At 49.6% G+C, this 143,794-nt stretch overlaps 1 protein-coding gene and 1 long non-coding RNA gene across 7 annotated transcripts; both read right to left on the bottom strand.

Moving 5' to 3' along the window:
• Positions 1 to 9,689: 9,689 nt before the first annotated feature.
• Positions 9,690 to 42,962, bottom strand: LOC100519997 (matrix-remodeling-associated protein 5). Of its 4 annotated transcripts, XM_085007030.1 has the most exons (8): positions 42,899 to 42,962; positions 40,789 to 41,387; positions 36,700 to 36,915; positions 31,084 to 31,213; positions 30,084 to 30,474; positions 20,825 to 25,798; positions 16,767 to 17,667; positions 9,690 to 12,776 (listed from the first exon to the last, which is right to left on the bottom strand). In XM_085007030.1, the coding sequence occupies exons 3-8, from the start codon at positions 36,885 to 36,887 to the stop codon at positions 10,868 to 10,870; spliced, it is 8,493 nt and encodes a 2,830-aa protein (XP_084863156.1). In that variant the 5' UTR covers positions 36,888 to 36,915; positions 40,789 to 41,387; positions 42,899 to 42,962; the 3' UTR covers positions 9,690 to 10,867. The 4 variants fall into 4 exon arrangements, with proteins under 4 accessions (XP_084863156.1, XP_084863155.1, XP_013846505.3 ...); XM_085007029.1 differs by lacking the exons at positions 40,789 to 41,387; positions 42,899 to 42,962 and adding an exon at positions 39,645 to 40,240; XM_013991051.3 differs by lacking the exons at positions 40,789 to 41,387; positions 42,899 to 42,962 and adding an exon at positions 39,589 to 39,779.
• A 16,766-nt stretch (positions 42,963 to 59,728) lies between these two features.
• Positions 59,729 to 113,762, bottom strand: LOC110257746 (uncharacterized). Of its 3 annotated transcripts, none has more exons than XR_014834941.1 (8): positions 113,624 to 113,762; positions 108,140 to 108,258; positions 101,959 to 102,093; positions 101,746 to 101,820; positions 101,134 to 101,243; positions 91,093 to 91,779; positions 90,737 to 90,939; positions 59,729 to 63,451 (listed from the first exon to the last, which is right to left on the bottom strand). It is a non-coding gene; the product is annotated as an uncharacterized LOC110257746 (long non-coding RNA). The 3 variants fall into 3 exon arrangements; XR_014834942.1 differs by having other exon boundaries at positions 101,919 to 102,093; XR_014834939.1 differs by lacking the exon at positions 59,729 to 63,451 and having other exon boundaries at positions 87,339 to 90,939.
• Between the last annotated feature and the right edge of the window lie 30,032 nt (positions 113,763 to 143,794).

Here is a 143,794-nt window from a genome sequence, read left to right on the forward strand (position 1 = left end):
GTCCTTAGTGTTTTCAATATATAGTATCATGTCATCTGCATACAGTGACAATTTTACCTCTTCTCTCCCAATTTGGATACCTTTTCTTTTGTTTGTCTGATTGCTGTGGCCAGGACTTCCAGTACTATGTTGAAGAAAAGTGGTGAGAGTGGGCATCCTTGTCTTATTCCTGATTTGAGTGAGAAGGCTTTCAGCTTTAATCCATTGAGTATTATATTTGCTGTGGGTTTGTCATAAATGGCTTAATTATGTTAAGGTATTTTCCCTCTATACCCACTTTGGTGAGAGTTTTGCTCATGAATGGATGTTGGACTTTGTCAAATGCCTTTTCTGCATCAGTTGAGATGATCATGTGGTCTTTGACTTTTCTTTTGTTAATGTGGTGTCTGACGTTGAACCATCCTTGTGAACCTGGGATGGTGTATTATCTTTTTTATATGTTGTTGGATTCAGTTGGCTAAAATTTTGTTGAGAATTTTTGCATCTATATTCATCAGACATATTGGCCTATAGTTTTTTTTTTGTGGTATCTTTGTCTGGTTTTGAAATTAGGGTGATGGTGGCATCATAGAATGTCTTTGGGAGTGTTCCTTCTTCTTCAAACTTTTGGAAAAGTTTAAGGAGGATGGGTCTAAGTTCCTCTTTTTATGTTTGGTAGAATTCACCTGTGAAGTCATCTGGTCCTGGACTTTTATTTGTAGGGAGTGTTTTCACGACATATTCAATTTCATTTCTAGTAATCGGTGGGTTCAGTTTATCTATATCTTCTTGATTCATTTTTGGCAGGCTGTAAGTCTCTAGAAAGTTGTCCATTTCTTCTAGGTTGTCAAATTTGTTGGCATAAGATTGTTCATAGTATTCTCTTATGGTTTTTTGTATTTCTGCAATATCCATTGTGATTTCTCCTTTTTCATTTCGTATTTTGTTTATTTGGGTTCTCTCCTCTTCTTGGTGAGTCTGGCCAGAGGTTTGTCAATTTTGTTTACCTTTTCAAAAAACCAGCTCTTGGTTTTATTGATTTTTTTTCTTTTTTTTAAATCTATTTTATTGATTTCCTCTCTGATCTTTATGAGTTCCTTCCTTCTGCTGACTTTAGGTTTCATTTATTCTTCTTTTTCTAATTCATTTAGGTGATAGATTAAGTTGTCGATTCAAGATTTTTCTTCTTTTTTGAGGAAGGCTTGTGTTGCTATTAATTTCCCTCTGAGCACTGCTTTTGTGGCATCCCATAGATTTTGAGTGGTTGTGTCTTCAATATCATTTGTCTCAAGGTATTTTTTAGTTTCCTTCTTGATGTCCTCATTGACCCACTGGTTTTTTAGTAGCATGTTGTTTAGTCTCCATGTAGTCAGTTTTTTTCTCATTTTTTTTTTTCCTGTAGTTGATTTCTAGTTTCATGCCATCGTGGTCAGAGAAGATACTTGAAATAATTTCTATACTCTTAAATTTGTTAAGGTTAGCTTTGTGCCCCAGTATGTGATTGATCTTTTAGAATGTTGCATGTGCACTTGAGAAGAATGTATATTCTGATTTTTTTTTTGATGTAATGGCCTGAAAATGTCAATAAAGTCTAACTTTCGTATTGTGTCATTTAGGATCTCTGTTGCCTTATTGGTTTTCTGTCTAGAGGATTTGTCCATTGATGGGAGTGAAATGTTAAAGTTTCCTACTGTTACTGTATTCCCATCAATTTCTCCTTTTATGTGTGTTAGTATTTGTTGTAGGTATCTGAGTGCTCCTATATTAGGCACATATATGTTTGCAATTGTAATATCCTCTTCTTGAGTGGATCCTTCTACCATTAAATAGTGTCCTTCTTTGTCTTTTTTTTTTTATGGCATTTATTTTAAAGTCTATTATGTCTGATGTAAGTATTGCACCTCCTGCTTTCCTTTCTTGTCCATTGGCATGAAATGTCTTTTCCCATCCCCTCACTTTCAATCTATATGTGTCCTTTTCCCTAAGGTGGGTCTCTTGTAGATAGCAAATTGTAGGTTTTTGCTTTTTTGTCCAATCTGCCACTCTGAGTCTTTTAATTGGAGCATTCAGTTCATTGACATTTAAGATAATTATTGATAGATATGTATTTATTGCCATTTTAAACCTTGCTTCCAGTTGATTCTATGTTTATCCTTTCTTCCTTTTTTTTTTTTTTTTTTTGGTTGGGTGATTTCCATTTATTTTATGCTTGAGTACTTTAATTTTTAGTTTTTGTGAATGTAATGTTTGGTTTTGATTTGTGGTTGCCCTGTTTTTTAAATATGTGAACCCCTTCCTGTATCTGCTTTCTTTAGCCTGACAGTCATATAGGCTTGAACACATTATTAAAATAAAAAAAAGAATCGATATTTTCCTCCTTCCCTCCCCACATTCTATGATTTTGTAGTCCTTTTTTTAACATCTTCATGTGTATCCTTTTGCTGTTCCTTGTGTTTATCATTGCTTTTACAGTAGTTTTTTTTTTATTATTCCTCTTTTAGATCTGTATGCTGCTTATTTAAATGATTGCTTTCCAATTGTGGTTTCCTCCATCCCATGTCTTCTTACTTCTTTTTTGTTTAGAGAAGCCCTTTCAGTATATCTTTTAGAATGGGTTTCGTATTGCTGTACCCTTTTACCTTTTGTGTGTTGGGGAAATTCTTTATTTCTCCTTCTATTTTAAATGATATTCTTGCAGGATAGAGTGTTCTAGGTTGCAGTTTTTTCCTTTCAGCACTTTAAATACATCTTGCCACTCCCTCCTGTCCTGTAGTGTTTCTGTAGAGAAATCTGCTGATAGTCTTATGGGGGTTCCCTTATATTTAACTCTTAATTTTTCTCTTGCTGCCTGTAGAATCCTCTCTTTGTGTTTAAATTTTGCCGTTTTTATTATAATATGTCTGAGTGTGGACCAGTTTGGGTTCAACTTGTTTGGGGCCCTCTGTGCTTCCTGCATCTTGATATCAATTTCCTTTAGATTTGGAAAGTTTTCAGAGATAATTTCTTCAAATATATTTTCAATCACCTCTTCTTTTTCTTCTCCTCTGCAATTCTTCTTATGTGTAGCTTTGCCCACTTTATATTATCCCATGTGTCTCTTATATTGCTTTCATGTTTTTTCATTTGTTTTTCTGTCTGCTGTACTGTTTGGGTGATTTTCATTATTCTAACTTCCAAGTCACTAATTCATTCCTCTGCATTATCCATTCTGATCTTTAGTGACTTTAGCTCAGTCTGCATTTCTGGAAATGAATTTTCTAATTTTTCTATATTCCTCTTTATATTTTCTAGTTCCTTTCTAAGGGAATGTGCATTACTTTTTATCTCCGCTCTTAATTCCTTGATGGTCAGCCTTAATTCCTTCAGTATTTTCACTGTCTCCCTTTGAACTCAATGTCTATCAGACTGCAGAGGTCTGTTTCTTTAGGACAATTCTCCCGTTGCTTTAACTGGGAATAGTTTCTAAGCTTCTTCATCTTGCTTATGTTTTTCTTTTTCTGTGAGTTTAGGGAAGCCACCCTGTAGTCCTGGGGGGCTCCTTCTATGCAGGAGCACCCCTTTGTATTTTGTGGGGGGTTACTGTTTGTTTTTGGTGTGGGAGTTTGAATATTTGCTGTCTCTTTCTTTGGTGTGAGCAGGCTGTTATCCCCAGGGTGCTGAGTGTGTTTCCAGGGAGAAGGAGGCAGTGGGTAGGGCTAGTTGTCAGTGCCTGGTTGCTGGGCTCTTAACAGCAGCAAGGACCTGCAGGAAGGTGGCACAGGCTACTCCTAGTTGCAGGGCCCTGGGAAGTGGTAATGAGTCTTAGGCACATTGACAAGGTGCCCAGAGCATTTGGCTGTGGCCGCAGCAGGGTATGTGCATTCCCAGGGCAGTAAGAGGAACAAGTCATGTTCGATGGCAATGCCCACCTCTGTGGTGCCCTCTGAGGTGATTGGAGCCCCAAGTGGTGCCTGTTCAGGGACGCCTAGTGGTAGTGAGCCATGCCCACCTCTGGAGTCAGTGAAGCACCCAGTCCCCCTTAGCTCACACAAGAGGGGCTACATAGGCTGCTCCTAGTTGCAGGATCTTGGGACGTGACAGAGCTCAAGCGTGTGTGAACTGCCCAGAGCGTTCGGCAGTGGTACCAACAGGGCTGGTGTGCTCCCAGGGGTTCGAGAGCACCCACAGGTGGTGTTTGGTTACAGTGCCCTCTTCTGTGGTGCCCTTGAGGTAACGGTGGCCACAGGTGGTGCCTATTCACAGACCCCTCGTGGTGGCGGGCCATGCCTACCTCTGGAGTCAGTGATAACTGTGATCATCCCCACCCCCACACCTGCAGACCATGCAAGAAGCACCTCTGTCATGCTTAGCCCCCCCAGGAGGTTGCTGCACAAGCTGCTCCTAGCTGCAGGTTCCTGGGAAGGGACAGTGATCAAGCGTCTGGGCACTGCCCAGAGTGTTTGGCAGTGTCTCATCAGGGCAGGTGAGCTCCCAGGGGAGCGAGAGCAACAACAGGTGGTGTTGCGTCGCAATGTCCTTCTCTGTGGTGCCCTCTGAGGTGGTTGGGGATAACTGCAGTGGTTTGCCCCTGCCACCTGCAGACCACGCAAGAAGTCCCACTTAGCCCATGAAGGAGGTGCTGCACCAGTTACTCCTAGTTATAGGGTCTTGGGAAGGGCCAGTGATTGAGCTTCTGGGCGCCACCCAGAGCGTTTGGCAGTGGCAGCTGCAGGGCGGGTGTGTTCCCCGGGGCGTAAGAGCAAGGTGTAGTGCTTGGTTGCACTGCCCCTCACCTCCCCCACAACCCCTGAGGTGAGCGGGTCCACAGGCAGAACCCACTCACAGGCCCCCAGTGGTGGCAAGACCCCCGCCCCGGTCTGTCCCGGCCGCCTGTAGATCACACAAGAGGCACCACATCGCACTTAGCCCCTAGCTGTTCTTCGCCACACAAGAGAGGTCAGGCCACCCGCAGCCGGCACAAGAAGTACCCCGACTCCAGGGCCACCCGGCCCTCTGCGAGCCCGCACCTGGCGCGCATGCGCAGGGGAGGTGCCCTCCTCCTCTCCCCTCCCCAGCAAGGGCGCCCTGCTTCACCTGCAGGCCCAGACCGCCTCTCCAGTTCCCTCTGCCATCGCGTCCCACTCCCCAGCCGGTAGCACAACATCCCTCTGCCAGAAGCGCACTGCTCCCCAGCTCCTCAGGCTGTCCGCACACCGCCAAGCCCAGTCCCCTCCCCGGAACTGACCTCCGGAGCCTGCATCCCCGTGCTCGACCCCCAGCTGAGCATCTCAGGCTGTGGGGTCCTGGGCGGTGGTTCAGATGATAGGCGCGGCTCTCACGCTGCTTTGCGGTCCTCAGTCCAGCTGTTGCACGCTTCTCAGCCTCCTTGAGGTCCCTCCATCTCAGCCGATCTCCCTCCCGGTGGGTCAGGTGGCTTCCCAGGGTGTGGGTTCCTTTTCTCCTTCACAGCTTCTTCTCAGAGATGCTAGTCCCCGTCCTGAGTCCTTTTCTCTTTTTTTCCTTTGTTCTACCCAGTATGTCAAGAGTTTCTTGCCCTTTTTGGAGGTTTAAGTTTTTCTGCCAGCGTTCAGTTGACATTCTGTGCGAGTTGTTTTACAGGTAGACGTGTTTTTTTGGATGTGTTTGTGGGAGAAGGCGAGCGTGACCTCTTACTCCTCTGCCATCTTGCTCCGCCTCCTACTTGTTTTTATAAATGATAGGACCCATTAAATGGCTCAGCTGAAAACGATGAATGTAAAAAAGACCTTCCTGAAAAGATTTAGCCAAGATGTTCAAGACTTCCATGAAGAAAAGATCAGAGTGTTTCTGACAGAGATAAAAAGAAAACTTGCTTATAAAGACGGAGGCACACCCCGTGTCCCTGAGCAGGAAAGCTCAATCTCATAAACGATAAACATTGCAAAACGAAATCATCATTCTAAAAAATGCCAGTGGACATCTCGATGGCTTTTTGTTATGAAATCTCAGTAAATCAAGGCAAAACTGGGCAAGCACCGCAGAAGGCAAAATGGAAAATATGAAGAAACTTGCACTGTCCTATTAAAATATGCTCCCAAACACCCTATAATAAGCCAGCGCCAGAAACCCACAGGGATATTCAGTGGGAGGGAAAACGCAGACCCCTGGGAAACTAACAAATCAATACCTGGTATTAGAAAAAAAGGATTTAAATTTTCAGGCCAAAGCAAATCAGACTTTCATCTCATACCATAGAGCCAAGTGTCTTACACATGTTTTGAGTTTTGATATTTAAAAATGAAAAATATCATAAGAACACAGGTAGAGGAATATCCAGTCTTAGAAGGAAGCGGTATGGGGAAAGACAGAAGAAAACAGCTTAAGCATAGCTCTCCCTAAAATTTCGGTATGCCTTGCTGGAATGCCACCTATAGTTTCCAATAGAATAAAGCTTGATGGACTGCTATCAAGCCTCTTGCAGAGAATGCTCTGCCTGATACAGATATCTCCCTGCTTCTCTCCCGTGTCTCTGTCTGTCTCAGGCAATGTGGCTTATGACCTGCTTGATTGTATCTGTTTAATCTCTTTAACCTGTATCTATTCCTGCTTGAGTGTATGTGTTTAACTTTTAATTGGGAACAGGTTCATGGGCACGTGTTTCTTGGTCAATAAAAAGACAGCCTAAAGCTTGGGCTCTTGGGCTTCTTGCCAGGGATCCAAATCTCCTCTAAGCCGCCACCAGCTCCACGCAGGATGTGAAGAATGGCATTGCAGGGGACATGCCCTGACAAAGAGGGACTTTACAAACACAGCAAAAGGGTTTTCAAAAAGAAAAAAGTACGAAAGACAGCTACAAGAATTTCAAAATGACTACTTCCAAAGATTGAAGTTCTATAAACAAAATTGAAAAAAAAAAATGACTAAAAGCAGAATATTTCCTCTATTCAGAACACGTCTGAATGGCTTGTTGTGCATTTGTTGTGTTTAGGATGTTAATGCCTTGTGATGGAAATCAGTCTCATTCCTCAAAAAGCTAAGAGCAAACAGCCCCAAAGCTAATAAAGAATTCCTTGCAGACACGGCCAGGTTCTGTATTTTGACGGTTCCTTCAAAAGCACGAAAGACAGAAAGCGCACAGCTATCTTTGAGTATGAACTTAGGGGTTGTTCCACTAAAGGCAGTTCTTGAGCCAAAAGGGTGGGGAATTGGATCCTCATGGGCCAGGAGGGTGGTTATAGGAACTGGAAAGTCTTTTAGGGTTTGGGAGAGGAGTTCCAAAATGTTCACACCCTTCCCTGCAGCAATAATACTTCTCGGAATGTTGGGGGATTTAGGAGGGCGTCTTTGCAGAGGCGGCACCAAACCCTGCAACATGTGGCCCGTCCACCAGGACGGGATGTTCACGGCGCATCCACTACGTGGGGGCATCCAGGGGACGAAGGACATGGGGACACACAAAGCATACACTGTTCTGTGGCAAATAAAGGGGCCGAAAGCCACACGGTTTGGCTCACAAGCAGAACCGACATCTGTATTTTGCACCCACACTCACCAACACTGGAGCACCTTCAGAATGTTTCTCCTTGGTTAATGCGATGGTGACATTTTCCCCAAGAATGTCCATTTCCCCCCCATATGTCTGTATCTTGTTACTTTATCAAAGGCATACTCCCTATGCTACCAAGACCAAAAAAAAAAAAAAAAAAAAAAAAAGTATACTACAAAATAAGGCTTTCCAAAAAACTGAGTGTCGTACAAGCTGGCTTCGTGAAAACATGAGAAACCTGGTCTTTTTTCCCCCAAAGCTCTCCTCACCCCCAAACAAATCTGCCTTCTTTCTGGCCAGTCCCATCAGTCCCTCCCAAACCGGTCTCCCGGTGGGTGGCCCTTCTGTGCACTCTTCTGCTTTCTCCTGGAAGGATGTCAAGAAAGATTATTTCCCCCATTTTGAAACCCACTCAAGGCCATATTTTCTGTAGGAAAAAATCTCAGTGGTTTTTTTTTTTTTTTTAACGATTCTTTTAAATCCCAGCTTTGACCAGAAGTCTCATTTTCCAGAATCAACAATAAAATAAAACTGCAGTGGGGACTAATCCAATCCTCTGAAATTTGTGTTTTTTAATCTCTTCCTTAACTATTTATTGAATACAGACCTCCAGCTCCTGTCCTCCTCCAGAAAAAAAAAAAAAAAGAAAAAAAAAAAAGCTTTTACAGAGATCTATTTTTATAATCCTCCAGAGCCAGACGCTGAGCAAGTCCATACACTGCAACGCTTCTACCAGACCCCAAAAATGTATCCGTGAATGATTCTGACATATTTCACAGAAGCTCATACAACACAAAATATTAAAAAGAGACTATATGAAACCTTATGGTTTCTTAGAGATGAAGCCGCTCAGATTTGCTTGTTTTTGTGATCTTTGCTTTAAAATTCACGTGACCAGACATGAATGGAAAATAACCTTGTTTTTTTCTTCCCAAAGCAGCATGTCCATATTTAAAATAATTTTTTTTCTTTTCTTTTTTTTCTTTTTTTCTTTTTAGGGATGCACCCATGGCATATGGAAGTTCCCAGGCTAGGGGGCCAATCAGAGCTGCATCTGCCACCTATGACATAGCTCATGGCAATGCCGGATCCTTTAACCCATTGAGTGAGGCCAGGGATCAAATCCGGGTCCTTATGGATATGAGTCGGGTTTTTTATTGCTGAGCCACAACGGGAACTCCTTGGTCCCTGGTCATCTATTAAATCGCTGTGTATATGCAAGGTGTTTCAAAGACAATTCGTGTACAAATGTGAGATACCCTATCAACCCATCAGGACGACCGAAACAAATAATAACTTTTGTTTACATTTCCATGGAAAGCCCTTGAGAAATTTTTTCTTCTTCTCCTTCTCCTCCTCCTTCTAACTCTTCTTCTTCTCCTTCTCCTCCTCCTTCTAACTCTTCTTCTTCTCCTTCTCCTCCTCCTTCTAACTCTTCTTCTTCTCCTTTTTGAAGATTCCTAGTTCAAATCTCTGCTTTGTCCCTTGAAGCTGGGTGACCTTAGGCAAGTTATTAACCTCTCTGACCTACTTCCTGGCCTGAAACCAATGGATAATGATTACATGTGTTGGCTGGGATCATGTCTATGTGAACAATGAGTCGTTTTAATCTTTCCTCTACTTCCAAACATCTGCCTTCATATCCCTTGAGCTTTTAATTTTTTAAATTTTTTTAATTAAAAAAATAAGTGTAGTTGATTTACAGAGAAGTCTTATCTGATTTAAACCTCACAACATTTTTATGGCTTCATGTGTCACATGAGAAGATGCTGTGGGTAACAGAGACGGCTTCATGTTTTGTGGGGGATCATAGTCTGAGTTAGAGAAACTTCAGCTTTGCAGAGAGGTAACACAAAAAGCATGATTTTCCTTCCTCTTATTCTTTTTTTTTTTAAGCTTTTTAGGGGCATACCTGCAGCATATGGAAGTTCCCAGGCTAGGAGTTGAATCAGAGCTGTAGCCTCCAGCCTACACCACAGCCATAGCAACATGGGATCCAAGCCATGTCTGTGACTACACCACAGCTCACAGCAATGCTGTATCCTTAACCAACTGAGTGAGGCCAGGGATTGAACCCACATCCTCATGGACATGAGCCAGGTTCATTACCACTGAGCCACAGTGGGAACTCCCACAACCAATCTGATAACCCAAATTCACTGGAAGCACCTCTGCCGTTAAACATATCACTGTCAGCACTGCCTAGTTCTTTGGAAAATATTATTTTATTATCAAATGTACATTGTGTTGACCTTAAAAATACAGTAAAGCAGTCATGGAAATAACAGATCTTTCTATGGACACAGTGTGACAGGAAGGGAGATATTTCTGGGTTTCTCAGGAAGATTACGGATTTATTCTGTGGGGTCACGACTTAGCTCTCTTCTTCCTTTCCTGTCATCTCCCCCACCACAGCTCCCATGGGATAAGACAAAGAAATCCAATATCTAAGCCTCCCCCACTGGTGGGTTCCTGGGAAAGGTAATATAATAGTGCTTAATGGATTGGAAGGAAGTTGGGGAAGAAAGTATTTTTTTAATTACATTTCCACGCCTGCCCTAATGTATCCAAGTCTTGCAAAGACCAATAATTTATTCTTTTAAAAGAGACAGAAAGGATGTCTTTCTCTTTCTACTCTCACTGTCTGACTAGAAAGAAAAAATATATATATAATAAAACATTATATAAAAAAGTGAATTCCAGGGAGAACGTAATCTTCCCTATAAAATGGGAGCTGTGCTGTATCAAACTTGGATGTGAACAAAATAAAATAAAATCAATCACTTTGGTTCTCAGCCCTTGGTTGGGGGTGGGGGGGAGGTGGCAAGCTGGCGTGGTGAAGTGACGGAGGGAATAACGGAAAGATGGGGACTCATTCTAGAACATTCTATCATGTGAAAACTGTGACAGGTTAACCAGTGTGTGTGTGTGTCGGGGGGTGTGGCAGGAAGGCACTGTGCATGTGTACAGCTTATTTTTGGCAAATATGCCTTGGACACCATCCAGATACTCCTTCAGGTGTCAGGGTGGTTCAGGCCAACCCAGAAATTTCGGTTTGTGCTCAAGTCTGGTGAAAGACAAGGCAAGAGCATATGGTGTTTTGTAAACATGAAAAAAAGTCTCCCCCCAACACCCCTCCACCACATACACACACACACACACCAGAGAGGCTGACCCCTCCCTCCAGTGTCTGTCTTGCTTCCTTTCCTCAACAAGCTTAGGTCAAGGTCAAGGCAAGCCTGAAAGCCAAGAAGGAGAGCCACCACCTCTTAGGACGAATCCTTGTAAAGCTCCAACTCTCCAGCCCCAGCTTTCCTTCCAAAGGAGGCTTGGTTCCAACTCCCTAAGCAAGCACCACAGAGTCTGTGTTCTCCGCCTGGTGTCTCAGTAGACGTGGATGTACGTTGTTTTGGAGTCACTGCCCAGGATGTTTTTCGCAGAGCACTTGTAGAAGCCGGCATCCCTCTGGGTGGCCTGCTGGATGGTTAACGATCCCTGTGGGTGGAGGAACCTGTGCCCGTAGAGACGGGGCTGGGATCCTGCCATCAGAAGGGACTTATCCGGCAGCTCCCATGTTATCTCGGCTTTGGGAATGGCCATGACCATACAGTTAAGCTTCACCATGTTCCCAGGCCGAGTGTAGATGACGGGTGTGGGCTCGCTGGTGATGCGGGGAGGGTAGGCGATCACAATCACTGGAACATTCGCGACCGAGGGGCCATACTCCGTGTCTGCCTTGCACACGTAGGTCCCCCTGTCGAACACCGAGGCGTCCCGCACGGTGAGGGTGCCGTTCTCCCACAGGGTGAAGCGTCCCCGGGCCTGGGGGCCCTCCAAAACCAGGCCATTGGGCAGCGTCCAAGAGGACCGCACCTGCCGGCCCCCCGGGGGTGCGCAGGGCAGGTGCAGGGTCTCTCCGTTGATGATGCTGATGAGGTTGTGGTACCGGTTGCTGGTCTCAGGCTTCAGCCCCACCTTCAGGGAGACCAGCCTCTCTGTGTAGCCCGCCGAGTTCCTGGCCACGCAGCGGTAAGCCCCCGCGTCCACGGATGAAAGGTCACTGATGTGGAGCTTGCCGTCGCCCTTGTGGTAGAACCGCTGCAGCTGCTGGCCGCTCCGGAGCTCTGTCCGGTTGGGGAGGACCCACAGCAGGGTGGGCGTCGGGGTCCCGGCTGCAGAGCAGTTGAGACTGATGGTGTGTCCGGCCATGGCGGTGATCTTCTCGCTGACTGGGTCGTGGAAGATGGGCTTTTCCACGGGTTCCAGGACAGTAAGCTGGACAATCAGCCTGGCCTCCCCACCTTCATTGCGCCCGATACACACCAGCTGGACTGAATCACTCTTCCGCAGACGCCGGATGTCCAGGGTCCCATTGCCATGGATGGTGATCCGGTTGCCATGGTAAGGGGCGGGTAGGACCACACCCTCAGGGAAAGCCCACAAGACCCTCGGCATGGGGGTGCCTTCTGCTTGGCAGTCAATGAGTTTCCGACTGCCTACCGGGGCGATCTCCCGCACTGTGGTGATGGCGTCGGGGTTCCCGTTGATCCTGGGCGCCTGCACGTGGACGAGGATCCAGACCATCTTCCGGTCCTCTCCCGCACTGTTCCTGACCACACAGGTGTAGTTGCCGCTGTCCGAGCGCTGGGCTTTCTGGATCAGCAGCGTGCCATCGGGATATATCTGGTACTTCTCCGAGGAGGCGGGGATCAGCCGGTTGGTGGGCGAGAGCCACGTCACCCTGGGTGTGGGCTCCCCTTTGGCCTCACAGGCCACGGTGACCACATCCCCGTAGGGGACCTGGACCACGGAGTACGTCTTGTTGCGGATGGCGGGGGGCTCGGTCACCACCTTCACGTGCACGGTCATCTCATCCTTGCCAACCTGGTTTTCGGCCACGCAGGTGTAGTCCCCCTCCTCGCGCATTCCGACCTCGTTAAAGTAGAGCGTCCCATTGTTGAAAACCACGTAGCGCTTGGCGCGCCCGCCGCCGTCATCGGACTGCATGAAGGAGTTGACCAGGCTGCCGTCGGGGAGGCTCCAGGAGATCTCGGGGTTGGGAAGCCCGGTGGCCACGCAGTCGACCTTGAGGTCGCCCCCGTAGAAGACCCTGTGGTCATTCTCCTCTTTGTGCTCGATCTTGGCTGGTCTCATGACCACGTTGACCTGCAGCATGACGAAGTCGTCCCCTACCTTATTCCGGGCGACGCACAGGTAATCGCCTGCGTCCTTGTCGGTGACAGATTTCACCAGCAGGGTCCCATTGGCAAAGACCTTCATCCTGGTGTCAAAGCTGATGGGATGTGGGGGAAGAGAAGGAACAAGAGGTCAGCCTGCTGGTCACCAAAAGAAAACTGCTGGTGGTTCTGAAAACTATCAGCACACAGGGCCACCACTCAAAATGTCACACGCTGGAGGTCCCATTGTGGCTCAACAGGTTAAGAACCCAACATCGTGTCTGTGAGAATGTGGGTTCGATCCCTGGCCTCGCTGTGTGTGTTAAGGAGCCGGCATTGCCATGAGCTGTGCTGTAGGTCCCGGAAGTAGCTGGGATCCTGTGCTGCTATGGCTGTGGTGTAGGCTGGTGGCTACAGCTCCGATTCATCCCCTTGCCTGGGAAGCTCCATATGCCTTGGATGCGGCCCTAAAAAAAGACCAAAATAAATACATAAATAAATAAAAAGGAAAAGAAGGATGCAGAAGGAAAACCTCAATTACCTGTAACTTCTTTTTTTTTTTGTCTTTTGTTTTTTTAGGGCCGCACCTGTGGCATATGGAGGTTCCCAGGTGAGGGATCTAATCAGAGCTGCAGCTGCAGCCTATACCACAGCTACAGCAATGCAGGATCTGAGCCACAGCTGTGACCTACACCACACGGGATCCTTAAGCCAGTGAGTGAGTGGGATTGAACCTGGAACCTCATGGTTCCTAGTCAGATTCATTTCCACTACGCCACGACAGGAACTCCTTACCTATAACTTGTAATATTGGCAGCTGCAAGGGGCATTTGGATCTGACCCATAAATATTTCCCTCCCACTGTGACATTCTAGTAGCCTGTTGGAACTGTGTTATCGATTAAACAAAGTCACAAAAGTGTCTGCCTATGATGGCATTCAACCTGATGACCTGCTTGCTCTTCACCAGAACAGCGAGTAACAAGGACCCTTTGAAATGGTGGTGTCACCCAGAGAGTCAAGATGAGTTAGGGGGTCACTGGATGGGAGTGGAGCAGACAAAGATATCTGAATCAGACTTGGAGTCCGAATCCAGAAATGGGTACAGCAGCAGGTGCCTGCAAACATTTTGCAACTCCGAAAAAAAACCCGAGCCTACACATCCACACATAGATAGATGTGGAAGTCCAGTAACTCTGATTTTCAACTGTCCCAATATGCAGGCAGGGCAGAGAGCCTGCTCTTTTATTAAACTCACATGGCTGGTTTAATTACACTTTATGAAGAATGCAATTAGTCAGAATCTAGGAACCGTGCAGGCTGGGCGACCGTGCTGGTTGATTTATAGCGACATGCTCCTAGCACGGCCCCCATTCCTACTGGAACTGCATTCTTTGACTTCAGGGTTCATTCAGCACAGGCTCAGCCCTGCCAATGTCAACGGAAAACCCTTCTCTCCACAGCAGGAATCTGCTCAGCTGGAAGACGTTCCGGGGGAAAAACTGGGTACGTGGTATTCTGGATGGATTGTGCCAGATTGAGGCACAGCCCGGCCGTCTAAAGCACAGGCTGGGAGAAAGCGCCTTCGCCCTGTTCCTGCCTTGGGAAGAGCCGGAGCAGACGAGCCGCCACCGGGCGGAACCCGGGGCAGTCATTTGGAGGCTCTCTGGGGTTGAAACACACACTGAGGTGCATTCCTGCCTGAGCTCCTGGGGCTGGAGGCTGAAGATGCACCAGGGGCCAGGGGCGTTCCAGTCATTGCCCCCCTCCTCTGCATCTCGAAACACGAACAGGTGACACTGGCTTTAGCCCCGGGGGTTTTGGTTACTGCTCTGAGGGGTGGATGGCTCTGTCGTTGGCCGTCCTGTGCACAGTGGGTCGGAGTAGCATCACTGCTCTCAGCCACAGAGTCAGTAGCGCCCTTTCCTCACTAGTTATGACAACTGAAAATATCTGCAGACACTGAGGAGCGCTTCCTGCAGAAGCGGACTGTCTGGCTGAGAACCGCTTCCATAGATAGATAGATAGACCGACAGATAGACAGATGATGATGGATAGACAGATAGATGATATATCGCTACATAGAAGAGATGATAGATAAATGATAGAAGGACAAATGATAGATGATATAGAGGTACATAGAATGGGAGTTCCTGTCGTGGCTCAGGGGAAACCAATCTGACGAGCATCCAAGAAGATGCAGGTTCGATCCCTGGCTTCGCTCAGTGTGTTAAACATCTGGCACTGCCGTGAGCTGTGGTGTAGGTCACAGATGCGGCTCAGATCTGGCATTGCTGTGGCTGTGGCGTAGGCTGGCAGCTACAGCTGTGATTGGACCCCTAGCCTGGGAGCCTCCATATGCCGTGAGTGTGGCCTTTAAAAGTCAAAAAAAAAAAAAAAAAAAAAAAGCAGAAATAGATACGCAGAATAGGTAACAGATAGACGGAAAATACTACATAGATAAATGATAGATATCACATAGGCGACGATAGATAAAAATAGATGACAGATGATGTAGATGGATAACTGGCAGAAAGTCTCCATGCTAAGACGGCGTTTCTCAGCATCATGCTACTGCCACTGCGGCTGGAGGGCTCTGACGGGGGGCTCTTGTGCACTGTGGGGGGTTGAGCAGCATCCCAGGTCTCCGTCCACAACAGGGCAGGAGCGCCCCCTCCCCACTCCCTAAGTCACAGCAACCAAAACTGTCTCCGAAAACTGCTAAATGTCCCCTGAGGACAAAATTGCCCTTGGTTGAGACCGAGAGCTGGAGATTCATACCTCTGGGAACAGAAGGCAGGGGAGCAGAGGCACTTTTATCATAGCCAAAATGAACTTTTAGAATTCCAAATATTCTACCTTCCTGATGCCATTATGTGTTCATTTATTTATTTTGCTTTTTTTTTTTTCTTTTCTTTTTAGGGCTACACCCACAGCATATGGAGGTTCCCAGGCTAGGGATCCAATTGGAGCTACAGCTGCCAGTCTACACCACAGCCACAGCAATGCCAGATCTGAGCTTTATCTGTGATCTACACCACGGCTCATGACAACGCCAGATCCTTAACCTGATGAGCGAGGCCAGGGATCAAACCTGCAACCTCATGGATATTAGTCAGGTTCCTTACCACTGAGCCACAATGGGAACTCCTAAATTTTCTGTTTTACCTATGTTCCATCTATTGCGAATACTGTTTCCATATAAGACCTGAGGCGTCTAGGTGTTTTGTGGAGACTGAACAGAAAGAGAAGGCAAATTAAATTGTTTTATCTAATTATTTAAAATACAGTTAAAAAGAGTTCCCTGGTGGCTCAGCGAGTTAAGGATCCGGTGTCGTCACTGCTGTGGCTTGAGTTGCTGCTGTGGCACAGGCGGGATCCCTGGCCTAGGAATTTCTGCCTGTCAGGGCACAGCACCCACCCCCCGAATACAGTTAAAAATATGATCACTAAAAAAAAAGCTATTGGAGTTCCTGTCGTGGCGCAGTGGTTAACGAATCCGACTAGGAACCAAGAGGTTTTGGGTTCGATCCCTGCCCTTGCTCAGTGCGTTAACGATCCGGCGTTGCCATGAGCTGTGGTGTAGGTCGCAGACACGGCTCGGATCCTGCGTTGCTGTGGCTCTGGCGTAGGCTGGCAGCTACAGCTCCGATTCGACCCCTAGCCTGGGAACCTCCATATGCCAAGGGAGCGGCCCAACAAATGGCAAAAAGACAAAACAAAAACAAAAACAAAACAAAACAAAAAACTGCAAAAAAAAAAAAAAGCTATTGGTTTAGCTTTCTTTAGGGGGTAGGTCACAGACGTGGCTCAGATCTGGTGTCACTGTGCCTGTGGCATAGCCCTGTAGCTGCAGGTCGGATTCATGACCCCTCGCCTGGGAACCTCCATATGCCACAGGTATGACCCTAAAAAGAGGAAGGAGGGGAGCGAGGGAGGGACGAAGGAAAGAAAAGAGACATGCTCGTGTCCCCACCTCCAGCACCTACAGGCAGCAACAGAATCATTCCCTTTCCTGCCCGAGGATCCTGCAGACTGTCGCCCAGCGCCCAGAGGGGAAGCGGGCCCAGGAGCCCAGACCGATGGCGAGGCCGGAGCGCCACGTACCTGAAAAGCGTGTCGATCATCCTCTTGGAAGGGAGTCTCCAGAGGATGCGCGGCCAGGGGTCCCCCGAGGCGCTGCAGTCCAGCCGGAGGGTCCCCCCGTAGCGGACGTCGGTTCTCTGCGGCGACGTGCCGGTGATGCGCGCGTTGGCGGCCGCGCGCATCACCGAGAGCTGCACCGCCCTCCGTGCCGAGCCCACCAGGTTGGCGGCCACGCACTCGTAGCGCCCGCTGTCCTTGGGCGCCAGGTTGCGGATGTAGAGGGTGCCGTTGGGGAAGACGAAGAGGTTGCCGTGGAGGAACTGGGAGGGGCGGATCTGCGTCCCGTCCCACAGCACCCAGCGCACGCTGGGCAGCGGCGCCGCCTTGGCCGTGCAGTGGATGTGGATGCTGAGCCCCGGCGGCACCGAGATGTTCTCCAGCTTCTCCTGCTGGATGACCGGGGGCAGGGCCGCCACGTGCAGGCGGATGGCCAGGCTGTCCGCGCCCGCTGCGTTGCTGGCCACGCACTTGTACACGCCTCTGTCCGAGAAGGACGCCTCTTTGATGGACAGGGTCCGGTTTTCGTGCAGCGTGATCCTGCCTTCCACGGGGGACACGGCCTGCCACACCCTCCTGTCGGGGAAAATCCAGGAGATCTGGGGGGCGGGGGTCCCCTTGGCCAGGCACTCCATGGCAATGGTATCCCCCAGGTAGACGGTGACATCCTTGTAGTGGGACGCCAGGATCTGGGGCTGCTGCACGGCCACGGTCAGCAGGACCACCATCCTGTCGGCTCCGTGCAGGTTTTTGGCGGTGCACATGTACTGGCCCCCGTCCTGCACCTGCACGTTTCGGATGACGAAAGTGCCATTCTTCAGGACTTCAAACCGCTGCACTCTGGTGTTTGGGGTCATGAGAGCGCCTGGAAATAAAGAAAAACAAGCGTCCTGTTTTATTTACTTATTTTGCTTTTTAGGGCTGCACCCGGAGCACATGGAAGTTCCCAGGCTAGGGGTGGAAATGGAGCTGTAGCCGCCCGCCTACACCTACGCCACAGCCACACCAGATCCGAGCTGTGTCTGTGACCTACACCACAGCTCATGGCAGCGGGAACTCCCAAGTGTCCTATTGTAGATGCCACACAGAAGTGGATCTCATATGGTATTCGTCTTTCTCTTTCTGACGGACTTCCCTTAGTATGAGAATGTCTAGCTGCATCCATGTAGCTGCAAATGGCATTATTTTGTTCTTTTTTATGGCTGAGTAATATTCCATTGTGTATATGCACTGCACAGGGAAGTATATCCAATCTCTTGGGATAGAACATGATGGAAAATACTATGAGAAAAAATGTGTGTGTGTGTATTTATTAGAATATACTTGATTTACATACATCAATGAGAAGAATGCATATATATATATATTCCAGTATAGTTCATTTATACATATAAATATCAAAGACAAAAAAAGAAAAAAAGACGAAGGGAGTTCCCCTCGTAGCGCAGCAGAAACGAATCGGACTAGGAACCATGAGGTTGCAGGTTCCATCCCTGGCCAGGCTCAGTGGGTTAAGGATCCAGCATTGCCATGAGTTGTGGTGTAGGGCACAGACGTGGCTCAGATCTGGCATTGCTATAGCTGTGGTGTAGGCTGGCAGCTACAGCTCTGATTAGACCCCTGGCCTGGGAACCTCCAGATGCCACGTGTGTGGCCCTAAAAAGACAAAAAAAAAAAAAGGATAAATATCTTGGGATAGAACATGATGGAAGATAGTATGAGAAAAAGAATGTGCATAAATACGTGTGTGTGTGTGTGTTTGACTGGGTCACTTTGCTGTACCGTGAAAATTGACACAACGCTGTAAATCAACTATATTCTAATAACAATAGAATAAAATAAAGTCCATCGAGTTCAACATAAAAATACCACTTCAAAAGGGCCCAATGAGGATTATTAGTTAATTAATTTAATTCCCCTCTTTTTTTTTTTTTTTCTGGCTGCACCTGCAGCATGCAGAAGCCCCAGAGCTAGGGCTCGAACTCACACCACAGCAGTGACCTGAGCCACAGCAGTGATCACACTGGCTCTGTAACCTGCTGAGCCACCAGGGAGCTCCTCGAATTCTCTTTAGGTCCAAACAGTGATGGCAAAGGCCCCACCTCAATCCCTCCAATACATTCTTTACAATTTATTATTACTATTATTTTAAAATTCCTCCAATATCGTTCTTAACTCCTACACTGATCCCCAAATCAAGGCAGATGCCATCTTCAAGCCATGGGCAGCTTGGACAGGTTTCGTGGAGGATTCTGGAAGCCATCCTGAGCCCCAAGCCTCCCCCCCAGGTGGCCTCTTGGTTGAGTTCCTAAAGAGGCAGTCTGCCTTTGCTCAGCCCTCACCTCACTGCATGGGGGTTGTGCTGCTGAGGTCCCCAGCTTGACTACAGGAACATCCCAGGCTTGCAGTCACCTCCCTCTGTGCCCAGCCAGGCTCCTGGTGGCTAGATGGAGCCGGCCATTCTCTGCCGGGGGGCCTTCACCCCACTACCACAGTCAGGGGCAGGTGCCCCTTTTCCTCCCCCCTCGCTACATGCCCCATGTGTCAAAGCCCACCCTTTCTGGGCTCTGCCCCAGGCAGGGTCTGTATAAATCAAGGGTTTCCAATGCTTCGTCCTCTTGGGGTCTTGCTGACCTCCTAGGGGTGGCCAGTTCCTAGAGAGGGCTAAGGACTCGCCCTTCAAATGCCAACTGACCCAGGCAGAGCCCCTCACCTCCTCAGTGGGGCTCCCCTACTCTGGGCCACCATGCACCTGCCCTCGTCCCCCCACCCCAGGGCCAGGTGCCAGCAACAAGGACAGCCCTGCACCCCAGGACCGGCTGGAATATGTCACACCAGTCCCCCGTAAGCCTGCTCCCCTGCCTCACATGTTCCCTCCTCCTCCCTCTGCCTCCTGACCCAGCCTGGAGCTGCCCTGTATAACCCTGCCTGGCATGGTGTGTCCCCCTCTTGGGGACAGGGAGTGACCAACTGTCATCAATACAGTCATTTCCTAATCTATTGGTCTCACCCACACCTGAATAATAAATAGCAAATCCTATAGTTAAAAACCTGGAAAGCCCAAGAAAACCCAGAGTTTCATTCTTTTTTTCCTCTCCCACACTGCTGGGTTCCTGGGTCCTTGCATCCATCATGGGCTTTTTTGTTTGTTTGTTTTTTTCTTTTTACAGTCACACCTGCACCATATGGAAGTTCCCAGGTTAGGGGTCAAATTGGAGCTGCAGCTGAGGCTTATGCTGCAGCCACGGCAACACGGGATCTGAGTTATGTCTGTGACCTGTGCCTCAGCTCGTGGCAACATCGGATTCTTAACCCACTGAGAGAGGCCAGGGATTGAACCCACAACCTCGCAGACACTATGTCGGGTTCTTAACCTGCTGCCACAACGAGAACGCCCCTTATGGTGAAATGGCTTCCAGGTGACGGACGACAGTAAAAGCTGAGAAGCTGCTATCTCCATGGTATTGCCGTGGCTGTGGTATAGACCTGCAGCTGCAGCTCTGACTTGACCCCTAGCCCGGGAAGGTCCATATGCTGCAGGTGCGGCCCTAAAAAGTTAAAAAAAAAAAAAAAGTCACACCCATTGTAGTTCCTTAATTCCTGTCCCTGTAAAGAGAATACACCTGTTAACTGAGTCTCAAATGTCCCCTCCCCTCCTCTTTATCTGTTCTTTTCCCAGACGCTCTGGTTCTACGCAAGGTCATAGACTCAAGCAACCCCTCCCTACAGAAGTGCTGGTGAAAAAGCAGATGGGGAGTTCCCGTTGTGGCTCAGTGGGTTAAGGACCCAACTAGCACCCATGAGGACTCAGGTTCAATCCCTGGCCTCGCTCAGTGGGTTAAGAATCCGACGTTGCCGTGAGCTGTGGCACAGGTCACACATGCAGCTCGGATCTGGCGTTGCTGTGGCTGTGGCATACACCTGCAGGTGCAGCTCCTATTCACCCCCTTGCCCGAGAACGTCCATGTGCCACAGGTGCCACCTTAAAAAAAAAAAAAAAGGTAGCTGGGTAAATGCCCTACCTGTGGACACCTTTGTCCAGGTCACAAAAGGCTGGGGTTGGCCTGTTGCCTCACAAGGGAACACAACGTCTGTCTCCGCGGTGACAGTCACAGAGGGAGGAGACTTGGTGACGATGTGGGGCTTCTCCCCCAGGGTCCAGAATTTGGATGCGGGTGGTCCTGCAGCAGAGAAGAGCTTGAGGCTGCTGTGATGGACGCTTCTGGAGGGCTGGGCGGAAGGCGTCAGGGAAGGGACGGAGCTCCGGGTGGAGAAGGCCGCAGGAAGGTTCCGGACGTTCGTGGACGGGGGGGCTGTGGTCCGGGGAGCGGGCAACAGCGGAGGCGCCGGAGGACCGAGGTCCACCTGAGCGATGCTCTGAGAATGAATCCTATGGGAGGGACCTGGGTTGACGTTTTGGTCTCTCGTCACCAGTGCAGGCGAGGCGGGTGTCGGGGGCTTGGGGGTAGCTCCCAACGGTGGGAAAGAGAGGGTTCTGTTGAGGAAGAAAGGGAGCCTCCCACTGGCAGGAGGGGCTCTGGGATGGGGCAGCTTGCCAGCGGGGGCTCTTAGGTCCGGGAGGTGGTTATCGCCTAGCGATGTGGAGCTGCCGTGGGCTCGGTGCGGGCCTCGGGTGGTGGTACCGGGAGCGCTGGGTTTGGACCCGTGCAGCGGAACCACAGGAGAGGTCGGACCTGGTAACGTGGGCGTTGTGAAGCGTTCATTCGTCAGCGGAACCCTGGACGGATGCGCCGTCGTTTCCGGTCTGTTGGTCGTGTGACGAGGGGGCTGGAAAGTTACAAAGTATCTCAGGGAGCTTTGTGTGGTCCGCGGTGGCCTCACCGTCTCTCTTGATGGGATCGGTTTGGTGGGGACTCGGGGGCGTGGCTGGAAAACCTGGGCTCTGCCAGCCTCCTGGCGGCTCTCCGGGAGCCGGGGAAGAAGGCTTTCGGTTCTGCCATCCGGGGCTTCCTTTCCGGACACTGGCTTAGGGGTGACATTCCATTTGTCCAGGACGGGAGAGGGCGTGGATACCCGATCTGGTTTCCCCGTAGGCTGCGTCCCCTGCTTCTTCACCGACGGCGTTGTGGTCTCTGGGGTCCTCCCATCGCTGGAGAGAAGGTTTTCTTTGGACGTGCTTGATGCTGGCGATGTTTTAGATGTAAGAGGCGCGGGCTGTGCCGTGGTGTGTGCCAGGGACGCGAGAGTGGTGGTGGGCGGGAGGGGGGAGGCGGGCTCCCGCACGGGGACAGGTGGAGAGACCCGAGGCTGAGGTCCACCTTCAGGACGGAGGGTAGCTGGACGGGCTGCGTGATCGCTCTGATCACTGATGCTGGTATCCGCTGGACTTGAAGACGCTTCGACTTTGAGGCCCGGGAGCGTCGGCGAAGGAACCCATTCTTCCGGCTGCAACATTGTAGACACGGCAACCGAAGGTGCAAACTCTGAAGGAAACCCTGGGCCCTCCCCCTCTTGGAAGAAGGGTGAGTCCGTAACAGCTTCCGAAGATCCTGGAGCAGGTCGGTCGGTCAGGAGCTCTTCAGGCTGGGCTGCCCCTGGGGGGTTCCAGCCTGGGGTTCCTGGGAAGCCAGAAGGTTTAGATGCTTCTTTAAATTCGCCCCCGCTGGAGACTGTGGCCCCCAACGGTGACACCGTGTGACCCACTGACTCGCCAGGGAGCGGACTGCCCGTTTTATAGTCATCGATGTTGGCGACACCAAGATTCTCCACTTCTTTTCCAGGGGGTACAGGCTCGTGGGTGAGTGGACTTGCCTCCTGCAGCTGATCTGGGGTGAAGCGGATTTCTACGCGGGTTGTACTGTCACCTTCCACTCTCGATCCTCTAGGCAGGTCTACAGTTGGGAGAGAAACGGTTGTCGCTGGAAGCACAGCTTGTGAAGTGGGGGTAGGAACGCCTTTATTTTCTGGGAAAGGGCTGGTTGGGGACACAGACGCCGTGGGGCTCGCAGTCGCTGTCACATAGCGATGTTTGTTCGGCCGCTTCCCGTGCTTCTTGCGCGGGGGCTCCTTGGGTACGGGCTCCGAGGGCCTCTGCGCGTCCAGCTGCGGAGGGGTATGGACAGTGCTCTCCAGCCAAGGCGTGGGGACCGGCAAGCTGTCCCCCTGCTTTGGAACCGCCCCTTCTGGTACTCGAGTGGGTGGAGTAGAAAAAGTCTCCACTGGGGCCAACGTCGTGGGCGGGGGTTGTTTCTGCCGCTGTCGTAATCGGTGCGTGCGCACCCGCTTCTTGCCCTGGGGTCTCCTTCGAGAAGGGTGAGTGGTCGGCGCTGATGGAGCAGGGCTTCTCTGGGTGGGTGCCAGCATGGCGACCGTGGTGGCAGCCTCGTCCAATCGCGTGGTTTCCTTGGGATGCTTCCAGGAGGTGACATTGCTCATCACCTCCAGGGCAGCGTCTAGGAGGGTGGAAGATACCTGGCCCTGCCTGCGATTCTCAGGATTTCCGAAGTTTGCAGGGTCTCTGTCTAGCACCCCTTCTTTCCGCACCGTCTGAGCATCCTCCTGTGAACCCTGTCTCACCCGCGGGTGGGCTTGTGTGCTTAAATTGCTCACTAGCTGCCGGGTGTCACTGTGTCCTTGCAGAAACGTTTGGGCTGGCACAAGGGTTTCTCTGACACTGTGGTCTTCAAATGGCTCAAAGGTCCTGGAGTCAGCAACCCCCAAGGTCGGGGCTGCAGTAAAACCTGAGGAGGTCAGATCGTTCATTTCATTTTCATCCTGTGGCGACTGGGTCTCGGGCTCTGAGGGAGCGTAGGGCACGTTCTTGGACGCAGCGTGGGGGATGGCGCCGGAGGGAGGCTCAGACGCATTTGATGTGGGCTCTGGCACAGACCCGGCATCCGGTGTCGACCTGCCCTCGGTGCCTAGGCTTCCGTGGGTGGGCTCTTCGCCGACCGCGGCCAGGGTCTGCACGGTCGGAGAGGATTCATGAGGCACCGATAGGGATGTGGTGGCGGGAGCCCACCCCAAGTCCACTTCGGTGGCAGGGGCGTCCTTGCCCTTCTCTGTAAAGTCCTCATCAATCAGTTCTTCCGGGTGGATGCTTGTCACTTGGGGTGCGGCCACAGTTACTCCCTGGGGGCCGGGTTCCAGAAGAACCATCCCAGGTGAGAAAACAGTGCCAGCAACCTGCTCTTCCTCCCCGAAGAGGGACAGGTCTCCCGAGGACTCTTCGGCACTGGTTGTGGTCCACAGGGGTGCTCCTGAGGGGGGAGGGGCAGCCGGCCAGATGGATGTCACTTCTGGGCTCCCTGAGGGCAGAGGGGTGACTTTAAGGACCTGGGGAACCTCTGTTCCCTTCGGTGGGTTTCTCCCACGTACTCTGGCTAAAATGTCTGCCCAGTGTTGCGGATTAATCTGTTTGTTTGCCATGTGGACCCTTCGCCTGGACTCAAAGACTCTGCGACCTTCTGCGACATTTGTCTCGGGCTCTTTCTCGGAAATCTTCCAGGGCTTCAGTTTCCTCCTCCCCTTCTTGGGTTTCGTACCTCCGGGGACCGTGTCGTCCTTGGACTGGATGTACATCTCTTGGTCCTTTGGGTGGAGACCTCTCCTCGGCGCGTGATCTTCCTCTCCGACGCCAGATCCGCCTTCGTCTTCCGCCACGTCCCCCCTTCCTCTGGCCAGCGTCTTCCCCCCTGGGCGCCGGCCCCTTTTCGACGCCCTGCCGGAGTCCTTCTTATGCACCGCGACCCCCACGGTGAAATGATCGGCTCCATGCTGGTTGACAGCCACGCATCTGTAGTAACCGCTGTCGCTGCCTTGGACCCGGGGGATGGAAAGGGTCCCGTCAGCCAGCAGGTATGCGTGGGACGTGTTAGCCATGTCATTTAGGATCCTTTTGTTGGGCAGGATCCAGCTGATCTGGGCTTCGGGTACGGCCAGTGCGTGGCAAGGCAGTGTCACTGGCTCGCCTGGGTTCTTCTGAATGGTCACTGTGTGCCCATCGGGGGCTTGAGGGGCGGGAGGCTGCACAAGAACCCTGTACACCATTCGATCCACTTCGTCCCTCACCCGCGCGATGCACTGGTACAGACCAGCGTCTGACGGCTCCGTGGACTTGATCTTCAGCCAGCCGCTAGTGAGGACGGAGACCCTGCCGTCCGGGTCCTCCAAGGGCGCCTTCAGGACGGAGCCATCCGGCAGCACCCACCAGATGGACGGCCTCTCGGAAGCCTTGACGTTGCAGCTCAGCTGGCACGGGCTCCCTTCCAAGACCGTCTGGGCTCTCTGCACGGCCGTGCTAGGCTCGATCATGACCCAGCTCCGGCTCCGAGACGGCCTTGCGTCCTTGGCGGGCATGGTGAGAGAATACCGGGACGCATAGGAGAGCACTACCGTCTTGGCCGTACTCTGTCGCCGGTTGAGCTGGAGGTCCACGGACGGCTGCAGGACCCACTCCGGTTCGGCAAGGATGTGGGCTCGGACGCCCGTGTAATACAGGGTGTCGTCATCAGCATCTTGCCTGTACTGGGAGCCGAGGCTGGGGTCTCGGTCGGGCGCGGGGTCGCGGTGCAGCTTCACGGGGACCTCGCTGTAATAGGCGATCAGCTTCCACAGTTTCTCATAGTTTTCTCGCGTCATGGGACACTCAAAGTCCAGGGCGAGAGTGGCGTTGAGCTCTATCTCCTGCGGGTCTGTTTGGTTCAGATGGAGCTGCTGCAGGTCCGTGGGCTTCTTGATGGCACAGACCAAGTGGGCCGTGTTCCCGTGCTCGTCGCTCATGTTGAGGGAGACGTTCCAGCGGGGGACCTGGAGCGACTCCAGGGACACGTGGTCGTCACCGTCTTCCTCCTGCTCTGGCTCCTCCTCGCTGCCTCGGCTCCTGTTCTGCCTCAGAGGGGACGCTATGAGCGGCTTCTGACAGGTGACTTCCTTCAGCTTCTGAATCTCCTGTCTGTGCAGCTTCTTGGGGCTGGTGCAGGTGGCGCAGAGCTGACCGCCTTCGTAGGCTTTGTCCTTCTTACACTTCAGAATCCCTGAAACACAGGATCAGACAAAGAGGCTCTGAGTTTATGAGACCAAGAATGGCTGGAGGCTGAAGCCGTGGCTGGCGTCTTTGTTATCTGGGTGCCCTTCCAACCTTATCGAATACCCCCTCGACCTCCCTGCCTCTGGGATGCCATCACCCCGGACTTTAAATCCAATGAGCACAGCATTTTATAACTTCCTGACAATGAGTAATAAGTACTCTGTTTTAAAAATGAGATAACATTGGAGTTCCCATCGTGGCTCAGCGGAAATGAATCTGACTTGTATCCATGAGGACGCAGGTTCGATCCCTGCCCTTGCTCACTGGGTTAAGGATCCAGTGTTGCTGTGAGCTGTGGTGTAGGTCACAGGAGCTGCCTGGATCTGGCATTGCTGTGGCTGTGGTGTAGGCCAGCATCTGTAGCTCCAATTTGCCCCCAAGCCTGGGAACATCCATAGGCTGTGGGTGTGGCCCTAAAAAAACAAATAATAGGAGTTCCTGTCGTGGTGCAGTGGTTAACAAATCCAACTAGGAACCATGAGGTTGTGGGTTCGGTCCCTGCCCTTGCTCAGTGGGTTAACGATCCGGCGTTGCCGTGAGCTGTGGTGTAGGTTGCAGACACGGCTCAGATCCCGCGTTGCTGTGGCTCTGGTGTAGGCCGGTGGCTACAGCTCCGATTTGACCCCTAGTCTGAGAACCTCCATATGCCACGGGAGCAGCCCAAGAAATAGCAAAAAAGACAAAAAAAAAAAAAAAACCCACCAAATAATAATAATAATAACAACGAAAAATAAAATAGGCATTCCCATTGTGGTGCCGTGGAAATGAATCCCACTAGGAACCATGAGGTTGTGGGTTCGATCCCTGGCCTTGTTCAATGGGTGAAGGATCCGGCGTGGCCATGAGCTGTGGTGTAGGTCGCAGACGGGGCTCGGATCTGGCGTGGCTGTGGCTGTGGTGCAGGCCAGCGGCTGTCGCTCCGATTTGAACCGTAGCCTGGGGACCTCTATATGCCATGGGTGTGGCCCTAACAAGTGAAATAAAAGAATGAGTAAATAAATAATAAAATAAAAATAACAAAAGAAATTAGGTGTTGTTACATTGAAAAAGAATCCCTACTCACACACTCGACACCACTGACCTTTTGTGAAGGTTCAGGCGCATCTACATAATTCATTTCCATCCCCAAGCCCAGTTCCACGTGACAGGAGGCTCTGCTGGCATGAAGTCCTGTCCCGTCTGGCTTGGATGGTTGTTCTTTTCTCCGCTAGACTCTTTCACTTCAGGCAGTGCTGACTCTCTGGATTCACACACCACGCCTGCTTCCCCGGACATTGGATCTGCCCCCGCATTTTCTCCTGCTCTGGCCAACACAGACCCTTTCACCGTGTCCTCCTCCTCTGCCCAAGGCATTAGGGGGACATGTTCCCTGACTTGGGCTAGTCCCCGTTCCCCTCTGGCGCTGCCCCGTCACGGATGGCCTCGCCCACATACGTGGGGCTCAGTGACCACCCGCCAGCAGCAATGACTTCCGTGAGTGTTTCTGGAGCCCAGACACAGCCTTACACACCCCACACCCAAGTGCTACTGGACGTGTCTATTAAAGGACACAAAAGCTTCTTCTACAGACAGCGAGAGAACAAATTATGTTTTCTCTCCGCTCGACCTCTTGCAGGTCTCCTAGCTCCATCATCTTTCCCATAAGAAAATTAGGATTTTTTTTACCATCTCCTTGGTGGTCTCCATGTCTTTCCATTCCCCCCCCCCACCAGGAACAAACCATCCAAATGTCCATTATTGATGACTTGGAACACGATAAAGCTCCTAATTAGTGTCCCTGTGTTGACTTTTGCCTCTCGGAACGCGGCTTTCTACACGACTCTCAAAGTCATAACCTCAGGATGCAAACAGGATGGTTTCACACAGCTCCAACGCAGAAATATAACACATGCCATACAGGTGCACAGAGACACGTACGGATGGACCCCACCCACACATACATGCGTGCATACGCACACACAAAGGCACACACACGAATCTCCAGAATGGCTGAGATGGCTTCGTGACTCCCTACTGTCGCACTTCTGCTGAGAAATGCCCCCTTCACATGGGTTTTCAGCTTCTGCTGGACCCAGTGGCGTGTGGGCACTGAACTATGAACGGAGGTGACATGTCTTTTTTGGTTCAGATAATTAAGATGAGGGTGTACCTGTCTTTCGCCCTCCCCATGCCTGATTAAATCAGATTCAATGTCAAATGTAAAGTGGAGCCACAGAGAACAGCACTGGGACCTCTTCATTAATCCATGGAGGAGAGGGACCTGGTCACTCACTGTCAGTGCCCTCATTAAATAGTGACATCAGGTGGGTGAGTTGGACATTTCTAGATGGGCGCAGGCTGTGAAGCTGAAATTGAGGAGAGCAAGACCTATCATAGGAGGAGATCTCTTAGCAAAGATCTGAACGCTGAAGAGAAGCCAGATCCTTCAACATCTAGCAGAAGAGTTTTCTTGGCAGATGATGAGCAGGTCCAATGATGTTGCAACCAGGTTGACTAGCAGAAGGGTATTCTTGGAGGATGACAGCAAGTCCAATGATGTTGGCAATAGGTTGATCAGCAGAAGAGTTTTCTTGGCAGATGTTGAGCAGGTCCAATGATGTTGAAACAGGTTGATTAGCAGAAGGATTTTCTTGGAGGATGATAGCAAGTCCAATGGTGTTGGCAATAGGTTGATCAGCAGAAGAGTTTTCTTGGCAGATGTTGAGCAGGTCCAGTGATGTTGCAACCAGGTTGACTAGCAGAAGGGTATTCTTGGTAGATCATAACCAGGTCCAATGATGTTGAAACAGGTTGATTAGCAGAAGGGTATTCTTGGAGGATGACAGCAAGTCCAATGATGTTGGCAATAGGTTGATCAGCAGAAGAGTTTTCTTGGCAGATGTTGAGCAGGTCCATTGATGTTGAAACAGGTTGATTAGCAGAAGGATTTTCTTGGCAGATCACAACCAGGCCCATTGATGCTGGAAATAGGTTAACTAGCAGAAGGTGACTAGAAGAAGTGTTTTCTTGGAGGGTGATGACCAAGTCCAAGGATGCTGGCAATAGGTTCAGTAGCAGAAGGGTTTTCTTGGCAGATGTTGCAGGTCCAGTGATGTTGAAACAGGTTGATTTGCAGGAGGGTTTTCTTGGAGGATCATAGCAAGTCCAATGAGGTTGCACACAGGTTGACTCACAGACGGTGACTAGAAGAAGAAGTGTTTTCTTAGAGGATGATAGCAAGTCCAATGAGGTTGCACACAGGTTGACTCTCAGAAGGGTTTTCTTGGCCGATGTAGAGCAGGTCCAGTGATATTAAGTTGGAAATAGGTTCAGATGGTTCAAGACAGAAAGCAGAGCAGTGTGGCTGGAATGGGGTGAATACTGGGCACAGCGGGACCAGCCTGTGGGAGGAGGGTGGGCAGAGGGTGGGAGCAGCACTGCATGGGAACTATGGGAAGGAGTGTGGGTTTTACCCTGAGAGCAGCAGGAAGCCAGTTTGATGGTGGGGGCGGGGGCAGGACCAGGTGCTTCTCCTCAACATGGGTTCTGACACCTGCCCTGTGGGGGGCTGACTGAAGGGAAGGGAGACCCCAAGGCTGCAGAACAACCTGCCCAGAGTGCCCCACTTCTCTCCTTAGAGGCAGAAGAAAGGGATTCGACCCAGGCTGATGGCTGTGAGGATGGAGACGATCAGAGAGACCCCAGGACGGCGCTGAGGACGGGGTCCGAGTGGGGCTTGGGGATGGGGGTGAAAAAGAAAAAGAAACCTCCCTTATGTTGATTCAAACGCTACTTTCTTGCAACCTCTACATCTCAGTCGTGGTCTGCTTGTTTGCTTGGTGGGTGGGCTGCTTCTCTGGATCCATACAGAACACCTGCCTCCCGCATCGCAAGCAAAATACCTCATAGCCGCCCCAGCCTGCTTTTCCCAGCATCCTCGAATAGGTCCCGTAGGATGTGGAGGCACAGAAACCCCCACTCTTAGCTGTAACACCAGATTGAAAAGAAGACTCCAGACATCCACCCTTCCGCCACCGTACAGTCCACAACCGACTCAATGACCGTTACTGTGTTTCCATAAAGGATGCACACCTTTGATTTACACCATGGAGGTGTCTTGACAGGTCAGGCATCATAGTTTGTCTCACGGATTTTGGAGACGTGATTTCCCCCGACCCAGGACGAAGCCAGCTCGGCAAGGCTGGAGAAAGCAATTTCTCTGGAACGGCACCCTGCCTCTCTGCGCCTCTTACCTTTGGATTTCGCGTCCCATTCCAGAAACCATTTCATCTCACAATCACAGGACCAGGGATTCCCCTGCAGGTAAAGGTTCTCCAGCAGAGGCATATTCTGCAGCAGGCTGGGGGGCAGCGTCTTCAGCTCGTTCTCGGCTAGGTAGAGGTGTCTGATGGTGGAGAGCCGGAAGTGATCCAGGAACGAGAACGTGGAGAACGTGTCTGGGTGCAGCTGGTGAAGCACGTTTCCCTCTAAGTGGAGGAGCCTTAGGGAGGTTAAGCCGCTGAACGCCTGCGGGTGGATAAACTCGATCTTGTTGTGGTCCAAGTGTAGCCTCAGTAAGCTCCAGAGCCCCTGCAGGGTCTGTGCGGTGATCACGCGAAGCTTGTTGTAGCTGAACTTGAAAACCTACCAAGACAGGGAGGGCGGAAGATGCCATTTAGAATTCAAAACAAACGAAAGCGGAAACTACAAAAAAACAACCACCCAAAAAACCCACGACCAGGAACAGAAAGCCCAACAAAGGGCAGCAAAGTCATGACAGTAAGCTTGTTTTTCATGTAAAAAACCAAAACAACAACAAAAAACCACAAAAAACAAAAAACACCACCAGAGTTCCCGTAGTGGTGCAGTGGTTAACAAATCCAACTAGGAACCATGAGGTTTCGGGTTCGATCCCTGGCCTCGCTCAGGGGGTTGGGGATCCGGCGTGGCCGTGAGCTGTGGTGTAGGTTGCAGACACGGCTCAGATCCTGCGTTGCTGTGGCTGTGGTGTAGGCCAGTGGCTCCAGCTCCGATTGGACCCCTAGCCTGGGAACCTCCATATGCCGCGGGAGCGGCCCAAGAAATGGCAAAAAGACAAAAAAAAAAAAAAAAAAAATAAGCAAAAAGCAAAAAAACAAAAAACCAAAATACACCCGGCCACTGCATTCTTCATGGGGAGCATTACATCAGTTCCCTTCTTCGTGACACATCCTACAGGTGCCCTGAGCACGGGTCACACATGCCCGTGTTTACCTGGAGCGAGATGAGGTCTCTTAAAGCCCCGTCGGGGATGCTTTGAATTTCATTGCCGTGAATCATAAGCAGCTCCAACTTGGTCAGCCCTGCCAACGAGGTTTCCGACAAAGCCTGGATGCTGTTAAACCTAGACAGTAAATAACAGGGATGAGAAACTGTGAATCCTGCATCCCATCTGGGGAGGATTTCCCAGCCTGCCCCAGGGTGGGAGGGGGGGAGAAACAACGGAGCCAAAGGTTGCTTCTGAGGTTGTTCTGGCGCCAGACCCCAAGGGTAGTCCCCTCTGTCTCCTCTGAAGGTTGCCCAGGAATGGACCCGTTTTTCTTAGCCATCGTTCCACGGCGGTGCGTTCCTTGAGAATTCTGACTTCTCGAGGATACGCATGTGGTCAGAGGCTGTTTGGGGAGAGACATGGAGATTTCAACTCTTAATAGGATGGTGGGTGAAGCCGGCCCTTCCCTGGAAATTCCGCTTGGAACTAGAGAGCCTGACAAAGCTGCACGGCCAGCGCCAATGGGCAAAACCAGGGGCATCAGAGGTGGCCGTGCATGTAAGACAAGAGAGACCTTCTCTGTGCCAAGGGACCAGATTCCAAGGCGGACAGCTGAACGCAGACGCCCCTAATGCACAGAAACACCTTCCTTCCCATTTCTGATGGGTGACCGACGTTACGGTCAACGTTCTGGTGTGTTTTGGGTTTTCTTTGTGCAAAGACGTTGGTAAACATGCTTCTCTGACTGGGGTGGCAGCTCCTCACTGCTCCGTGGCTGGTGGGACCAAGGACTCCCCAAGGTTAACCCCCCAAGAACCAATTAGGAGAGGACGAGTGGAGAGGCCAGGGGGAGGAGGCAGGTCTTGAGATGGAAGAGGCGGAGGGCGGGGGGCAAAGCCTTCGTTTCTAAGATGGATTTGGAAAGAGGTTCCTGTTCCTCAGCCCCTTTTTGGTCAAGGTGTGCCCCCAGAGTTTCCTCTCCTGAAATGTTTTTGTCACCCCCGGTTCTCCCTGCCAACGATCCTGGCAGATGCTGAGGTAGAGAGAGGCAGGTAAGGAGGAAGGCTGGGGCCAAGGAGCATCCTTGCTGGGATTCCCTCCACACCTGAGGACATCGCCTCCATGTCCTGGACGTGGGAGAGGGGAGCTGAGGAGCTCAGGAACCCATCTTTCTACATCATGTCCTTGGTGCTTGCGAGACGCATCAGAGAGAGAGAGACAGAGACAGAGAGAGAGAGAGGGCAGTTGCACGGGTTGGTGATGTCAGAGCCAGGCATGGGGGGACTTTTCTGGGAGAGACAAAAGCCCAGGGAATGGCCTGAATGCCAAGTGCACTCAGGGTGCTCCTCCCTCTCTACACCCGTGGGGGGTGGGTCACTGCTCCCCGCAACCGTCTAAGAAGCAGCAGAGAGATGGGGAAATTCAGGTGGCAGTCGAGGAGAAGGATTTGACTGGGAGAGTGAAATGACCCAGCGTGTAGAGCCTCGCTGGGTACTTAATGAGTTACCAGCCTGCATTTCAGAGCAGCTTCCTTCATCTGTTGATTCGAAATCACAGTGCAGAACCATCCAAAGGAAATGCTTTCTTTTTTTTTTTTTTTTTTTTTTTTTTTTTTTTTTTGCTTTTTCGGGCTGCACCTGCGGCATATGCAAATCCCCAGGCTAGGGGTGGAATCGGAGCTGCACCTGCTGGCCTACACCACAATCACGGCAACATCAGATCTGAGATGCATCTGTGACCTGCACCACAACTCGAGGCAATGCCGGATCCTGAACCCACTGAGCGAGGCCGGGGATCGAACCCGCGTCCTCATGGACAGTCGGGTTCGTAGTCCGCTGAGCCACTGTGGGAACTGCCATGAGAGGCTTTCTTAATAGCAGAAATATGTGACCATTTTGCCACATATACACATACCCAGTGATTATGTTCTGCTCCTGAAACTCACATAATGATCTATGTCAATAAAAAAGAAGGAAAAAAAAAATCAGTGTATGTAAGACTGCTTCATGGATGTCTGTTAGCATCTCAAGCAAAACATATAAAAAAAAAAAAAAAAACCCTTATGGACATTAGGGAAATTCTAAAAAAATGTCACCAAAACTCGTCTTTTAGTCAAAGGAAGAAAAAAATCTTTCAAGGTTTATACATCACACATGAAGCAGATGATTGCTTATTGTACTCAGAAAGAGATGGAAAGTAATTTTTTAAAAAAGCTCAGGAGTTCCCACTGTGGCTCAGTCATAACGAGCCCAACTAGGATCCATGAGGTCGCAGGTTTGATCCCCGGCCTCGGTCAGTGGGCTAAGGATCCGGTGTTGCTGAGAGCTAGGGTGCAGGTGGCAGTCACGGCTCCGATCCTGCGTTGCTGTGGCTGTGGCATCGGACAGCAGAGGCTGTTCCAATGCCACCCCTAGCCTGGGAACGTCCATATGCCGAGGGTGCGTCCCTAAAAAGCTAAAAAGAAAGAAAGAAAAAATAAAAATAACAACAACAACAAAAAAAAGCTTTGAGGCTGTCCAAGCAGGAAAGAACGGATCTTTCTGTCAATCCTGAGTGACAACCCTAAAACCATCTGCCTGGGACTGAAACGTTTCATTAGCGCTCTGCCAAGACTCCCTCATTCCTCGAGGATTTCCAGCTCTTTCGAGACTGAAAAGACAACTCAGACCCCGATTTTTTTTTTTTTTAAACCTCTCTGAGACATTGCTCCTGTTTTTATATTTTCTTTTCTTCCCCCCTCACAAAATGCACAATATCAGCCTCGTGATCCACTTCAAGGGTGGGTTCCAGAAACTTCCTGCGAAATGCTGAGAAGGCTGTTAAACATGGCACATTGAATCATGTGACCGATTGAGCCAGACGGTACTCATACATGTTGGTGCAGTGAAGTTATTCCCGATTTGTTTTTTCTTTATCTTTAAATGGCACAAACCGGAGTTCCCGTGGTGGCTCAGCCGTTAACGAACGCAACTAGCATCCACGAGCCCTTGGGTTCAATCCCTGGCCCCGCTCTGTGGGTTAAGGATCAGCATTCCTGTGAGCTGTGGTGTAGGTTGCAGACATGGCTTGGATCCTGCATGGCTGTGGCTGTGGTGCAGGCTGGCAGCTGCAGCTCCGATTGGACCCTGAGCCTGGGAACCTCCATATGCTGCAGGTGTGGCCCTAGAAAGACAAAAAATATATATATACACAAAACCACCTCAAGATATGATTGGCAGCAGGAGGACAAAGAAACATTTTGATATGGTTTTCATTCTAGGAGCAAAGCTTTTCATTGTCTTTGCCATTCATCGTTTAAAGTGAAGACACCAAAAAACGATGTTCTCAGGGACAAGTTACTTAATTTCCACAGTTACACCAATTTAAAGACGTGTGGAAAAGGAGTTCCCACTGTGGCCCAGTGGCTTAAGATCCCAACTAATATCTATGAGGACGCGGGTTTAATCTCTGGCCTTGCTCAGTGGGTTAAGGATCTGGTGTTGCCACAAGCTGTGGTGTAGGTCACAGACGTGGCTCAGATCCTGTGTTGTTGCAGCTGTGGTATAGACTGGCAGCTGCAGCTCCAGTTCGACCTCTAGCCTGGGAACTTCCATATGCTGCAGGTGCAGCCCTAAAAAGACCCCCCCCCAAAAAAAAAAGTTGGGTGGAAGAAAATCAGCCCAGCAACTGCTAATGAGATGCAAACAGCTCTGCAAACAAAACCTAGTTTATAGCTCTTGCAAGTCTAGAGCCATCACACAGTTTACTGTGTAGGGAAAATGCATGCGGCTTCTTCCTAAAGCCGGACCGCCCAGACCCCAACACGCAACAGGTGGCTTCGGAGGCAGGACACACTGGCAAAAGCAGTTCTTCTGCAGCATCCTCTTTCCCATACTTTCCAGGGGGCTCCCCTAAGGGCTGTCTCACTGCACCCCTCATTCTGTACCCAGCCAAGCGGGGGGACAGCCTGCTGCAAAGAGCTCACGAAAGCCATCGTGCTTAGACAGACCCATTCTGCACCCCAGGACGTGTGAGAACAGAGAGAAACCACAGATGAATTCCATTCTCCTTTCTCCAAAGCCATCTGATTCTGATTCAAATCCGCTCCAGCTCCCCCCTTTCTATGAAAACTGGAAGCCTGTAAAAAGGAAACGGGTTCAAAAGCTGTACAAAGATACAAATTTATTTTAAGAAGGAAACTGCGCCTCTTCCCTGTCCTGGCAAAGCCAAATTCTTTTCCCTGTGGAGCGATCATCATTGGGGTTAGATTTTCAGAGAGTCATATCGTAACGTTTGCCAAGGTTTTTTTTTGGAGAAAGCTCGTTCATGGTCTGTTACAACAGATTAGTGAAGTTTTTATCTTAGTGTCTTATCTTTTCTTTTATTCGACTAATGGACTTTCTCATCAGTAAGTGCAATTGGGATTAGCAGGGGCAAGCTGTTATACACAGAATCCATAAACAACAAGACCCTCCTGTACCAAACAGGGAACTATAGTCAATATCCTGTGATAAACCATCATGGAAAAGAATCTGACACAGTGTGTATGTGTGTGTGTGTGTGTGTGTTTCTATGTGTGTGTGTGTGTGTGTGTTTCTATGTGTGTGTGTGTGTGTGTGTGTGTGTTTAACGGAGTCACTTGGCCGTGCAGCGGACATTAACTCAACATTGTAAATCAACTCTCCATCAATAAAAGTTAAAATAAATGTAACAATTTTTGGAGCTCTGGACTCAAAGATGTCAAAGCCTATTTACAATTCTTTGTGCACTGACTCAAGGTTGGCCATTTCGTCTTATGAACATGACCCCCCAGGGGCTCCTCATCCAGACCTGAGGAATTTTAGCATCTTGTAGATGGGAGAAAGCAGCTAAGATATCCTGCCAGAGCAGCACCAGTGATGTCCTATTCAAACTAAATGAAGGAAGAGTTTACAACGAACATTGCCCATGGGTACCTGTGATGCAACACAACTAACCCTGAGGTATAGAAAGCAGAGATGTGTATAAAATGAAATTAAGATATAAAAATTCTACCTGACCTGCGGCATTCAAAAGACTCTTAGAAAAGATGGTGGAGTTCCCTGGTGGCTCGGCAGGTTAAGGATCTGGCATCACCACTGCTGTGGCTCAGGTTCCGTCTCTGGCTGGGGGAACTTCCTCATGCCGGAAATGAGGCCAAAATCTCCTCCCCCAAAAACAAACGAAAAGAGATTGATATTTTAAACAGGCAAAATCTGAAAGAACTCGCATCTCATTCAGGCACCTGAGAGGGTCAGAGATGTCTCATGTAGTCTTTCTATTATTCTGTAAGTTTCTCAAGTCTAAATACTATTAGTATATTTGTGTGTCTGTCTTATGTAGCTGTGTCTATGATATATTCAAGCATTGCTGTCAAAGATTTATCGAGGAACTAACGCAGTCCTCGATGGCTTGTTATTAAGCCTTGTGATGGATCCGTGCAGACCACAGCCCCGGAGGACCCCCCGTTTAGTATGTTCCAAACGTCGCCTCGAGCCGCCAGCCCATGGCACACACAGGAATACACAGTCGCAGCTGTCAGTGCACAGACACAGCCAAACAACCAAATAGACGCGCCTGCATGCAAGGAGGCTGAAATGGCTCAGAAAGAATTCGGTACGAACCCCAAATTGATTCTTTCCACATGTTTAGAAATCCCAGCGGGCACGGAGGCCAACGAACGGAACGTGCAGTGCACCTCGCTGGGCACGTAGCAGGCACAGGGGTGTGGACAGGCCAGCCCGGCGCGCGGGTGTCCCCAGACCAGGATCAGCACCACGGAGAGGGCTCGCCACGGCGCCCGCGCTGGCATCTTGTCAGGGTGCGTGCGCCCAGGACACCTGTTGCGGAACCACAAAAGGAGATGTCAGGTAACCCTTCCTTATTTCCAGCAGCTGTCACACGAACGGTGCTTCTCAGTGTCAAGCTTCCCAAAACATCACCAGGTCTATTTGAGGGACCCAAACCATGTGCGTGGAGAAACACAAAACGTAGTTTAAAAGATCTTTCGCCATTAACTTTAACCATTACGATACAAAACAAACATCACTGTATGGGATTGGGTCACTCTGCTGTCCAACAGAGATTGCAGGAACATCATAAATCAACTAAAGTTTAACTTAAAAAAAAAAGATAAAGTAAATGGAAAATAAACATCGCTCTGGACTTGGAAACTGTGATTTGGAATTCCCTGTTGTGAGGGAAGGTATGACATACGCAGGCTCACAGACACACCTACAAAAATACAAAATATGAAGATATTTAACTATATATATGCATAAATGTATATACACACAAATATACAAATACAGTTTGTTCAAATATAGACTTGTATAAATGCATATGTACACACACAAATATACAAATAGATATGCAAATACATATAGTTGTATAAATGTCTATGCACACAGATATTCAAATATATACGTGGAAATATAGACTTGCATTCATGTATATGTGCACATATAAATATACAAATATACATGCCGATATGTGTGTATAAATGTATACACACACAAACATACACATATATATGCAAATATACTCGTATAAATGCGCATACACAAATACACAAATATATATGCAAATATAGACGTGTATTCACATATATATACATATACAAATGTATTTGTACATATGCATACATATATTTGTCTTTATATGTATATACAGAGGACAGATATATTTACGTTTCTATCATAAAATAAATAACAAAAATACATGTTCTGTATCCCCCTCCAAATGTTCATTCTGAGTCATTAAATATTGAAGGTACCTGAATAAAAAGCTTCTCAAGAAGCTTGCAATTATCAGAAGTATTTCCTTCTTCGAATGACCTTTCTTAAAGTGTTAGTGAGAGCTCCCTGAAGCGCTGGCAGAGGCGTCCACTAAAGTGACATGTATTCCATTTGGGGTGGATGTGTTTATCACCCCGCATGTTTTTTTCCCTTGGACGAGCCAAAATGTGGAGGAGATGCAGCATCCCCCCTTATCAGCCAGGAAACTGGGGGGGGGGTACCTCTGCCGTCAGATAAAAATCTGCCATTAGATAGAGAAAAGGAATCGCCTGATGAAGACTATTCAGGCAAACCAGAAAGATCAGTGAGACAGACAGACAGACAGACAGACAGACAGAAAGAAAGGAGAAAGAGAGAGGGAGGGAAGGAAGGAAGGGAAGAGGGAGGAAGGGAGCAAATGTTCAGACAAATATTAGGTTGTATTAGCGACCTCCTTTAGAATGTCAATGGTTATTTTTGCACGCATGGGTCATGCCTTCAGCAGCTCATGTTTTTCTCAACTGTTGCATGAAGTTTCTTTACCCATAAGTCCCACCTAAGGACAGTAACAGGCACAGTGGAGAACCGCGCCTCTGCAGCTGGTCCCTGCGCTGGGCACGTCCTAACCTCTGATCATAAGCGCTGCATCCGCTCACATGCCCACAGGAACATCCCACATCCCCCAGCTCTTCCATCCCTCACAGGACTTCGACACAGAGAGGCTCTTAAGCCTGAACGCGTCTTCCCTTTCAGCGAGCGGCTCGGAAAGAGCTGACGGTGCAGGCAGCTTTGCAAAAAGCAAGTTCAGGCTCCTCCTCCGCGCCCTGGAACGAACGGGCTCCCGCAGCTTTGCCGAGAGCCCGTTTCCGCGCTCGCCTGAGCCCACGCCCCCCGCGCTCCCGCCTGCCCGCTCGACCTCCGCCCAGGGCTTCCCGGCCCGCGCCCCGGGCCCGCAGGCCGTCCTGGCCCCAGAGTCCCGAAGCTTCCTCTCCAGCCACGCTCTGCGTCCCGCTTTCCACCCAGGTCCTCCGAGAAGGCCGCAGGAACGCGCCCCAGGGAACCCTAGTGCCCAGGCCTCCAGGGACACCGCCCTGAGCCCGCAGGACCGCCGGGCACGCCTGGCGAGCTCCGGGGAGCTGGGCGTTCCTCCCGCCGGCGGTGACAACCTGGAGCAGCCGGGCGCGCGGCCCTGCGCCCCTGGCCGGCTTCCAGCGCCCGGCGGGGCCGCGCGCTGCATTCCGAGTTTTCCCCGAGGCCTGAGACCCGGCTACCGGAGGACGCCTCTACCAGATGCTCGCTTATCCAGCTTCCGCGCGGCTCGGCCTCCCGGCGGGCTTGCCCTGTGCCCCTGGCCAGGGCAAGCGGAGGAGGCGGGAAGGAGAGTTTTAGGACCGGGAGTTGGGGGAGTTTAAGAGGAAGCCCCGCAACGGTGCTTCCCCCACCCCACACCCCAAGCCAGCGCGCACTGGGTTTCACTTGGGGGTCCCGTGGGTGGCTCCCTGGAAACCAGGGGTGGATGGGGGAGAGGGAGCAGGGGAGAGGGAGGAAGGAGAAGGGTTGCGGGTTCCTTGGATCTACTTAACGCATCTTCCTGCAAGATCCCGTCCCCTCTGTCCTGGAGGGTGGCGGGCCGCTTAGTACAGCGCCCAGGAACAGTTCCATATGCCTCTTTGCCCTCGCCGCCCAGTCTCCCCAAACCAACCCAGTTTGCCCCTCGGCCGCCGCCCACTCTCTTACCCCCGTGCAGACAGAGCCAGCTCCCCGCGAGCGTCCAGGCCGCCCTCGGTCCTCACCTGTCCTTATGAAGCCGCGACACACGCGAGCGGTGCGCCCAGAGCGTCTGCGGGGCCGGGGCGCGCGAGTCACCGCCGGGGGTCCGCCGGGGCCATGCCCTTCCCGGGGCCGGGGGCGAGGCAGCGCGGCTTCCCAGTGCGGTACGGCGAGCCGGAGCCCTTTTATTCCCGTCGCCGAGAGACTTCCCCGCGTGCACGCCTCGGCCCACCCCCACTCTGCCCCACCCCGGGGAGCGGGGCGCGGGCCCCAGCCCAGGGACCCTGGCCGCGCGCTCGGCGCTCAGCCCTCCTCTCTGCTCTTCATGGCGCCGCGTCGCGAGTGGGCCCTCCTCGCCCACTCCGGTGGGAAGGCCGGCAGGGCCCTAGGGAGCGCGGTTTGGGGAAGGAGAGTTCCGGGTCCGAGATGAACTCGGGGACCCGAGGGAGGGGGGAGAAACTGGGGGCGCGGCGCGAGCTGCAGCCCAAAGGACGCACCCGGAGCGCCCTTCCCAGCAGAGCTGGAAACGGTCTCTTTCCTTTCGGGGGAAGAGGGAAGCCCAGAGTTTGCAGGGCCCCGGGCGGGATGGGGTTTGCTCCCGCGGCGCCTCGGAAGCCGTGTGCTGGCAGGAGCCGCTGCGCCGGGCCGGCATCCCCCGAGCTGCAGGCGCTGCTGCCACGTGAGCCCACGGCCACGCCCTCCCGCCCCTGCCCCGGCTCCTGGCCGCCAGCCTCCCTCCGCCTGCCAGAAGCCTCCTGCCAAAAAAAGGTGGAAGGCTCCCCTCCCATTTGGAGAGCCTGAGGGGGCTGGGCCGGGACCAGCACTTTGGGGAGCCCCGTGGTGCCCGGCTGGGGCAAGTGAGAAGCGGCCAACGGAGAGGGCGACAAACAGGCCGGAGAAGACGGCGTGACCTCGCGCAGAAGCAGAGGAGGTATTCCGGCTTCCAGGAGGAATCTGACCTGGGATAGAAGGGTCCTTGAGGAGTCAGGTGGGGGCTGTCAGCGCCGCCCACCTGGGAGGAAAGGGCAGGGCTGAGAAAGGCTGCGTAAAACCTAAGAGTGAAGGGAAAAACGGGGGAGCGGGCCTCCTGGAGGGGAACATTCCAGGTGCCCTGCCTGAGCCTGGCTCCTGGCCAGGGGCTGCTCGATATCCAGGAATGAACCTTACCATACGTCGTGTCTGATGCCCCGAGTATGGACTGGCTCCGTTTCTCCTAAGAAGTGTCCAGGAAACCCTCAGGGCTTTCATCCAAGGGGGAGGCTCCGTGTCCAGATGGCAGATTGAAGCTGCTTCCTAAGTTATAGTGTCACAACAGGACCCCCAGCATCTCTCCTCGAGAGCCAGCGTGTTGACAATATGTGTGCCAGGGACTGGCGGGTACCCCTCTATTATTCACAAGTGGGAGAGCAGTTGTCCCCAGGGTGATGGTATTAGGAAGTGATGCCTTGGGGACGGGATGAGGCTGAGATGAGGTCAAGAGTGTGGGGCCCCCCTGATGGGCTGAAGGTCCTTGTGAAACCAGGAGGAGAGACCCAGGCTCCCCCTCTCCTCTCCACCAAGCGGGGACACCCCAAGAAGGGGGCCGCCTGCACATCAGGCAGAGAGGTCTCACCAGAAGCTACATCTCAGTCTCAGACTTCCGGTCTGCAGCAGGGTGAGACATACACGCCTGCGGGGTGAGCCTCAAGTCTGGGGGAGTCTGCGTCCGCAGCCCAAGCTCAGACAATGGACTGCATCCTCACGTCCTGCTGCACGGGGTCTTTGATCTACAAAGGACAGAACACTGGTTAGGACAGAAATAGACTTCGGTTAGGGCGCCTGTCAGGGCAGGAATATGTATGTTAGGACGTCTGTTCTGAAATACATAAATCGACATGCAACTCTTGCATTTGGAGGGGATAAGCAGCGAGGTCCTGAGGCCCTGCTGTCCAGCACAGGGCACTCTAGCCAATCCCTTGGGATGGAACATGAGGGAAGATAATAGGAGACAAACAGAGGATGTAGGTATCACTCGGTCACTTCGCTGCGCAGCAGAAATGGACAGAACATTGTAAATGAACCAACCATAATTTAAAAAATTTTTTAAAGAAATAAATCTACATAGTACCTAATGGTACCATTCCTTGTGCCACAACACCTGTCGGCAGAGATGTATTTCCAGCCCTACCCACTGATGCCAATTCTCTTGAGTAGCAGATCCATTGAGGCAGAACCTCCTGGACCACAATCTAGCTAAGACAATGGACTGCAGTCTCAATTTTTTTATGAGTTTTATTTTATCCATAATGGGTGGTTTACAGTGTTCTGTCAATTTTCTACTGTACAGCAAAGAGACGCGGTCACACAGACATATATGCATTCTCTTTCTCGCATTAGCCTCCATCATGCTCCATCATCAGTGACTACACATGGTTCGCGGTGCTCAGCAGCAGGATCTCATTGCTTATCCACTCCAAAGGCAATCGTTTGCATCTATGAAGCTCAGATTCCCAGACAGATGGCATCATCCATTTTTGCTTATTGGGATCTTTAACCTACCACGGACATGTTAGGGCAGAAATACATTTGTTACTGGCCCAGTGGTACTGTCACCTGTGCAACAACACCTGTCGGCAGAGATGGCCCTGCAAGCAAGCCGACGGCACACAGGTGACATGGGGAAAAGACTTCCCTGAGATGGGTCTGGCCCTCGGCTCCCACTGTCCAGGTACACCCATTCCGAAGGAAATCCTAGCAGGCGTGTCAGGGACATCCCCAGCCTCCAACTTCTGCCCTTGATCCAACCTCCCTTCAGGAACCCAGTGATAAGGACCACTCACGGCTCCGAAGCGCCTGCAGTCCTTGACTGGCAGTGGTGGGGAGGGAACCGCCTTTGATGCTTTGCCTGCATCATGCTAAGAGCACTCCTCCCCTATCCACGCTTCTTGTGGGGAAGGTACCCCCCCGGGACAGCAGAGGCATTGGTGGTGGATCCAGGCAGCAAAAGTCTAGCCGCCCGTTCCTCCCGCCCACTCTTTCTTGGCTGCATAGCCTAGACCAGAGAAGAACATTAGCCTTTTCTGAAAGTGGCTTTTCCAGAAATAACGGGAGGCCACTGATGCCCACCCGTCAGAGGTATGGGGTCCACAGGACGGCAATCCCGTTTGCAAAGCGCAGGACGCAGGACCTGCGTTGTACCTGCAGGCGCTGCACTGGATCTATTTAACCTACTCTTCTTTCTTTTCACTCCATTCCCTCCCCATGCACCCTCTTCTCCAGTTTCACCCCCAGGCAGGACCTCTGGGGTCAGGGAGGCTGCTTCTTGCTTGAGCTGAAGTTCTGAAAGCCTCTGCCTCTTGAATGGGGGAGAAGGGGGTGGTCTCGTGGTCTGAGGGCAGCTGTGCCTGACCACGGAATGACGTGGTCCTGTGCCTAACGGGGTCCGTGAAAGGAAGGTCCGAGTCACGTGACTGCAAGCCTGGCGGCTGCCCAGCCTCCAGAATCAGAAGGCGTGCTGACCCTAAATTTTCTAGGATGACTGGAGAGGAGGAAAAGAAACCAAAGGGGGGAAAAAAAAAGTCTGCACAGGAAATGTCTCCTTGCATAGCTGGGAAATCCCAGGGGTGGAATAGTTGCTAGTGGGGGTGGATTTTATTTGCGCAGAAACAGACTTTTCGGACCATTCCCTGTTAAATTGGCCCCCACCCCCGTGTCTGTCTAGGGTAACCCTTCGAGAAGAAGACAGGTTACTGAAAAGCTCTCTGAAAGTGAGGGGGTGGGGGTTGGATTGGTTTGGTTTTGCACTGTTCTTTTACAGCAAAGTCACTGGAAGTCTCCTGTTGCATTTGCTAAAACGCTTCCAGATTTTCTTTACAGCAGATTTTTAAGTAGAACAAAAAAATAAGTCGTGCACTTCAGAGGAACTCCCCAGATCTCCCAAGCATGCTGGAGTTATTTCTGCAAAAGAGGCTGGAGCAAATCCTGCTCAGCAGAAGGCAGGGTAGCCCCCGACAGGAAAAGCAGCGCTTACAGACGTGAACTCGGGCTGACCCGTTGTGGGGGGACTCGCTGAAAGGGAGTTCTTGGCAAGTTGGGAGCTGTTTCTCCACCACTGCCCCTTCCTGAGCCAGAAGCTTCTAGAACAAAGAAAGTCACAGTTCTTTCTCTCTGGGTCTTCAAATTCCGTTTGGGAGAAAACCAACGCCCTGGGGCGGTGGGGGGTGGGGGGACAGGGAGTAAGATGATGAGACTTCAGCTCCCCGTCTCTGGACCACAGGGCGTTCAGCAGATGGGGTGAACTGCCTGCAGGCAGAGCTCCCTTCAGAGACCTCGGCTCAGAAAGCAAGACCCGTCTCCCGTTCCAAAATAAAAATAACCAACGGTTTCCGCCACAGCAGGAACACATTCAATCCAGAAAATGAGATATTCTATGACAGTGACTATTCCAAATCCTACAAAGGATCAAGACACATTTTGGTTTCTTTTGAAGAGGCATTTTTCACCTACGTTTATGCTGATTTTATGCCCTGCGGGCACGCGGTGTCTAGAAGGAGAGACCTAGTAACTTCTGAAGGACTATTTTTTAACTTTACTTTTATTAATTAGCGTGTAGCTGATGTGCAGGGTTGTGTCCATTTCTGCTGCACAGCAGTGACCCAGACACACACATCTATACACATTCTTTTTCTCATATTCTCCTTCCTTCTGCTCTGTCCCAAGAGACTGGACAGAGGTCCCTGTGCTGGACAGCAGGACCTCATGGCTTCTCCATTCTCAATGTCATAGTTTGCATCTATGAACCCCAACCTCCCCGCCCAGTCCACTGCCTCCCCCCCCGCCTCCCCCCTACAAAACAGAAACAGACTCTACGGGTCATTAAAAGCAACTTCTGATCTAAGAAGACTGGGGACACCCAGCCCTTGTCATGTGCCTACTGGCCGTTTGGATTCGTTCTTTGCAGAAATGTCTTTTCAAGTCCTTTGCCCATTTTTGAATCCAGCATTTTAAGTCAAAATCACCAGCTTTGAGGCCTCCACCATTGTTTTGTGTTTGTTATTGTTGAGTTGAAGTTTGAGGTGCCCTATGGCTATGAATCCCTTATCAAGCTAGAGGATAGGCAAATATTTTCTCCCATTGTGAGGATTGCATTTTTATCTGTTGATATTGTTTTCTCTCTCTCTCCCTCCCTCCTTTCCTTCCTTCATTTCTTTCTTTTGCTACACCCTAGGCATGTGGAAGTTCCTGGACCAGGAACTGAACCCATGCTACAGCAACAACCCTGAGCCACTGCAGTGACAATGCCAGATGCTTTACAAGAGAACTCGCAATGCTGTCTTTTTTTTTTTTTTTTTGTCTTTTTGCCTTTTCTAGGGCCACTCCCGCGGCACATGGAGGTTCCCAGGCTAGGGGTCTAATCAGAGCTATAGCCACCGGCCTACGCCAGAGCCTGACTTTACCTTCAAACGTCCTTTCCTTCAAAGTGCTTCACTGGGTCTCTCGCTGCAAATTAGGTGACGTCACTGATGTGGGAGATAGGGCGTGCATTTAACAACGGAAAGCGAGTTCTTCCTGCTGCCAGTCCTACAGACGGCACTAAGGGCACGTGACCTGGGATCTGCGGACGGGACGGGAGGTCCGTGGTCTCAACAAACCACCCATCTTCTGCCACCTGCCCTGCAAGTTATCTCAGAGGAGCTGACTTTGTTTCCTTAGCTGGATACCCTGTATCCTTAAGTGACACGCCTCCGGCAGTGATATTATATAACAGTCTTCCAGGAGAGACTAAACTTCTCATGCCTGTGAAGTGAGTCAAAAGCCAGTAACATGTTTATACAGAAACTTCCACCCTGGGGCCCACACACCTATTAAACACCTGGAAAATTACATAGAGATACTGTGTATTTTTGAAGGAATGCAGAGAACAATGTACATACTTTCCAAGGATGAAAACAAGAGTCTGGGTATAGAATCTAGGGGCCAAGTTCATTGCAAAGGAAAATGCTGTTGCAATAACGAGACTAACCTTGGAGGAGTTCCCCGTCATGGCTCAGTGGAAACAAACTCAACCAGCATCCATGAGGATGCAGGTTCGATCCCTGGCCTCGCTCAGTGGGTTAAGGATCTGGGGTTGCCATGAGCTGTGGTGTAGGTCACAGATACGGCTCAGATCCTGCGTCGCCGTGGCTGTGGTGTAGCCCGGCAGCTGCAGCTCCAATTCGACCCCTAGCCTTGGGAACCTCCATATGCTGCAGGTGTGGACATAAAAAGTGGGGAAAAAGAAAAAAAAGATAATCTTGATGGAGGAAAAAATGGAATCCAGAGAAAGTCAGATGATCTGGAAGTGGCTGGAAGACTTATATAACAAGAGGAAAAGAGGAGTTCCCATTGTGGCGTGGCAGGTTAAGAACCCGACTTAGTGTCCGTGAGGATGCGGGTTCCATCCCTGGCCTCACTCAGTGGGTTAAGGATCTGGCACTGCCATACGCCGAAGCTTGGATCCTGCGTTGCTGTGGCCAAAAAAGGCCAACAAAATAAAAACACACAAAAAGGGCTTAACTCACAATGGCTGTTTTCAGGAATGACAGGGAAAATGGTTTACTGTGCTTTGAAAGGAAATAAAATCTATTGGTTTGGCGGGGGGGGTACAGTTTCTGATTCGTTTGCAGAGCCCCGATCTCATTTTACCACCTCCTCAATGGCTAAACTCATTCCATATCATCCTTGTCAAGGGCCTGGCCGGACGGAATAAATGGAGCCCTGCCACCCCCCTCCCGTGAATGGGTGACGATGCTTTTGGAGACAAACCCAAATCCATCGCAGGCAGCCCCACATCCATCTCTTTGTAATTATCCTGGTCACAGGTATGCCTCGAGGGCACATGAAAGATACCTGTGGCATTTTATCTCCATGGCAGCCCTTTAAATATAAAAAACCAAACCAAACCAAAAAAAACCTCCCTGTGCTCTGTGTGTTTGATTTCCTTTAGCATAAAGACATGACCCTGCCTGTCCTGCTTAAAAGCCTGCTCCCCGTCTTTGCTTTTCTATATCCTTTCAAAGAAGAGCATGGTTCCCTCACGGGCACCCAGGCGGGCTCGGGTAAGGAAGAGGATTGAATCTACACGTCAGCTGATGGAGCTGAGGATCATAGGATGTCCTGGGATCCGAGCAGGTGTTTCTTATTTTTATTTTTTATCAGCGTATAGTTGAGGTATGATGTTTTGTCCATGTCTGCTGCACAGGATAGCGACCCAGGCACACATAGATATCCATTCCCTTTCTCATAGTCTCGTCCATCACCGTCTATTCCAGGAGCCTGGCTCGAGTTCCCTGTGCTGGACCACAGGACCTCATTGCCTATCCATTCTCAATGTCCTAGTTGGGCAGGCGGTTCTTAAGACGGATTCACACTAAATCAGTTGTAGGTATTTGCAGAAGGCTTTAGAGGCACGTAGTAATCGCTGCCCACCCCGTGTAGAGATGGGAAACCCTGCAGAGGATGGAGTCAGGACACCTGGCCTATTCAGCTGGAACCAACACCATCACAGTGTTACCGCTCAGTAACCGTGAGGCCAAAGCACTGCAAGGTCGAGTCTGGAACAGACAAAGACGTCTTGCAGGGCCAGGCAAGGAGACAGGTGGCTCATACCCCCACACTAAGCCCCCAAACGATCCCCAACTCCTCAAACCACAATTGCAAAGTGTTTTTGAACAGAAGAGAGGGAGGGGCGTGGTTGGTCGTTGCAAACTTCTCCCAGAAAAAATCCTGTGTTGGTGCAGCTGCCCACAGAGGACAGGTCGCATGTCTCCCCATCAATCTCCAACAAGATACATGCTACACTTCAGAGAGGAGCGAAAGCCCAGCATGTGGGGGAAGGGCTGCCCTGGGAAGTCACCACAGGGTCCTGCTCCATCAGGGTCCCTGTAAAAGGCACTCAGAGACTCAAAGCTGGAAGAAGGACTTGAGATCAGAGAAAACAGGTGGGGATCCTGGGTGGGAGGGAGGGAGGGACCGTGAGCTGAGGGATTTCAGAACAGCTTTGCAAGCTGGAGAGAAGCAGATTCTACCCCAGAGCCTGGAGAAGGAATCAGCCCTGCTCACACTCTGCAACTCTGGTGTCCAGAACAGCAAGAGGAGACGTGCGTGATTTTTAAGCCACGGAGTGAGTGGGTGGCGATGTGTTACAGGCGCCCTAGGAGTCTGATAGAGTAAATTAAGCCTGCGGATCAATGCCCAGTCCAAGGTAAAGCCCCCCCCCCACCCAACCCCTGCCGCCTCCAGCCCTTTACACCTGCTGGAAACCTCATTTTCCAAATGCCGAATGGTATATGCAGACACCAGCTCTTCAGAGGGGCTCTCCCGGTCCCCTCCTTTACAAGCTTCCCCCACTCCCTTTGGCCTGACTGACTTTTGGCAAGACTTGCGAAGACCTGAATTCGGATTTTATGGCATTGCATCCCTGGGCTCCCTCTGGAATGTGAGGTCAAGGGATTGTCAGCATTCTCAATGCATTTTCCAAGAAAGTGGAACCATCCCTATCTGCTGGGTGAAGAAATGGGCTTGCCTAGAAATGGGTACCGACTGTCTTGTAAGAAATGAGGTCGAGGAGTTCCCGCTGTGGCTCAGCGGGTGAAGGACTGGACATAGTGTCCGTTAGGTTTTGCTCCCTGGTCTTGCTCAGTAGGTTGAGGATCAGGTGTTGCCGTGAGCTGCGGTGTAGGTCACAGAGGCAGCTCGGAACCGCTGTGGCTGTGGCTGTGGTGGAGGCAGGTAGCTACAGCTCCGATTCCGCCCCTAGCCTGGAAACCTCCATATGCCGCGGGAGGTGTGGCTCTAAAAAGAAAAGGAAAAAAAAAAAAAAAAAGAAGTGATGTCTAATCACGGACTGAGAGCTCCATGGGGCTTTCTTAGGAAGAAGGCAGCAGCACATCTATTTCTGTTGGATAACCGAGCACCAGGACACCCACCAGCCACACGTGTTTCCTTGGTTCTGAGACCTTAGTCGTGGGCGGAAGCCCCCTGAAGGCGTGGTTCTCAGCCTCAGCTGCTTCCGAAAACACCCAGAGCTGGGGTGCTCCTCAGGGATTCTGACTTCGTTGGTCCCGGGTGTGGTCTGGGCTGCGGGATGCTAGATGGTCCCCAGGTGATGAGAGCATCCTGTGTACGGATGGGGGTACCCAGGGCTCAAGGTAGATATGAAATTACAGAGGGTGTCACCTTGGCTCAGGATGCCATAGGGGGGACCACAAGGGGTCGGGGAAGAAGAAACATCCTGAAAAATAACGTCAAAATACTCACATTTTCCTTCTACAGGGTAAAAAGAACTCCATTTTTAACCTGAGAGAGAGAAGAGAAAGAGAGAGAGAGAGAGAGAGAGAGAGTGTGTGTGTTTACCCCTTAAGGACTTAAGACTCACTGTACTATCAATTTCTATTTTTTTTTTTTTTTGTTTTTGTCTTTTTCAGGCCACAGCTGTGGCATATGGAGGTTCCCAGGCTACGGGTCGAATCAGACCTGTAGCCGCCGGCCTACACCAGAGCCACAGCAACGCGGGATCTGAGCTGCGTCTGCGACCTACACCCCAGCTCACCGCGACGCCGGATCCTCAACCCACAGAGCAAAGCCAGGGATCGAACCCGCAACCTCATGGTTCCTAGTCGGATTCATTTCCACTGCGCCATGATGGGAACACCTCAATTTATACTTCTGAAGTAAGAAATACATACAGTACTCTAGAGAGAGAATAGGTCACTTTCTCGTATGTGAATCCAACCTAGTTTTTAGCGGCTGTGCCTTCAGGCAGAAGGGGTTTTGGCAGAGTGTTAATTGTCTGAGGGAGCTGAAGCCCTTGTAAGTTGAAACTTACAAGGGAAAGAGTTCGTGTGTGTAGACAGCCTTAACCTATTAGCTCCCCAAGAGAAGGGTCAGTATTCTCCCCATGCCGTTCCACCCTATGGAATGTCTTGTTGTTCCTTGAATGACCAGAAGCCACCTGGAAAATCACGGAATACCCCCAAGAGCCAACAAGCCTTTGGACCCTCAGCCCAGGAAGCCAGTGTCTGAACGTGTTGATGTGCACTATTCAAAGGTAGAGACCGAACAGTGTATGAGAGAGACCACGTGGAAGGGAAAGTTGGGGTGTCCTGGCGGAGCCTCTCGCAAAGGGCCGTCACCACGGCATCAGTCCTCCTCCCGAGACGCATTAGGGGGGACGGACAGGAGATGTGGAAGAGGAATGTTGCTGCTTCTTGGGAAGCACGCTGACAAATTTCCCTAGACTGTCTCTGAATGCTCCAAGGTCAAGTCCATCTAGGAGGTGGCGGTGGACCTTTGATGGGATACAAGGGGCGTTGTTTTTAAAAATAAAATTTACTGGAGTAGAGTTGACTTAGAATGTTGGGTTGGTTTCCGGTGAACGGCCAAGTGAATCAGTTTTACATCTATTCGTGATTTTTCAGATTCTTTTCCCATATAGGGGACCACAGAACACTGGGCAGAGTTCCCTGTGCTGCACAGCAGGTCCTTGATACTCATCTATTTTATAGACAGTCGTGTACATATGTGTCAATCCCAACCCCCTAATTTATCTCTCCCCTCACATTTCTCCTTTGGTAACCATGCATTTGGTTTCAAAATCTTTGAGTCGGTGTCTGTTTTGTAAGTTCTGTTGGATCATTTTTCATTAGATTTGCACATAGAAGGGATCCATGATGTTTGTCTTTCTCTGACTGACTTCACTCAGTAGGATCATCTCTAGTTGTATCCGTGTTGCCGCCAATGGCATGAGTTCATTTCCTTTTCATGGCTGAGTAATATTCCACTGTGCATATGGACCACATCTTCTTTAGGCATTCCTCTGTTGTTGGACATGGAGGTTGTTTGTATGTCTTGGCTAATTGTGACTAGCACTGCTGTGAACTGTTGGGGGTGCATACGATCTTTTTGAATTACGATTGTCTCCACATGGATGCCCAGGAGGGGGGTTGCTGGATCCTATGGTGGTTCTATGTTCAGTGCTTTCAGGAACCTCCATCCCGCTTGACATAGGGGTTGCACCAATTTACAGTCCCACCCACAGTGTAGACAGGCACACCCTCTTAAATCCTCCTCCAACTCAAGCCAGTGCTGCTTGCCCAGGTTCCCAAGAAGCCAGCTTGGCTGGAGTCCCTCGGCCGTCTTGGGCGTCTTTCCAGCTCTTGTCACCCATCTTCAGAGGGAGGGAAGCCACCTGGGACAAGAGGAGGTGGCAAAGCACTTCTGCCATCAACTCCTGGGGGCAGGGCCTCGGGATTACAGGCTGACCTTGGAGAGATCGCAGGTCCGGTTCCAGACCCCTGCCCCAAAGTGAATCTTTTGGTTTCCCAGTGCGTAGAAGTTGTGTTCACCCCACCCCGCGGTCTGTTACGTCAGCCTGTTACATCATGTCTGAAAAAGCCCAACGTACATATTTCATTTAAAAATGCTTTATTCCTGGAGTTCCCGTTGTGGCTCAGTGATAATGACCCCAACTAGTATCCATGAGGATGCAGGTTGGATCCCTGGCCCCTGCTCAGTGGGTTAAGGATCCAGTGTTGCCACAGCTGGGATGTAGGCTGAAGACGTGGCTTGGATCTGGCATGGCTGTGGCTGGGGCAGAGGCTGGCAGCTGCAGCTCCGATTCAACCCCGAGCCTGAGAACATCAAAATGCTGCGAGTGCAGCCCTAAAAAAAAAAAAAAAAAAAAAAATGCACTCTCTGCAGAATGCGGTAAGGTGCCGTGCAGTGAGGTCTCCCTCAGAGGGTTGTGCAGGCTGCAGATGTGGAAGAACTCGTTGCAGGCGCATTCACGAAGGTGTCTTCAAATTGACCCCATTTCTGCTTCGGTTTCGCCTTCCTGCTTCCTGAACTTTCGCTCCCGGTGTTTTCTCCCCGAATGAATGGCTCGCGCCGAAGACTTGGCTTCGGTCGCCACCAGGAGTGGGTCTCTGAGGCGTGGGTCCCGACAGAGGGACGTTTCCAACGACCGGGAACAAATGGATGCCTGGGGTTCTTGGAAATGAGCCCAGCGTATTTTTCTAACATCTAGAAAATAACATCATTCCAGTTTTCAATGAATCGTGATTCGGATCTTTCTGGCAGTCTGGTTCTTAACTCGTCCCAGATGAGAGGAATGGAAAGAAAACAGACTGTGGCTGCTGCTTCAGCATCTGAGTTTTAAGCAAGAAAAATATCTGGAGTTCCTGAGGTGGCTCCATGGGTGAAGGGCCTGACCTACTGTCTGCGAGGATGCAGGTTCCATCCCTGGCACCGCTCAGTGGGTTAAGGATCTGGTGTTGCAGTGGCTGTGGGCTCGACCCCTAAACTTCCGTATGCCACAGGTGCAGCCGTGAAAAAAGAAACAAAGTTATCATTCTCTGCATGGAATAATGACTATAAGATAATGTATAGAGTAATTGTTCTATCAAAGTATTATTCTATTGATGACTTATACTATACTATATAACACAATTTATTAATAATAACAATTATTACATGGTTGTCTTTTGGTGGAAGAATTTCTCTGTTTGCCTCAAAGCTCCCTGTTAAGAGCTGTCCTAACACCCACCCAAAGTCAACCCTGGTAGCTGATGCATGTTTGCTCTCTTCTCTCATCTCTGGGTCACAAAACTAAGAGGCAGTGACAACTCATTAAACCCACAGGAAATAGAGGCTTTTCTTTGAAAGGAGAAGTGCAGACCACATATATTTTAAAAAGGCATCTCCATATGTGATATGAACGCATCCATTCTATGCTGCTTTGATCATTTTCAGCCTCGTGCCTTCTGGGTATTTTTAAAAGTATGTCCTTTGCATTGGCAAACTATTAGAGGACCAGCATTTGGAAAAGAAAAGTGACATGGGTTCAAAAGACTCAAATGTCCTTGACGCTGGCGTCTGAAGTAAACTTTGATGGCCCATAAGCCCTTTGGATCTTTAATTCAACTATATTCAAAAGGGGGAAGAAAGGGGGATTTCTAGAAAGTTTGATTGGAACCATTCTTACAGAGAGCACAGCACAGGAAAAAAAAATCTGCCATGATTTTATTATATGAAAATATACATTGCTGTGGCTGTGGCTGTGGCATAGGCTGGCAGCTACAGATCCAATTTGACCCCTACCCTGGGAACTTCCAGATGCGGTGGGTGTGCCCCTAAAAAGACCAAAAAAAAAAAAAAAGAAAATATACCGTAAGTGCAAAACATCTTCACCGAATAATGCAAAAGCTGAATATTCATTACCAGCAAACAGATTAATGGAAAGAAGAATAAACCGTGACCTGTGGCACGTCGATGCCTACAGAAAAACAATTTACTAAAGAGAAGCACCTCCTTTCATGACCTTGGCCAAGACCTTGACAATGGCAGCCGTTTAGAGCAAAGGCACATTTTCATTGTCACTATGCAGGTTGATGAAAGAAGCCAAAAGTGGCGGTCAAAAAAAAAAAAAAAAGGAATATGATCAGAGGAGACATAAATTGAATGACAGAGGTGGCAACTAGCCAGCGGTTAAGTGGCTCCGTATCTTGGAACAGAAATTCCAAAAGGAAGCCAATTTCCGAATTCAAAATTAAAAGCCATGGCCGATGCAGCATGGCTCCTGTTTTCTCGTTCTTTCTTCTTTGTGAGCTGTGCCTCGTCTCCTGGCTACTGATCATCCGGGAATTTGTGGTCGTAAATTGTTAAACGTATAATTTGTTTCTAAGAGTCCATGGGGTGCTCTGGAATGGGAAGAGATGCTTTCGGGGGGTTTAACTTTGGTTTAGAGGGGAAAAAAAATGTTGAGCTGTTGAAAGACGCTTTCTCAATATTGTTTACTTTGAAAGAGATTGAAGGTTCCTTTCTGGCTCATAATTTACCCTGCGTTAAATTAAAGGGTGGCTCACAACCCAGCAAGCGTCTATTAAAGAGATTTTCAAAAGCAAAAAAAAGGGAAAAATGCTGATGTAATATCTATAAGGCATGTGAAGAGAGAGGGGGCTGGCGTGAATGTGTCTCTTGGAGGGAGTGCCCTGGCAGGAGCTTCTTTTTTGTTTTGTTGTGTTTTGCTTTTTAGGGCCACACCTGCAGCATATGGAGATCCCCAGGCTAGGGGTCGAATGGGAGATGCAGCTGCTGGTCTACACCACAGCCACAGCAACGCAGGATCCGAGCCGTGTCTGCGACCTACACCACAGCTCATGGCAACGCCAGATTCTTAACCCACTGAGCTGGGCCAGGGATCAAACCCGCAACCTCATGGTTTGGTTCCCAGTCAGATTCGTTTCTGCTCCGCCACGATGGGAACTCCGGGAAGAGCTTCTTAAGATACTAAAGAGAAGCACCTCCTTTCATGACCTTGGCCAAAACCTTGACAATGGTTTCTGATTCAGTAGGTACCGTGTCATGTGAAATGCTTTGCAAGAAGAAACCCCCATAAGCGAAGGATCTGAGACCTCTTTCTAAACCAGAGCGTTGAGCGCTTGAGTGCGCTTATGAATCACCTGCAGATCTCGATACGATGCAGACTCTTGTTCATCCAGTCTGGAGTGGGGCTCAGATTTGGCATATCCAACCCCCCCCCCAGTGGATGCTGCTGTGAGTCGGTCAGTGGTCCACCCTTTGAATAGCAGATTCATTCAGACATAAGCTCCCAGACCAGAACCCAGGCCTGGATTTGTTCTCCAAGGCCCCAGGTCAGGTTCCTAGGCAGTCAGGGTTGCAACACTCAGACTGGCTCCACACCAGCTGGGTTTTTCCAGAAGAGGGAGCGAAGAGCTAGGGCTCTTAGGACCTCTTGGACCTGGCCGTGGGCATGTTCCCATGGCAACGGGGTGACTTCCTGGCCACCATGACCCGCTTCCCTGATTCCCAGGTGTTGGCACCTGATCCGTACCCCTCAAAGCATCCCCAGTCTGAACAGCGTGGATGGATGAAAACGCTAATCAGGGACTGAGATGCCTCAAGCGCTACAGACACAAGAGGGGAAAAAGAGTCAATGACCAGGGGATACATTCAATTCCTTCTTTGGCGGTTCTGTCCCTCGCCAGTTGGGATGGGGACATTGTCCATCCTTAATGAAAGGAGCTGGATGCAAGAGGATGGCGAGGCAGGTGGTAACGGGGTGGGTGAGGGAGAAGAAAAGAGAGGTGTATAAGTGATGACACTGGGAGAATTTGGGCAGGGTGGCCGCGGGGCTCACACCTACACAGCAGACATCTCTGCAAAGCTCTGCCCCTTCTTGGAACCAGCCATTGGCAGTCCCGGACTCACAGATCACATCATCGGAAACACACTATCACTCATGCTCGATATATTTTTTTCTTTTCTCTTTCTTCTTTTAAAATTACAGTTGGTCTGCAGAGTTGTGCCAATTTCTGCTGTACAGTAAAGTGCCCCAGTCACACAGATACATCCATTCCCTTTCTCATCGTCTCTTCCATCCTGGTCCATCCCAGGAGACGGACAGAGTTCCCTGTGCTGGACAGCAGGACCTCACGGCTGATCCATTCTCAGTGTCCGAGTTTGCATCTACTGACCCCACACTCCCTGTCCAGCCCACTGCCTCCCCCTCGGCAACCCCAAGTCTGTTTTCCACGTCTGTGAGTCTGTTTCTATTCTGTAGATAAGTTCATCTCTGCCACATGTTAGATTCCACATTGAAGTGACATCCTATGGTGTTTGTCTTTCTCTTTCTGAGTCACTTTACTTAGTATGAGACTCTCTAGTTGCATCAATATATTTTTTTCAAAAGATCTTTCTTCTTTTTTTTTTTCTGTCTTTTCTAGGGCCGCACCTGTGGCATATGGAGGTTCCCAGGCCAGGGGTTCAATCGGAGCTGTAGCCGCCAGCCTATGCCAGAGCCACAGCAACGTGGGATCTGAGCCACGTCTGTCACCTACACTACAGCTCATGGCAACGCTGGATCCTTAACCCACGGAACAAGGCCAGGGATCAAACCTGCAACCTCATGGTTCCCAGTCAGATTCGTTAACCACTGAGCCACAACGAGAACTCCTCAAAAGATCTTTCTTGAAGAGCTGCTAGAACCAGCCATGCCTGATGTCCCACTGGTACAACTACACAGGAGATCAGCCTTCCAAGTGAGTATGATTCCAGAGGCAGATAACTTCTCACGCTCAGAGTTATAGAAACGCAAACCAGCTTGGGGCAAAGAGCCAGGACCAGGGGCTTCAGCCCGCCTTCTCCATGGGCAGCAGGAAAAATGGCCAGGCTGTGCAAAACCCTGTGTTTCTAGAAAGATAATTCTTTTCCACAGCTATGAGGGCTTCCGGGGAACATCAGGAACAGATGTGCACAGATTGTCTTGTTGAGGAATTTCCCATTGAGAAATATCTTTTGGCATCTCATGGAAACCACCAGTGAAACACACCTCCAGATTCAAAATCCAGGGCGGGGGCTTGGCTAGGAATGGATTTCTCCTGTCATCTCTCCTCTCGTGGTTTATGTTGGAACAAAAACGCAAGGGTTGTCCTACCTTCCTACCCACACTAAGCTATTCTTGCTTGAATCCCCGTTGTTGTTTTTATTCCTGCCATTAGATCCGTCTGGTTGGAGGGAGATGAGATGAAAAAAGAAGGGGGGAAAATAAAGAATTTCTGGCAAAAAGTTTGTGTTTCACACAGAGAGAAAAGCCACACTTATTTATGTGTGCAAAGAACTCCAAGATCCTGATGGGAAAAGGAGAAAAAAAAAAAAAAAGAAGAAGAAACCACCCCAGATATAATGATAAGGCTGAGTTCTGAAACGCTCTGTGGTGTAGACCAGCCATGAAACCCTCAGACACAGAAGCCAAACCCTGGGTTCTGACTCCAGCTTCCACTTGGATCATGGGAGCCGTCCTGACGCCAGAGATCACGTCCGTGAAGCCTTTCGAGCATTAGGGTGTAGACAGTTTTTACCTGTTGACACCCACAGAGAATGGTAAATATTTTCCCTGTGCTGTGTCATTTAATGCCCCGCCCTGGAAAATCACGGAGTACCGCCAAGAGAGGCCAACAGGAGTGCTGACCCTCAACCAAGGAAGCTGGCGTCTGCACCTGCCGATCTACACTGTTCAAAGGCAGAGAAGGAACACTGCATGCAGTGAGGGGAAAACTGCAGATGTCCCGACCCAAGCTTTTGCATCTGTTCTTTTCCCTCCCTGGAGGTGTTAGAGAGACAGGAGATGCAGAAGCACATTGCTTCTGCACGGGGGAAGCACGCTGCAAAAGTTCTCTAGACGGTCTCTGCAGGGTGCAAGGTCCCGCCCATCTAGGATGTGTCTCGGGGCACATTCTAGGTGATAAAAGGGGTGTCTTTTGTTAAAAATAAACTTTATCAGAGGGCGCCTTCCTTCTCTTTATTTTTCACCCATTTGACAATTACCTCTTTCTTTGGCTTCTTCCATTCCAGATGTGCCATGGAACTGAGGAGACCCTGAGCTAATTTAAGGTTTGTGTGCACCCGGAGCTGGGGCCATTAGGTTGTGAAAACATCCCTGGAGAGTTAACAAAAAACTCATGCTTAAAAAAAAAAAAAAAGACTAGCAAGAGAACGCGTAGGAAATAATGACTTATTATCATCCATGACTCTTGCCAAAAATGATCTCAGTGAGCCACTCTTTAGGTAAATACTGTGTGGGAGGTTCTTGGTCCGAGGTATCAAGGCTATCTGCTGGAATTCAAACGGCTAATTCTCTGGATGGATGTCATGGTTCTTGCTGGGTAACAGAGCTAACCAGGCTTTGCGGTCAAAGACCTCGGGTCCACAGCGCCAGCCCACGCCATCTGCACGGGCAGAGACTAACTCGCTGTCTAGACAGGCAGATAATCTTCTGATTAGACCCAACCAAGGAGGCTTTGTACACTTGCCAGCTGCAAACAAACGCTGCAGACAGCATCCACCATGCTTACCTCCAGCAGACACAGCCTAATGTCAACTCGCTTCTTTGGAAACTGGGCATATTAGGGCCTGATGTGGGATCTGCCCTCCAAAATGTTCTGCCTTGGGGCTCCCACTGTGGCTCAGTAGGTTAAAAACCTGACTAGTATCCATGAGGATGTAAGTTCGATCCCTGGCCCCATTCAGAAGGTGAAGGATCCAGCGTCGCCATGAGCGTGGCATCGGTCAAAGATGTAGCTTGGATCCGGCGTGGCTTTCGCTGTGGTGTAGACCTGCAGCTGCAGCTCCAATTCGACCCCTTGCCTGGGAACTTTCATATGCCATCGGTGTGGTTCTTAAGAGAGAACAAAAAATCTTTTTAATTAAATTAAAAAATAATAAAATGCTCCACCTGAACCGTCGAGGGGGTATGTGTGTGTGTCTGTGTGTCTGTGTGTGTGTGTTGGGTCCTATTTACCAGCTCTGTTGTTCTGACCATAACAAACGCTTCTCTGTCTGCTGGCGTTAGGGGTGTTGGGCAGAAATGAAAGCACAGGCAGGGCTTGAACTTGGGGATTTCATGCTGTATTACAATGCTCTGCAAATCCAGCCCCATCCACACAGTTTTCCTCGTGTGTCCAAAGGGCTTGTGACTCTGAGTTTCAAAGGGTATCATGAAGGGCGTCATCTCTGCTGCTGAAACTCTGCGCTGTAGTCGGGCACCCTTAAGGGGGCTGGACGTTTGTTCTTCCCAAGAATGCTTTGCTGTACCGGGCTCACCGGTTACCGAGAAACGGCAGCTTTATTGCTAACGGGGCGGCGGTGGTGTTGGGGGGGACTGTTGTGCAAAATCCATGAATTCCTAAAACATGGAAGTCGCTGCCATGAACGCTTTGTGTCAAACCTCTATGAGCCTCCTTAGTGTTAAAATAAACCTTGGGCGGTCCCGTGGTGGCTGAGAATGTGAAGGCCAGGACGACTGTCTCTGCGACGATGCGGGTGGGATCCCTGGCCTCACGCCGTGGGCTAAGGACCCGGCATTTCTATGAGCTGCGGTGTAGCTCGTGGAGGCAGCTCAGATCCCATGTTGCTGTGGCTGGGTGTCGGCCAGCAGCTGTAGCTCCAGTGCGACCCCTAGCCTGGGAAACTCCATATGCAGCAGGTGCAGCCCTAGAAGGGGCAGGGGAGGAGTTGAGCTTAGCTGGAGGCAAAGGTCTTTTCTGAGCGGTCAGACTGGAGGATTAGCCAGGAGGATGGGAGAAGAGAACCCGGGCGCAGAAAGGACAGAGGGACCGAGGAGGCAGAGGAGATGCGAGTGGACGAGGGAAGGCGGGAAGGAACCCTGAGGCTCTGACCCCAGCCTTCCTGCAGTCGGACAGGCTTCTCGAGGTTTTCAGCCCATCCCTGCAGCTTCTGCATTTCTCCCATCCATGTGATACCCACCCTGTGGGAGGCCAGTTTCCTCTCCAGAAATCTGCTCCCCTGGGCAGCCGCCCGGTCCTGCCCTGCAACACACCCTGCGGCCACAGTCAGTGTCGCCTCCCTGTTGGGACCTTCCCGGGAAAAAGATGCCAGCACCTCCTCCTTGGGAACGCCCTGGCTGGGGGTGGACGCCACACCTTGCCATCCCATCTCTGGACCAAGCCGTCTGTCTCTCTTCCTCCCCAAGACGACCTAGCTGCTGACCCCACGCCGACCGCGGAGGAGGGCAGCTCGAAGCATCTGGATCAGAGGACCTCCACCGCAGTCCAGCCTCGCCAGCAGGCTGGGGGTGGACGTCACATGTGCAGCTCAGCTGTTGTGCTGAGAATTGCTGACACGAGCAGTTCCAACCAGGAAAGCAGAGCTGCTTCCCACGGACAGATTTTGGGGGTGGGTAGCAGGGACCCTCCTGACGGCTTGCTTCTGGGATGTAGGATGCATTACGGAAATCATGAGCCTGTGTCCAGGCGTGGTCTCCTTTTCATAGACCTGGGTACTGTGGCAACATCCACCCCCCCCCCCGCCCCCGCCGCAAGGCTGCCTTTTGGCTGCTGGCTGTGCCATGGAATGGAGCATATGTATTTCTGCATATTTCCACTTTTGTGGTTTCAGTTCCAGGCTTTCAAATTTTTTTTTCTTTTTTTCAGGAGAGATCAGAGACATACAGACTGTACTTCCTTCTGCGACACAGAATTCGCACCTACTTGCTGAATGGAAAACTTCCGTACAGGTAAGAGAAATACTACATAAGAGAAAGAATACGAGACCGTTTGTTTTTCGAAGGCTTTGAGATAATTATTGTATGCGTATATATATAGATGATATAAGAAGTGGTGGCATTCCCTGTGACGCCGTGGCTTAAGGATCCTGGGTTGCTGCTGCTGCGGCTCTGGTCACTGCTGTGGCAAGGGTTCAATACCTGGCCCTGGAATTTCTTCGGTGTGCCTTAAGCAGGGCCAAAAAAAAAAAAAAAAAAAGGTAGAAGCATCATTACAGGAGTAGAATAAATAATACTGAGTTGTGCAAGAGTGTATATGCAACAGCTGCCTTTTTTTTTTTTTTTGCATTTCAGGGCTGCACCTGCAGCACATGGATGTTCCCGGGCTAGGGGTCTAACAGGAGCTGCAGGGGCCAGCCTCCCCCACAGCCTCAGCACCAGTGTGACAGTTCACCCATCACCCTTTCTGTAATCCTCCTGCCACCCTCGGGTCCGCTCAACCCATGGAGAGGGCTTGGAGTTTCACCCAGACACACACATTCTTCTTTGTAGATCCTTTGAAAAGGAAAATAACTTTGATCCACCGTGGCGTTCTGGGTATTCAAATGGCGTATAATTCACGTCCTGTGTCGTGTTCATTTCGAGGGTCCAGCAAAGTGATTCCTGTACACACACCGACGTACCCCGCACATGGATGCCTTTTCAGATTCTTGGAGAAGGAAAATAATTGGATCCACCATCGCCTTCTGGTTACTCCAGTTGAGTATAATGGATTTCCAGTGCTCTGCTAGCGTCAAGTGTACAGCAAGGTGGTTCATTTACACATAAAAGCACACGCGTGCGCACACACACTCACACACGTGCATATTCTTTTTTGGATTCTTGGAAAAGGAAAATAACTTTGATCCACCATGGCCTTCTGGGTATACCCCAAGGTCACAGGTGCCTGCTCTTCTGTTTCCCACCTGCTGCAACGGCCGTGTTTTATTGTATTCTTACGTCTGTTTTTTGACGTTGTACTGAAGTAGAGTTAACGTGCGAGGCTGTGATGGTTTCTGCTGGACGACAAAGGGATGGAGAGACACACGTACACACGTGCATTCTCTCTCAGATTCTTTCCCCAGAGATGATCGCGGAATATTGGGTCAAGTTCTCTGTGCTCGACAGCAGGTCCCTGTCGGCCATCCGCTCCATGTACATATGCAATGGCAGTCTTTGTGTGTGTGTGCGTGTGTGCCTTTTAGGGCCATACCCGTGGCACATGGATGTTCCCAGGCTAGGGGTTGAATGAGAGCTGCCGGCCTCCACCACAGCCACGGCGACCGTGGAACAGTTAATCCATCCATCACCGTTTCTGTAATCCTGGAGCGGATCCTTGGGTCCCCTCAACACACTGAAAAGTCTTGGAGTTTCAGAGAAATAAAACATCACACCCGGGGGTCAAAGTCTGGGCTTCTTCCAGGAAAGCCCTCCCAATATTGCTTCTGCTCCATGATGGGGGTTTATATTAGGGCTACAAGGAGTTCCCAGGGGTGAGGGGAGCGCTCAGCGAGTTAAGAATCCCACTAGTATCCATGACGATGCAGGTCGGATCCCTGGCCTCGCTCCGTGGGTTAAGGGTCCGGTGTTGCCGTGAGCGGTGGTGTGGTTTGCAGATGAGGCTTGGATCCGGTGTGGCTGTGGCTGTGGTGTAGACCTGCAGCTGCAGCTCCGATTCGACCCCTCACCTGGGAACCTCCATACGCTGAGGGTGGGACCCTAAAAAAATAATTAAAAAAGGAAAAAGAACAGTTGAGAGGAGAGAAAGATGCCTGGGGGATCCTTGGATCACAGACAACTGAGGGGGATGAGGCATGAATTTCACAAACTTCACGAACATTAGGATTTTAATTACCCAGCTGGAATACCCCTTGCATTTTATGTTGGCTCAAAGAATCCATAAAAATAACTGAGCACATTTCCAAGGTTGCCAGGGAGAGAAGAATCCGTTTGCTTCATGCCTCTGGCGTTCGGGCGAGGTGTGCTCCATTATTTGACTGTAAAGTTTAACTTCATGTGCCGGCAGAAGGATGTATTTTTCTTGGTGGAAACACACACATGCAAATGGAAGACACTGACACGTTAGACCGTGAAATACTTTACGAAGAGAAAACCTGTTAAGTTCTTTTCTGTGTGTGCTTTTCGGAGGTGCCTTCAGCACTAAGAAGATTTAAAAAAAAAAAAAAAAAAAAAGTCACGCCAAACCAAAAGGTGAAAAAAAGAGAGAGGAAGGATGAAAAGTCCGTGCTGGGATTCCACTGGCACGACATCCATGCACATGCTTTTCAACCAATCCAGTTCTCAGAGAAATAGTTTCTCCTTTGGCGGAGTTCCCATCTCAGAAGCGGAAAAAGGCAGGAATGCGGGAATCACAGCCTGGTTTAACGCTTTATCTGTCCATTGAGCCCGAGGTTCTGCTAATGAGGTCTTCGGAAGTCAAGGAGGTTCAGCGTCGTAAAGCAGTGTTAGGAAAAGTGTAATTGTGGCAACTGTCCCCCCGCCTCCCCGCCCCCCCGCCGGGGGCACAGCAGCTGAGGCTCTGAGGGACCAGAAGGGCTGTTGGTGGGAGACAGGGACCTGTCCTTGCCAGACAAAGCTTTGGGATGCCCAGGGCGACCCAGGGCAGGATGCAGAGCACCGGAGGACCCACGGAGACCCCACCAGCATCCTCCTCTTCTCCCCACGCTCCGTTCATCCAACCGCACACCGTGGGTACCAGCCCAGGACCAGCCTGCATGTCCTCAGCCATCGCAGGACCAGCCTGGACTCACCCAACCACACACCGTGGGTACCAGCCCAGGACCAGCCTGCATGTCCTCAGCCATCACAGGACCAGCCTGGACTCACCCAACCACACACCGTGGGTACCAGCCCAGGACCAGCCTGCATGTCCTCAGCCATCGCAGGACCAGCCTGGACTCACCCAACCACACACCGTGGGTACCAGCCCAGGACCAGCCTGGTAAACATTCTCCCAGGCCACTGCCCAAACCTGACAGGTACCTGTAGACATGTTCCACCCACGGGACTGAGACGTGGACCCCACGAGTCCAGTGGGAGCTTGAGGCTCTCATCCACCTGCAAAGCTAGACCTGGCTCTCTCTTGTTGCCCACCGGCGAAGCCATCACAGGAGTCCCTGGGGAGTCCCCAGGGAGCCCCCGATGATGGATGGTGTGTCTGACTCTTCAACCTGCCACGACAAAGCTGCAGCACCAAAGCACCCCCCACCCTGTTCCCACCAACATAGGGATGGAAACAAAGGGATTCCCAGAGCGGTTATAAACAGCCATGTGTATGTATAAAGAATGCATACGTGTGTATTTATATACCATTGTATCTCCTTGTATTTAATTGCATACAATGTATACATGGCCATATAATGGAGCTTTCTGTAAAGGTTCGATGACATTTGGTAAAACAGGAATATTCTATTTTCCCCATAATCTCTCCATAATCACCTCAAAAAGAGCCCCTGGTCAGATTCCTAAATTCAAACTGGGATAAAGGGGCGTTCCCATCGTGGCTCAGCGGGAATGAAGCCAACTAGTATCCCTGAGGATGTGGGTTCGATCCCTGGCTTCCCCCAGTGGGTTAAGGATCTGATGTTGCCGTGCGCTGTGGTGTAGATTACAGACCCGTTTCGGATGCCGCGTTGCTGTGGCGGTGGCGCAGGGCAGCAGCTTCAGCTCCGAATCAGCTCAGCCTGGCAATTTCCATACGCTGTGGGTGTGGCCCTAAAAAGCAAATAAAGAAATAAGCGTATAAAGAAATGTATAAAAAATAAATAAACCTGGGATAAGGGATTTTTTTTCCTTTTCCCAGTCCGCACTTTACTGTGGGGTTTCTGCGATGCCAAGTTTGCCTCTGGCTCCAGGTGGACGGGCCCTAGTGCTGGCAGAGCCCCGTGGTGTCACGTTAGAACAAAGAGCCATGGTGTCCAGGCAAGTGTAAAGGCTGCTTCTCCTTGACCGTCGAGGGAGGACTGGGCATTATGACCCCGAGGCTCACAGACACTGCATCTCCGAGGCTCCAGTGTAGACAAGTCCCCTGTGGGGAGGGGACGCGATACAGCCCACCCGTTAGTGCTGCCTCCTCAGCAGGAGCTGGTGCTAATGAGGGGAGCTCTGCTTGTCAGGGACCTGACGGCTCTGCTGAGCCACGACGGGGCCGCCTAGGAACGATTTTTAAGAGTCAGCCCAGGGAGTTCCCATGGTGGCTCCGTGGAGAATGAAGCCGACCGGTACCCATGAGGATGTGGGTTCGATTCCTGGCTGCGCGTGTGGGGGGTTAGGGATCTGGTGTGGCTGTGGCTGTGGCTGTGGCGTAGCTCCGATGCGCCTCCTAGCCTGGGAACCTCCATGTGCCGCAGGGGTGGCCCAAAAAGCAAAAAAAAAAAAAAAAAAAAGAGCACAGATGTATGTACGGGTTAGGGTAAGAAAGCGAGGCGTTTCTTGGAGAAAACCATAGCAGCACCCGAATTTTATAAACGGCGGGGTTCTGCTGCTGGTGGGGGGACCCAGAGCATGTGGTCTTGCTTTACGCCCTCCCCTCGGGATGGTCGTGATTACATGGGTCCGATGACTTTGGCAAATCGGTTATTTTCCTCTTTCTGCCTTTCCGATGCTGGCGTGTGTCTGTGCTGGGCGTCTTCCCTCGTATCCTGCACAAAATATACGGGATGGGATGGCTGGGGGAAGTCGTGACATTCAAAGCCAAGATTCTGGGAGGTCATGAATCTGATGAGGGCAGGAGCGAACCAGATGCAAAAGAAAGTCCGAAGAGCCACCGCATTTTGATTTTTCTAATTAAACTTTTTTTTGAGTATAGTTCATTTACAATGTTCTGTCAATTTCTGCTGTACAGCAAAGTTACCCAGTCACTCACACACACTCACACACACGCATTATTTTTCTCATATTCTCTTCCATCGTGGTCTATCCTGAGACTGGACAGAGGTCCCTGTGCTGGACAGCAGGACCTCATGGCTTATCTATTGTCAGCATCATAGTTTGCATCTACGAACCCCAAACTCCCCGTCCAGCCCACTCCCTCCCCTTCCCCCTTGGAGACCACAGGTCTTTTCTCCATGGCGGTGAGTCCGCGTCACCCTATTTTTAGCTGGCTTTCTTCCTTTAGGACAAGCCATTTCACAGACTTTTTTTTTTTTTCCTGGAAATTGATCTTAAACTTTTTTTTATTATAGTTGATTTATGTCCTGTCAATTTTTGCTGTAAAGTGACCCAGTTCATATACGTATATATATATCTTTTTCTCACATTCTCCTCCATCACGTGCCATCCTGAGTGACTGGATAGTTTCCTGAGCTCTCTGGTTGTTTATCCATCTTAGACGATAGCCTGCATCTGCTAATCCCAGACTCCCCCGGTCCCTCCCACGCCCTCCCCCTCCCTCCTCGGCAACCCCAAGTCTGGTCTCTGTGGCTGTGGGTCTGTTTCTGTTCAGCAGACAGGTTCATTGGTGCCATATTTTAGATTCCACATAGAAGTGGTCTCATATGGTGTTTGTTTCTCTTTCTGACTCCCTTCGCTTAGAGAGGCGCTAAAGTCTTTACGGGGAGAGATGGGTTCTCCCGTCTTCCAGGTGAACAGCTCTAGGGGACCAAATTTACAGGAGCCACCCTGGCCCCTGCGGGGTGCCCCCCCCCCATCACTCAGGCTTTGCAAGGAGGAGGCTGCTAGAGTCTCCCTCAGGGCCGAGTGCCAGGGAAAACAATGAAAGGAAAGTTCAGGAGGAAGAAGAAGAAAAAAAAAACCCAGGCTACGTGGCTTTTGTGTTTCCACATAAATGGAAAACAAAGCTGGTCCCCCCCACCTCCAGGGAGGGGCCCTGGGGATCAGGAAAGACCAGACCCTTCTTTAAGTTCTTTTCTTGGTTTCTGAGTTGTCTCTATCCGTCCCGGTCCAACGGGGATGAAGCCAATGCAAGGATGCAGGAAGAAAAGGGGATTCTGAGTCTTGGCAAGTCAAGACACCTTGGTTCTAAAAGAGCATTTCTGGAGGTTCCTGTGGTGGTTCAGCAGGTTACGAACCCGACTAGTGTCCATGGGCATGCGAGTTCGATCCCTGGCCCCGCTCCGTGGGTTAAGGACCCGGCGTTGCCGTGAGCTGGGGCGTAGGTTGCAGACATGGCTCGGATCCTGTGTGGCTGTGGCTGTGGCTGTGGTATGGACCTGCAGCTGTAGCTCTGATTCAACCCCTAGCTTGGGAACCTCCAGATGCCTCAAAAGAACAACAAAGGATTCATGTTCAGGCTGTGTTTGCTGAGACTTTATCTGTTTGATGAACTGGTTATGGAGGTGACGTGAGGCATGTACCCAAGGGCCACCAAGGGGGTGAAAAGAGATGCTCACTAACCATCTTCATTGGACGATAACCGCAGGAAGAGAAGCACCCTGCGCAGGGGAGCGAGGGAGGTTCCCTCCCGCCCGACTCTTCCCTCTGCTGCTGCCTCCCCTGTGTCCAGAGGCGCCAGGACACATTCTCGACAGCACAGAGGAAGGATGCGAGCGTGGTCTTGGTTCCTTTGGCGCCGTCAGATCAGGGTTGTCGGCCCCTGGAATGAGGGCACCAGGGGAGCGCTGCATTCTCTGATGGAGACCAAGCGCACAGGGCGCGTGTCAGTGGGTCTGTGTAGACCTCACTTCGCCCGCGCAGGCGGGGAGCTTTGCGGAAGGGAAGACGTGAACCTTGCCCTGAGCGTCTCTGGCGCGCTGACGTGGGCGCCCCTAAAAATCCATAGGTTGAAGCCCTGACCCCCGGACCTCAGGATGGGGCTGGGTTTGGAGACGGGGTCTTTCAAGAGGGGATGGAGGTGACATGAGGTCACGAGGGGGGGTCCTGATGCCCCTGGATGGGGGTCCTTAGACGAAGAGGAGGTCAGGACACAGACACACACAGAGGGACGGCCCTGGGAGGACAGGGGAGGAGAGAGGCCTTGGGAGGGACCCGCCCCCCGACCTCTGATTTTCAGCCCCCAGAAGCCGCGAGACAGAAAACGGCTGTGGTTGGAGCTGCCTGTCTTGGGTGCTTTGTTATGACCCAAGCAAGTCAGTACGTGTTTCCCTACCCCCCATTTTTCTTTTTCGGGCCACATCTCGGGCACGTGGAAGTTCCCAGGCCACGGGTCCAATCGGAGCTGCAGCTGCGGGTTTACACCACTGCCACAGCCACGCCGGATCCGAGCCGCATCTGTGTCCTACCCCACAGCTCGGGGCAACGCCGGATCCTGAACCCACTGAGCGAAGCCAGGGATCGAACCCCATCCTCTCTGATACGAGTCAGGTTCTTAACCTACTGAGCCATCACGGGAGCTCCTCTCATCGTGGTTTTTAATCCATTTCCCAAACGTCTATGCATGATGAGCATCGTATGGTGTGCTTACTGGCCGTCTGTGGACCTCCTTAGGAGCAACAGCTGTACCGCTCCTTTGCCCACTTTTTAATCGTGCTGTTTGTGTTTTGCTGTGGTTGCGCCGGAGTTCTTTCCAAATTCTGGAAATGGATCGCCTATTACATACGTGATTGGCAACTTTTTTTTTTTTTCATTTTTTTAAAGTTTCATTGACGTTGAGTTGATTTGACAAGGCTGTGATTCTTGCTGCTGCACAACAGAGTGACTCGGGTCGGTGTCCACACATCCCTTCTCTTTCAGATTCTCTCCCCACACAGAAGATCGCAGCACTCTGGGTAGAGCTCCCTGTGCTCGACGGCGGGTCCCCATTGACCCGTGGTTCCATAGACCTCACTGTGACATGACTTAAAAACATCGTCTCGCGTTCTGTGGGTTCTTTCTCTCTCTCTCTCGAGCGTGTCTTTCCATGCACAAAAGTTTTCCGTTTGGACCAAGTCCAATTTATTTATGTTTTTCTTTCCTCGCCTGTGCTTTTGGGGCCATAGCCAGGAAATGATCGAAACGTTTCAGAAACATTTTTTTTCTTTAAAGGCGAGTTCTGTGCATGCAGAGATGCCTGGGTCCAGTCCGCTGCCCAGACTAATGGTGCTTTGGTCCTGCCTCTCTCGCAGCTGCTCATCTCTGCAAAGGTGCAGGTGGTCCTTGCCCGCTCTTCCTACAGCCCCCAGACATGACCTGACAGGTGTTCTCACAAAGGCCCCCGAGTTTTCCCTCACTCAGGCTCGCCAAATGCTCCTAGGGCAGCTTTGCAAAAGTGCCCTGGCTTTTTGTTTTGTTTTGTTTTGTTTCTTTAAATCTTTCCCAAGTGTGTTTGTTTTTTCCTCTCAGAGACAGGCATAGTACTGGAAGGCTACGGAGACCCTCTTTGGGACTCCAAGGGTTTATCCTCAAAAAGGTCACATTTGCAAAAAACATTTTCCCAACAGGCTACATTTTTTTCCCCCTGTAGGCGGTAACATATGGAGATGTTACAGCAAAGAAGCAAACGGCAAACGCCTCTGGCATGGGAGGCGGGGGCTTTTGCAAAGGAAGGGGACAGATAAGCCTGATAGAGGGTCTAAGATCTCGTCCCAGCTTTCTGCAGACGCCACAGGTTCTCAGCTTCGCAGCTCGCTGCCTCTGCCAGGGCTTTTTCCAGAACAGATTAAGTCACCTCCCCTGGGGGGATGGAGGCACAGCTGCTTGGGAGCTTTACTGAGTCTGATACCTGAGCTGGCCCCCTCCCCCACCCCCATCCCCACCTCCGCCGTCTGGCCCAGGCAAGCACGCACTTCTGTCCTGTGATGTTCAGGGGATCGTGTTTCTGTGGAGGCAGGGGGCTCCAGGACACCCACTTCCAGGAGCCGTCCCCATAACTGTCACCAGGACGCGTTCTTTTCCTCTGCTCCTTCTGGAGCTGACCTGCATGACCAAATCCTGAATGACCTGCATGACCTGCATGACCTGCATGACCAAATCCGCCTACGATGGGCCAAGCAGGGACCTGCTGTCTAGTCCAGAGAACGCTACCCAATATTCTGTGATCATCCATGTGGGAAAAGAATCTGAAAGAGAATGGTTATGCGTGGACAGGGACCCCTGCATCACTTTGGTGTCCAGCAGAAAGTAACACGACACTCAGAGTCCACTCTACTTCTGTAAAATTTCAACAACAACAAACACCAAGGAGAGACCACTACGCATCTATTCGAATGGCTTACATACCAATAGTCCCAACACTATGTGCTGGTAAGGACATGAAGCAAAAGGATTGAAGGGGCAGCGATAAAAAGACAGGGATAGACAAACAGGATATGATACCACTGAAATGTGGCATCTAAAAAAGGACACCAACCAACCTCTTTGCAGAAGAGAAAGAGACGCACAGACTTTGAAAACAATCTTACAGTCACCAAAGGGGACAGGTGGGGGCAGGGACGGATGGGGGGTGTGGGGTTGGCAGGTGCACCCTGAGGTCTATGGAATGATGGGCCAGCGGGGACCTGCTGAGCAGCACAGGGAGTGCTCCCCAGGATTCTGTGCTCATCTCTGTGGGAAAAGAAGCTGAGAGAGAAGGGGCATGTGGATATGGATCCCTGAGTTACTTTGTTGCCCAGCAGAAAGGATCACAGCCATATATATCAGTGGATATTTTTTTCAAAGTTATATTATCTGTGGGAGAGATGTATCCGTGTATCAGCCAGCTCTGGGTTTCACCATCTGTAAAATGTGGCAGGGCGCTGTGTCTGTTTCTTCTCTTGCTCAGAGGTCACCGTGGGCTGTAGGGAGATGATGGGTACGTGGTGAATTTGGGCTTCACGATGGTATGAGTGTGGGTGTGTGTGTGTGAGTATGTGTGTGTGTGTTTACGGGACAGAAGCCTCATTCGCCCAGATTAACCGACCCATACGTGGAGGTATCCAGCACAATCTCCATGCCCCAGAGAGAAATCCGTGGCCAACACCCATCGTGTGATATGTGTAGACAGGATATTTTCCCGTGATGTGTTTGCTGCATGACGTTTCAGATACGGTCGCTAAGCATTGAAGCCAGTTCTCATGCATCTGCCAGAAATCCCTCCGGGGCAACGTTTTTGTTTTGTTTTGTTTTGTTTTCCTCCTGGAAATACGTTTGAAGATGTGGTGTAACGCAGGATTTATGCGAATAGAAATACGCTGTGCTGTGGGACAGAGTCAAAAGTCTCTGTTCCCAACCTGGGCGTGGAGACACGCAGGTCACGACACAAAGGAGAGACGTTTCAAGGAATTCGTTCTTTTCCTAGTTCCCTGGATGGGCATTTAGGGAGTGGGAGAGAGTGCAGAAAAGCTCAGAGGTGAGAAGAGGGGTGCTTTGCGTGGGACACACAGACAGGTAGACAGACACACCCAGGTATCTGTAAACTCATGCAGAAACACATGCACACGTACACAGCAGCACAGGCACAAACACGCATGTGCACAGAAACAGGCAGAAATGCACGCACGCATGCACCCCGCCCCACCCCACCCCCCCGCTAAGAAAATAAACTCATGTCCAGGACTGGTCTCTGGGTGGAACCCACGTGCAGCAGGAAATGGAGAATAAAATTTGAAGAAGCCGTTGGAGGGGGGCCAGCTGAGGGCAATGATTTTCTCTTTCACTTCTGACCGATATTTCACCTAACGTTTCGCTGGGCTAAGGACCGCACGGTGGGAAATCTCCTTTTCTTTTCTTTTTTTGTCTTTCTAGGGCCGCACCTGCAGCATATGGAGGTTCCCAGGCCAGGGGTCCAATCGGAGCTGCAGCTGCCGGCCTCCACCAAAGCCACAGCAACGCGGGATCCGAGCCGCGTCTGCGACCTACACCACAGCTCACGGCAAAGCCGGGTCCTTAACGCACTGAGCAAGACCAGGGATCGAACCTGCATCTTCATGGATACTAGTCAGATTCGTTTCCACTGAGCCACCGGGAACTCCAGAAATCTCATTTCCATGCACGGAATGTGTGCTGCTGGATCGTTCCACCTGTTACGGGCTCAGTGTTTGTGTCTCTCCAAAATTCATGGGTTGAAGCCCTACGCCCAGCACAGGCGTATTTGGGGTAAGGACATAATTAAGGTGAAATGCACTCATGACAGTGAGGCCCTGAGCCCACACGATTAGCGCCTTTATTGAAACCATGGACCAGCCCCTGCGTCCCCGTGTTTTGAAGGAAACATGTTTGCCTTTCACCTCCCAGGCCTCCCTCCGTCTCAAAAGGCTGACTCCAGAGTTCGTGCTGAGGAGACATGGTGACAGCTAAAAACGGGCTGAAATAGTCTCCATGACATTCAGCCTGGCCTCAGCCTTGAACTTACTCTAACCGGCTTTGCACAAATGCTCTCTTCCCTGCTCAACAGCCTTCTTTTCCTCATGGCTCCTTTCTAGGTAGAGTTCTGTTGCATGTGGGGTTTTCTGTGTCTCTGAAACCCTCCCCAACACTGCTTCCTTGGTGAGCCGTCTTCACTGCAGAGAGAAGGGCAAGGTGCCATCACCCCACAGACCACCAGGCACCATCCTTGGACCCCCAATTGTGGCTGTGATGACTCTGAAATGACCTATACGGAGTTCCCATGGTGGCTCAGCAGGTTAAGGACCTGGCATCGTTGCAAGCTGCAGTGTAGGTCTCAGAAGCAGCGTGGATCCCGTGTTGCTGTGGCTGTGGTCTAGGCGGGCAGCTGCAGCGCTCATTCAGCCCCTAGCCTGGGAACCTCCATATGCTGGCGGTGCGGCCCTAAAAAAAAGAAAAGAAAAGAAAAAAAAAAGAAAAAAAAAGGATAAAGAAATGACCTCTGGAGGGAGCAGAAGGCAGGCTCCCGCATCCTCATCAACAGCCCTGGTTTGGAGCTCAACCTCTAAGAGCCCTGGCTGTCCCCTCTCAAGGGAGGACCCCGTTGGGAGGGGCTCACCTGCCGGGGCCGCCTCTGCCTGGCAGAGCCATAGAGCTGTTCTTTCTGCTTCATCCCAACTCTGCCTCTGAGACTTCATGGGGCCCACTGGACAGAGGCCGGTCTCGGCCACATTAGAAGAGACACCCTCTCTCTTTTTCTACCACGTGAGGACACAGCAGGAAGGCAGACATCCATTGATAAGCAGAGAAGAGAATCCCCACCAGACACCAAGCTCGCAGCCACTTTGATCTCAGGTTTCTGGCCTCCAAGAAGATGGTGAGTCAATAAATGTCTGTTTTTCTTTCTTTCTTTCTTTCTTTCTTTCTTTCTTTCTTTTTTGAAGCACCGCCATCTGCGGTACGTGGCTGGGGCAGCCTGAGCTGAATAACACAGCGTCTCTGGGTGTTTAGACTCATAATTCTCCATCCGCGAGCCAGGTGCGTTTTGCAACCCACCACAGGTGCGTTTTGCAAACCACCGCGCCTTGTGTTATAGGTGTTATATGCCTCAAAGGAACAGAGTGACCACTGGCTGGGCGGGGAGGCTGTGCAGAGACCCTGGCTGTCCGTGACGATGCTGTCTGGGGGAGGCTTCGGCCCCTGCCCCGGGAGCGAGGGAGAGCCCCTGTGTACCCGTGTAGGCTGTGTTGTGCAATCTTTGGGGTTGGTTTTGGCCACGATGACTGGTGAATTATTTCCTCTGTGTGGGTGCCGGGGTTGGGGGGGACATTCCCTAACTGCCCCCACCTGCCTGGACCCGCTCTGTCCTCTACATGCTGCAGGGCATGCTCCTGGCTGGGAGGGGTGGGCTTTGCTCCTGGTGGCGGGTGATTCTCCAGTAAAGCCTCCTCCTGGGATTGACATTGGATGGACTGATGGTGCTGGGAGACAGAGCCAGAGAGAGATGGGGGTGGAGGGTGGGGAGGGGGGCTGGGGACACTTGGGTGCTGCCGTTTTCGTGGTGGAAACTCATGTTCGGCTGAGTCCGAGTCCTCCGTATAGGACCTCTGAGGACGGTGCATTGAGCCTTCATGTTCTCACGTCTCAAATTGGAAGAAGCGTGGTTTGCATGGAAGGGCACGTGTGGTTCCAGAGGAGTTAACACAACAGCCCAACAGAGACCTGCAACATTATCTATCATCTACCTGTCCACCCATCTAACCATCCACCCCTCCATAGCTGTCATCCATCAAAATCTGTCCTCTAGTCATTTATCTACAATCTATGTATCTATCTAGCAATTACCTCTCTATCTTCCACTCAGCAGTCATCATTCATCTATCATCCAAGAATCTATCATCCAAGAATCTACCTATCATCTATTTACTTACCTCTCCTCTCTCTACTTAAAATCTATCCTTCCATCCATCCGTTTGTCCACCCATGTGTCTATCTGTTCATCTTCCACATCTATGTATCTATTCATCCATTGCTACCACCTTTCCATCCTCGTATCATCTGTATCATCCTCCTTTTTCATCCCTTTGGCAATTAAGCAGTATCCTCTTTTGTTCAATAACGCTTTTTCTTGTTTCCACTGTAGTTGGTTTACTATGCTCTGTCAAGTGTCTACTGCACAGCAAGGTGACCGAGTCACACACAAAAATACACACATACACGCATACACATTCTTTTTCTCACATGATCAGGCTCCGTCACAAGTGACTAGATGGAGTTCCCAGGGCTAGACGGCAGGACCTCCTTGCTTCTCCATTCCAAAGGCAAGCGTCTGCATCTACGAGCCCAATTCCCAGCCCATCCCTCTTCTCATCGTGTATTTATCTATCCCTGTCGTATGCCTCTATCTCTACCAATTTCTCTGTATTACCATCATCTAATCTACGTCTATCACCTATTTACTGATCCGTCTACTATCTCCATCATTGTTCTATTTTTTTCCTAGCAGGGATCACCCATTGAGCTATCTGCCGTCTACTCGTCTAGTCTATTATTTACCCATCCCTGTATCATCTGTCAATTGCATATCCACTCACACGTCTGGAAATGTGCTTCGGGACGCAGACTGGTAGAGCTTCCCCCGCCTCAGATTTCCTTTTGGTTCAAAGCACTCTGCAGTGTGAGTTACCAAGGATTTCAAACAAGGGTAGGAGCCAACCCTAAAGCATCTCCCACTGGTACAGGAACGGGGCTGGCCCCGTGAGCCCGTGGCTCATGTTTCCTAAAGGGCTGTGCACCCAGGATGCATCCTACGTGTTCTCTGGGACAGCAGGGACAGGCGTGCGGTTTAATGCCCTCTTGAACCATCTGGTCACAGGTGCAAGTCAAGCGGATTATGATCCCATGTATCTGATGCATAGACACCTCCCTGAACCTCTACTGCATGAGCTCTGCCCGTGACACACACCTGGAGCCCCATTCAGGGCTGGGCGCCAGGAAAAGGCTGACCTGTGTGTGTGCAGGAAAGGACTGCTTCCCGTGCAGAAGGCAGCAAGTCTGTGATTCGGCTTCAAGCCCCCCACATCTTGAGAACAAACAACTACATTGAAACCAATGCATCTGGCGGAGGATGGGGAAGGAAATACATGTGAACATATACACCTAAGAGTTACAAAGAAACAATGCTGGATGGTCACGGATGCTGGTCCGTATGCATCACACTGAATTTCTCCCACAATCGCAGGAAGGAAACTCAGCTTCAGAGCTTCCCTGGGACCCAGGCCACGGGAGTGACTTTCAAATAAAAGAAACAAAAAAAAGAAACAATGCTTTCAATGCCTCTGACTGGGGGCAGGTAAGAAGGATGCTTTCTACGCTCCGGGAAAATGGTAGGGCACATGCCTGACCCAGGATACGCAAAAGGACCTCTAGGAGCCCACATGTGCCCGCTCTCCGAACAGAAGCGTTTCCAGGGACATCCCGCTGCCCCCACATGCATGTTCTTGCCCCACCGGAAACTTTTCTCGCAAGTTCCTCATCGGACACTTGAGAATCTGCAAGTCCACACTGAGCCATTCCAGTTGGCCTGGGGACCTTCGGGAGTGGCCAGGCATTGGTGAGAAAAACCTCTCCGCCCGACCTTAATGCTGGGCCACGTCCCAACTCTGTCCCGATGCTGTCACTTTGGGCCACTTGAGTAACCTCTGAATGTGACACGATCACAGCATTTGCACATCCTAATTTCTCCCCGTCCGACAGAGTTACAACGCACTGGGCCACAGCTGGAATTCAAGTGTCCCCCCTAGACAGGTCTTCCGTCATCTTCACCAGATTGCCTTTTTATTTTTAGGGCCACACCTGTGGCATATGGAAGTTCGCAGGCAAGGGGTTGATCGGAGCTGCAGCTGCAGGCTTTTGCCACAGCCACAGGAACCATGGATCTGAGCCACGGCAGTGTGCAGCAACGCTGGATCCTTAACCCACCGATGGAAGCCGGGGATGGAACCTGCATTCTCCTGGGCATTATGTCAGGTTCTTAATCTGCTGAACCACAGCAGGAACTCCCCGATTCCCCATTCTTTGCCGTTCCCTGATGGCGCTGATTTTAGGTTCAAGAGCTGCCCTTCATTCACAAATTACAACCTGTCAGAGTCTCTGTTGGCAGATTCAACTGGGACATCTGGTCTACCCCAGACAGCCTGTGTCTGCAAGAGGGGAGTCGTCTCTCACCTTGGCAGTGCCCTCTCCTTTCTCGAGGTAGAAAAGATGCCCTTGAGAAGGTGTGAGCATCCCTGGAATCTTTCCCTTTCTTTCAGGTCACATTTCCATTTTTACCATCTGCTGCCCACAAGCAGCACATGGACGCATAGGCGCTTAGGTGCTCCAATGATAGTCGTGCAATGGATGTGTTGAATTGCAAACCCTGTCTCGCTCTGAGAAAGGAACGCATTTCACGTTCACCCAAGGACCTGATGTCATAACTGAGAAGGGTTCCAGTTTGAGGTTTTTGAGGTTTTTTTTTTTTTTTTTTGTAACTGTTTTCACTCAGTCCTCCAAGAAAATGAACAGGTCTTTTCCTCCAATAGCCTCTCTTATTTTCTTGTCGAGGACGAACCATTTCTCTTACCTTAAATATTTACAACTTCTATCCCCCTCTGGGGGCGAGGGAACGCCATCCTCGCAACATTCCTGTGGCTTCCCTATTTCAGCATCTTTTGGGGTTCACGCACACAGCTTTAGGAATGTTTATGAGTTTGGGTCACCATTCCCACCTGTTTCAATAATCCTCGCGGACTTTTCTCAAGTCAGCGAGGGGGTGGGTAAGTGTTTCCCGGCCCTGGGGACGCTATCCTGGGGACATCGGGGGGGGAACTGTTGGCTCTTCTTGTTTTTTTCCTGAAATCCAGCTCACGGTCTCCCAAGGGCACCCTTTCTGCAGCCATGAGGGCCGAGGCTGCTTCTCTGAAAATGATTTTAAACACACTCAAGCAGAATGATGAAGCCACTGGTCCCTCTGCTGTTTCATTCCCATCCTTAGCTGAAGACCCGTCAATTCATGCCAAGGTGACCTCTAACCAGCCACTGGCAAGACCCACTCTCTCTAGTCCACCATGGGACCGCCCAAGTCTTTCTTTTTTATGCTATTTCTTCTCTTTCTTTTTAGGGCGGCACCTGCGGCATATGGAAGTTCCTGGGCTTGGGGTTGAACTGGAGCTGCAGGTGCCAGCCTACACCACAGCCACAGCAACACCAGACCCAAGCTGCCCCTTTGACCTACACCGCAGCCTATGGCAACGCCAGATCCTTAACCCACTGAGTGACGCCAGGGATCGAACCCACATCCTTATGGACACTTTGTCAGGTTCTTAACCCCCTGAGCCAGGGGGGAACTCCCAATGTTCTTGCATTCAAACTTTCTCAATCAAGTACATTTTTTCTTTCCCCTTTTCTCTCCTGTGTTTCCTCTTCCCCCCTTTCTGTAACACTGCCCCTCCTTGAGCTAACATTTCCCTGTAAGAAAAATCTACCTCAGTTAGCATTTTTTCTCCTCCCAGTGTTACTGAGATATAATTGATACACAGCACTGAGTAAACTTAAGGTGTACAGCACATATAATGATGTCCACGGGAGGTTTTTCTTTTTTTTTTCTTTTTTGTCTCGCCCTTGGCATGGGGATATTTCCCAGCCAGGGCTCAAACCCGCACCACAGCAGAGACCTGAGCCGCTGCCTTGGCAATGCCAGATCCTTAACCCACGGCACAGTGAGGGAGCACCCACAATAGGTTTGGTGAACATTCATCATCTCATATCAATACAAAATTAAGGATAAATAGAAAAAAAATGGTCTCCTTGTGTGGAGAATTCTTAGGATTTCCTCTCTTAAGAAGGTTATTTTTAGGGCCGCACCTGCGGCATACGGAGGTTCCCAGGCTGGGAGTTGCATCGGAGCTGCAGCCGCCGACCCACCCCACAGCCACGGCAATGTGGGATCCGAGCTGCGTCTACGACCTACACCACAGCTCACAGCAACGCCGCCTCCTTCACCGGCTGAGCGAGGCCAGGGATGGAACCTGCATCCTCTGGGATGCTAGTCAGGTGTGTCACCATGGCGACACGACGGGACCTCCCTCCCCACACACAACAATGTTCATGAGTCTTATCACGTTGTACATCACGTCCCTTGGGCCTTCTTTATCTTACCTATAAAAGTTTGTCCCTTTCCGCTGCCTCCCCCACCGCCCGCCTCGGGAACCACACACCTGACCTCTTCTTCTAGGAGTCTGTTCGCTTCTGCAGCATAACTGGCCTCCACCCCTGTGTTAGGTCCTGGCACACGGCATCATGATTCCATCCTTGTAGACATTTCAAAGTGCTCCCCGTGACCCGTCGGGGGACCCTCTGCAATCGTGCCGAGCTATTACCTCGTCATGGACTATATCCCTTATGCTTTCCAAACCCCTGACGCATTCGCTTGGTGACTGACATGTTTCTCAGTTTTCAGGTCTGCACCCACCTGCCATTGGTTAAATACTGACGCTCTGTCATACGCATGTCCCCATACGACAGACTATGCTAAATGTGTTGGCTATTTGAGCGTGTTGATGAGTGCATGCATTTTCTACGTCCTGATACCAACGTGAGCAGATGGCCAGAATTATTCCAACCTGCACATGGTAAAATGTTTAGCCACAGACTCCTTCTAATATCATGGGGAAGCTATGAATACAGTTGAGGGCACAACCATCAAAAGGACCCTGTGAGTGGTTCCTGTATGATGCGACAGTGGCACCCAGGGAGAGTTGGGGGAAGCCATGTCCCATCCTCAAATTAGACCAGTTCTTTGTTTATGTCTTTATTTTCTTTTTAAGGCCACACCTGCAGCACATGGACGTTCCCAGGCTAGCAGGTGCATCAGAGCGGTAGCTGCCGGCTGACACCACAGCCACAGCCACGCGGGATCCGAGCCGCATCTGTGACCTACACCGCAGCGCATGGCAACGCCGGGTCTTGACGCACTGCGCCAGGCCAGGGATCAAACCTGCATCCTCACGGATACTAGCTGGGATCGTTATTGCCAAGCCACAACGGGAACTCCCAATTTTGCCTTTAGAGTGCACTCGTGTTGATGTGTCGCTTTGCAGCTTGAAAAATAGAGTCTAATTCAATTAGGCCAAGGGAACGGAAGGTTTTTGATCCCTGCTGTCTTTGACGTTCCCTCAAGTGGTGTTTGTTCTCCAGCTGAAGAAACATCTTCTAAAGTGGACCCGACATGTCACATTTGGTTCTGCCCCCAGAACCCCCCTGGTGGTGCTTTTGTGTTTCAAATCTAACCAAGGTTGGGAAAGAAACCTCATCACTGTCTGTTTTTCTTATGTTGAAAGAAACAAGAGGGGTGGCAGATCCTTCCAAAAGCCAGTTTGAATTTCCTATGGGACACGATGCAGCCATGGGCTAGCTTCCGTTAAAAGGCTGAGCAGCCCGGGGGTCAGGACGACAGAGGGGCAGCCAGAGATGCATGTGGTGTAAGCCCAACTTTGTGATGTCGCCTTACTTCCTGTGTAGCCCCTCACACCCAGGGGTCCAGTGTCCTCACCCCCAGAAGCTGGAGACAGCAAATGTGTGTCCTTCTAAAGCTTCTGAGTCTGTGATGTTTTGTTATACAGGCGTGGTTGACTAATACCAGCCAGAAGCCACCGATTCAGCCAGAACCAGACACCAGTGTGAGAAATCAGGGGCTGCCCCATGGAGCTCCCATTGAGGCCCATCGGAAACAAATCCGACGAGTGTCCACGAGGATGTGGGTTCGATCCCTGGCCTCACTCAGGTGGGCTAAGGATCTGGTGTTGCCATGAGCTGTGGTGTAGGTCACAGATGCGGCTCGTATCCCGAGTTCCTGCGTCCGGGGTGCAGGCCAGCAGCTGTAGCTCTGCTTTGACCCCTTGCCTGGGAGCCTCCACATGCTGCATTTCCACTTTGAATCCAAGCTTCTCTCTCACACCAGCAAAACCTAGGAGCTATCTAAGCACCAGAGTTTACACATGGTTCAGTAGCCCATGTTCTAAGACGTCACTGTCAGGAAAAACCATTTGGATGCATGTCAGAATAAGCTGGATAACGGCATTTGGGGGAAAAAAAGAGAAAAAAAACATGACCTGAAATAACCCCTAAACATTTCTTTTTCTTTTTTTAAAGAATGGAATGATTTTATTTATTTACTTCTGGGCTGCACCCACAGCACACAGAAATTCCTGGGCCAGGGATCAAACCCTCGCCACAGCAATAACCAGAGTCACAGCAGGGACAAGGCCGGATCCTTCACCGGCTGAGCCACCAAGGGACTTCGAAACATTTCTTACCGAATTCACATGTGCATCAGGAAACTTGTAAATGAATCAGCTGAAAGCGACGCCATGAAAATTCCTGGCACTGTGGTAATTTTAAATTGCCCTGTTCGAATTTTTTTTTAGTCTAAAGGCCGTCTCATTTTCTTTCTTAAGACAGAATAAGATCAACAAACCGTAGGAGAAACAGATGAATTATACCGTCAAAAACAAGTGATGGCAGAAACAAAACGCCATGGACTCAATTCCACGATACAGCAGCTGCAGGCTTTCTAATACTGGAGGAGTAGCATAAATTTGATCCTTTAAAGCCACTTAATCCCCCTCAACTGCAATCCCAATTCCTGCTTTGCTGTTTTGTTGTGTTTTATCATTCCATTGTCCTAAATTGCTTCAGGGAACTAGAATGTAGCCTGGATGCTTCATCCAATGCAACTATATTCATCTTCTGATGACCTTCTCAATAAATAAACATTTTCGTTTTGGATAAGGGTTCCAGACCACAATTATACCTCCCAGCAAGGGCTGTCATACAAATTAATGTCATCACTATTTGCTTAAGTTTTAATTGAGGTAACACTGGTTTATAACATTAAATAAATTTCATGTGCACAGCATGTTTCTGCTTCTGTGTACACGTCAGCCTGCTCACCACTAAAAATTTAATTTCTACCAGTCACAATATATCCGGTCCCTCTTGCCCCCTCCCCTCTCATAACCACTAAGAGGTTCTCTGAATCTACACGTTTGTTTTTGTTCAGTTTGTTTGTTCCTTTACTTTGGCTTTTTTGGGGGAGGGGTTGCTTCTTTATTCGTTTTTTACATTCTGCATACGAGTGAAATTATGTGGCATTTTTTTTCTTCGTCTGACTTATCTCACTCAGTATAATGCTCTCAAGGTTCAGGCATGTTGAAAATGGCAAGATCGCATTCTTTTTCATGGCTGAGTAATATCCCGCAGCATATTGTTATATATACACCACATCTTTAGCCACTTATCTTTTGCTGGACATTTAGTTTTTTTCTGCATCTTGGTTACTGTAAACAGTGCTGCTGCTGTGAATATTAGGGGGCACAGATTTTTTTTCGAATTGCTGTTTTTCCCTTTGGATAAATAGCCAGAAGTGGAATGGCTGAATCCAATGGTAGTTCTATTTTGAATTAACTTAACAGTCTCCATACTGTTTTCCACAGTGGCTGCACCAATTTACATTCCCACCAACAATGCACAAGGGCTCCTTTTCTTCCACATCCTCATCAACACCTGTTATTTATTGCCTTTTCGAGTCACCACAATTTCAAACATCAATGGCTTGGGATGTCGCATCCTTAGAGGGAAATTTAGGGGGAAAATATCATGCATATCTTCAGGTATGCAATTATTTAGCCAACATTCACTAAATGTTTCTTAATACTAGGCACTGGATGAGACGTTTTATTCACTCAATCGTTTGCTTAATGGTTCAAGAATTGTTGGGAGTTCCTGTCGCAGCTGAGCAGAAATTAATCTGACTAGCATCTATGAGGAGGCAGGTTCGATCCCTGGCCTCGCTCAGTAGGTTAAGGATCTGGGGTTGCTGTGAGCTGTGGTGTAGGTCGCAGATGTGGCTTGGATCTGGCATTGCTGTGGCTGTGGTGTAGGCCGGCGGCTGCAGCTCTGATTCAACCCCTAGACTGGGAACCTCCATATGCCTCGGGTACGGCCCGAAAAAAATAAGACAAAAAAAAAATTGTCAGGCAGTGATTTGGTGCTAGTCAGTGTCTTAAGAGGTGGCTGACAAGTGGGGACCAAAAAAATATGGCTGCTGCCTTTTAGGAAGCGTTGGCCTTTTGAAGGAAGTCATTTGAATAATGAGACGCTGAAGTGAATGTCTAAGGGGAAAAACAGGGGTCACCGAGAAGGGCAATGTCAGAGATTTCGAGGTTTGTCCAAACTCCAGGGTTCTCTTGGCCATTTTTTGGTCCATGTTTCTGCAGTTCGCCTAGCCCATTCCTCAGCCCCACGAGTCCCCCCAAACCCTCCAGGAGGCCAGGGTTCTGCTGTGCCCAAGCGTCTCCCTTTGCATCATAGGCGATGCAGACAGGGAGCCTCACCACCCTTGGGCAGGTGGGAGAAAAAAAAAACCAGTTTTATCACTTTGCCAGGCAAAGGAGGCCACAGCAGGCTAATGCTCCTGGACCATCGGGCTAAGCTGACCCATGAGCTGGACAATGGGGGTCCCAAGGACCGGCTCTGAAAGTTTGCATGATAAAAACCAGCCCGAGAGAAGCCAACTCGGGAACAGAGCCAGAAGGCCGTCACTTCCAGCAATGGAGGAGTTTCAGGCATGGAGGAAGAATTAAAAGCCTTGGGGTGAGGAGGTCAGGGTTTTGTTTGGAGGGAGGCAGACAAAAATGATGTGGCTGGAGAAAGTCAGGGCTGGACCGCGTGTGTCATCTTCTCCAAGAACATCCCTCCATCTAGGCTGCTTCCTTGTCTGTGAATAGGATTCCTCTGTGTACATGGACCACATCTTCTGTATCCATTCCTCGGCTGACGGATCTGGGACCTACACCAACCGCCTGTGGCAATGCTGGATCCCTATCCCACCGCGCAGGGCCAGGAATTGAACCCACGTCTTCTGCAACACTCTATCAGGTTAGGGTAAAATCAAACTCCACATCTGTAAGCCGAGCGCCTTCCCATCCCATGAGTGATGAGAATGGGGAACCACCCCCAAGGAATGTGAAATCTGGGACTCGTCACAGGTCCATTGAAGCGGGAGCTCCCTGGCAGAGGCGAGTGCAGCCTTTGAGGCAAATTGCTTGGCTGCAAGTTGACGCTGTCTGTGCTTCATCATGGTTTTTGTTCAATGGGTTTTGTTTTTTTTTTAATTTCCCATCCTTCGTTGAAGAACAAGGGGTCAGTTCACACGAGGTGAAAGGAGAGGGTTCTTGCAGAACCAACCGGGAGGTGTTTCTTATTTATAAGCACTGAGGCTACGTGAGATTTCTCCCCAGAGAGACGAAGCTACAGCCAGTCTATCGTGGGTTCACTTTGCACCTGCCGCTCCTGTCTTCCCTTTCCAGCATGGGTAGACGGTTTTTGGTTCTCGTGGAAAGAGGGGCCCCCTGGATGATAGATTTTTTTTTTCATCAGGGAAAAGAAAAATCAAGGCAATGCCCTAAAAATAAGTTCTCGTCTCCAGGAAAAGTTCTAGATGCCTTTTCTCTGGAACAATGCTCAACCACGGCATAAGGCAGACACATACAGGAAGGCTGAGGATCTGAGGATTGAGGGCACTGATGTTCCTTTTGGCAGGAACCGAAGGGGCCAGGGAGGAGGAACTAAGAGATTCATGTATTTTCAAAATTTTAAACCTATAAAAAAAAATTTAAAAATACAAAAAAGTGAAAAAATACATAAACATTTAATTTTACTAAAATGAAAAATAAAAATAAAAATTTAATTTTAATGAAACATTTATTAGAATTTTGTATACAATTTTTTTTTCTTTTTTATGGCTATACCTACGGCCTATGAAAGTTCCCAGGCCAGGGGCTGAGCTGAAGCTGCCGTCGCTGGCCTACACCACAGCTCACGGCAATACCAGATCCTTAACCCCTTGAGCCAGGTCAGGGATCGAACCTGCATCCTCATGGACACTGTGTTGGGTCCCTAACCCCAGAGCCACAGCGGGAACTCCCATACAACTTTCAAAGGTTACTTTCCATTGACAGTTATGACAAAATAGTGGCTTTGCTCCCGGTGCGGCGCAGAACTTGGGAATTTACATCTTATGCTCTGCGGTGGAAACTTGATGGTATTTCCTTTGTGTCTCCTCTTCCTTGTTCTTGCTCTTACAGAGAAAAAAGATAAAATCCAGACAGCTCCATATGAAAGCACAAGTTGAGGAGTTCCCGTTGTGGCTGAGTGGTAACGAGCCCGACTAGTATCCATGAGGACGCAGGTTCGATCCCTGGTCTCACTCAGTGGGTTACGCATCCAGTGTTGTGGTGAGCTGTGGTGTAGGATGCAGATGTGGCTTGGATCCCACGTTGCTGTGGCTGTAGTGTAGCAGATGCAGCTCTGATTTGACACCTGGCCTGGGAACTTTAGGTGTGGTCCTAAAAAAACCAAAAAAAAAAAAAAAAAACAAGACAAAAAAACAAACAAACAAAAAAAACCAAAACAACCCCCAAAAAACCAAAAAAAAAAAAAAAAAAAAAAAGCAAGCAAGCACAGAGTGGACTCTAAACATGCTTGGTTACAATGCCAGGGCTACCCACTGCCTCCAGAAACTGTGGAATGCCCTTATTTAATGCAGTTTGCAAAAGAAAAAAAAAAGTCCCGCACGTGGCCATACCCAGAAGCCTAAGTCCAGACCAAGTAAACATGAGATGTTTCTCAGCCGTTTTCAGTTCTGGTGCATTTCCCTGTGCACGTATCCTTTCTGTCGAGGAAGCCACGTCTTCGAAAAGCAGAAAGATGAGATTGTGCCCTAAGGCCAAAAAACCCCCCAAAAAGTGTCCACCACCTAAGCCTCAAGGTCCTGTCGACTGGCTGAGAGCTGGCCCTGGCTGAGGCCGTTCCACTCAGCCCGAGTCTGCAGAGGAAAATCCATCAATTACGTTAAAGCTACTGCCCGGATGGGTATTTAGGGACGCGTCTAATTTGTTCCAGACGTGTCCCCCTACGTACAACAGGCTCCGTCTCCCAGGCTGACTCAGAACTAGGGTATCTGCGTGTCTACTGCTGTGGTCCCCCCACAAACGGGAGCTCTCCCCCTGCAAAGTCATTTCTGGACGTCGCATCCATCTTAGAGGATGTGAAATAAGATGGAGAGGAAACTGAACACACACACACACACACACACACACACAGAGCGAGAGAGAGTCTCAAGGCTGCACCCATCTGGTTTTGATTGGAGCTGGGCATTTGTTTTTGTCGTGTCACTTTCATTTTTCCAAGCGGCTGGCGGGGGGAGAGGTCATCATGCATGCAACCCCTTGGCCAAACAGCCACCTTCTGGTTCTCCCTGGTTGCATGGAAACACAGCGACGACACAAAACCTCCGTCTCCGAGTTTACTCGGACCCTTGCAGCAACACCCATCTTCGTGGATCCCACACACGTTGGGGTGGCTGACGTGTGCCGAGAGCTCCCGGGCGTAGGAGCGAAGGTGGAGGAATCCCATTTCTGCTTCCTCCACCCCATCTTGGTGGGTTGAGCCCCTCTGGGTCCACGGAAGGGTCCGAGAGCCAACACAGCAAAGCTGCAGATGAGCGCTCTGCCGCTTACGCCGCAGCGCGAATCCCCAGCGTGGACGCTCGGGAGACCTGATTTTTGGTCGCGCTCTCCAGGCACAGACCACACTGGGCAGACGCAGGCTGGGTGGGAGACAGCACTGCTCTTAGTGGGAATTCTTCCGCAGACCACGAAGGAGGTTCATCTCGGGAGAGAGTCACCATCAGCTGCAAAAGAAAAACCCTGAGAAATACAAGACGATGACTCGCCCTTGAAAGCAGGATTCTCTCCAGGCAAAGACCTCTAGATGGCTGGGCTGTGGTTTGGCCGGTTCATTCCCAGACTTCTCCCACATCTTGCTCTGTGTATTTCAGTGCTGTGCTCTGAGGGGCAAGGACCTAGAGCGTTTTTATAACTTTTGGGTGCAAATTGTCTAATCACTTCACACGAGCCTTCGTTACCTCTGTGGCTTTCTTTTTATTCCATCCGATCCCATCCTATTCTATTTTCTTTTCTTTTTGCTTTTTAGGGCTGAGCCTTCAGCATATGGAAGTTCTCAGGAGCTGAATCAAAGCTGCAGCTGCTGTCCTATGCCACAGCCACAGCAATACCCAATTTGAGCCATGTCTGCAACCTACAGCACAGCTCACAGCAATGCTGGATCCTTCACCCACTGAGCGAGGCCAGAGATGGAGCCCACGTCCTCATGGATACTAGTCAGATTCATTACCACCGAGCACCAAGGGGAGTCCTCTTTCTTTCTTTTTAAAAACTGCTTAAAGTCTTTTTTGCTTAATGTGACTAGAGCTACAGAAAGTTTCTCTTCATATGGACTCATCAGTTTTAGTGTTTCCATATCTTTAGCTTAGCCTTTTTTTTTTTTTTTTAGCTTAGCCTTTCTTTGATTGATTTTAGACCCTTTCGAAGAGCAGGAATGTAGATTTTTTTTTTCCAATCTGTAAGTTGTATTTATAAAGAGGCTTTTTTAGTCCATTTATATTTATTACAGTTGATGATATGTCTACGTTTCATTTCTTGTGCTCATTTTGTGTTTTTATGAACCATTTACTTTCTTTGCTTCTATTATTTCTCTCCTCTGATATCTGAATCTTAAAAAGAATCCTCTCATCTTTTTACGAGGAAGCCATGGTCTCCAACTTCAAAATTGAGGGACTACATTTAATTCGCGCAACTATTCCCAACAGCCAAGACATGGAAACACCCTAAATGTCCATCAACAGAGGAGTGGATCAAGAAGATGCAGTATATGTCTACAATGGAATATTACTCAGCCGTAAAAAAGAATGAAATAATGCCACTTGCAGCCGCATGAATGGGCCTAGAGATTATCATACTCACTGAAGTTAATCAGACAGTGAAAGACAAATACCATACACTATCACGTCTATGTGGAATCTAAAATATGATGCAAATGATCCTGTCTACAGAACAGAAACAGACTCACAGACATAGAGAACAGGCTTGTGGTCGCCAAGGGGGAGGGAGAGGGAGTGGGATGGATGGGGAGTTTGGGGTTACAGACGCAAACTGTGACGTTGAGAATGGATAAGCCATGAGGTCCTGCTGTCCAGCACGGGGAACTCTATCCACAGTCTCTTGGGATAGACCAGGATGGTAGACCGTTTGAGAAAATGCATGTATATCCACGTATGACTGGGTTACTATGCTGTACAGCAGAAATTGACACAATATTGTAAATCAACTCTAATAAAAAAATTAACATACCTAATAACTTCAGCAGAAAATAATAAAGCTAACATCTTTACTATCTTCTCAAAGAAACGACCTATCTTCACTCTATCCCCCATTTATTCTGCAAGTTATAGCATTCCTAAATTTGGGTCCACCTGGCCTCTACGCCCTCAGATAGTCTAAATGTTATCACTGGGGGTGCTGGCGGCACGCAGGTTTTACACGGTCAGGGATGGACTGGGTTTACCCCCGGTCCTTTCATCCCGTTGCTCACAGTGCTGCCGGCATCCCCTTCCTTCAACAGACTTCAGCATTGTTTTCCCCGGGCGTGTTCTTTCAAAGTCCTAACAATGAGTGTCAGTGAGAGGGAAGCACTCTGGCTTTGTAGTCTGTCTGTATTTCCTCGGTATGCAGAACAGACTCGACTCAGCGTAGAATTTTAGACGGCCAGCAATTTCTCTTTCATGCTTTAAAGACCATCTCCCAGGCTGCAGCCCTTCTGAGGCTGCAGAGACATTTTCTATGCGTCTCGTGGGATATTTTGAGGCAAACTGAGTAGAGCCTTGTGGGCTCCTGGGCACAAGCTTTTCTGCATCCCACCCGTGTCCTGTTTTTAGGGAATAAGCTTCATCCTACAGGCCCTTCCCTGAGCCCCTAAAGGCAGGTGCCCACAGGTGCTGATCAGGGAAGGGAGGGGATGCAGAGACCAGGGAGGGGCCGTCAGGGGACCACAATGCCACCTGGGGGGCAGGTCCTGGTTCCCCCTCAAGGGATACACACAGCAAAGGCTTTGAGCTCTTCTGCAGAACTAATGAAAGTGAGAGAGGACAGACCCACCAGAACCAGTCCTGGGGCCACTAAACACCAGCTGTGAAGAAGAATGCAAACTTGCACCCACCCTGAACCTTATCTGCGGCCCTATTTTTCCACTCCCAAGTACAAAACCACCTCCTTATCCCTCTCAAAGGGGGACACAGTCTATAGGGCTGCTGTGACCCCCTTGGCCTGGCAAAGCAAGAAAGCTACTTTCTTTCTCCTTCGCCCAAAACCCTGCCTTCTACTCAGCACCAGTGGATAGAGGCTGAGTTTCAGCAACAGTGACCTGCCTACAACCTGCCTATTTTAAGTTTTTCTCTTTGTTTTCTTTCTTCCTTTTTTTTTTTTTTTTTTTTTTTTTTTTTGCTTTTTTTAGCATATGGAAGTTCCCAGGCTAGAGGTTGAATTGGAACTACAGCTGCCAGGCGACACCACAGCCACAGCCATGGGGGATCTGAGCTGTGTCTGTGACCTACACCACAGCTCACGGCAACACCGGATCCTTCACCCACAGAGCGAGGCCAGGGATCGAACCTGCATCCTCATAGAGACTCATCAGGTTCTTAACCTGCCGGGCCACAAGGGGAACTCCCACAAATTGATCTCAATAGTCTTCTAAATTTTCAATTTTCTCAACAGTCTTCTTAATCCTTCTAGAGAAGACTATTTGGTCCTCACGGAACTCCTGTAAGGTCCGTGCACTTGGGAGGGGCTCTTTGGGCATCCTCTGCGATGCCTCCATAGTCAACACAGCCAAGGTCCTGGTTCTAGAAAACCCTCTACACAGGTACATACTTTGGTTTTCCTTGGCTCTGCTGGGACCTGCTACGAACCCCGTCCTGGCAGGTGAGGGGCATTCTTTTTGCAGATCAATCGTCAGAACCTTCCATCCTCCCCGGGAAACAGTATGCGTGTCACCCCTGATGGGAGGGAGTTGAAAAAACCTGCTGAGCCAGACAGCTCTCCCTGCACACAGGATGTTGACCAAACACTTAGGCTGGACCAGACTGGGTGGCCACAGCTTTAATAGGGCCGGTTAAACATGTTTGCTCATGGAATCCCAGTGTTTTGCAGGACTCAGAACCTGATAAACAGTGGCAACTGGACAAGGTTACCCATCCGTGGAAAATTACACAACGACGGATTTGTCAAAAATGGCAAGTTACCCTTGGGCTTTAGCGAGGAGCATGATTAACGCAAAAGACACTATTCATTGTGCTCTTAACTCCATCGCGTGGTTGTCCCCGTGGTGGGCAACCTCTGACCTGTGGGGGTTTTTATTTTCTTCTTTTTTCCTTTTGGCCACACCTATGGCATGCAGAAGTTCCTGGGCCAGGGATCGAACTCGAGCCACAGCAGTGACAACACTGGGTTCTTAACCAGCTGAGCCACCAGGGAACTTGTTTTCATTTTCACGTGGCCTTTGTTGCTCAGAATGAGCTGCTTTTTTTTCATCTTTGGGATCTGTCTCAGGATAACACTCCTGAGTGAGCAGAGAGAGAGTTTCTCAAAACCTCCATTTTTTAACTGAATCTCTATACTGACAATGCTGTCTTCTGCATGGCAACCCTGCTGTGTGCTGGATATAGATTGTGGGGTCTTTTCCTTCATGACCCATCCCAACTTGTCCCAAATTCTTTTTTTTTTTCCCCTAGGGCTGCACCCTCAGCACATGGACGTTCCTAGGCTGAATCAGAGCTGCAGCTGCCAGCCTATACTAACCACAGCAACGCCAGATCCGGGCAGCATCTGTGACCTACACCACAGCTCATGGCAATGCAGGATCCTTGACCCACTGAGCAAGGACAGGGATTGAACCTGCATCCCTCATGGATACTAATCAGATTCGTAACCCACTGAGTCACAACACAACACTGCCAATTTGTCACAAATTCTAAACTCTGATTTTTTGAAAAAATATGAATCAAAACCTAGAATAAAAACACAAGTCAAGTTCTCAGAATCTAAACTGCATGAACATTTTGCTGGTCTGTTTCTGCTGTTAGGCATTTATGGACCTGTGCCTCGGATTTAAGAAACTAATGAATTGAGACTGTAGATTGCCTTGACATTTTTTAACAGAACTAGAACAAAATATTTTTAAATTTATATGGAAACACATAAGAGCTCAAACAGCCAAAGCCATCCTGAAAAAGAAACAAAACCGGGGGAATCAGGCTCCCTGACATCAGATTATATCACAAAACTAGAGTCATCAAAACAGTATGGCACCAACGCAAACCAGAAATGTGGATTAATGGAACAGGATAAACCCGCACACCTACGGACAATTAATTTACAACAAAGGAGGCAAGAACATACAATGGAGAAAAGACAGGCTCTTCAATAAGTGGTGCTGGGAAAACTGGACAGCTCCATACAAAAGAATGAAATGACAGCATTCTCTGTCTTTCTGTCTTTTTAGGACCGCACCGTGGCATATGGAGGTTCCCAGGCTCTGGGCCTAATTGGAGATATAGCTGCCCGCCTATGCCAGAGTGACAGCGATGCCAGATCCGAGCCGTGTCTGCGACCTACACCACAGCTCACGGCCACGCCAGATCCTTAACCCACTGAGCGAGGCCAGGGATCGAACCTGCAACCTCACGGTTCCTAGTCGGATTCAGTTCCGCTGCACCCTGACAGGAACTCCCAGCTTTCTCTAATACCATACAGGAAAATAAACTCAAAATGAATTAAAGACCTAAATGTAAGACCAGATATGATTAAACTCCTGGAGGAGAACAGAGGCAGAACATTCTTTGACATAATCTGCAGCAATTTCTTTTTGGATCCACTGCTTAGAGTAATGAAAATAAAAACAGAAACACATGGGACCTAAATAAACTTAAACACATTTGCACAGCCAAGGAAATCAGATGAAACAAAAAGGCCACTCACGAAATGGCTGAAAACATTTGCAAATGAAGTGACACACAAGGGACTAATCTCCAAAAGGCACAAACAACCCGTGAAGCTCGATATCAAAAAAGCCAAACAACCCAATCAAAAGATGGGCAGAAGACCTGAACAGACGTTTCTCCAAAGAACAACAAGCACATGAAAGGATGCTCCCCACCGCTTATTATTAGAGAAATGCGAATCAAAGTTACACTGAGGGACCACCTTGCACCAGTCAGAATGGCCATCATCAAAAAGTCTACAAATAACAGGAGCTAGTGAGTTTGCTGTATCGCGGAGATGATCACAAGCTGATAAATCAGCTCTATGTCAATAAACGTTTTAAAAAGGACCCAAAAAAGGAGCATTTGCTTTGTCTTCTTATTGTTCTCCCCCCTTTAAACAGTGAAGGGTGTCTAGAAAGTCAAGAGGCAGGAACTTAGGTGGCTCGGAAGGAGGTGTGCCTGTTCCCAAGAGAAAGGCCACGAGACTGTGTCACTATCATGTGGTCATTCCACAGGGCATTTGCTTTCTTTCTTTTTTATTTTCTTTTCAGGGCCACCCCCGCAGCACATGGAAGTTCCCGAGCTAGGGGTCGAATCAGTGCTGCAGCTGCCAGTCTACACCACAGCCACCGCAACACAGGCTCTGAACTGCACCTGTGACCTACACCACAGCCTGTGGCAACACCAGATCCTTAACTCGCCGAGCGAGGCCAGGGATCAAACCCGCATCCCTTGGACGGACGCTATGTTGTGTTCTTAACCCGCTGAGCAGCAACAGACACTCCCACAGGGCATTTTCATACCTGGGTGTGGACGTCTTCCGAGCCGAGGGTGGGGGTGGCTGTTAAGCAACCCATTCTGACTCCACCGCTTCAGAGCTGGGTCCCCTTGGGACGTTACACAACACTTAGTGGCCTCCGTTTCCTCATCGAAACATCTGGACCCTCCCCCATCCATCTCCCGTGAGGTCAGCCACTGTCAGAATTGGAAGCGCCAAGCGTTGCGTCTGGGGAAGGAGAGATTCAAAATGCCAGGTGGGTTTCAGGGGCTCCCGAGGTGCCTTGGGGATCCCGTCCACACCCACCTGTTCCCACGGGGCTGAGCACCTGTTCCCCGTGGGCTCAAGTTCCCATCACTCTTCTCTTAACCCATGTCTCACCCGTCCCTCCGGTTCCGCCCACGATTACAGCGGGCATCTGTTCCATCCTGCTCCTCTTCTCCTGGGACAAAGCAGTTTGTTCCTCCAACTTCTCGTGAGCCGCAGCATCGGTTCCCATGTGCCCGCCAGGGCACCCCCTTCCCCTGGGCTCTCTGTGCAACAGCTGGTCACTGACGGGTCCTTCACGCCCTCTCCGTCCATCCTGAGGTCAGAAGAGGCGGCTGCACCTCGCAGATTCCTTCCTCCTCTGCCTTCCCGATGAAACACGAAGATTCCGAGATTCGTGCCTTGCGATCGCGCCTACTTTTCACATCCTCCTTTATGGCTGCATCCTCCCCAACTTCTCAGCGGCCACAAGGGGCCTGGGGGGTGGCTGTTCGGGGCATTTCCCTTCTTCTCGAGCCGAAAGCTCTGAAATTCCATCCTGGCGGGGGAAGCTCCTCCAAGGGGACCACATCTCAAGAAAAGCACGAAAACTGGGACATCACGCTGCATTTCTTACACGAGTGGGAATCTGGAAACCCCTGGATGTGGAAGACTGGACTTCTCAGTGCTTAGCTTCTGGGGGCTGACTTCTCCTCTGGCGCCAAAGATGGACAGCAAACCCTTCTTTTGGCTCCCCCCTTCCCCATCTCTGCATCGGGTTGGGGAAATCAATTTCCTGCGGAGTCATGGACAATACATGTACTGTCAAAAAAAAGAAAAAAAAAAAAAGGTTGGGTGACAATGACACGTGTTCTATCTGTTTTGCATCACATAAAACGTGTTTCTTTTTTTTTTGTCTTTTTTTGTTGTTGTTGTTGTTGTTATTGTTGTTGCTATTTCTTGGGCCGCTCCCTCGGCATTATTGTTGTTGTTGTTGCTATTTCTTGGGCCGCTCCCGCGGCATATGGAGGTTCCCAGGCTAGGGGTTGAATTGGAGCCGTAGCCACCGGCCGACGCCAGAGCCACAGCAACGCAGGATCCGAGCCGTGTCTGCAACCTACACCACAGCTCACGGCAACGCCGGATCGTTAACCCACTGAGCAAGGGCAGGGACCGAACCCGCAACCTCATGGTTCCTAGTCGGATTTGTTAACCACTGCGCCACGACGGGAACTCCATAAAACGTGTTTCTGACAGCCGGCAATTTCCAGCAAATACTCTCCAGGGAGGGGTAAAAGTAAGTTAAAAAAAAACTACATTCCTCCATCATTCAGGATCTTTATCAGAAAAGTCGTGTTCATTTTACCAGGAATTATATACTGTAAGTGTTCCTCACTGAAGTCCTGTTTTCGTTACACTGGGAAATGGAAATGCATAGTTAGAAATGTAACGTGTTCTCCTTGAAATACGGGAGATGGCTGCCAACTTAATTTCCTGTGTGTTACCTCCCAATACGATTGGGTGGGTCTGTTTCATTTCTCATCCTGCATATTCGCACCCCCCAACTCCTCAGGACTCTCACATTTTAGATTTGGTGTTTATGAGCAGAGAACCCTGTGATGAGGGAAGGCGTGATGCTTTCATTACCAAAATGTAGGAAGTTCAAATATGTATCGTCTTGAGGGCACACTGATAAGACTACGTCCTTTGTATTTTGCAGGAAGGAACACCTCCCAAAGATACACAAGAATGGATTTTAGCAGGATAGATGTTCCTCAAAAAACCAGAAATAGACCTGCTATAGGATCCAGCCATCCCACTCCCGGGCATCTATCCAGAGAAAACCATGACTCGCAAAGACTCATGTACTCTGATGTTCATTGCAGCACTATTTATAATAGTCAAGACATGGAAACAACCTAAATGTCCATCAACAGAGGAGTGGATCCAGAAGATGTGCTCCACATAGACAATGGAATACTACGCAGCCATTAAAAAGAATAAAGTAACATGATTTGGAGCAACATGGATGAACCTCAAGGTGATCATACTAAATGAAGTCAGTCACAGAGAAAAAGACAAATTTCATACGGTATCACTTATTTGTGGAATTTAAAATGTGACGCAAAAGAACCCCTATGAAGGACAGTATGGAAGTTCCTTAAAAAGTTAAATACAGAACTACCACATGGTCCAGCAACCCCACTCCTGGGCATCTATCTGGAGAAAACCCTAATTCAAACAAATACTTGCCCCCCAGTGTTCGTAGCATCACTATTCACAATAGCCAAGACATGGAAACAAGCTAAATGTTCATCGACAGAGGAATGGCTTAGGAAGATGTGGGACATATACACCATGGAATACTACTCGGCCATAAAAAAGAACAAAATTCTGCCATTTCAGCCACATGGATGGACTTAGAGACGATCATACTAAGGGAAGTAAGCCGGACAGAGAAAGACAAATACCATATGATGCTACTTATATGTGGAATCTAAAAAAATGCAAGACTAGTGAATGTAATAAAAAAAGACACAGACTCACAGATACAGAGAACAAAGTAGTGGGGAGAGGGACAGCGAGAAGGGGAGTGAGAGGTACAAACTACTATGTATAAAAGTAATAAGCTACGAGGATGGACTGGACAGCCCAGGGAACAAAGCCAATATTTTACAATAACTATAAATGGCATAAAACCTTTAAAAACTGTGAACCACTCTATGGCACACCTGTAACATGTAATATCATATATCGTAAATCAGTCGTACCTCAAAAAAAAAAAAAAAAACAACAGTTTCAGGGCAGCAGGAGTAAGAAAGATCAGTGAATAATACAAAGCATTCTTGGAGTTCCCAGTGTGGCTCAGTGGTAATGAACCTGACTCCTATCCAAGAGGACTTGGGTTCAATCCCTGGCCCTGATCAGTGGGTTAAGTATCTGGCGTCGCCATGAGCTGTGGTGTAGGTTGTAGGTATGTCTTGGATCCCGCATGGCTGTGGTCGTGGTGTAGACCGGCAGCTGCAGCTCCGCAGCGACCCCTCGCCTGGGAACCTCCATGTGCTGTGGGTGTGGCCCCCCCAAAAAGCAAACAAAAATTCTTTGGGTCTTCCTTCTCAATCCCTCCGTTCAAAGTGGCCAGAGGTACTAATCAGAAGAGTAAGTTCCTATTTGGGCCATGCCTTCTTCCTCCCTCTCCAGGAAAAATGTTTGGAAATAAACTTGACATGCAAAACAAATTAAGTAGATGACCCTAGGCGTGGTACCTTTTGAGTCTCAAGAATTCTCTCAAACAAGTGACCGCTGAATAAACAAAGAGCAGTGCCTCATGGTGGCAGGGGTGGGGTGGGTGGGTGACACAGCAGATGTGAAACTTTGCCTGAGGGTCAGAAACGTAATTCGTAATTCGTTCCATGTTAGGGCTCATCCTCCACTTTTTTTTTTTTTTTTTTTTGGCTGTGCCTGCAGCCTGAGAGATCAAACCAGAGGGACTGCAATGACCCAAGCTGCTGCAGTGATAACAACGGGTCCTTGAGCCACTGTGCCACCAGGGAGCTCCATGCTCCATGTCTCTGCTTACCGACAATGCTTCAGAGAGAGAGAGAATGTAATCTCTTCCCTTAGCCCAAGAAGTACAACCTCTAACATCCTTCAGCCCTTGAAACAGAAATCAGCCAGTATAGTGCTTAAAAAGGGATCAAGCAAATAACCGAGCCATGATACCGTAGAGCAGAAATTGGCACAACACTTTAAATCAATGCTCCTTGCAAAATAAAAATAAATGATAAAAAAAAAGGTATCAGGCTGGAGTTCCCCTCATGACTCAACGGTAATGAACCCGACTAGGATCCATGAGGACATGGGTTTGATCGCTGGCCTCGCTCAGTGGGTTCAGGATCCAGCACTGCCGTGAACTGTGGTGTAGGTCACACATACAGCTCTGATACAGCCCCTACCCTGGGAACATCCACATGCTGCGGGTGCAGCCCAAAAAAGACAAAAATAAAAATTAGACATTAAAAAAGGTATCACACAAATACAGTTTGGTGTTATGTTACTATAACGCTGTCTGGTGGATAAAGAGAAGCAAAGCTTAGAGGGGACCAAAAAAAAAAAAAAATGTCGAGGAAACTGGAAAAAAAAATCCGGAAAAAATGTCTTGTGTAAAAATCTCCCAGAAGCTGGGTTTAAATGCTTCCTAGCACCCCATTAATAATATCCGAAGCAGCTGTGCTCCGGCCAATTCATGAAGAAATCTAAGAACTATGATTGGAAGATTGTAAAAACACTGAAACGTTGGTGCCCAGAAAGCAACGTGGAATTTTAAATGCTGCTTGTATTTCCAGTAGCAAATTTACTAACACACCAACCCAAATATGTGAATTTGTATAATATATCATGTGCTGTAGAAATGCTTCTCTGGAGCAGCGAGAGGAAAAATGGTTATTTTGTAGAGAAATGATAAATAAAGGCATTCACTGGGGTTTTTCTGGTTTTGGGGTGTTTTTTTTTTTTTTTTTTTTTTTTTTTTGCATTTTGTCTTGATTCTCATGGACCAAAGTGTCTGCTCGCCAACACAACATTACCAGAAACGAGGTCCAGGCTGGCTTCGCTGTGGGTTTTCAAACCATAACTTCAAATTTTCCGAAGCAATTCTTTTTTTATTTTTTATTTTTATGATGGTCATCTCTAAACGTAATGCAAAGGGGCAAAGATACAAAACACGCGGTGTTTATTTAAACCGTCTAGTCATTCCCTATTTTTCCGTATGTCAGATGCTCCCCAACCTGTACATTCATCCGCTCAGCCCACCTGAAAGCGTGCTCCAGCATTTGACATCGTGGAAATTTCAAGATAGGAGCTCCGCAGGTTAAGGACCCAGGGTTGCCAGGAACGTCTGCCCCAGGCGTGGCCAACAACTAAACACCAAAACAAATCCAAAGACTTCATTTGATTTGGAGCTGCGTCGTGGCGCAGTGGGTTAAGAGTCCACCTGCAGGGGCTGGGGTCGCTGCGGAGGCGCGGGTTCAATCCCCGGCCCCTACACGTCCACATCCAGTGGGCGTGGGGTGGCCACTACTGGAGAACCTGACGGTGCGTGGCAGGGAGCAGGGCTGGTCCAGAGGAATGGCGAGCAATTTTACAAGCACTTGGGTGTAGCGCTCTGAGCGGGATCAAGTCTGTTCTTTCAACGTCATCTTCCACTCGCTCGGATGGAGAGGCATCATGCCAACTGACACAGGGAAAGCCAGCGCACATTTCTGGTTTTCATTTTCTCCACCGCGTTTTTTAAAAAATATAGATTCTCTTTGTCTACTTGGAGGGCACTATATTTTCTTTTTTTAGCAAAGAGCCCTGAGTCTCCCCGTACCGGTCAAAAGATGGTCAGAAATACAGATGAGTTACTGTTTGTTTGCTTTTTCTTTTCAGGGCCACACCTGCGGTGTAGGGAAGTTCCCAGACTCAGGGTCGAATCGGAGCTTCAGGTGGAGATCTACCCCACAGCCACGGCAACACCAGATCTGAGCTGCCTCTCTGACCCACGCTGCAGCTTACGGCCACGCTGGATCCTTAACCCACGGAGCAAGGCCAGGGATGGAACCCGCGTCTTCATGGATCCTAGCTGGATTCTTAACCTGCCGAGCCACCACGGGAAGTCCGGTAAGTTATTGACAGTGGATCTCATGTGTAGACTTAGGAGGTAGCTGGGCTCAGACCGGGTGCTTTCTTTTTAAGTGACAAGGGACAGAATGGCTGCTGAATGAACAGGCTGGCATGGGTATGCTGTCCCCTCCAGCCCTGTGGCTGTATCCATTTTTGCTGGTGATGGATGCGCTGCCTGGTTGCATTCCACAGGGGCTCAGGGAGTTCCCATCATGGCACAGCGGAATCCAACTAGGAACCATGAGGATGCGGGTTCAATCCCTGGCCTCGCTCCATGGGTTAAGGATCCGGCATTGCCGTGAGCTGTGGTGTAGGTCGCAGACGCGGCTCGGATCCCGCCTTGCTGTGGCTCTGGTCTAAGCCGGTGGCTACAGCTCCGATTTGACCCCTAGCCTGGGAATCTCCATATGCCGTGTGTGGCCCTTAAAAAGACAAAACAAAACAAACCAAAACAAACCCAGGGGCTCAGGGTGACATTCTAGTGGATGGCGTGGCAGCCGACGTTGAATGAGGCAGTGGGACAAGGGGACACTGTGGCTGATCCAGGACTCTTAAGAGGGACCCAGCCCCTTGAAGAACTAGACCTAATTCCTCGCAGCCCAGGGAGGGGGTGTGTAGGGCAGAGAGATGGGGAGACAGGTTAGGGAGATAGAGACGGGTCCAAAAATGCTCGGCCACGTGGGTGTACGTGAAGCCACGTAAGCGTTTAAGTGATGGATGCTATTCTATGATGTGAAGTTATGGGTGGTTTTTTTTTTTACTTTTTAATTTTGATCGAAGGAGAGTTGATTTACAATGTTGCAATCATTTCTGATGGACAGCAGAGGGATTGTTTTATATCAGAGTTTATATCTGTGAATCCCAAACTTCCAGTGCATCCTTCCCCCCTTTCCCCTGTGGTAACTCCCCTCTTCTCTCTCTAAATACACACACACACACACACACACACACACACACACATATATACAGTTATATATATTGTGGTTACATATCATGTTATATATACATATGTGACTCTGAGAAAGAAGCTAGGACTCTGTATGAGACTATACACATTCTCTTTCAGATTCTTTTCCCATATAGGTGATCAGAGAACACTGGGCAGTTCCCTGTGCTGGACAGCGGGTCCCCATGGGCCAGCCGTTCCAGAGACCTCCATGTGCTCATGCCAACATGGGACCGTTTTGCTTTAGAAAGACAGCGGAAGGGTCTGCTTTGCATTTCTGCACATCCTTTGGCTGCTGCGGGGAAACTCGGGGAGTTTTGCTGAAAAAAAAACCACAGTGCACTCCAAGGGGCACAGGGAATCGATACTTAAAAAAAAGCAACAAATACACACACAAACACTACAGGGCAAATGAAAACCAGCAAAGCTCGCTCGCTGGCTTTCGCCATGTCCCCTGGCAAGATGTCTCTCCATCTGAGGGAGTGGCAGATGACGTCGAAGAGGACAGGACTGGTCCTGCAGAGGCTCAAAGCTCTATACCCAAGTGCTTCTTAAACTGCGCATCATTCCTCTGGACCAGCCCTGCTCCCCGCATTGCGCCCCGATGCTCTGGGATTGCGGCAGCCCCAGCAGGTGCCGATGTTTCTCACGGAAGACACGAGCTTAGAAAAGGCACCTGCAATCAAATTCAAGAAGTGATCTACTACGTTTGGGGTGAGCAGATGCAAACGACTGCCTTCGGGGTGCATAAGCCAGGGGGTCCTGCTGTTGCAGCCCTGGGAACTCTCTCCAGTCACGTCTGACGGAACACGATGGAGGCTAATGTGAGAACAAGAATGTACACATATATGTGTGACTGGGTCACCTTGCTGTGCCGCAGAAATTGACAGAACATTGTAAATCAACTACAAAAAAAATTCTTCTTTTTAAAAAAAGGCGTGATCTGTATGTTGGGAGGGAGGTTGCCCCCGCAGACGAAGAGATGGGTAGGCATCCATATGAATGAATTCTCGTGTCACCATCTTCTTCCACACTGGGGCCAGGTCTTCCGTAGAGCTGGACGGGCCAGGTCTTGTTGGCTGAGACTCCAGCTCATTGGCTCCAAGTCTTGTACTCAAGAAAACGCCTGGAGGGCGTGCATCCCATTTTGTTTAACATTTGACTCTGGTCCTGCAGCTTCTCTGCCAAGGTTTAAGTGCGAAGGGCCACAAACAGACCGTCGATGTAGGGTGCCTAACAGGAGAGACGGGACGGCTGTGTGGAGTCACTCGATGCTCCGTCTTACTCCAGGACCGCTTACAAGGATGCCATTAGGTCTCACCATGGGCTTATCAGTGTGAAATGTGCCTCCTTTTGCTCTCTAGACAATGAGGCATGTTCTGTCTGCTTGACGCATGGAACTCTGGCTGATAAGAGGCCTGGGGGACCCCGCCAGAGACAAGGTCTGCTGTGGTTTGGAATATGAGTCATGGCGAAGCTAGTTTCTCATACAGAGACACAGCCCTAAGGCGTACATCACAGAGTGTCACAATGTGTGTGCTTGCTTATACGCTGTTTAAACCTTCTTTTTTAAAAAAACTTATCATTGTGCAACCATCCTCCCAACCTAATTTTAGAATATTTCCATCCCAAACCCACAGTCCCACCCCCGCCCTCCCCTGCAACCTGTCTCTTTGGTAACTATAAGTTTTTCAAAGTCTGTGAGTCTGTTTCTATTCTTCAAAGAAGTTCATTTGTATCCATGTTTAAAATTCCACATACAAGTCATAGCATATGATGGCTGTCTCTCCCTGTCTAGCTTCACTGAGCATGAGAATTTCTAGGTCCATCCATGTTGCTGCAAATGCCATCATTTCATTCTTTGTTATGGCTGAGGAGTAGTCCACTGGAGGCACCACCTGACACCAGCCAGAATGGCCATCCTCCAAAAGTCTACCAGCAATACATGCTGGAGAGGGCGTGGAGAAAAGGGAGCCCTATGACACTGTGGGTGGGAATGTCAACTGGTGCAACCGCTGTGGAAAACAGCATGGACATTCCTCAGAAAACTAGACATAGAATTACCATTTGATCCAGCAATCCCACGCCTGGGCATCCATCCAGAGAAACACCATCAGTCGAAAAGATACCTGCACCCCAGTGTTCACTGCAACACCATACACAATAGCCTAGAGATGGACGCGTCCCCTAAATGTCCACCGACAGAGGGATGGATAAAGATGATGTTTAAAGATTTCTGGGGAGTTCCTGTCAGTGGCGCAGTGGTTAACGAATCCGACTAGGAACCATGAGGTTGCGGGTTCGGTCCCTGCCCTTGCTCAGTGGGTTAACGATCCGGCATTGCCATGAGCTGTGGTGTAGGTTGCAGAGGTGGTTCGGATTCCGAACTGCTGTGGCTCTGGTGTAGGCCAGAGCAGCTACAGCTCTGATTCGATCCCTAGCCTGGGAACCTCCATATGCTGTGGCAGCGGCCCAAGAAATAGCAAAAGAGACAAAAAAAAAAAAAAATGGCCTTTTGTCTTAACTGACAGCAATGACGATTTCTAGCATCCTCTGCAAAAAAAACAGGTTATCTGGTTGTTTCTGTCACTCTGTGGATACACAATGACCAATGGTCAGCCTTCCAAACCGAACAGAACGTCTGGGTAGCGTGTCGCAGGCATGGGATGCCTGGGAAGGTTGCAACGGCTGCTTTATGAAGCAGGATGAAACCATGCCACCTTCCCCCATGCAGCGCGTGGTACCCAACTGTGAGGCAGGCGGGTTTATTTCTGATGCAGAGTCAAGATCGGTTAAAGAAGTGAGTATCCCGTCCTGCACAGGGAACTGCATCCAAGCTCTTGGGATAGAGCATGACAGGGGTGATATGAGGAAAAGAATGTATAATGATGTATGACGGGTTCACTTTGCCGTACACCGGAAATGGATTCCACAAGGTGAATCAGCTATATTTTAATTAAAAAAAAAAAAGCAGGTAACTCATTTTCACCCAGGGCAATGCCTTTGTCATTTTAAAGGTAAACTGAGTTTGAATCTGTCCGACATTCTTTTTTAAAAAAATGATCTTGGGCATTCCAGTCGTGGCACAGCGGAAACAAATCCGACTAGGAACCATGAGGTTGCAGGTTTGATCCCTGGCCCCGCTCAGTTAAGGATCCGGCGTTGCCGTGAGCTGTGGTGTAGGTCGCAGAAGTGGCTCGGATCTGGTGCTGCTGTGGCTGTGGTGTAGGCTGGTGGCTACATTCTGATTAGACCCCTAGCCTGGGAATCTCCATAAGCCGCGGGTGTGGCCCTAAAAAGACAAAAGCCAAAAAAAAAAAAAAAGGTCTTATTTTCTCTTTAAATTGAGGTAGAGTTGATTTACAATGCTGTGTTCATTTCAGGTGTACAGTAAAGTGAATCAGTTAATCATACGGGGGAGTGTGTGTGTGTGTGTGTGCACACTAGGACACCGTTAAACGAGATTAACCTGTGGATCAGCACCCTCAGTAAAGCAGATGGCCCGCATCTATAGGGGTGGGCCGCATCTAATCAGTTGAAGGCCAGAGTAGCAACAAAGGACTTACTCTCTCACGGGTAAGAAGGAACTGTCTTGTCTCTGTCCTGATGGAGAGAACGTCCATTGATGAACCAGGAAGATGGCTCTCAGCAGGTCTTGAAAGTCCAGCCTCCGGAACTGGGAAAAATAAATGTCCATGGTTTATATAAACAACCCAGTCTGTGGTATTTTGTTTTTAAATGCTCAAATTATTTTTATTTACTTTTATTTTTTATGGTACTTTGTTATAGAAGCATATATAGATACACACACAGAAAATATATAATAAAATATTATTTTGTGTATGAAAACGTGCACACATTATATGTCTATATATGAACATATAAAATGTAAAAATACACAATATATGTCATAATAATACATGTAATAATATAGAATATATGTTCATATATATAATACGTGTGTGCATATATGAGTATGTGTAATATATAATGTGTGTAACATGTATTTTACACACGTGTGACATACACATCATATATAATGTTTATCTTATATCCAACACCAAAGATACATTCTCTGAGGAACATATATGTGCATTCACAGATTCGCACATATAAATCTATATGCAACAAAGAGACACCAACACCAAAAAAAAGGCCACAAATGAAAACAGAGTTACCTAGGGAGGCAGAGCACCCGCTGGGCAGGGAACCTGAATTGCTCCCTCACCCCTTGGAAGAAATCAACTCAACACCTGCAATGGACGAGAAATGAAAAATAAATAATTTGAGATGGCGTTATGTCCATGACATGCTCCCGCGTCTTTGTCAAAGCTCGCAGCTCGAGTCTCACCAAGACAGCCCCCGACGTCTGAACTGGATCAATTGCGCACCTTTCCAAGGACAGCGGGGTCTGGCCTCGACGGGACTTTCTCATTTTCACATGTGATGGGTCGACTTCTCAGCTGGTTGCTCACGGGCACGCTTCCTGCTCAGGAGAAACCTCATTCTGCGTGTCTCTGGCTCCTCTAGAGAATGGAAAATAAGGCTAAGAAAACATGAGAGGAGGCAGACGGGGTATCCCGGCAGCTGTCGATGTGTACAGCTCTCCTGCATTAGAGCCTGCGAGTGCGCACACACGAACCTATCCGGAAATATGGCAACTGGGGGGATGTTTCAGGCTTTCATAGGGAAATGAAAGCCTGGCTTTTCGATCATCGAGGGAGCCTTGCATTCTGAGGGAGGGTGTATGTGTGCCCTGATTATAAAAGGCATTACACCAGTGTTCAGAATCTTATGGAGGTACCACGCCCCTTAGCATCTTATGATAAAAAACACTCCAAACATTAAAACCTATTAACCCCGTGGTAACTAGACGTTCCTGCGTGACAGCCAGCCTCTAGACGAACACAGTTTTTTTTTTGTTTGTTTGTTTTGCTTTTTTAGGGGCTGCACCTGCAGCAAATGGAAGTTCCCAGGCTAGGGGTGGAATCGGAGCTGCAGCTGCTGGTCTACTTCACAGCCACAGCAATGCTGACTCTGAGAAGTGTCTGCGACCAACACATGTCTAGCTTATGACAATGCTAGATCCCTGACCCACTGAGTGAGGCCAGGGATTGAACCCACATCCTCATGGGTACTAGTCAGTTTCCTAACCCCCTGAGCCATAGCAGGAACGCCCTACCCTAGCAGAGTTTGGTAGAACTTTCTGCAATGACAGAAGAATGTTCTCTGCTGTACTATCCATATGGCAGCTGCCTGGCACTTGAAATGTAGCTCATAGGACCAAAGAAGTAAGGTTTTAGATTTGCCTTTATTTTACGCCATTTAGTTAGCCATGGATGGCTAGTGGCTATGACGCCAGGCCACTAGAACACATCTCTAGAGGCGCTCCCACCACCAGCAGGATCACCTGGGCGCCAGGCACAAATGGACGGGCTCCAGCCGCACCTGGGACTTGCCACGTCGGAATCCTGTGCGAGCCCGGGCACATTTGCGGGCACTGCTGCAGCATAGTTTCACGTGGGCATCCCGTTTGCCTTCTGCGCCTTGAAACTGCTGCGCGCAAAGCATGGCGGTGTCCCTTCCGTCTCACCCGGCGACGATGGCTCCAGGTTCTCACCGTCAAGGACTTCCACGTTGGCGTGTCATGATCCAGCTGCGACCAGACACACCTGGGGGCGTGAGTCGCAAGGAGATGTCTCCCACGTGGACCCCTCCCCGCGGGGTCCTGCCACCAGCGAACCTGGCCCCAGGCATCACTGTCTTTGTGAAGAATTCTGGGACCACCAGGGACGCCTGGGGACAGCAACCTCCTTGACGCCTCATGCTGGCCATCACGGACCCCAGCTTCCGGCTCTTCCCAACCCCGGCTATTTAGGGAGCTGCACAGGGCACGTTCTCTGCAAATAGTTGCAGCCTTCCTCGTGCCTCACTGGCCTGGCCCGAGTCCACAGACATCAGTTCATTTCACTGGGGGCGGCCGCTGGCCCCGTACCCGGGAGACTCAGAGAAGGCACCTCCACCAGCGGGGCGAGTCCAGGACAGGATCCTGGAACAGACGGTGGGATTTTTGCGAGCTGAGCACCGGCAGAGCACGTCCCAACACCCACAGACCGTTTTCCAAACGGTAACGGGGATGAGTCCTCGCGCCTGTGTGATTTTTGGAGAGGCCAGCCTTTCCTTAGGAAAGGGCTGCGGAGTGAAGTCAGAGCCTGAGGAATGTACAGAGAGGGGTACCCAGGCGTGTCCACCCACTTGGCCCACCTGGCATATATGAGTGTTTGGAAATAGAAGAAGAGACGCGATGGCTGGTGGATGGGAGCCAGGGAGAGGGGCTGACTCTGGGGAAAGAAACGTCCCTCTGGCGTATCCTGAAAGGCTTGGAGGTATTGCTCTAAACAGGCACACAGATAACCTTCTTTTTCCTGAATGCTAAGTCAACGACAAGGATCCTTTTTCATTTGTTAATTTAGTTTGCTTTTTAGGGGCTGCACCTGCGGCATACAGACGTTCCCGGGCTTGGGGTCGAATCGGAGCTGCAGCTGCAGGTGTACACGACAGCCATAGCAACGCCAGATCCTTCTTCCTCTGAGAGGTGCCAGGGATCGAACTGATGTCCTCATGGATACTGGTCGGGTTTGTAACCACTGGACCATGATGGGAACTCCTCGTTTCTGAATTACCCACGGGGAAGAGGGAGGGACCAGATTCCTGAGGGGTGTGTCCATCCCGCGAATTGCTGGGCGAAAAAAACGAAGCCACGCCATGGTCACGGAGGAACACAGATGGCCATGCTGCTTGATGGAGGCACCGAGGTTCCCACAATGGCTTGGAGCAACTTCCCAGCCTCCTGACACTGCAGACAGAGCCAGGCCCCCAGAGGCTGCCGGGATCTGCCAAGACCCCTGCCTGGTGACGACTACGGGCAGCTTCCCAGGTCCCTACAAATGACGCCTGTGGGGCAGCATGACCTGAGGGGATGCAAACCCATCTCAGCGGGGGTGTGAAACAGAACTTAACAAGAATGGACAGGAGTTGCCCAGAGGCGCTGACCCCTCCCAATACTCTTCGCCACCTGAGACCCGACGGCACAGCCTGAAAACCCCATGCAGCATCGGAAGCTTAGACGTTTCCATAACATCCTACTTATCTTGACTCCCGGTTCATAGACCACAGGTATTTAGAGCGTTGCGCAGGCCAGGGTGGGGGCCGCCAGAACACCCGAGCACGTGCTTGGCTCAGATGCCGGAAACCAGACCTGTCTAGACGTGGCCCCCGAGGTTGGGCGCTGGGCCAGCAGTTACTGAAAGAGTTCAGTCCTAGTGTGGGGACCACGCCTGGGAATGAACTCTGCCCTGAGCCACATGGGAGCGGGGCTCGGGTTCTGCTGGGGCTCGTGTTCTCTGGGCCAGGTGCTGTCTGGTCTCTCCCGAGGAAGAGAAAGGAGAGGAGACGGAGAGATACAGAAGCAGAGCCTGCTATCCATCTGCTGCCATGTCTGCCCACCCAGCGAGCGAGCATCTATTGTCTGTCATTCTATTCATTATCTGCATATCATCTGTCTCTATCTATCTACTTATCATCTATTCATCATCATGTCTCCATCATCCATTTCTTTTCCTTTTTTTTGTCTTTATAGGGCCACACCCGTGGCATATGGAGGTTCCCAGGCTATTGTGAATAGTGCTGCAATGAACACAGGGGTGCACGGATTTTTTTTTTTTTTTTTGTCTTTTTAGGGCCACACTCGTGGCACATGGAGGTTCCGCGGCACATGGAGGTTCCCAGCTCTAACTGGAGCCGTAGCCACCGGCCTACACCCGACAGCCACAGCAATGCCAGATCTGAGCCTTGTCTGCGACCTACACCACAGCTCATGGCAACGCTGGATCCTTAACCCACTGAGCAAGGCCAGGGATGGAACCCCGAACCTCATGGCTCCTAGTCGGATTCGTTTCTGCTGAGCCACGATGGGAGTGCCTCATCCATTTATTTTCTATTCTCTACCTACTGTCTATCTATCTCTCGTCTATTATCTATTTATCTATTAGCTACCACCTACCTGTCATTTTTCTACGTATTATCTATATCTATATATCTGTTCTATCATCTCTATTTTCTACTAACCTCTTATCTATCTACCTATCATCTAGTTATTATCATCTATCTATCCTCTCTCTATTATCTATCTATCTGTCTACCTATTGAGAGATAAAGGAAGGAAGAGTTATTGTAACAACTTGGCTTATATGATTTTTAGGGCTGTCAAGTCTAAAAATCCCTCAGGCAGATGAGCAGACTGGAAATTCAGACAGTCAATGTTACAGTCGTCGGTCCAGGCAGTCTGGAAGCTCAGGCAGAACCTCTTCCTCTTGGGGGGACCTCAAGTCCTTTTTTCCTCAGACACCCTTCAACTGATTGGATAAGGCCCACCCACATTCCAGAGAGTCATGTTTTACGCAAATGGTACCGCTGTAAAAGTCCCTCGCAGATGTGAAATACCTTCCCCGAGACATCTAAACGGTTTGACCAAGTCGAGCACTGTGGCCTGGCCAAGGTGACACATGAAACGATCCATCGTGGGCTGCCTTGAAACAAAGCCACTTAGGTGGGCACATGGGAGCGGCTGCCCTAGCTGCAGCCAGTGATTTCAGATCAGCCTTCTCCTTCAGGCCAACTGCAGACAGATGAAAGCCATTCATTCTTGGACACGAGGAGGACAGAAATCTGAATGTGTCTCTTCCATCGGCCCCTTCCCTTGTCCCCCAGGCCACAGAACTCGGTAGCGCAGAGGCTGTCAGCCACGGAATTTGACCCAATGTGTGAACAGCCTCATGCTTCATTCCATCACTGCACTGCCTTTACCCAGCCCTGAAAAATCTGTCCCCTCCCTAAATCGTCACCTCCTCATTCAGCCAAAAAGGATCCTATCAGCTCCCACCCACCCACAGGAGCATGGAGAGGTTCCAGCGTTGTGTATTTAGAACAACGTCTGGGATGTGACAGATGCACAGTAATTATGCTCTTGATCTAAAAACATATCTTAGTTACAGAGACCAGAACCCCATCTAGCTGGTTTGAGCAGAAAGGAAATGTGACTGACAGTTTATTCCTGACCATTGTGGGAGAGAAACAGGGGGTGATGCTTTCCGAGAAACCACGGCGAGAAGTGGGGCCATTCACGAAAGGAGACAGACCTAGACACAGACCCTCTTAAAGGGTCGGAGGACAAAGCTAGATGCTTCGGAGGCAAGAACGATAGGACCAGGGTCCATGGCATGAAAGGAAACCAGCCAGACCTCATGGGGACCTTAGCATGGAAAGGACACAGCTGTCACACCTCGCTCTGCCGTCTCCGTGACACCAGGGCTGGACAGTGGATGCTGCCCCAGCCTCTCCAGAAAAGCCCACCTCATTCTGTCAGCTGGAAGGTGTGTTCCTGGACCGCGAAGCTCAGCTCCAGGACACCTGCAACACTGGTGGACGGACCTGAAGGAGTCTGGCTCGGCGGACAGTCCCAGCTGCCACGCGTCCTGGGACACGGGTGTGTACCTCTCACTCCTCTTGTCCAGGGAGGCGAGTTCGGAGGGATTTCCGGCTTGCAGATGGCAGGTTGGTGAGGCTTCCTGGCCTCTACAGTCATGGGAGCCAGTTATTCATAACAGGTGTCTCCCTCTCTCTCCGCCTCTCCCTTTCTCTCTCTCAGTGGATACACAGAAAGATATGACAGGTAGATAGAGAGACAAAAAGAAAGATATGATCATAGAATGATATAAAGATAGTAGAAAGATATCAATTGATAGATAGTTAAGATAGATTGGCAGAGAGAGAAAGGTGAACAGATAAATGGATAGAAAGACAGGTAGATACACAGATGGAAAGATACATAGATACAAAGTAGAAAGAACTATATAGAGAAGATACATAGAAAGATACAGAAATAGAGATAGAAAGGCAAACAGGTAAGTGGATAGAAAAAGAGATATAGGGAGTTCCCGTCGTGGCGCAGTGGTTAATGAATCCGACTAGGAACCATGAGGTTGCGGGTTTGGTCCCTGCCCTTGCTCAGTGGGTTAAGGATCCGGCATTGCCGTGAGCTGTGGTGTAGGTCGCAGACGCGGCTCGGATCCCGCCTTGCTGTGGCTCTGGTCTAAGCCGGTGGCTACAGCTCCGATTTGACCCCTAGCCTGGGAACCTCCAGATGCCACGGGAGCGGCCCAAGAAATGGCAAAAAGACAAAAAAAAAAAAAAAAAAAAAAGAAAAGAAAAAGAGACATATATATAGACCGAGAGCTGGAATGATAAATCGATCGACTGATAGGCAGGCAGACAGACAGACAGCTACATAGCTAGGCAGATTAGACAGATTTCGTATCGGTTCTGTTTGCCTGACAAAGTGAGGTCACCTATACTTGATAATGGCCATCATTGACCTATAGATCAGATCTTGCCAATTGCCTGTTTTTGTACATGAGCTAAGAATAATTATACATTTTTTAAATGGTTGGGACAAAAGTCCAAAAGAACTATATTCTGCGATACTTGAAAATCATGGAAAAGTCACATACGTACCATGTCACGCGCCCACAACCACGTCCACCCGTCGAGGCTATGTCCATCTGCGTGCCCACCGCAGGGCAGAGCTGAGTCCTTGAGTCCACGGGTACAGCCCCGATGTTTCCTCTCTGGATCTGCAGGGGAAAAGGCGGCCAAGCCATGTGCTTAATGTCGCTGAGCAGAAGTCACACAAAAACCTAAAGAGGCAGGGAGTTCCCATTGTGGCTCCGCAGGTTAAGAACCCGACTGGTATCCATGAGGATGCGGGTTTGATCCCTGGCCTCACTCAGGGGGTGAAGGGTCCGGCGTTGCCACAAGCTATGGTGTGGGTTGCAGATGCGGCTCAGATGCCACGTTGCTGTGGCTGTGGTGTAGACCTACAGCTGCAGCTCCAATTCTACGCCTGGCCCGGAACCTTCCCTAAGTTGCAGGTACAGTCGTAAAAAGAAAAGAAGAAACATTTTGCCTCACTAATAATTTGCTGTGTAACTGTGAAGGATGATTGCTATGATACAATCTTGCTTGGATTTTTCCTTGTCAAATGTAACAACAGTTTCATTTTTTTTCCTTTCTGATTTCGGAGTCTCCTTGTGAGGTTCCTTCCTCTACACATGAACTTAAAAAAAAAAAAAAAGAGCTGTCCTGTAGGACTGCACAGACCTCACTGATGCTTTGCTTGTGAGGGCTTTCCACCTCTGGGGACACAGCGTCTGCAGGGCCCAGGCCACCCCAACAGACCCCAGGGGCCGCCAGGACTGGGTGTGGTGCTGAAGAGGTCCCGCTCTTCCAAACAGTCGGGCTCCGCAGAGCTTCCCCGCGGCTGCCTCACCTCCCTTTGGAAAACACGACCCATGACTTCCCTTCCTGCCGGCAGTCAGCGCCTGCCTCTCCCTGTCAAGGCCCCACCGGCCGAGATAATCACACCCCCGAACGGGTGACCGCAACCACTGACTTCGCCAGCATGTCAACCCCGCGGCAGCTGTTCCCCCGGCTCGCGTTCCCAGGGACCACATCCCGTCTGACTTCGCGGAGCACCAACCGAGTGATTGCTGCGCGTGCGCATCTCCAAGCCGCGGCGTGGACGATGAGGATGGAGGCAGGTGTGACCGTGGAAGCGGCCACGGCAGTTTGGAGAAAACAGAGCGTGAGAGCGAGTCTCCCCCTGAGGATGTCTGGGCTCCTTGGCTCCCCGAATAGGTGGGGGGGGGGGGCAGGTACCCAGATGCACCTGGCTCACCTCAGCTCTGGGTCTCAGCAGGCTGCACCAAGGCGGCGCGTCAGCTCACTGCCAGGGCAGACTCTCCTTCCAGGATCTGCGAAGGGGACAGCGCCCCTCCCTGGTGGGTGCAGTTATTGGTAGTGATTCCAGATATAAGAGGAAGGGGGTGGGGGGAGAAAAAGAATCTCTGGTTTCCTCTACCTGCTGGAGCACCTTCTAAACATTCCAATCAAGAGATACGCTGTTTTTTCAGTTTTGTTTTTTTGTTTGTTTGGTTTTTGGTTTTTTTCGGCTTTTTAGGGCAGCACCTGCAGCATATGGGTGTTCCCAGGCTAGGGGTCGAACTGGAGGTGTAGCTGCAGGTCTACACCACAGCCACAGCAACGTGGGATCCAAGTTGTATCTGTGACCTACACGACAGCTCATGGATCTTTAACCCACTGAGTGAGGTCAGGGATTGAACCCGTGTCCTCATGGATCGGAGTCACGTCCTTAACCTGCTGAGCCACAACTAGAAAGCCTTTTTTTTTTTTTTTTAATTGCATCTTTCCACTCTGGAAAATGCCATCTGAATCCAAGAAAAGGACTGATGTTGGGTAAGAGCCATGAATGACAGACACACAGACCCGACAACTGGACACCCTTTTGTCAGCAAAGGAGGGTCTTGGGCTGGTTTCCAAGGCTGAGAGCGAGTACAAACACGAGCACAGCTGCAGACGGGGAACAAATTGTGGAAAAAAAACAGGTTGAGCTGGTGCAAATATTTGTGCTTCTGTCCTCCTTCCCCCACGGCATCCCCTACACGTCCAGCACAGGGAACGCTCTCTAATCACTCGTGATGGAACATGATGGAGGGTGACGTGAGAAAAAGAATGTGTATCTATCTATGCCTGGGTCCCTTTGCTGTACAGCAGAAACTGACAGAACATCGTAAATCAACTATAATTAAAAAATTTAAATATATAAATATCTCCTGTTTAAAAAAAAATGCACGGCTTTACATCTGGGATTGATAAGCAATGAGGTCCTGCTGTGCAGCACAGGGAACTCCATCCAGTCTCTTGGGTTAGCACAGGATGGAAGATAGTATGAGAAAAAAAAAGAAGAATGCACATACAAGTATGACTGGGTCGCTTTGCTGTACAACAGAAATTGAAGGGACCTTGGAAATCAAATATACTTTAATCAAAAATTTAAAAAAAATATGCATGGCAAAATAAGATGTCCTTAAGCAAATAACTGGATGCAATTCTCTGATGCCCAGGATTAATTCTCAGATGAGTCGGGGGTCCTAGGAGAGGCGTGAGAATGGGTATAAATTCCACAGGCTTACCCAAGGGGTGGTCATTGTTCAATGTTATGGCTCCAAGGAGGATTGAAATATACTAGTCTCCCTACTTCTGTGTCTGTCTGCAATTCTCCAAACAGATACAGAGCTGACTTGGAGTTCCCGTCGTGGCGCAGTGGTTAACGAATCCGACTAGGAACCATGAGGTTGCGGGTTTGGTCCCTGCCCTTGCTCAGTGGGTTAACGATCCGGCGTTGCCGTGAGCTGTGGTATAGGTTGCAGATGCGGCTTGGATCCCGCGTTGCTGTGGCTCTGGTGTGGGCCAGTGGCTACAGCTCTGATTCGACCCCTAGCCTGGGAACCTCCACATGCCATGGGAGCAGCCCAAAGAAATAGCAAAAAGACAAACAAAACAAAACAAACAAAAAATACAGAGCTGACTGAACCCTAGCAAAGACTTAGAAGACAGAGGATGTAAAAACTGACTCTTTCCTCATCCCCTCACCCAAAATGTTTTATGTCCCTGTCAACCACAATAACAAGATTTTTTAAAAAGTTAATTTCGTTATGAGCTTCCTGGCAGCCAAAGGAAAAAAGTATGAGACCTCTGTCGATAACCATTGCCCAACTGCATTTCCTAGGAAGAAAAGCTGTTCTGGTCATATCTCTGAGTCATTCATTCCCAAAATAATCTTCAAGCATTCCTTTGGAGGGAACACCAGTGACTCAATTTGTAAAAGCACTCTGCTGTCCATATTTTCAGGGTGTAATAACAAAGCACTGTTCAGGGGAAGCGATTCTGTGCAGAACTATCACAGAAGCTGGGCGAAGACCTCAGCTTTTGGAGGGTCCAGGGTGAGTTGGAAATAACATCTATTCCATGGTCCTTCCAACCATCCTTTCCAAAAATCACATCTCTCCAGCGGTTGCTCAACCCATGTGGACGGCATTTTAAGGTCATGTTCTCTGGCAAAGGGATGGAAAAATCCACATTCTCTGTGGCTGAGTAATGGCTGATGCATAAACCCTCATAACTGACCATGCCAACAGTGGGATTGCACGTCTGTCACCGGGCTGATGGCAGAAGGGGGGTAAGACACTGTGCGCCTCTAAGTGCAGAGCCTGGCGGCCTGAGGTTGAGTGCAAGTCAGAAAGAGACAGATACCACACGACATCCCAGAAACAGGGACTCTACCAAACACGACGCACTAGTGACTATAATGAAATGGAGGCAGAGTCACGGATACAGAGAACCAAGTGGTTCTGACCCGTGGGGAGGGGGCGAGGGGGAGGGGAGTAAGAGGTGGAAACTCTTAGGTATGAAATAAATAAGCGTCAAGGACAGATTTGTGCAACGTTGGGAACAGAGCCAAGATGTTACAATAACTATAAACGGAGCATAATCTGTAAAACATTGTGAATCACGACGCTACAGGCTTGTAACCCACACAATACTGTACATTAACGACACTGCGGTAAAAAATGTTAATTAAAAAAGTGTCCTCTTAGAGTGCCTGGGTGGCTCAGGAGGTTAAGGATTTGACACTGTCACTGCCGTAGCTTGGCTCGCTGCTGTGGTGCGGATTCAAAGTCTGGCTCAGGAATTTCCTTGTGCTGCAGGTGAGGCCAAAAAAAAATCCTCTCTCTCTGTTTTTATATATATCTATGTATACACATACATACCCATAATGTATATATAATTTATATATAATAATATATGCACATACATACCCATAATGTATATGATTTATATATAATACACACACATATATACCCATAATGTATATATAATTTACATATAATGATATATACACATATATACCTATAATGTGTATATAATTTATATATAATAATATATACACATGTACACCCATAACATATATATAATTTATATATAATAACAATTTTATATATATAACTTTACTTTACATAGGTCACCTATAAATCATTTTAGCCAGGGAAATGTTTCAAATTCAGATTCAGAATTCAGCCACAGCAATAGAGCCATCACTCTCCCGTGAAACTTGTGGACGCGAGCCACGCGGTCTCTTTGTGAAGTTTCAGGAGGCATTTCAGGCACACGGTAATTGGGAGCCATCGGCACCGCCGTATGGGACCGCTGAACACAAACACACTTCCTTCCGGTGACCCTCTGCCAGAACCCATTCTACGCGATTTAGAAAATGTATTACATCAGCCACTACAAGTGAAACCGTGGACCTACTCCCGAGTCCTTGTGTTTTGAAGGAAAAAGCTTTGCCTTTCACCTCCCAGGCCCCTGCTCTGTCTCAAAAAGCTGACTCCAGAGTTCATGCTAAGGAAATACGGTGACAGCTGAACACGAGTTAAAATAGCCTCCAGGAGGTTCAGCCCCTGCCTTGACCATGAACTTGCTCTCCCTGGCTTTGCACAAATGACCTCTTCTTTGCTTAACGGCTTTCTCTGGCTCATGGTTACTCTCTAGTAGAGTTCTATGTTACCTGGTGGTGTCTTTTGTAACTGGAACACCTCCTAACACCCCTTCCCTGTAAGCAAACTTCATTCCAGAGAGAAGGGCAAGGAGCCATCACCCCAGAGACAACCAGAAACCATCACCAGACCCACTGATGCTGGACTCGACGACTCTGAACTGATCTATGGAGGGAGAAGAATACAGACCCCTCGATCAACAACGCTGTCTTCTGAGCTCAACCTCGAAGAGCCCTGGCTGTTCCCTCTCAAGGGAGGGCACCGCTGGGAGGGGCTGCCCTGCTGGAGCCTCCTCTGCCTGGCAGAGCCATAGAGCTCTTCTTTCTGCTTTACCCCAGCTCTGTCTCCAAGACTTCACTGGTGTCAGGGGACAGAGGCCAGGTTTGGCTACATAAGGACAAGAAGCTCATGCGCTGGAACAAGGGTCTGTTGAGAGCTGATTCAAATCAATGACAATCCGATCAGGATCCGGCTGCTGTTCTGACACCCTTAGGGCCGGGGAGCTGAAGCGTTTCACACTTACCTTTATCTGCCATGGCAATGGAGCTCTGAGCCCTGGGCTGTGTCCCACGGTGAAACCGATTCCTTTGCATCTTATCTCCTGGAGGGAGTGACGGCAACATGAATTGCGGTGTGAACAGCATCCAGAGCAGGTCAAATAGTTCACACACATCCGAGGTAACAGACGGCTACGTCCACAGCAAAACACGGGACCTGATTCAGCCATGAGGAGAAGTTCTGGTCCCAGGTAACAGCCCACTGATGTGGGCTCCCATGAGCTTCCCCAGAAGCCGCCGATCCTGTAAATCTCCAGTGTCCAAGGATGCTTGTGCCTAGGAAGCTCACACATATGCAATTCACCTCCCGTGCTCCATCAGAGAGAAGTGTTTCCCACATTCAAACGTGTGCTCAACAGGTGTCTGCAAGGACTCTACACAACAATAATAAGGGGGAATAAAATGAAATACCCAAACTGACAACGCTGCCTGAGTTACCGCAGAGTAGTCTATGGACCCACGACACCAATGACTACGGTTGTGTACGTGAGCGAATACGTGTAACCATGACCCTGAAGCAGGTCAAACGTAACTGGCCGGGAGTCACATCACTTTCAGGAAAGAGGTAGGAAGGGCCACGTCTCAGCTCCATCTCTAGGGCTGCAGCCCTTCCTCAGGTAACTAAGGGTTTCATCAGGTGGGTTTTCATTGGAAGAACGAGGGTAACAGCAGAATGAGTGAGGGCATCATCTGTGAATGATTGATTGGATCGATGATAGACACAGATAGATGATAGATAGAGAGACAGACAGACATAGATGAGAGACAGTAGACATCAATGATAGAAAGACAGACAGACAGAAAGATATGATGGATGGATGGACAGACAGACAGACATACAGATGGATACAGCGATTATAGATAGAGATGGATAGATGGATAAAAAGATAGAGAAATAGGTAGACAGATAAGATGGATGGACAGTTGATAGATAAATAGATATTTTGGCCGGATGGACAGACATATACATAGATAAAATGATAGATAAATAGAAGAATGACTTACAGATGCAATCAGTGGTAGAGAGATGTTGGAGCAGATCAATGATGGGGGGTGGACAGATGATATTAGATACACAGCTCCTGAGCGATGGAAGAGTGGAGATGGGATAGAGCCATGGGGAGATGAAAGACGGATAGATGTGACCCACGACAGCAGATGGATGACTGACAGATACGAAAGACCGAGAGGTGGCAGAGTCACCGCATCCAACACGCGTCCCACATTACGTGAGCGTCTCCGTCTACAGCCACAGCCATAGAGCTGGGTTTGTCACATCAAGCAACCCGACAGTCGGAGGCTGGCCGTTTCAACTGAGTTGACGTGGAACTTGTCCATCAACGCGTTGGGTACTGAATGTTTAAAAAGCCAATTCTTTGAAAATTCTCCGTTTACCAGCATACTCGCTTCAGAGGAGCTGACACCCCTCCAGTTCCCTGGAGACGGCGAGGACACATCTTCCAAAGGACCCGCGTCCCCTCTGAGAGGGGACCTCACGCCACCCCGTTCTCCGTGTCCCCGTCTGGAGGAGACGACACGTTCTTCTCCTTTGCTCCTACAGGGAAACGGATTCGGGTTGTTCATAAATGAATCCTAGCTTTCTACGCGGAAGGCATCTGGAGATCCAACGCGTTTGGAGAATCATTTTTGAGGCTGACCTCGCCCACGCTTGATGCCTTCGGCAGGGGCTGGGGCGAGGTGCTAGTGCCGCTGAACAGACACGCCTCCTGGACGGGGGACGGTGTGCGTTGGGCCAGTGGAGAAGTGCTGACCTACATCTAAAGGGGGACTATTTGTTTCCAGCCTCTGCTCATGGCTCGCTTCACCCTTTTTTCTTTTGAAGAGTCTTCTAGTTCCGAGGCAGAGTCTGGGCAGGCGGGGGGCTGGGTGGAGAGGCACTGCCTGGGCCATCAGGATTCAGGAACGAGGACCTGGGAAGATCAGGCAACCTCGTGGCTCAGTCCTCAGCCTGGGTTTGGAAAAGCATTTTCCTCTTCACGTTCTGCCGTGGACCTTCATTTCCCCTTTGCGAACCTGCTCTGTGCCCAAAGAAAATGAAAACACGAGTTTGACGACATACATGCACCCCTATGTTCCTCGCAGCACTATTCACAACAGCAAAGACATGGAAGCCACCGAGGTGTCCACTGACAGAACAATGGATAAAGATGTGGTGCGTATATGCTATGGAATATTACTCAGCCATGAAAAAGAACGAAATCACTCCTTTTGCGGCCACAAGGACAGACCTAGAGACGATCATACCATGTAAGTCAGACAGAGAAAGACAAATACCATATGATATCACCTCTATGTGAAATCTAAAAATAAGATGAACATAACAAAACAGAAGCAGACTCACTGATCTTGAGAAGGAACTAGTGGTGACCAGTGGGGAGAGGGGAGGCGGGGGGGGGCAGGGTTGGGGGAGGGGAGTGAGCAGTATAAACTGTTAGGTATACAATAGAGAAGCAAGGATATAAATAGAATATAATAACTAGAAATGGAGCATAATCTATCAAGACTCTATGTTGTATACCTGAAACTATGGTCATACCGTAAATCAATTATACTGCAATAAGGGAATAAGGAATAAATGCATAAAAGCAGAAACCAAAATCGAACCTTGAGTGGATGGATTTCAGGCAAGGCTGAGCTCTGAAGGCAACAGTCTACAAAAAGTTCTTTCCCCAATAAGGTCACCGTCTCAGGTCCTGGAGGTGGAGTCCTGATATCTTTGGGGCCATTGCTTCAGGCTCTTTAAGGAAGACGGTGTCACACTTTTAAAGGGCTATGTCTTTTTAATGACTACCAGACTCGGGGCGCCCTGGGGGAAGAGCGGAATGGCCACTGGATCCTGACCATCTGCTGAACGCCGTGTCTCTGCTGGAAGGGAAACGAGCCGAGTTAGAACCACAACCAACCCTGGGAGTCTTTCCCTCTAGAGTTTACAACTATGTCAGAGAGGTCCCAAGACGTCATGGGGGACAAACCCGCACCAGACCCCCCCCCCAGCCAACATGTTCCCCGTTCGTGGGGTCTCTCCCAGAGAAAACAAAGGGATGCTTTTGCTCCATTATTCCCAGCCCTGGCCCGTCCATCCTCTTCCATTTCTGTTCTGCTTCCCTCCATCCTGGGAAGCAAGATGAGCCTCTATGACGTAGACGCGGGGACCTTCTATCCAGCCTGTACCCTCGGGATGCTGGAGGGCTGACAGCCCTGGGGTCAGGAGCCGACTGGACGTAAGAGAGGAGTTTTTGAACTCAGAGGTCCAAAGGGACTAGGGATCAGCAAAGGTGAGTGAACCTCAACTCTCCAAGAAAGAAGAGAGAAAATCTTTCAGGGCCACGGACAAGCAGAGACGGAGATGCCCTCAAGGCAACGCAGTTCTCCCAAAGGAGAGAATAAATACTCTTATTCAAGTAAGAAACGGGAACAAATCCTAGAGGATTCCAACAAAATTCCAGGGGATGAACTCTGGTTTTTTGTTTTTTTTTTTTTTGGTTGTTGTTGTTTTTTAACTTCACATCTGGAGCTCCCAGAATCTGTCAATTTAGCAGATTTTAAACATAACGGACACACATGCAGCTTCTCCATGAATTCAAAATGCTGCCGTGAAGGCGCTCTAGGCTTTTCTCTTGGACGTTGACACATGATATCACAGAGGATGGAGCAGTTGATAGCAACAGTGTCGAATCACTTTTTCTTCCCGCTCCCCTATTTTTTCATATCTCCAGCTAATTTTCCCAAAGACATGGGTCCTTTTTTTTTTTCGTTTGTTTTTAATAATAAAGACTTTTCGCATACACCCTTAGGTCTCTCGTAACATGCTTCGGTGATGGAAAGAAAGTTTCCATCATTAATGAAAAGCATATGCTGAGGTTTCGATGACATCAGTCTGATTCCTGGAGAAGGATGGGACTTTGGGAGTTCTGTGCCGTTAACAAAAAAAAAAGAGAGAGAGAGAGAGAGAGACAGAAAGAAGGAAGCAAAGAGAAGGAGCCCTACTGTAATTCACACCAAAGGAAATATGTGGAAGAGGATAAAAAAATTAATGAGCCTCTCCTGTGGTTGTACCAAGGATCTTGTGAAGCCATGGTTTCAGGCTGTAGCAACAGCATCAGGGCCCATGAGGCTCCATGCCCATCTGAGATGCCACGCCGGTGTCACAACTTCAGCCTGAGGGTCCAGTCCTCCCCCCCAAGCCCCGCCCTCCTGGCTCTTCCCGGCCTCCCCATCCGCCTCCAGCATGACTCACGTCTTCACCGCAGGCGGCTCCTGCCCCGACGGCCACTCCTGTCCGCCCCCTCCGCTCCTGGGGGAGGCACTGCCCTCGCAGGCCCTTCTGGTCCTTCTTCCCCTTTGCCTCCACCGACGTTATATCATGTCCAGATGTCCGACGGGGCTAGACGTTTGTCAGAGGAAAAAAAAAAAGAAACGGCAGACACGCCAAGATGTTGCGAGACCTCCTGCCTCCTTCCTGAAGCTGCGGTCCCTTCGTGCTCCTTCCTGTCTGGAGAGATGCTCTTGAATGTGGAGCACACTCGTTTTTCTCCTGTGGTGTCGACTCTGCTCAGTGAGGTCCGCTGTGCTTCTGACGTGGCCCTGGGGGGACATGCCCTGATCTCCTTTCCAACCCAAAAAGCCGTCTTCAAGAATGGACCTTCTGGAGCTGCACCCCAGGAATCCTTCTTCCCTGCTCTCCACAACGTCGAGCCCTTCTGCTCTGCCCGCCTCGTCGTCCACTACGCTTCATCGATCCCTATTTCGTATCCCTTCCTCTCCTCCACACGCTCCGAGGGGTGAGAGCTGAAACCTCACCAGCATCGTTTGCTCTTGATGGCCTCGTTTGCTCTTGCTCCGTGAACTAGTTCCCCCCCCACACACAAATAAGCCCCGTGTGCCTCTAGGTGTCCCCTAGGGGCATTCAAGTGGCCCGTGGTCTCCGGAATGCCTCCACATGGATGCCCCCATGACGCTGAAGTGCACGGATGTCTAAAAACTTGGATGTGCCCCTCCTTCCGTCCCAAACATGCTCCTTGTGCATGTCACATCTCAATGGCATCTGTTCTCCAAACAAGGAAACACACTCCCGTGTTTCTTTCTTTCCTTTCTTTTTTGGTGGTGCCTGCGGCATGCGGAAGCTCCCCAGCCAGGGATCGAGCCCATGCCACAGCAGCAACTCGAGCCATCCCACGGACAACGAGGGATCCTTAACCTGCTGAGCCTCCAGGGAAATCCCATAGCCCCACGTTTCAATCCCCCGCTTCCTTCCCTCACGTTCACATCAGACGTGTTCAAAGATGTGTCTGCTCTAACATGCTTTTCCTTCTTTCTTTCTTTCTTTTAATTTTTTTGCATTTGTAGGACGGCACTCACGGCATACGGAGGCTCCCAGGCTAGAGGTTGAATCGGAGCTGCACCTGCCAGCCTGCACCACAGCCACAGCAACGCCAGATCTGAGCCACGTCTGTGACTTACACCTTCACCCCCTGAGTGAGGCCAGGGACGGAACCCACCTCCTCATGGATACCAGTGGGATTTGTCACCACTGAGGCACAGCAGAACTCCTAACTTCCCTTTCCAATGGGACCGTTTTCCGTGAGTCCCAGTGCCGTGGTCTGGGCTCCGGGTTATTCATCTCCCTGAAGACGTGAGCAGATACAAATAACCCGACACCAACCCATACTCACCTTTGTCCTCGAACCTCTCCCAGGGCTGCTGGGCACATGCTTGCCCTGATGGGGGACCCTTCCCAGCCTCCTTTGCAGCAGGGGCCGTGCCGTGTGGCCAAGGTGAACCATGCAAGGGAATGCATGGTGCCTCTTGTCTTTTTTCACCCTCTTGAAGGATCGCAGGTTGCCGGGATTGCATCTGGTTCCTTTTGGGGGCCCTCGGGGTCACTGTTCAGAACTGCCTCATGGCCACTCTTGAAAACTGCTCTCGCCTATATCTGGACTATGTATTGATTTACAAGGTAGTTCATCAAAGGAGAGTGGATTTGCAATGCTGTGTTCCTTTCTGCTGGACCACGACGTGACTCGGTTATCCACACAGACACATTCTTTTTCGGATGCTTTTCCACAATGGTTTATCACAGGATGCTGAATAGAGCTGCCCATGCTCCATAGCGGGACTCTGCGGTTTATCCCGCCTCTATATGCCAGTTTGCACCTGCGAATCTGCCAACATTCAGACCATTTGTGGTTGTGATTGAGGCTGGAGGGCAAATTCTGTTCCTGTCGCTCCATCTTGACCGGAAGCGGAGGTCCTTACCCCGTCTTCCCCGTGATGTTCCCAATTTGAATTTGAGGACTGAATAACCGCAGCCTGGGATGTGTTTAGCCAGGAACCCCTGAGGCCTTGGGAGCAGAAGATGCTTGATGACCCTCCAGGGAGTCTGGGGGAATGTCTCAAATTCTCCTTTGATGTTGCTGGTTTCATACGACCGCTAGTCCCATCCAAGCGGGTTTGGTTTCTGGCTAAAAATGTTCTGTGCTATTCACACTTGGTGCCTTGTCTAATCGCCACGTGTGTTTTCCTTTGAGTGTGCATCCTTGAAACATTTATAGATTTTTGTTTGTTTGTGAACTAAAGACATGAGACATTCCAAAAAGAGACATTAACTCACATGGAATATCAATATACATATTGCTGGGTGATGATGGGGACAGATGTGGTACAGAGGCCCTGGCGAGTGACCAACATAGGAACATCTTTGGACGTTTGAGAGGAATGAGAAGCCATCACTGGGGCTGCTGGGTGTGCAAGACAAGGATGCAGGTGTTCCCTGGTGGCTCAGCATTAAGGATCCAGCATTGTCACTGCTGTGGCTTGGATTCAAACCCTGGCCTGGGAACTTCTACCTGCTGTGGGTGTGGCCAGAGGGGGGAAAAAAAAAAGAAGGAAAGGAAAAAGACAATGATGCAACAGCTATTTGGAACATTTGCCACAATGACCATCATCAAAAAGACGACCCATAACACATGCTGGAGAGGGAGTGGAGAGAAAGCAGCCTTGTCCACGGTAGGTGGGAATTCAAAGTGGTGTCCTATGGAAAACAGGATGGAGGGTCCTTAAAAAACTAAACACAGATCTACTCTATGATCCAGAATCCCACTCCTGGGCATATATCTGGACAAAACCAAAATTTGAAACGATCCACGCACCCCAATGTTCACTGCAGCACTATTCACAACAGCCAAGACAAGGAAACAACCTAAATGTCCATCAGCAGATGAACGGATAGCGAACATGCAGTATATACACAGTGGAATATTACGCAGCCATGAAAACATATGGAATCATGCCATTTACAGCAACACGGAAGGACCGAGAACTTATCATACTAAGTGAAATGAGTCCAAAAGAGAAAAACAAATACCGTAAGCTATCACTTAGCAGTGGAATCTAAAATATGACACAAAGGAACCTAAATACAGGACAGAAACAGACTCACAGACTTTGAAAACAAACTTATGGTCAGCAAAGGGGACCGACCAGCGGGGGCACGGATGGACTGGGGGCTGTGGGATTGGCACGTGCACACGGAGGTCTGTGGAATGACGGGCCAACGGGCACCTGCTGTCCAGCACAGCGACCTCTACCCAGTATGCTGTGATCATCTACATGGGGAATGAATCTGAAGGAGAATGGCTGTGTAGACGTGGACGCCTGAGTCACTCTGCTGTACAGCAGAAAAGATCACAGCCGTGTCCATCCAGTCCACTTCAATGAAACTTTTCTTTAACAACGAAAAGAAAGGCCATCATATCTGTAAGAGGAAAAAACAAAAGATATTTTGAGAGAAGAAGACAGTACATGAAGGACTCACAGAGCCCACATTCTGGCTGCTTCCCGCAGACAGATTTTTCTGAGGCTGATGCACCCATGCCAATAAATAAAAAGAAGAAGATATATTTTGGCTTATGCTTGTATCTACTTTGCCAATCCTAAGCCATTCATTAGCCCTAATGCCTAGGTAGGCTTTTTTTCCTCCCCATCCCAAATTGAAGTGTTTCTAGACTCCTAAGCCTCAGCTTTGGAAGCGATCTTCAATCCAGACACATCTTTCAGGGTCAAGTTTTCACCCAGCTTGAGAAATAAGAACCCCAGGAGACGATCAGCAAATACTGCCAAAATCCACGCACCCAGACCTACCCCGGACATGCGGGTGTGGCAGGTTTGGGGGAGAGCAGGGGGTCTTCACAACTATTTTGGAAAAAAAAAAGAAAAGGAAAGAAAGAAAAAGAACCCTTCACAAGTCAGGTCGCCCGGGTCAAGACAGTGCCTTAAAAAGAGTTAAACCTCCCACCTGACCTGGCCTCACAGCGATGGGAATGAGGAAATGACACACGTTGGGAGCCACAGCCAAGCGAAAAAGATGATGTCCTTCTGACCGGTCCTCAGCAGACTGGGACCACTGAAGGCTCCTTGCAGCCAACTCTTGCAGCAGCGGGGGCGAGATGCTGCCGCTGGCTTGCGGCCGATACAAAAATCACTATCTCCCCCGGACGGAAATCGCACTGGCTCGTGTGTGCTTTTGCAAAACAGGATGTGAAGACACATGGAAAGCAGAGGGGATGCAGCCCTGGGGAGTGCAGGGGCCTCCCGGCATCTGCTCAGTGTGCTGTCTGGGGTGGTTCAACCCATGCCATCCATTTCTACCCACGCCTGGGGGTCTGGTTGTCAGTCATGGTGCCAGGAACAAGTCCCACGGGGGCAGTCTCCCCCCATCTCCCTCTGGGTCCATCCCCTGTCCCTTTGCAAAACACCTCTGTTGTGCAGAGGTGGCAAAAGACACCTCACGGGGCTTCCATTCTTTCCAGAAGGACCCTCCTGGGGAGATGCTATGGACAGATAGCCCTGCATCTTTTTCTCGTTCTCCGTACATCTTTTTTTTTTTTTTGTCTTTTTGGGGCTGCACCCGCAGCACATGCAAGTTTCCAGGCCAGGGGTCGAATCGGAGCTGCAGGTGTCACTCTACACCACAACCACAGCAACACCAGATCCGAGCCACGTCTGCAACCTACACCACAGCTCACAGCAATGCCAGATCCTTAACCCACGGAGCGAGGCCAGGGATTGAACCCGCGTCCTCATGGATCCTAGTCGGTGCACAACCCACTGAGCCACGATGGGAACTCCATTCTCCTTACTTCTTATTCTTCTTAAAATCCCTGGGGAGAGATGGAGGACATGGGTAGGATCCATGGCACCCTGGAAAAACCTGTTATTCTGCCAGAGCAGAGCAGCAGAGGGAGCCGGTGGCTGGGCACGCGTGAGTGTGTGCATGTGTCACCGTGTATGCTGTGTGCACTTGTACCTGGGGGTGCGACACTGCATCGAAGAGAGAACAGTGCACAGCTATGGGTCAGGATGGATGGGGCATAGGTAAAGAGGCAGCTGTATATGTACAATGGAATTAAAAAAGAACCATTAAAAAGAACCTCATCATATCATTTGCAGCAACACGGATGGACCTAGAGATACTCATACTAAGTGACATCAGTCACACAGAGGAAGACAAATATCATATGATATCACTTATACGTAGAATCTAAAACAAGGATACAAATGAACTTAGGTACCAAACAGAAACAGACTAATGCATCCATTTCCCTCACATGGAAACAACCTAAGGGTCCATGGACAGAGGAACAGATAAAGAAGATGTGGTCCATATACACAGTGGAATATTACTGAGCCCTAAAAAAGAATGAAACCATGCCATTTGCAGCAATATGCATGGGACCTAGAGATTCTCACACTAAGTGAAGTACGTCAGACAGAGAAAGACAAATATCATAGGCTATTACTTACATGTGGAATCTAATAAGAAATGATTCAAAAAAAAATGTATTTATACATCAGAAACAAACTCCTAGCTTTTGAAATCAAACTTAGAGTTACCATGGTGGAAACTGCAGGGGGGAGGATACATTAAAAGGATGGGATTGATACATAGACAAGACTGTATATAAAACAGTTCACCCACAAGGACCTGCTATAGGCTGGACCTAGAAATGTTGATACTGATTGAAATTACACAGAGAAAGACAAACATCTTACGATATCACTCATCTGTGGAGTCAAAAAAATGATACGAGGGAACTTTTTTTTTTTTTTTGTAGAACAGAAACAATCTCACAGATAGAGAACAATCTTACAGTCACCAAAGGGGACAGGTGGGGGGCAGAGATGGACAGGGGGGTGTGGGGTTGGCAGGTGCACCCTGAGGTCTATGGAATGAGGGGTCAATGGGGACCTGCTGTCCAGCACAGGGAATTCTATTCAATACTAATAACTTACATGGGAAAAAAGAATGGATATATGTATACATATGTCTAATATATACATAACTGATTCACTTTGCCGTACACACAACATTCTAAGCCAGCTCTACTCCAATAAAGTTTTTTTTTTTTTAAATAAAGATTTAAACCACAGCTCTGCCATTGGGTCTAGAGTAAATGAGTTAATAACCTCTTTACACCTGTTTCTTCTTCCTCAATAAAATGGAGCTAACGTCTGTCACCAATATTTGTTGTGAGATTTTAAATAAAGCATCAGGAGGAAGAGACCCATGGATTGTGCCTGGAGGAGCTTGCGGTGGGTGGTGTCGGGGCGGGGGGGTCAGAAGCGGCCAAGAGATTTCGAGAGGATGGTGGAGAGTGAGAGCCGAGCCCACCTGGGCAGCCGAGGGAGGTGGTTCTGTACAGGAAGCCTGCACAGGCATCTCTGGGATCCTCCAGCAAACACAGTACAATGAATACAATACAACAGTATCCATCAATACAATGGAACACAAGGGCCCCCCAAACTCCTTAAACGAAGCTCTAGCTAGGTAGTGACACACACCACGCTCTGAACGTGTCAGCTCCTGAGAGATGAAGAAACCAAAAGCTATGACCTTGAGAATGGATAAGCCATGCAGTCCTGCTGTGCAGCACAGGGAACTCAATGCAGTCTTTTGAGATAGATATTTTCATGATGGGAAAGAATCTGAGAAAAAGAATGTATATATATGTATATATACCGTACGTGTGACGGGGTCACTTTGCTGTATAGCAACAAACTGGCACAACACTGTAATCAAGTTTTTTCTAATTAAAAAAACACTGTTTTTGCGTTGCCGTGAGCTGTGGTGTAGGTTGCAGACACGGCTTGGATCCCACGTTGCTGTGGCTCTGGCGTAGGCCGGTGGCTACAGCTCCAATTCGACCCCTAACCTCCATATGCCGCGGGAGCGGCCCAAGAAATAGCAACAACAACAACAACAAAAAAAGACAAAAAAAAAAAAAAAAAAAAAACCCAAAAAACACTGTTTTTAAAGAAGAAAAAAGGAAAAGAGAGAGGAAGAATCTTCATTTGGAAACTGGACCTTCTATCTCCTACTGTCCACTGCCATGGTCCCACATGGTGGCAGATTTTTTAAACTGAGACAAACAATTCAAGATGTGAGATGAAACGGAGTGAGCGAGTGAAGCAAAAGCTATGACTGAGCAAAAGCTTTTGGGAGGCATCTAGAAGATGATAAAAGTTCAGCCAAAATCCTACGGCCCCAGACAGAAAGAGGGAGAAAGCGGAGTTCCTATTGGGGCTCAGTGGTACAATGAACCCGACTAGTGTCCATGAGGAGGCAGGTTCGATCCCTGGCCTTGCTCCGTGGGTTAAGGATCCGGCGTTGCTGTGGCTGAGGCGTAGGTCTTCAGCTGCATCTCTGATTCGACCTCTAGCCTGGGAACTTCCATATGCTGTGGGTGAGGCCCTAAAAGGGAAGGAAGAAAGACAGAAAGGCAGAAAGAAAGGATGAAAGAAGAGAAAAAATGGAAGAGGAGGAGAGAGATTAGCACAGCTCACACCTGGAAACTTCCCTTGAATTGAAGACACACGTAAAAGGCTGGATCGAAGTAACTCAAGGGGAATCCAACCACCCTTTCCGTCCCACACAGCTCATCTCATCAACCCCTAAATAGGAGGTCATCGAGCAAACACAGCCACAGGTTGTCCAGCAAACACAGCCACAGGCAATGTTTGTAAAGATAAATTACTACGTATAAAATAAACCACAAGGACCTACTGTCCAGCACAGGGAACTCTATTCAATATCCTGTAATAACCTACCATGGGGAAAAAAAATCAGAAAAAGAATATATGTGTGTGAGTGTGTGTGTGTAACTAAATCACTCTGCTGAAACTAACCCAGCCTTGTAAATCAACTCTACGTCCATGAAAAATATTATTAAAATCAAAAGAAGAAGCTGGCATCATGAAAGGAAGGGTGTCTGTCGTATCACGTTCTGCTCTGAGATGTTCAGAAGTGGGGTAGGGGGTGGCACGTCCTGTCGTGTGGGTCCTCCTGGGGTACAGAGAGCCTGGAACAGGTCCCCCACCGCGTGACCGTCACCTTCGCAAAATCCAAATGCTGCCCTGAAGAGGGGCTCTGGACCCAAAGAATGAATGGCTCCGGAGAGAGGTAGGAAGGACTCCCGGGAGACAGGAAGAGCGCCTTGATCTTGGTTGCTCCTTCAGATGGAGGCAAGCGAGCAGGGAGACCTCACGAGCCCATCATTGTCCAAGCAGGATCTCCCTTGAAGCATCACCGCAACCTCGGGGGGCTTCCCGGGAGATACGCGATTCATCAGGGAACGTTCCCCCAGGGCTGGACTCTTGGAAACTGACCATGAGACCCTTGGACCGTGAGCTGGCATCTCTTTGGCGTGATCGGCTAAGGGGAGCTGGGCTGTTTTCTCTTTCTTGCAGAACCTGGGACCGGCTCATGCACGGTCAGATTTACGACTAATTCTTAGACATTTCTTCTGAATAGATTCTAGAGGGTGCAGTATTTTATCTGACACCTTGAAGGGAACAGCAACAGCAACAGCAACAACAAAAAATGCAATATGTAAGTTGGTGAAAAGGAAAAAAAAAAAGCCATCTTGGAAGGCTAAAGCTCAAACCCAGCATCTGATGAGTAATTCAGCTGGAACAGAGCCTGTCAGGCAGGAAATTAGGGATATTCTGAGATAATCTGAGTGTAATTAATGATCCACGCTTGGCTTTTGTGGATGTTGGGTTGTCTTAAAAGAAAGGAGAGAGCTTTGTCTCAAACATCTAGATAATTACCGCTGATCTGTGCTTGCCTTGTGTGATTCTGATTGTGGATGATAAAAAATGTTGACGTTCTCCATATGAGTTATTATGCAGACTTTAGTTTCCAGAAACCTCAGATCTGTAAAAAAAAAAAAAAAAATAGCTGTGGGGTTCATTTGAGGGTGAATAAAATTTTTTTTTTTTTTTTTTTTTTGCTTGAACCAGAACTCAGGCTATGCCGGCTGTGGATGTGTTCTATTCCTTAAGCGGTACTTCACGGGGTCGGATTTTGTTCTCTGCCAACTTGTTCGGGATATTTAAGAAAGGTGATGTCCATTCCAGAAGGCTGGAGGGAAAACAGCCTGTGTCTTCCCTGTAAATACAACTGGGAGGGTTGGTTCGAGCTTTCTTTTTCTGCAGCAAACATAGGTCTGATGGTGCCTCTCCCCTGAGATCATACTCACCAAAGAGTCAGGATGCCCAAGGTCAAGACGCCAAAGCTTGTTGACCTGGTCCCTTTCTCCTGCCTTCAGGATAACAACTCCTCTGCCACAGGACCCAGCAATCCCCTGCATGGGCATCTATCCAGAGAAAACTGTAATTCAAAAAGATACAGGTATCCCCATGGTCACAGCAGCCCTATTCACAACAGCCAAAACCATGGACACAACCTAAATGTCCATCGACAGAGGACTAGATCAAGAAGATGTGGTCCACAGAGACAACGGAACATTCCTCAGCCATAAAAAGGAATGAGATGATGCCACCTGCAGCCACCCGGATGGAACCTAGAGATGATGATACTGAGTGAGGTAAGCCAGACTGAGAAAGACATACATCATCTGATACCCATTCTACGTGGAATCTGAAATACGGGCACAGATGAACCCATCTGCAGAATAGAAACAGACTCCGAGGCAGAGCCCAGATGTGTGGTTGCCAACGGGGAGGGGGAGGGCATGGGGTGGACGGGGAGTTTGGGGTTGGCAGGTGCAACCTAGTATATCACAGGATGGACAAACCCCACAGACCCGCTGTACAGCACAGGGAACTCTCTTCAGTCTCCTGCGATAAACCATCACGGAAACGGATACGAAAAAGAATGGGTCTAAATACCTGCTGCAGGGCAGAAATGAACACAACGACCTCAACCACACTTTTCAAACGCCTGAACAAGACAGCGGACTGACAGTTTCAGACTCCGCCGGGAAAGGCAGCGGGGCGGTCAGGACAGATTCTGAGCCGTCTTCCTTTGCCAGCGCGTGGAAGGTCTGCTTCTTCGTTTGTCCCTGGACTTGTGCGGTATGTGTGCATGTGTGTGTCTGAGAGACAGAGAGAGGGAAGTGGCGGAGACAGAGGGAGAGAGACAGACAGACAGAGACAGAGATGCGGAGAACACCTCATGAACTGCTTGCTCGAACTCCAGCTTGTTGGACGAGGGACTGCGGGCAGGTCTCCCTCCGAAGGTCTCTACCTCTCTGGCCTCCCTTCTCTGCCCGGCTCGTGTCCCTCACCACCGACTTCAGAACCAACCTCCAGGGAGCCCTAGCTTCAGGAGGGGCCAGGAAACGGGGACTCGCCGTGTCCCCACCTGTGCCCCCAAGTGACCAGAGTCCTATGCATCCCCCCAGGCTCACAGCATCCCTTCACTCCCTCAAACTCACCCCACAACCCCGTTGCTCAAAAGCTGCCAGCAACTCGCTTTTCCTCCTGGCGCCTTCAGCATCCACAGCATCCCGGAGAAAGTGTGGCAGCCTCCCGTGTGGTCCATGCTGCAGTCAGCCCCGTGGTGACATCTCCTCCCCTGGACCACCCAGGAGCAACGTGTCTTCCGCAGCCTCAGACCAGTATCGGCCTAAACCCCTTCCTTCCTCGGGGAGCTAGGGCTTACCACTCAATTCAGGGTTCACGTCTGGCTGCTTTTCCCAGCCTCACACCCCATCATCGCACAAAAAGTTCTGTGGGTCAGTGTTCCCCACGGAGAAATACAGGAAAGACCAAAAAAAAAAAAAAAAGCCTGACTTCTAGAACTTGGCAAATGTTCCTCGGGGCTCCCACCTTTGTCATTCGGCCCCCGCTTCAGAGTGGAGGAAGGCTGTTGTCGCCCTTCGCAGAGGAAGCGTCACTGTCCTTGGATTCCGTGCAGATCAGGAACCAGCCTCTGGATGGAGGCTTGCACGCAAAACACGAGACCCTTACAAAGGCGCGGCTTTGCCAAAAAGCCCAGCTCCGCCTGACGGCCCGTGGTCACGGGAAACTTACGCGGGTTCCCAAACGGGCTGTTGAGTTTTTTCACGGCTCATTTTCTGATCACAGGTGAAGAACAGATGACATAAAGCAGAGGCTGGGAGGCACACATCTGGAGCGGTGACAGAGCGGGTGCCTTGCGCTTTTCACGGCACAGGAACCTGCTCTACAAGGATCCCTGACGGGCATGGAGGGCACATTCTCCAGGAAGCTGGAAACGGGCTCATTTTCTCATGCCCTCTGGGCTCAGCCTACACCGAGGGGGTGGTGCTCTGGGGAGAAGAAGGGGGTCTCTCTCTCCTTTTATTGCCCTATGAACTTCACCCCAAAAGGGCTCGCACACAGATGTCTGATCCTCCCAGGGTCCCCTCACAGTCATCTGCTCCCGGTTTGACCACAGGGCACCAATAAATGGATAATGACATAATTCCATCCTGGGTTAAATTATAGAAATGTGTGCTCACCTCACATAATTATAGGCTCATGCCAGCAGCTTCATCTCAACGAGAGAGGCAGAGTGGGTATAAAACCGAAATCACCATGGAAGATGTTTAGAATGTGGTCAGGGCTTGGTGACAGTCAGATGCTTCTGTGAGATGCACCAAGCATCTTCCTTACGAGAATGAACAGCAGATGAGTGGCTGGCTCAGAGAGAGCAAACATAAAACCAATAACCCCCAAAACTCCAGACCATTTAGAACAAGGGTCAGGATCACTGTGGTGGCTCCAAGATGCTCAGGAATCTAGGCTGCTTTGATCTTTCTGCTCTAACATCTCAACACGTGACTTTCACTCTCAAGGTTGCCTCGGGGCCCAACGTGGATGCTGGACCTCCAGCCATCGTGTCTATATCCCTGGAAGCAGGAATGGAGGAGCAGTGAGGAACCAAAGGGCCTACATCCAACTGAATGAGCTCATTCTTGGCAGCCTTCCTAAATGCCCCACAAAGCATCTACTGAAATCCTATGAACCTAGTCACATGGCCTCACCCAGCTGAATGAGAGTCTAGCAGATATGGTTTGAACATTAAGCCAGGGACATTATCACTACCTTCAAAAGGAAAAAAAACAAAACAAAACAAAAAACAATGGCGAAGAAATGGCAACAACCTAAATGTACATAGACAGATCAATGCATTAAGATGTGGTCCATATACACAATGGAATACTACTTGGTCATAAAAAAGAACAACGTAATGCCATTTGCAGCAACATGGATGCAACTAGAGATTCTCATACTAAATGAACAGGTCAGACAGAGAAAAAACAAATCCCACAGGATATCACTTCTACGTGGAATCCAAAATATGGCACAAATGAACCTATCTTCAGCACTGAAACAGACTCACAGACATGGAGAACAGGCTTGTGGTTGCCAAGGGGAAGGAGGAGAGCATGGGATGGGTGGGGAGTTTGGGGTCCGTAGATGCAAACCCCGACACTGAGAATGGATCAGCCATGAGGTCCTGCTGTCCAGCACAGGGGACTCTGTCCAGTCTTTTGGGACAGACCAGGATGGAAGATAGTATGAGGAAAGAATGTATATAAATGTATGACTGGGTCCCTTTGCTGTACGGCAGACACTACCACAATATTGTAAATGAACTAAACTTTAAGAAAAAATGAACAAAAAAAAGGAGAGAAAAAAAAAAGCAACTTGAATTCAACTGGGAATGGGCATCGGGGATCAGCTGCCAGTTTCTGCTCAGAATGTCACAGGATCACCCACATCAGAACAGGGGAGAGACGGGGCCAATGGAATCTGTGAGCCAGAAACTCCGGCTTCTGGCGGACCAGTCCTATCCTCTCGACGTGCCCTCCCAAACAAGCCAACTGCTCACCCCACAGTACAGCAGTCTGTCGCCTGATCCCCTGTCCCCATACCACCCGCCCGTGTCTGCTGGAGCTCAGACTTAGAAATGGGTCTGCCAGGCTGTGCTCCTTCTGAGGCTCCAGGAAGAACGGGTCCTGTTGTCCTCTCCAGCTCCAGGGGACCCTCTGCCTTGTGTGGCTGATGGCTCCTTCCTCCATTTTCAAAATCAGGGGAACACACTCTTCTAATTAATCGGCCCCCACCCCTCAACTTTTACCATCCCATCTTCTCTGACTCCACCATCCTACTTCTCTCGTACAAGGACCCTTGTCCAGACCACGCAGGTAATCCAGGACCATCTCCTATCCCCAGAGCCTTCCTTGAATCACACCTGCCAAGTCCTTTTTGCCCCATCAGGTGACCTATCCATGAGTTCAGGGGTTCGTGCCTGGACCTTTGGGGAAGGAGGACCTTATTTAGCCAACGTTAGGATCTGGGAGAAATTAACAGAGCAGTATAGGACCTTCTGAAAGATACGGGCTGTGTGACGGACCGGTTTCTGAAGGTTTAGTGGATGGGTTTTAAAGCATAGTTGTATTTCTGAGCGTGGCTGTGGCTGTCCCCCGTTTGACACTGGACTATGTGGGAATACGTTCATGGGATGGTGTTTCAACAGGCTGAGGGTTCGAACAGGGTACCACTGTCACAGGTTGATGCCAAGATTTAGAACATGTTAGGAACACACACTTCAGAGATGAAAGGAAATTGCTATCTACCCTTCAGAAGAGTTTCCGTTGGGCAAATGAGGTGCAATGCACTTGCAAGACAAAGTCAAGCGGGAAGATTTATTCTTGACATCAATGAGGACTGGGTAGAGTCAAAGAAAGTGAGAAAGCTTGTCTGTGAGCAGATAGTAAAGTCGATCCTTAGAACGTGGCTACAATTCACAGTCATGACATAAGGAGGACAGAATAAACTAAATACTAGAGTCACCATAAGATTCAGCTATCCCAATCCTGGGGCATCTATCCAAAGACAACTCTCTTTTGAAATGATAATGTGCATCCCTAGTTCACAAAAGCACTACTGACAATCACCCAGATATGGAAATAACCTAAATGTCTAACAGAGGAATGGATAAAGAAGTTGTGGTACATATACACAGTGGAATACTACTCAGCCGTTAAAAATGACATCATGCCGTTTGCAGCAACATGGATGCACCTAGAGCATCTCATACCAACTGAAGTATGTGAGAAAGAGAAAGACAAGTACCATATGATACCACTTAGATGCGGCATCCAAAATATGGCACAAATGAACCATCTACAGAACAGAAACAGACTCACAGACATGGAGAGCAGACGTGTGGCTGGCAAGGGGGAGAGGTGGGAGGAAGGGCTAAATTAAGAGTTTGAGATTAACATTTGTAAACTACTCTATAAAAAAACAGCTAATCCACTAGGACCTACCGAATAGCACAGGGAAACTTACTCAATATGCTTTAATATGTAATAACCTACATGGGAAAAGAATCTGAATGGATATATGTCTATGTATAATGGATTCACTTTTCTGTATACCTGAAACTATCACAGCATTGATAAGTCAACTCAATTTAAAAAAAAAAACAAAAAACAAACACCATGGACAACAAAAAAATTCACAAGCATGAATCGAGTTATCTTAGTCATGATATGGATTGTTCTATTAACATGGATCGAGGTTTGCGAATTCAGTTGGCGAGATAAACATCCAGAGAGCCGCCTGTCCCCTTCCTCCACGTGCAGACACAGCAAGAAGATGCCGTCTACGGACCAGGAAGTGTGTCCCCGCCAGACACAGAAGCTGCCCTCCCTGGGGTCTTGGATACGCAGCCTTCAGTTTGTAAGAAGGAAATGTCTGTTGTGTATGAGTCCCCTGGTCTCTGACATCCTGGGACAGCAGCCTGAAGGGACTAATGTTGGACATGCGGACACGGCAAGACACAGGACCCAAGGTGGTTGGCCGGGGGTGGCGGGGGCGGGGGTGGGGGGGTAAAGTGAATTCTCACCGATGGCATTTCATAAAGAGGGAGCATTTGTGATCTCTGCTGGGAACTCTGATAGCCAGTCTCAGCAAACATCCGACTTCCAGTCACCTTCGAAAGAATTTTCTCTGCGATGGAATTTAACCAAATCTTGCTTTCTTTTTTTTTTTTTTTTCTTTTTAGGGCCACACCTGTGTCATATGGGAAGTTCCCAGCTAGGGGTCGAATCGGAGCTGCAGCTGCAGGTCTACACCACAGCCACAACACCACCAGACCTGAGCCACCTCTGCAACCTATGCCACAGCTCACAGCGACACCAGATCCTTAACCTACTGAGCGAGGCCAGGGATCGAACTCGCATCTTCATGGAGCCTATGTCCTGCTCTCACCCAGCTGAGCCACAACGGGACCTCCCAAATGTCGCTTTCTTATACAAACAAGAGAACAGCCTTGCAACACAGAAGACAGACAAAAGGGAAAGAGACACAACAGGCATTGCATCTTCCTAATATTCCCAGGCACGCGGCTGAGCTCTTGAGACACGTCGGCCCGTGAGGTCTCAGTTCTCCTGGGATGGGCACATTATCTCCAACACACGCGCAAGCGAACAGTACCTCTGAGGACGTGGGGAACGGGGCCAAGTTTCTCCCAGGACGTGTAGGCGTCTATGTTAGAAGCGGGTCTGAAACCCGGCAAAGACAGCGGGCACACCCGTTCCCTCTGCACGATGCCACCGATGGTGGGGGGGGAAAGCGAGTTTTCTCTGGGCTTCTTGCTGTTTTGACGTTCATAAGCCAGCACGATTATCAGCAAGATTTCAACGGGATTGCGTGGCTCTCCGACAAGCACAGACTGCGTGGGTCTGGGTGCAGATAAAGAAGGATGTGAGATTTATTGCTACAGACGGCGTTCTGGGAAGGGAACCGCTACAAGTCACACTGGGGCTAAATACACATAAACCGGACCCTCTCTCTCCCCAGCCTGGATCCGTGTTTCGGTGTGTTTCTGGTAACAGAGCCAAGCTCCTCCATGCTCTGCAGAGCTTTCTCCACCTCGCTTATATTCCACAAGATGAGACAAGGCATCGTAAGCCAGGCATCTTCCACCGAGACACGTGTTCCTTGTAGAGTCACGAGTCGTTCTTTTGCTGGCAGAACGTGGGTGCCGGGTCCTGGCAAGGTCCGAGCATCGTGGCCAACGCAAGCGTGACTCCTGTGGGCGAGTGTCATCCAAGCAGGTGCACATGGCTCGGGACACATGGGCAGGTCCTGATTCCAGGAAAGGCTTGTATGATGTCACATAACATAAGGACATTGGGAGCGTGTTTTAAAGGTTGCAAGACACAGCGCAGAGGAGAGAAAGCACCGGCCAGCAGTGACCCGGAGAAGGTGACGGCAACAGAACCCCAGCCTGGGCTGATCACAATACAGGGGAAGCTGCGACACTTCTTCTTCTCTTTCTTATTAGAGTTGAGTTACAATGTTGCACCAGTGTCTGCTGTACAGCAGTGACTCAGCCATACACATATCTAGCATTTTTTAACTAATATTTTCCACCATGGTCCATCCCAGGAAACTGGATAGAGTGCCCTGTGCTGGACGGCAGGACCTCATGGCATATCCATTCTCGATGTCCTCGTTTGCATCTACTCACCCCAAACTCCCCGTCCATCCCACGCCCTCCCCCTCCCCCTGCAATATTTTTATTCAATAGCCAGCGTTTGGAAGCGGTCTGACACCCTGGGACCCTTGCCTAAAATTTTCCACGTTCCTCAGCCAGACCATGAAATATTTTTAAAAATCGTGAAGATGAGTGCACCAAGAAAAATACCTCCAGTCGTTGGCGCATTCGTGTGAACCAAGGCAGGATGGAAAAATCAGAACCAAGCCATGTTCCTAAGCTGCTACCCAAATGCAAAGGACATGGGCCGGGGGCTGGGGGCGCATGCGAAGATTACCAAGGAGTGTCACCTTCTGGTCCTCTTTTGAGCTGGAATGAAGTCACTGACTATCCTGAATCTGTCAGACGCTCCACCTTTCCAACTCAGCAGCACCCGAGTCCTCAAAGACACAAGGTCAAGCACAGCTTTATAGACAAAGAAGCGAAGAAGGTGCAAATCAGGAGCTCCGTTGTGACTCAGTGGGTGAAGAACCCGACTAGCATCCATGAGGATGCAGGTTGAATCCCTGGCCTCCCTCAGTGGGTTAAGGATCTGGCATTGCCATGAGCCGTGGTGTAGGTCAGAAGACGCGACTCGGATCGGGAGTGGCCATGGCTGTGGTGTAGACCTGTAGCTTCAGCTCAGACCTGACCCCTAGTCCAGGAATTTCTATATGCCACAGTTGTGGCCCTAAAAAGAGAAAGAAAGAAAAAAAAAAAAAAAAAGAAGTTACAAAGCAGTATAATTTCCAAGACAGTGCCTGTATTAGTTGCTGGGACAATCGTAAAAAAAGACCTCACACAGGGTGGCCACATAAACATCATTTATCTCTCCCCATCCTGGAGCCTGGAGCCTGAGCCCCAGGGGCAGGCAGGGCTGGTCCCTCCCGAGGCCTCTCTCCTGGATGTGTTGACGGCCGTCTTCTCCCTTTGTCCTCACAGGTCGTCCCTCTGTGCGTGTCTGTGTCCTGACCACCTCTTCGTCTACACACCCCCGTCCTGGGGGATCAGGACCCCCCTCCCCCGTGACCTCATTTACCTCCATCCCCTCTTGAAAGACCCCGTCTCCAAATAACAACCCCATTCTGAGGTCCTGGGGGTTGTGGATTCCATATATGGATTTTAACGAGACACAGCCCACAGCAGTGTCTGACAAAGTGTGTTTTGTGCTGAAAGGGTCTGCTTAGGTCCCTGGCTTCTGCGCAGCATCTTTTATGGAGACCGGGCACACAGGTGTCATAACACAACACAGCCAGAAAGAAGAGCAAGCTCAGGTCGTGAAGAACTCTGCGCAGGACGCCTGACTCTTATGATTTAGCCACTAGATCCAAAGTCGACCCACTATGGTGCATGGGCTGAATCCGGGCCATCAACTGTTTCTCTCAAGTTTTATTGGCACAAAGCCACACCGGTTCCTCGACACATTTTCTATGGCAGCTTTGGCAACAAAGTGGCGGAGCTGCTCCCTACCACGGAAACCAGATACCTTGCAAAGCCAAAGATATTTTACTCCCTGACCAGTTACAACAAAAATAACTATAAATGTGCCAACTCCCGCTCTAAATGACGGGGAGTGATTGGAGAGGATTTTCCTCAAGAGAATGGTACGCACACACACAAAATAGCTATAAATGTGCCAACTTCTGCTCTAAATGATGGGGAATGGATTTTACATAAGAGAATGATACACACCCCTTTGTAGTTTTACAACCATTCAGTCAATCCTATTGGGATCCGGACCAGAGGGAATTCATGGAAGGAGTAAGATCTCCAGGGAGACAGAGAATGGGGCTCAAAGGTATGGATACATGTGCCCCTGGGGTGACATGGGGAGCAGTGTTTGGTCCTGATCATTTGCATCAAGACATAGAGGGTACGTTTGTGTTCTGAGAGAGAGAATGGCGGCACAGACCTATCTGGAGATGTTAACAGCACCCCGTCTGCGACGTGGAGTAAGAACTGGGTGTGAAGAAAGATGCTAGGGCAGCCTACACACCTGTCACATTGGCACAGCCCTAAACAGTAAGGCATTGTCTCCACAGGGCTCAGAGCCCAGGTGTAGCCTTGGACAATGGGGTCTGAGAGGCTGATCCAGGCTTGCAGACTGCAGGCTGGTGCTGGCCAGGGCTGGTCAAAGCAAAGCTTTGCAAGGATGCAAAGAGATGGGAGGCACATCAGGGGCTTTGTGAAAGGGCCGAAAAGCAGAAGGACTATGGTCTGAGGCTGACGGCCGTGACCTGTTTAACTGCAGAGATAGAGCAGCCATTCTGATGACCAGCAGGAGCAGCATGAGGACGTGGCCACTGTTTGTTCTTCCTCAGATGTTTAGAGAGAGGTTGCATGAGGTTTCCTGCAGGAGGGGATTTCAGCCTTCAGGCCTTCATAGCCAGCTCTGGAGCGCCTTCGATGTTCATTCAGTGAGGAAATTAAAGAGGATGCAAAGAAATGGAAGGATATTCCATGCTCCTGGGTTGGAAGAAGTTAATATTGTAAAAATGGCCATCCTACCCAAAGCAATGTACAGATTCAAGGCAGTCTCTATCAAATGACCCAGGACATTTTTCACAGAACCAGAACAAACCATCCAAAAATGGATATGGAACCACCAAAGACCCAGAATTGCCAAAGCAATGCTGAAGAACAAAAACCAAGCAGGAGGCATAACTCTCCCAGACTTCAGGCAACATGACAGAGCTACAGTCATCAAGACAGTGTGGTACTGGTACCAAAACAGACAGACAGACCAATGGAACAGAAGAGAGAACCCAGAAATAAACCCTGACACCTATGGTCAAATCTTGGACAAAGGAGGCAAGAACATAATATGGGAAAAAGAAAGTCTATTCAGCAAGCATTGCTGGGAAACCTGGGCAGCTGCATGCAAAGCAATGGAACTAGAACACACCCTCACACCATGCACCAAAATAAACTCAAAATGGCTTAAGGACTTAAATATAAGACAAGACGGGACACCATCAAACTCCTCTGACAACAACTGTATGCACGTTTTCAGGTCAGTCTCCCAAAGCCACAGAAATAAGAGCAAAAATAAACCAGTGGGACCTCATCAAACTGAAAAGCTTTTGCACAGCAAGGGAAACCCAAAAGAAAACAAAAGTCAACTTACAGAATGGGAGAAAATAGTTTCAAATGATGCAACGGACAAGGGCGTAATCTCTAAAATATACAAACAACTTACATAACTCAACACCAAAAAAGCCAAGAGCCCATTTGAAAGATGGGCAAAGGACCTGAATAGACATTTCTCCAAAGATGTACAGATGGCCAACAAGCACATGAAAACATGCTCAACATCCCTGATTATGAGAGAAATGCAAATCAAAACTAGTATGAGGTACCACTTCACACCTATCAGAATGGCCATCCTTCATAAGTCCACAAATAACACATGCTGGAGAGGGTGTGGAGAAAAGGGAACCCTCCTGCACTGCTGGTGGGAATGCAAATTGGTACAACCACTGTGGAAAACAGTATAGAAGTTCCTCAGCAAACTATACATAGAACTACCATACGACCCAGAAACCCCACTCTCGGGCATATATCCTGACAAAACTTTCCTTGAGAAAGACACATGTACCCACATGTTCATAGCAGCACTATTCACAATAGGAAAGACATGGAAACAACCTAAATGTCCATTGACAGATGAATGGATTAAGAAGATGTGGTACTCATATACAATGGAATACTACTCAGCCATAAAAAAGAACAAAATAATGCTATTTGTAGCAACATGGATGGAACTAGAGACTCTCATACTAAGTGAAGTCAGTCAGACAAATACCATATGATATCACTTATATCCCAAATCTAATATATGGCACAAATGAACCTTTCCCCAGAAAAGAAACTCATGGACTTGGAGAACAGACTTGTGGCTGCCAAAGGGGAGGGGGAGGGAGTGGGATGGACTGGGAACCTGGGGTTCATAGATGCAAACTATTGCCTTTGGAGTGGATAAGCAATGAGATCCTGCTGTATAGCCCTGGGAACTCTATCTCGCTCCTTATGATGGATGCAGCGTGATGGAGAATAATGTGAGAAAAAGAATGTATATATGTGTGTGTGACTGGGTCACCTGGCTGTATAGCAGCAAATTGACAGAACATGGTAATCCAGCTATCATGGAAAAAATAAAAATCATTTAAGGAGAAAAATAAAGAGGAGGGATTGCTGAATCACGTGGTACTTTGGCATGTCGCATTTTAAAGGGACCACTGTTCTGGTCTCTGGGGGAGGTTATCACCAGACGACATCTGGAATCTGAGGTGTTCGTGGGATCTGTGTACGAATTCAGACTTTCTTCCTCCCCTTTGGTTCAAGCAAATATCCAGAGGTGGAGAATTTTCAAGCCACCGAGAGCCTGACTTGAAACAACTGATTCCTGGTCATGAAAACAGGTGCAAAAGGGTGGATATTGTCTCAAAACCAGGAGAAACAAAGACTCTGTCTCCAAACCACACAGACCTCGATTATGAAGGATGGGTGTTTTTCCACCCTGGGTTGGAGGGTGTGGAAAAAAGGAGGAAATAGGGAAAGCATGCTGACCCCAGCTAGATGCTGGGTTGATCACTAGAAGCCTTAACAGCACCGTTTAAACAGAAGCCTTCTCAGGTCCCTATATTAAACGTATAGAGATAGATAACAGAAGATAGATGATACATAAGTAGATGATAGGTAGAGAGATAACTAGATAATAGACTGATGATAAATACTTGATAGATAGATGGACAGATAGGTAGAGAGAAGACAGACAAATCGATGGACAGATAGAAACACTCTACTGAATTTTACGGAAATAAACTTTTGCATCTCTTATATTAAAAACCAAAGGGGCACAGTAAAAAAAAAAAAAAAATCTTACCTAAATCCCTTCCTCCTCAAAAATATCAATCGCAATAAAACGTGGCAGGCGTGCGTGCGTGTTACCCAAAATTAGCACGACCACCAAAGAGTGGCAGAGTGGACACCTGGGGGTTGGCTAACATTCCAGACCAAGGCTCTTGGTCCGTGAGCAGACATCTACTGACGTTCTGTTTGGATGTACGACTTCGTCGGTTCCAGAAGTTTCGCCGGTTTATATTTCAGACGCGTCTGAGAGGTCGGAGCCTGGCGTTTCTTTGTTTCTGAAAACTTGCTGTCCTTAACGTCCTACCACCAAGGAGAGGGAGCGCTCGCTCGCTGAATGTTTTGCTTGGAATGGGGCTCTTTTGGCAGGAGCCAAGCACAGGGCTCTCTGCTCTTAGAAAGGCTCTGGCCACTGGCCGCCCCCGTGGCAGGGTCCCATCCGTCCTGCTGCCAGGGTCTGTCTCCTACTGAAAGAGCCCTGATCACGACGGCATATGAAATATTGTAAGCTCAGCCCTGACTCATGTGTGCTCAAACGTCCCAGCTTAAAGAACTGCATACGCATCCAGAGGAAAGCAAGCTTTAAAGAGAGGCGGTGTTCTTTAAAAAGCCAACCTTGGAGTTCCCGTTGTGGTGCAGTGGTGAAATAACCAGACTAGCATCCGTGAAGACATGGGTTCGATCCCTGGCCTCACTCAGTGGCCGAAGATTAAGGATTCGGTATTGCCATGGGCTGTGGTGTAGGTTGCAGATGCGGCTTGGATCCTGCGTTGCCGGGGCTGTGGCGTAGGCCAGAGGCTAGCCTGGGAATTTCCATATGTCATGGATATGGCCCTAAAAAGACAAAAAGACAAAAAAAAAAAAAAAAAAAAGCTGACCTTCTCCAGGGAAGGCTCTCAATGATTATAATTAGTCCACGAATCAAGGCGTCGATGGTTATAACTGGTCCATGGATCACTTAGTCCATGAATCAATTCACGTGTGGATACCAGCACCCTCTTCGTTACCCAGACATCTGTATCCTTTCATGAGGCAAAGCAACAAGGGTTTGGAGATTACGACAGGAGTGGCTGGTATTTTTCCAACGTCCCCTGGGCGTTAAAATGCAAAACAGCGAGCAGGAATGTTTTCAGAGTGCAGAGGACCTGGGGACGGGGTTGAGACCTCAATGTGAACTGTTTTCTTTCGGAAGCTGAGGACTGTAGGGTTGGCTGAGCTGCTCTGCTCATTCAAAGTCTCTTCGCTTCTTACAAAGGTCTGAGCTCACCAGAAGGAAGTCACTTTTCAAACAGAGTGGGACAGGGAGTTCCCATCATGGCTCAGCAGTAACGAACCTGACTAGTATCCATGAGGATGCAGGTTTGATCCCTGGCCTTGCTCAGTGGGCTAAAGATCCTTCACGGCCGTGAGCTGTGGCGTAGGTCACAGAGGCGGCTCAGATCCCGTGTTGCTGTGGCTGTGATGTAGGCCAGCAGCTGTAGCTCCAATTTGACCCGTAGCCTGGGATCTTCCATATACTGCGGGTGTGGCCCTATAAAGCACAAAAAACAACAACAAAAAAAGCCCAAAAAGCAGCAACCAAAAACCCCAAAACAAAACAGAGTGGGAGAAACCTACTGGACAAATAAAAACATTTCCCAAACCCCAGGGGACAGCCTCTTGAAGGGTCACCAGCCGCCTTCTCGCAGACACGAGTTGAACCACAAAGACGCCAGAGTCCCAGGACACAAAACATTTTTTCAGTTGTAAAAAGCATAGAGAGACGAGACAAATCTGCAAATGTTTCTTGTTCACGTACACAGTTGTTTAACGGTCCCCCAAACCACAATCAGCAGTGTCAGCAGATACTCTGTATACAAATGACTGATGGCTTTGCTGTTTGAATGACTACAAAGTAAACTATTTCTTCCTTTTCCCAAAGATTAGGCAACAACGTTTTTTTTTTTTTTTTAATGCTCAAATAGGCACTGTTTAAATCTGTTGGGTATGCTTATCTTTGAAGAGTTTTGCAAGATCCGCTAGCATCTCAAGGTAATGTAATCCACCAGCAACCACAGAATCATGCCTGGTATTTCTACACAGTTTCACAATTGTTGGAAGTTTCTGGACAAGCACAAAGACGCCTGAAGGCGAGAGAGAGAGAGAGAGAGGGGGACTGCGTTTTCCATGCCTCCTTCTGCTTGGTTACACTTTCCTTTTTAACTCCTGGTTCCACAAGCACTTTTCAGAGCTAAAGAAAAGGATGGAGCGACACTTAATCACTGGATCCACGAAGCCAGGAGGTTGTGAGCCACTCAGACAGCCAGGGACTTTCCAGAGTGTTGGGAAGGAGCCTGTGCAGACGCACGGCGTGGGTGGAAGTGTTTCTCCTGCCCGTTGTCCCTTCTGGTTCCAGTGGGTGACATGGAAAGAGGTTCTGAAGGGACCTCACTCGTTTCAGCCTGTGGTCCTTGACGGGGACACTTGACACTGTCACAACCTAGGGGTGGGGGGGTGCAACTGGTATCTCGCAGGTGGAAACCAGGAATGTTGATCAACCCCCCCACCACCACACACACACACAGAATGACCCAGACCTAAGTGTCAGTGCTGCTGAGGGCAAGAAATCCTGTTAGCATGTCAGCTGCTTCCTGTCTGTCTGCCTACCTCCCCACCTCTACGTCCTTCCCACCTTCTACCCACTCATCCATCCAACCATCCATTCGTCCATCCAACCATCCATTCGTCCATCCATCCGTCCACTCATCTACCCTCCATCCATCCATCCCCCCACTCATCCCCCCACTCATCCATCCATCCATCCATAGGTCCACCCCTCACCCATCCATCCACTCTTTCATCCATCCATTTACCCACCCCCCCCATCCATCCATCTCTCTCTCTCTCTCTACCTGTCTAACTGCTACTGGTGTTGTGTGTCTCTCAAGAACACGGGCTAACAATCAGAGCATTGAGGAAAGAAAGCCTGTGCCTCTATTGCTGACACCAAGAATAGGGGGACAGGAGGCAAGACTGGGGTGTGTGGGCAAGCAGAGCAGAGCCCCAGAAGAGCAGCCCCATGGATTTCTATGAGGTCCCCCGAATTAGGGGGATTATTTAGACTCTGGTCCCAAGTTCCCCAGTCACTAAGTGTTGGATTCAGACCAACCAACATGCCTTTATCGCCAAATAAACATACCACCAGACCACCACGATCCGAGACAAGGATTCTCAGAAGAGGATGAAGAATAGGCTCCTGCTCCCCTGACGAACCTCTGGGCTTCCAGGGTACCGAGGGCTTTTCCGGGATGTCTGGACTTCAGGCCTTTCCCACCCATCACGGTCTGCACTGTGCGCTGAAAGCGCTTGGCTTCTTTTCCATCAGCGCCCCATTCATTCCACCCTGGTGTCCAGTGTTTGAGGGGCCTCCGGAGACACAACACCTCGTGGGTGAAAAGAGAATCAGGTTGCAGCTTGGAGCCACGGAGTGTGCAGCTGCAAGAGGGTAACAGCAAGGAAGGCATCCCAAGGCAACGGTGTTGCTTCGTCAAAGTAAGTATTTTGATGACTTCCGAGGGTGAGATAAGAACCCCATGAGCCCGCCCTCCCAGTCCTGGATATTTACCCCAAAGAACTGAAATCCCCACCCCACAGAGGTCTCTGAACTCCCACGTTCACTGCAGCATGAGTCACAGCGGTCAGGATGTGAAAACCATCTCACTGTTCATTGACCGACACATAAATGGACCCCCAAACGTGCTCTGCACGTGCAGTGGGCTACTTCCAGCCCGAAAAAGCGAAGGAAATCCTGCCACACGCACCAGTGCACAGCAGCCTGCAGAACCAGATGCTCCAGGCACTGGGAGGAGGCACAGAAGCCAGTCATAGAAGGACAAATACTGCCTGATTTCCCAGACGCAAGATCCAGAAAAGACAGGTAACCTCAGAGAAACAAGGTCTTTAGAAGTCGGGCGACAGTGACTCAGCATGATTGCACGGTAGCCTTGAGAACAAGCTTAGAAAAGCGCTCACTGTCCCATGGCCCAGCATCTCCCACACGCCCCCGGACAAGACGGCCTGGGATCGGCCCTTGGCCTCGGCCTCAGCAGGATCGAGCAAGAGCTCCCGTCCCACCAGGTGAACGAGAAGGATCAGAAAAGCCCTGCACGGGATCTGAAACCTACGGCGTCATGGAACCACAGCCCAAAGTGGTAAGCTAAGGACTCTTGTGCGAAACAAAATCAAGGTGACTGTGGCCGAAGTGCAAGACTAGAATAGGGTCCAGGGTTGCATAGCTCAATTCTCCAAACGTCCAGGATACCACAGGAAAAAAAAAAAAAAATTCACTCATCATAGCAAGAACCAGAAAAGTCACAACCTGAATGAGAAAAAGCAATCATCTGACGCCCAAAGACAGATAAAGCAGATGCTGGAATTATCTGACAAA

This window comes from Sus scrofa, chromosome X (genome assembly GCF_054392235.1).
Source record: "Sus scrofa isolate SSC_HxYL_T2T_F1_AM1 chromosome X, Sscrofa_HxYL_maternal_Yorkshire_Landrace_v2.0, whole genome shotgun sequence".
In the NCBI taxonomy this organism is placed as follows: Eukaryota; Metazoa; Chordata; class Mammalia; order Artiodactyla; family Suidae; genus Sus; species Sus scrofa.

Coding starts and splice junctions, on each gene's coding strand:
- LOC100519997 (XM_085007030.1), bottom strand. CDS start 36,887: ATGCCAGCGCGGGCGCCGTGGCGAGCCCTCTCCGTGGTGCTGATCCTG. Junction 31,214..36,699: donor GTGGAAAGAATCAATTTGGG/GTTCGTACCGAA, acceptor TTTACTGTCTAG/GTTTAACAGCATCCAGGCTT. Junction 25,799..30,083: donor ATGGGACGCGAAATCCAAAG/GTAAGAGGCGCA, acceptor CCTGTGTTTCAG/GGATTCTGAAGTGTAAGAAG.